The sequence below is a fragment of the Triturus cristatus genome, chromosome 11 (genome assembly GCF_964204655.1).
Source record: "Triturus cristatus chromosome 11, aTriCri1.1, whole genome shotgun sequence".
Lineage (NCBI taxonomy): Eukaryota > Metazoa > Chordata > Amphibia > Caudata > Salamandridae > Triturus > Triturus cristatus.
The window spans coordinates 476,770,199-476,914,377 of NC_140594.1; the positions used below are offsets into that span (position 1 = coordinate 476,770,199).

The 144,179-nt window shown below is 43.7% G+C and overlaps 1 long non-coding RNA gene across 1 annotated transcript; it reads right to left on the bottom strand.

The window, feature by feature from the left end:
• Window positions 1-19,915: 19,915 nt before the first annotated feature.
• LOC146784446 (uncharacterized) lies at window positions 19,916-89,757 on the bottom strand. Its single transcript, XR_014970792.1, has 2 exons — window positions 89,187-89,757; window positions 19,916-20,921 (listed from the first exon to the last, which is right to left on the bottom strand). It is a non-coding gene; the product is annotated as an uncharacterized LOC146784446 (long non-coding RNA).
• Between the last annotated feature and the right edge of the window lie 54,422 nt (window positions 89,758-144,179).

Here is a 144,179-nt window from a genome sequence, read left to right on the forward strand (position 1 = left end):
TCACTTTATTTTCTCAAAATGAACTGCGTTCTTGATTCTCTCACTGCATTATTTCCTTGGGCCCTGGGGCAGTGTGGCTCCGATGCTTTGATTTTCCCAGTGCCTTCACTACGTTGTAACTTGGCAACTATTAATTACGTATAAAAGCACCTCGGGGTAGATGGCGAGACATACATATTGAGAGTGCAAGAGATAGAGTGACAGGAGAGGGAGAGAGGTGTGGGAGAGACGGTGTGGGAAAGGGAGAAACTGACAGAGAGAGAGGCAGAGATGTACCCGCAGAATGTTCTTCCCCCTAAATAAAGCAAGACAATATTTTCCTATTTTAAGTAACAGTCCACAATATCATCTGCAATATCCCGTATTTTGACCTATATGTACTGTTTATTTATGTGTATATACAATTAATAGGACAAGGTTAGTTGAAGGGATCGAGAGCCCAGGATCACACAATTTGCTTAAGAACCGAAGCTGGGGTCTAAGTTCAGGTCTCCTGGTTTTGCAATTAACATTGTCCAATAGTAACCCGTATAAAATCCACTGAATGGTCTATAAAACTTGTTCTCTTATAGCCTACTACATTTATTTTTTACATTTGTCCTCTCTTTTCTTATGTGGCCTCAGTTTTTTTAGAAACCCTCGGATACCTTTCATTGTCTTCTCGCTCTCTCTCTCTCGCTCTCTCTCTATATATATATACGCGTCGTCCTTCTAAAGCTAGCGCACAATAAAGTATTTGTGCGGTTTCCTGGTGTGCTGTCTTCTTATTCCTGGATTCTCTTGGAGCATAAGACTTGGATTATATCACAGTGGCTGCTGCCGCCACTGACAGCACCAACGTTGCAGGCCTGGGGGCTGCTCTCGCAGCAAGCTACGGACTTATATATTTATATATATACATATAGATATATACACACACAGACATATATTTATGCTCAATATGATTCACGTTTATATAGTGCATAGACATAGAAACCTACAAAAAATAGGCACAAATGCACAATGTTTCATAAAGACCAACAGACCCACTGTAGGTGAGATGCAGCACTTGTGCCTCATAGTGTCACTGGTTGATGTACTTCACAGGTGCACAGGGTACCTTATGAGGACATTGGGCACTGTGTAGTTGTAGAACACTGTGTGTTGTACAAGAGTCCTGTGTGGTGTGTCCTGGTCAGTACTTGGTGATGTACAGTTAAGGGACCCAAGGCTGTGTATATTGTGGCTCAAAGGGTGATATAAAGCGGGGGCAGGGTGGTGTGAACTGGGGCACATGGGGATGCACAGGAAGTGGCACAACTGCATTTGCAGCAGGGGGTGCTCAGTGACGTCAAAGAGGACTCAGATTGTCTCTTGTCATCTGTGAGCAGCTCATCCAGGCTGACATTTTTTTCTTTTCATTTTGGGACTTGAACCATTTTTATGATACTTAAATCTGACATTTTAGAAAACAAAGAAAGTCATTTTTTGACTTTTGAATCAGTGGCAGTTGCCATCTACAGGAAGGGAGGGGGTGTATTATAAATAATACTTACCTAACGCAACATACTCGCGCCGGACCTCATTTTTGCAGGAACTGGAAGTGCATGCTGGAACTCCCTTGCCCAATCCTGGCGCTGCTCACATATAGCATGTGAGCAGTGCCCTGATTGGAGGGATCGGCCTCACTCAGCGCTCTACAGCACACTGGAGGTCTGTGCTTACTCTCAACCCAGCAGACAGTTGGGTTGAGAGGCTTGAAGTGCGCATGTGTGGCTGGCCGTCACAAGACGGCCAGCAAAAAAGACATGCACACTTTAAACCGTGCATTAGACAGCCCATCTCCTCCCTACTGCTGTCAGTCAGCAGTGGCCCGCCCCATTCCTGATGCTCGGCTCGGGATGGGGGATGAAATATAAAATGGCAATGAACTACCATTTACATTTTTTATCTCTGGGTCTTTGGGGGAGATCTTAAGTGGGGCGACGCTCCTCTGCTTCAACGGAGGAGCCGCCCCTGTTTTGAATGCATGTGAGTGATTTGTTAGAGGACCAGAAAGTTATCACTGAGTAGATACATTAAAAATGGACTGTGGGACATAACTTCCATTGGTGCAGCAGGTGCATTGGCGTCGGGGCACAGAGCCCTCAGTGGCCCACTGAACCCTGATTATTGCTTTATTTTATAAATCACACAGCAGCTAGGGGGCACATTTACTTCCTTGCACTAGGGCCTATGACTCAGTGGTTCTGGTACTGCCTCTTTAGTGTAGGTACTCGTGGTGTATATGAATAACACAAAGAGCCTCGCATACAGACACACACAATTCAGATGCATGCCTGCAAGAGGGCTCGTGTGTCATATGTAAAACATTCAGCCAGTCCCAATCAAGTCTATGGCCAGCAGCAGTTTGGATCCTGGGATTTTTCAGCCTAGCCCTTTAATGGTAAAAAAAAGTCCCAGAGATCAAACTTCTTTTGTCTAAAATACAAGAACGGGCTGAAGGCGTCACACAGAACATGCCATTTGGCATCTATACACATGGATGAAAGAATGGATGCGTGATGAGGTCCTTTTCGAATAGTAGAGTCTTTTGTCCCTTTCTATACTTCAGAAGAGATTCAGTGAGACTGCTATACAGATGAATGGTGCTGTTGATTCTGAGTGCAGACGATCATATGACCTACCCTAAAAATGAGAAATGTATTTGTATAACACCTACATGATGTTCACAATCTTAAAGATCGTCTCTCGCCCACCCCCCAGTACTCCTTTGCTTCATAACTCAATTTGTGCTATATAAATACATTGGAACACTCATCCTCCATTTTCATTACTTAGACCCATCGAGTTCCCTACACACTCCTCAAAGAGAAGTATCTTGCCACAAATTAACAAGGATTAGAAGGCAGGTCACTGGAATGAGGAAGAACCCTCAGATACAGAAATACCTGGTCTAGTTCCACATGTGTCCCTTCTTCTAGTGGAAATAACTGGTCCAGATTCACGCACGTTCACCTCCTGCTTAACACAGGTAGCAAAAGGTTTGGGGGGGGGGGGTTCTTTCCTGGTCATGGAGCGATAGACTGGTGCCGCAAGAGAACAGAAGGCCTTTCACTTCACCTGTGGAGAGCTTTCCCTGCTCCCTCCATAACAGACAGGGGCCCGGAACAGGGGCCCCGTGCTGCATCTGCCCACAACCCCCCTGGCTTTGCCATAGAGTCCAGGAGGGACGTCTCTGGGCCTCAAATTATCCGGTCCAGAGTTTATGGACCCGATAATTCCGTGCCCAGAAACACCGGGGAGCTTGTAGTTGCCCGGAACAGAATGCCCCCCTGGGGATGCAGCTCCGGGAAAACCGGAATGATGGCGCTGGTGTGTTCCTCCCCTTTGGTACAGGGTGTCTTCTGGTGCGCATTCTCACATTTGAAATCTATTCTGAAGCAAAGCAATGAACACGTAGACTGCAGGAATCACATGCTCACACATTGTAATATAGGTCACTTTCAAATATAGCTGCATGTTTAACAATTTGTCAAAAAATGCAAATATATTCCGGCTATCACGTCCAGAACACCATCGGTACAATAATAAACAGAGCATCGTAAACGGGTCCTTACCAGCTAATGGGTGTGAGGTGTCTGAGAAAGAAAGTCAGTGGGAAAAGGATCAAAACACCGAGAGCTCTGGTTTGTGGAGGACCTGAGACCTATCATGGTGGCTCAGCAGAGCCGAGAGGCTGCTTTCAATGTGCTTGCAGTGAGTAAAGTAAATTCATTTAACCTGGAATTTCTCCGAGTTAGAGCTAGAATTTCAGGCGGCACTGATCGGATACAATGGTTTTTTTGTTTCTGTTTCTGAGATGTGCTGTTTAAAACAATGGGGCTTATTTACAAGGCCCTTGCGCCACTTTTGCCTAATTTTTAACATGGGAAAAGTGACGTGAAAGTGGCGCAAGGGGCTTGTAAATCTGCCCCAATGTACTTACTCCGAGAAATACAGGCGCTGTGCTTTGTTGAGCCAGCAAAGCTAATAACACGCCCCCTAGTTCCAAAGTGATTTGAGCCACTATGTTGGACTTAGAAGTGCAAATGCTTTGCTTTATTAGTGTAAATGTACATGTGTATTCACAAAACATGAATTTGCAGTCACATATTAATTGACATGCATGTAATATGACACTAATATGATGTCATATTACATATGAGTATTCAATTCAATAAAAGCTTTATTCGAAACGCAAGGCACATCCATAAAAGCAAAGTACAAATACAACATATTAAAAATTCCAATTATAATATTACATTCGGGTTTTTAACAAACCAATGAATTCATAAAGGAAATCTCTTTCAGTGTAAGAGTAGTCCTGCTCAAAGGATCAGGGAGTGGCAATCGCAGGGCAAGGGGACCTTGCAAACTAACCAACTACTCACAAATATCAGAGTTTGTGAGTAGTCACAAACTTCTGTCAGGCACATTCCCACGCTGGTTACAGTCAGACTTTCCCTATCAAAGTTAGGCGTACATCTGTATCCAGGGTGAAAATAGCTGCAGAACACTCCCAAAATTAGTGGTGGACAAATGGGAGGGGTTTCTTGATTGAGAAAATCCCCATGGGGAAAAAAACAAAAAAATATTTTCAAACACAATCGCACTATTACGAAATATTTATGGGTGTATAGATGTATATGTATGCCTGTGAAAATTCCTTCACCTTTGATGAAATTGAAAATCACAAAAGAATTCCAGAACTACTTCTGAGAATCTGTGCCTGCCAAGAGTTCTCCTGCATTCCTCTGAGTTCGAAAACAACTGAGATGTTTACCCCATCCCATGAGTAAACTGGTAGAAGTACCTTTATAAAAAAAAAAAGAATGGCAACACTAGATATTTTAAATGACAAAATAAATTGTTCTCGGCAAGCTGCTTTTAGCACTTTGCACGGGCTGTAACAGCAGACATTTTACGCTCAAAGCTTAACTGTAATGCATCATTACAGGCTTGTTCTGAAACCAAAATGTATCTGTAACATAAAATATTACAGTTTACCTCCGAAGTCAAGTATCTTAACGTAACGAAAGATGTTCTGGAAATTTTAAACGTATATCAGTCCTCCAATGGTTGTAATGTTTGCCGAGTTCATCCTAGCGCCTCCAAAGCCCACATCATCGCCTATGGAGTGACCCTACTCGCTGGAGGTTAAGTCAGTTGTGTTACAGCACTTGTCTCTCGGAGATGGGGAGCTCAAGACATTTCTAACTGACAAGGCCTCCGCTCAGAATATTCGTTCCAGACAGCTCGGATTCCCTGTACTTTCCGGGGCCAGGTCATAAAAAATATTGTACCTTTAAAAAAAAAAAATGTACTTGAAAAACTATTGATTTCCGCAGTGCTAAAGCTCCTGACATCTGGAGCAATGAAGATATTGCTTTGGACCCTGTGTGCCGTCTCATACTTCCACTCTGCTTATGAGGGTCTCTGAGGAGGGTATTAAAGATATTGTAGTTCCCACTTTTCGACTGTGGGATATCAGCAAGATTCTCCAGTGTAAAGAATAATTATCAGGCCTGCTGTTACCTCTAGTAAGTGTGTAATTACATGCTCGCTTTCGCGAGCTCCGGGCTCTGCAATTTTAAATTATACAATAATGTCAAATTCTTTTTTTTCCACCTACCTCCAGTTTCGAACGGAAAACAAAAAAAATAAAATAATAATAATAGATGACAGGGGCCGTTCTTCTGCAACCACCTAGATCGCCAGCAATGGAAGGGAAGGCGCGCGCCGCGTTTCTCTCTTTCTCAACCGCATCTAGAAAGCATGGAAGGAAGATTATTAAAAAAAAGATAGACCCTGACACAAACAATTAAAAAGGAGATGTCCAATAAATAACCACAGAACAATAACGCTAATGAAACAGATGCCAGGAGGGTGTAAGTGGGCGCGGAGAGCGTAATTGTTTGGCTCTGGAAGTTGGCAAATAATAATGGAAACTGGCAAATAATGAAAGATATTAAAAGGGAATCTGGGGCCAAGAGTGCTCCTCGGTTTTATTCTTTTTTTTAAAAAAAAAAAAAAGCTGTAAAACGCCAAAAATAGGAGCTTACTCTTTTTCCACTTTTTTGCTGTTTTTTAAAGGGAAAGGAGCATTAGAGGCTCTAACGTCATTGAAACGTAGATTTGGAAAACCTCCCAGAGATCATTGTGTCCAATCGGGGCTACAGTGAGTAAGCAGTACTATGCCAGAAAGCATAAACATTTCAGAAATCCTCCCTGTGCAGTTATGTGATGCTCTACGTATGACACAAATCTATCTATCTATCTATCTATCTATCTATCTATCTATCTATCTATCTATCTATCTATCTATCTATCTATCTATCTTTCCAGCTGAATTTTTGAAAGTCTAAACATATTTAGCTCTTATGGGTACACTTAAGAATTGCATGCTTGCAAATGTAATCTGTTTAGAGAGCAATTATAATGTGTGGAAAGGCACAAAATATGAAGTTCCCTAGCCACATTCTCCTAGCTTCATTGCCACTCTACCTCCCCGAAAACAAACACACCCAATAAATGCCAGACGTGCGTCTTTTGTGCCATATGCTGAAATTTGTGCATCACAAATTTAACAAAAAAATGTTATCTTTTTCTCACATTGTTCTGTTAAGCCACGCAGTTGTTGAAAGTATTTTTTTGTGTTTCTCTTTTAGGTAATGTTGCTTCTGGATTGCCATAAAAAAAACATGTGATGACGCTGTATAGGTGGTGTGATTAACACGCTTCAAAGTCGATTTGGCCTCCGTCTATCTGTTACAAACATTGGGGCATATTTAACAAATAATCCCGCAGCGCAGCAAGTCACTTTGCTGTGCTGCACTGCGTGGCAGGGAAAGGGCTTTACTTTACTTTACTTAACAATATACGGCGCATTTCTGTCGTTTCCAGCACTTGCAAACAATGTGCTGCCGAGTGCCAACGCAGGCAACCTGGTGCAAGGGTGCCAGTGTTGTAAGCAGGATTGTTTTTGTGCATGCAGGTACACTTTCTTGATCAAAAACAATCCCCTGAGACATTTGTCTCTTTCTATGTGTGCTACAGAATAGAAAGAGGAAGTAACGTGGAGAAATATAGATATAACGAGGAGCAATACAGATATTTCTCCTCATTATACGTCACCTGGGGGGGGCATAGCATTTTGATGCATTCCCAGGTCTACCACTGATGATAAATCTGGGAATGAGCAAAAATCCATGGGTGGATGCGTGGGAACACCAATGCCCCACCCATGCTCCACCCTGGTGCATTTGCTCTGTAATGCATTACTCTAGATTTATCAAGACATGCACGGCTAGGCAAGGGGGCCTGCTTGGCTTGCTAAATGAAACTTAGGAGTTGTGCCATTCTTGTGTCCCGCTGCGTGGTGCAAGGGCTAAGCAACTCTTTCATAAATATGCTCCAATGTTTCTGTATTTGCACCATGTGAATATAATACCTTAATCTCTGTGTACTTAAATGCTCACCCCATCTCTACATGCTTTATCATGCCTCCATATTCATTGGTGTATATGTTGCCTGTGCCAGTGCATGGTACATTATGTCACCATGTCTGCATGCTACATTGCACTTGCATTTCAAGATATGACAGACTACCTCCAACTCTGTATAATATGTATGGCACATACATTGCTCATCTCAGTGAGCTCTATATAACTCAATAACTATATGCTATATAATATCTCTGTCTCTGAAGACTACACCTCAGCCCAATCTCTGCATTGTACAGGAGCTCATTGATGTATCTAATACATTACAATTGAATCCCTACATATCATAGTTTGTATTAGTTTGTGCTAGCGATTTTACAACTCAATGTTCACATGTTTCAACCTTCTCTGCAGACTACAACTTACTTAAATCTATGCAGGATAGAACACCTCCATCTCTATGACATTAAAATTCAATCTCTCCATACTATATTACATTTAAATCTCTCTCCGATATCTGACACCACCATCTCTGTCTACATTATTAAAATGTACTCTCTAGATGAAAAGTACTTTTAGTCTCTGTACAATCTTTCACAAATCAATGTCTATATTTATTTTGAAGGTTTTATATAGTGCTGGCTAGACCTAGAGGTATCAGAGCGCTTTACAAGATAAGGATATTATAAGGCACATAGGGTATAAAAGCATATGAAAGGTAGCGCAACAAAAATATCAACTGAATCTCTGCAGGCTAAAATGTAGTTAAAACTCTGCTTGCTATAAAACCACTATCTCTATCTATTACATCACAATTTAATAATGACATACTATATTATGTCTCGATCTCTGAATGGTATATAAGGTCTCCATCTCTGCCTACTAAATGACATGCAATCTGTAGATACGAATTACTTTCATTTCTCTATGCAGTGTTTTACAAACAACTCATTGTCTATATGCTACATAACACCTTCATCTCTACAGATTATAATATGTCTACATCTTTGCATTCTCTCTTACATATATGTCCCTTAATAAGATACAAAACCTTCATGCCTGCATGCTATATTTTGATGCCATGTAAGCTTAGTGCATTGAGTCCCGTGGTCTGTTTAGTTGTTGGAATTTTGCAATATGTGCAGCACTGCATCCAACAGAGATGCCTCAGGGTGCCAGTCTTACGACTCTGGACCGGAGAATTTTGCAATACACTCAGAATGGCACCAGTTTCCCTTCGGCTTTGTTTATCACTTCTCCAACTCATTTCCCAATTTCTCTGTGTAATGTAACATATGGGAACATGCTCTCTCTGCCGTACATTATAAGGATATTGCAAGTCAACAAGGAAGTTATGTGACCATATAGACGGATGAAGCCAAAGGGTTGGTTCATATATATGACCATGGAAGTCTGAGATAATTTGCAACAGGCCATTAACGTAAGACATAGGCTATTTTATTCCCTATAATACATTGTCATTCCATTACCTTTAACCAAAGAAGCTTAAATCCTTTGCCTCTAGCTCCTTCACATAAAGAAGCAAAATCTCAAATAAGTACAATACATGTATTGATAAATTAAAATTGCCATTATGCAATTAGGAATTTGTTTCAAAACAGAGTATATGTAACTTAATCTTCGTCACTTTCAAAATGAGCTATTGTTCATAATGTGTGGCAACTAGCAGTGAGATTCCTGTTTCATGAAAGGACCTAGCCCGGCAAAAAAACATACACATGCTGCCACAAATGGCTCCCTTCTGCTAATGACTGTTAATTTCAGAAAGAAACAGTTCAGAGCTGAAAGCTAGTTCTATTTTTCACTGTTTAAACAGCATTTGTTGTTTTGCTCCTTGACTTGCTTGCTCTCTGGAAGCCGGCATGGTGAAGTCACAACTGAACTAAAATAACTTGCCACACATCAGCAGCTATGCAATTGTCTTACTACAACTGACACATAATGTCTCACCTAGACTGTGATCAAAACATTAGAGGCATGTTTTCACACACTGATTGCAGACTTCAATGTATTATATGTACAATACCTGTGGTGGTTTAGTTATCACTGACACTACTAAAGGCCCCTTGGCCTTTAAGAGTCACTTGGGTTCTGAAAAATATCCTAGCTTCGCCATAGGCCAGCCTACGTTTTGAGATATAGTCATATTTCTTTTAAAAGCCCAAATTGTGCTCCACACATTTCCACATTGTTGTCTACCCTATGTAATATCCACATTAAGCTTCCTGTATTCAGAAAAAAGTATTTTCAGCACTCCTGGCAACAGAGAATGCTTCCAGTAGGAGCCTCTCTTATATATTGAAAAATGTCATTTTAGGTCACATTACAGTAACTGGTGCCACAACGAGGTGAAGTCAACAGACTGGTATCTAAACTCCCTTACTGAAGCACCAGCCTTGCTCGTTCTTCTCATATGATCCTGGGGCTTCCATTTCACATGTATGTGGATGGCACCCAGCTCAACTTTGGCTTGGTGAGGAAGTCCATAGGGTCCCAGGCTTGGATAGAGAGCATCTGTCTCAAAGCGAACTCATACATAACTGAGATGATAGTTGTGATGGCAAGGAGAACCTGTGAGTGCCCTAATCTATCCTTTCTGGTAAGAAATCTAGGTTTTAATATGGGCACTGATCTGTTGCTTATTTCTCGGATCACAATTAAGTCTCCAGTCTGTTTTGGGGAGTTAAAGCTTGTAGAAATAAGTCTTCCCCCCTATTTTCTTCATGATCTTTGGTCATAGCCAGGGCAGTGGAGGAGATCTCTTTGGTCAGGACAGGTTTGAATTTTGTGAAGTCCATTCCCAATGTCTTCCGGTGGGCCAGAATTCCACATTCTGACATATTCTGACATAGCTTAAGGTCAGAACTCATACAATCCACCAACACAGTCCAGATAAGCCACCAGCTGGATCAATCAAAACCACCCAAGATTTCTGAGTACTTCAAATACATACCAACGCGCATGGGAATGTGCATGCCAAATAACTCAGACCGCACATAAACATCCTTGCAAGAACTCCACCCCAGCCCAACAATCTTACTATTTATCTGACTGTAAATAGCAAAACATCAAATATCCTCAGTCTGCCTGCGATGCACAACAGATTTCAAATAACGCTACAAAATCCTCAAAACCAGGTGCAGAAAGTACTGAGCCAGATTGCTCTTGCAAAGACATACCAATAGTGGAATGTGCGCCATATAGATATACAACATAACATAGCATAATATGAAGATCAAGCATGTCACCTTCCAATGCTGTAACATTTAAAATCTAAGCACTCATACTTCTTTCTAATCCACATAACACATGGTGAAAAGCGTTATCTGTCTCCTTCCACTGACCGAATTTGAAATGCTTAACACAGCTCCTTTTCGTGCAATCCTTCTGAACCAACCAATTCAATTTGCATGGAAATGTGTAGGACATTGTGACCACACAAATAAATGATGGCCCAATCAATCATTTAAACTGTCTTACCACTTTTCCACTCCTCCTTACTTTAAATTTCCTAGGCGATGATGAATATTGGTGGCTAAGATGTGTGAAAATTTACCGTCGCCTTATAGTGCACACAATGTTGAAGGCCACATTTCACATGCTTCAGTGAAAGATATGGTACTATCCATCAGCTTATTTTACTCAATTCCATCTCATCCTGCTATTCACAAATTGGTCATTACTGTTGCATTTCTTGTGACCTACCAATTACTTCCCGAGGTAAGGACTGTCCCACTTCCAATAACTCCCTGCAAGGTAGACTTGTACCCTATAATCATCCATGCAAACTAAATTTTATTTTCATCTACATTCATATTTGTGTACATCAACTAGCAAGATAACACAATACACAAAACTTCCCATGAATCGACTCTCTCTTAACCCATCATTTGTCATTTGAGCCATGCATGTCAAGGTACACCTCATCAAATTATCTCTCATTTGATTTAAAGTGTCACCTAGTTAATATAATGAGACAGTATCAATTACTTTTATTTTATTATTATTTATATTTGTAATGCGCACGAATCATCCCCAAGGGGATCTCTCGGCGCGAATGGAGGCAGGCTTCGCCCGACCCTGCAGCTCAGTTAAATAGCCAAGTCTTCAAATGCTTCTTAAAGATGGTAAGATCTGAACAAGAGCGCAGGTTACTGGTTTTGAAAGCATCAGAGAACCTTACCTAGATGATGTCAATCTGTCACATGGACACAATGAGATATATTAGCAAATGGGCATAATAAATTGGAATTATATACAATGGTAAATGTATGAGTATGGTATAATTCAATGGTATTTACAGAGACAGTGCTCGATCACACGAGGGCAAACTCATGTATAAATTCTGGCTCACACAATTAGGCCAGCACTCTCGGGGAAGGTTTAATCCTTTATTCAGGACTTTGGTACTTGTATACGCGTTTCGGCAGTGCGCCTTTCTCAATGTTGGTGGCCGCCACATTTTTACTTCTTTTATGTCAGTTAATTGTGCATTAACATAGAAAATTGACTTTTCCACAGTAATAAATTGACGCCATCTTTAAACATGTATCTCTAACGTGATTCTACATACATCATGATCATATTGGCCAATAAATTCCCTGCTCTGACAACTCATTATTTCATAGACACTGGATTAATCAAATGAGAATTTCATAATATACAACCAAAAAGGGCATTTAGTTAAAAAACATCATCATTATTGCTATATCGCCTTATATTGTAATCATAGAATCTCGCCCTGAATGGGCCAATGCTATCAATTGATCATACAAATTCAATAGACCATATTTGGCAGATCTCCACTGTAATATCTCTATAAGTGACTGTCAATTATCGCCCTTGATGATCCAATGCTCCCCTAATCACCTTGATTTCATATGCTGTGTAGATCACTGAATTACTAATCAGTGATTGTGATCTATTCCCTCACAGACCTCTTATCTCATATTCCTAGTTCGTGTGAATCCCAAAATCTTGCCCCTCGTTTTTTCTCGTCTGATCATATAGTTTTATCAAATGATTACTCCCAATGTGTCAAATCTATAAGTGCAGATCCATAGTGATGAATCAGTTCCAATAAGCTGTAAGACTGTGATGCGGAGGCTGTCGTCGAGCTGCAGTTGGATTGGAGATTGGAGATGCACTGCTCCAATATGTCTGTTCCAAAAACTACAAGGGCAATACAGACCTTTTGAGCTGGGCCGAATCCATGCAACAGCAGTGATGCATTAGTTCTGCTCGAGGACACACCGCTCAGCTGAGGAGATGCACCGATTCGGCTGGAGGATGTTCATTCTCAGCAGACAGGATGCATCGGTTCTGCTGGGAAGCACCTTTTGGCCACTTCCAAGGTTCCAGGTCTCGTGTGGCACCCCTTGGCAGGATAGACTCACAGATGGCAGAATCCAGGTGTGGATGTAATGTAGTTCAAAGCCTTTTATATCCTTAAGCCTTCAGATCAGAAGGCTGACCAACTAGCCCCTAAAGTCCTTTTGGGTTCTGGGTTCAAGTGATGCAAGTCCAGTCCTTTTCACAGAGGGAAGAGGGCAGCAGGCAGCAGGTCTGCGCAACAAAGTAGGAGTCCAGCAGAGTAGCAGTTCAGCAGAGTAGCAGTCCTTTCAGCAGCACAGCAGTCCTTCTTCTTGGCAGAGTATCCAAAGGTCCAGAAGTGCACTGTAGTGGTAGTGTCTGAGGTCCAGTACTGATACCCAGTGGTGCCTTTAAAGTGGAGACTACTTCAAATACAGATGGCCTGCCCTTCCTACCCTGTCTCCAGGCTCATGACAGGGAGTTATGCAGTCCTTTGGATGTGGACAGGACACAGTAGTTCAAGTGTAAGAGAGGCTGGGTCCAGCTCCTCACCCCCATCCTGCCAGGATGACCCATCAAGTCACACCTAAGCTCCCACTGTGTGTGGCTGTCTAGTGGGAATACACAAATCCCACCTGTCCCACACCCTAGACATGTGATCAGAGACAGGAAGTAGGTACAAAATGTATAAAGCAAGTAAATGGCAACTTTCTAAAAGTGGTATTTTCAAAAATGTAATTTAAAACCTGACTTTACCATAAGTTAGCATTTTTAATTGTGATTCCAGAGATAGCAAACTTGAAGAGGTCGTTTCTTCCAATTTGGAAATTACACTGTAATAATGCAACTCTGATGTTATCCTTTGGGCCGGGATATGTAAAACTTAAAAGTACATCTCCTGCTTTTAAAATACATTGCACACTGTCCTCTGGGATGACCAGGCCTACCCTAGGAGTTACTTATATGTACTCAAAAGGAAGGCTTGGGCCTGGGAAGAGGTTTAACTTTCCCATTCAAGATGACAGTTTTAAACTGCAGACAAAGGCTCTGCACTGGCAAGCCTGAAACATGTCTAAAGGGTTACTTAAGTGGGTGGCACAATCAGGGCTGCAGGCCCACTAGTAACATTTAATTTGTAGGCCCGGGGAACAGGTAGTGCACATTACTAGGGACTTATAAGTAAATTTAATATGCTAATTGAGGATAAACCATAATTTAAGGAAAGAGCACAACCACCTTAGCACTGGTTAGAAGTTGTAAAGTGCACAGAGCCCTAAAGCGAACAAAAATTAATTCACCAAAAAGGGCAAGAGGAAGGCAGGCGGAAAGTTTAGGGGTGATTCTGCAGAAAGGAAGGGCTAAATCCAACATTATATATATATATATTCACTGAAAAAAACCATAGGTTTCACACATGTTATAGTTAGGTGGATATTTCACTCGTAAAAAACCAATGAAATTCCCCCGTTATAGTTACTTCAGATGACTATAACTCGCGCGCCCGCAATCCTGTGCTCATGACGTCACATATTGCATCACTCATGACATGGTCAGTGGCATCACCCTTGACATCACTGATGACATCATCCTTGTGATAGAGTGGCGGTCGCGCGAGTTATAGTTATCTGAAGTAACTATAATGGGGAAATTTCATTGGATTTTTACGAGTGAAATATCCACCTAACTATAACATGTGTGAAACCTATGGTTTTTTCAGTGAATTTGCAAGGTGTTTTAAATGCTAATTCCTAACTATAACATGTGTGAAACCTATGGTTTTTTCAGTGAATATGTACGTTTTTTTAAATGCTAAGTTATGTATGTATTATTTTTTTTTTATTTTTTTATTTTACAATAAACTACCTATAAATGTTTTTTTTTTTTTATGGTTTTTCACCATGCACGCACGGTGCTCGCACCCCCGCGACTTAAAAAAAAAATGTAAATGTTTTTTTCTGCCTTCGGGGTCCTTCAGGGACCCCCTGACAAAGGCTAGGGGGTCAGGAACTCTCTACCCTGCCCCCTTTTCACGTTCGCCACCTTCCTTTTCCACTCTCGCACTGATAACAAACAAAATGGCGGCCGACACTTCCTGATTTCGACCGATTTGAACGTTGACTGACATGTAACCACCAATCAGAATTACGCTCGCGCACGTTAGGGTGCGCGCACGGTGCGCGCACGGTGCGCGGCTATAGATATGTATGTGCTTTTAAATGCAATTTTCTCAGGAACTACTGAACAGATTGACTCCATATATGCAAAAGGCACTTCCCTGACCTGAGGACTACCTCTCTGCCAAATTTCAAGTAATTCTGTATAGCCGTTCGGGCTGTACCTTCGACTAAAGGTCCTATGGAAAAATGCATGGGGAAAACGCGTTTTGGGACCCCCCTTTTTTCTCGGCCCCTGCTTGACGAATCACCCCGAGACTTTCAGGGTAGGAGCTGAGCGGAGCGCCCCATTAGTTTTGAAAATTGCGCGAAGATTCGTCAACCGGCGCCAAAGTTATTCAAAATAGAATTTTGGGATTTCCTATGGAAACACGGTCCTAACTATAACTAGATATATATATATATGTATATATAAAATGTATTACCTATTGGTGGTCGCCAGTAGGTAGTTATAGTTAGGACCTTGTTTCTATTCGAAAAGCGTCTTTGCTTTTGCCAATATCTTTGGCGCCGTTTAACAAATCTTACTGACATTTTCAAAACTAATGGTTCATTCAGGTCAGCTACTGTCCTGAATGTTTTGGAGTGATTCATCAAGCGGGGGCCGAGGAAAAAGGGGGGTCCCAAAACGTGTTTTCCCTATGTTAACTTCCATAGGAAATTTTGGAACAGGCCACAGTCCGAACTGCTGAACGTAATTACACCAAATTTGGCAAAAAGGTAGCTCTTGGTTCAGAAAGTGCCCTAGTGCAAATCCGTTCATTAGTTCCCGAGAAATAAAAAAAAAAAAAATGTATATATCTGAGTACCGAGGAGTCGCGACTCCTCCCGAGCACGAGCTGACTTCTGATTGGCTGCCAACACTCCAAAGCAGAATGTGTTGGCAGTCAAGAAAAAGGGGAAAAAAAGAGGAAAATTAAGAAAAGGGAGCAAGGTAAAAAAATATCAGCCGAATTCGCTTTGGGATTGCGAATCTGGATGAAAGTTTTTTAAAAAACGAAGTGCGGGCTCCCGGGCTTTATTTGTTTTTATGCCCCTGGGTGGGTCAGGTCCCATGGGCAATTTATAATTATGGTTTGGGGGCCCATATGGGCCCTCTCAGCCCTGGGGACTGCCACCTCCCGGGTCTTTCCTCATAATGAGAGGGGGGCACGCAGCCCCCCGCAACCCTGGGAACTGCCACCTACCCTGGGCTTTTTAAAAAAATGCATGGCAGCTCCTGCCCCCCACTCTGCCCCGGGGACCATCATGTCCCCGGGGCTTTGTTTTAATAGGGGCAGGGAGCCTCACGGGACCCCCCATTTCCCAGGAACCGCCACCTCCCTGGGGCTCCAATATAATGCTCCTTCCCACACTGCCCGTGGACTGCCACCACCTCCTCGGGGCACAAATTATGTTAATATGGGGGTCCGTTATGGGCCCTGGGGACCATCACCTCCCTGGGGCGATGTTAAATGTTGGGAGGAGGGCTGGGCGGCCCCCCTCCTGGAGCCCTCGATTGCCCTGGGGACTGCCACCCCCCAGGGCTGGCTCCTGCATTGTCTCAGCGTGCCTTCCCCAGGACATTGCCGTTTGCAATGACAGGGCGGGAGCTGTGCGACTCCTGCTGTGTCATTGCAAACATTGCTTTACTTCTTGGAAGCGAGAGCAGAAAACCTGCTCTCGCTTCCAAGAAGCAAAGCAGAATTGCTTTTGGACAAGGGGAGCTGAATGTTAGGTGTATGAGCGCATATGATAGTGCTTTATTGATGAGTGGCTTCATGTATGAGTGACTGTTTGGGTGAATGAGTGGATGTGTGTGTAGACCTAGGAATCAGTGAGTGGGTATGTAGTAACCGGTATTGTTGTGTCTATGGTTTCAAAAATGGTAGTCTGTATTTTAGAGTGGGCGTATCAAAGGTTATATTACGGTATGAGGAGGTGCATCAGATTATCACATGGATGATGTCATCAGTGATGTCATTTGAGATATCATCAGTGATGTCACTGACCATGTCATGAATGATGTAATATGTGACATCATCAGCACTGATTTGCGGGGGAGCCAGATATAGTTAGCTCAACTAACTAAACTGGCTGAATTTCTCTGGTTTTGTACGAGTGAAATGTCCAACTAACTATAACGTCCCTGAAACCTGTGGTTTTTTCAGTGAATTTCTATGGTTTTAAATGTTAATTTCTACCTATAACGTCCCTGAAACCTGTGTTTTTTTCAGTGAATTTCAAAGGTTTTTTTATGCTAATTTCTAAATATAATGTCCCTGAAACCTATGGTTTTTTCAGTGAATTTCAAAGGTTTTTTAAATGGTAATTTCTAACTATAACGTCCCTAAAACCCATGTTTTTTTCAGTGAATTTTAAAGGTTTGTTAAATGCTAATTTTTTAACTATAAAGTCCATGAAACCTATGGTTTTTTCAGTGAATTTCAAAGGTTTTTTATATGCTAATTTCTAACTATAACATCGCTGAAACCCATTTTTTTTTCAGTGAATTTTAAAGGTTTGTTAAATTCTAATTTTTTTAACTATAAAGTCCATGAAACCTATGGTTTTTTTCAGTGAATTTCAAAGGTTTTTTAAATGCTAATTTCTAACTATAACATCGCTGAAACCTATGGTTTTTTCAGTGAATTTCAAAGGTTTTTTAAATGCTAATTTCTAACTATGCCTACAGACATACAGAAAGAAGCAACTGAGGTGCAAAAAGAGGCAAGAGGGGTGCAGAAAGAGGTAGGAGAGGTGCACAAAGAGGCAAGAGAGGTACAGAAAGAGGCAGAAGGGGTACAGAAAGAAGGAAGAGAAGTGCAGAAAGAGGCAAGATAATTGCTGAAAGAAGCAACAGAGGTATAGAAAGAAGCAAGAGAAGTGCAGAAAGGGGCAAGTGAGGTACAGAAAGAGGCAAGAGAGGTGCAGAAAATGGCTAATGTCTGCTATTCAGTAAATTGAGAATATGTTTCAACCTAGCACTGCTGTGCTTTGTTACACAGAACCTATATTAATGAAGCGTAAAGAATCAATTGAAGAACGCAGTGTGCACTAAAGAAGTCGCTCATGTTTTACCTGTTGTTATTTTGGTTTCTATAGCCCCGTTATGCTTGTGTTCTCACTTTGGTAGAATATCTGCGCACTTATTCTGTTTTAATTTCTTATCCTTACTCTGAAGCTCGTACCTTGAAAACACAGCCGGCTAAGTGTATTTCACGGAGAGAAAAGCGCCTCGATGGCTGGGCAGCAGAGAGGTCACTTTAACCGTCCCCAGCGCCCTATAGTGCCAACACGCGTAAGGACCGGGTGATCTGGGCCTGCTTGGCTGCTCATCTAACAAAGCATGTATTTTATTTTAGTTCAAAGCCATTGTAGCGGGATAGTCAGATTATCCTAAATTATGTCCAAGCAGCCCCCCTGGATGCAGGGATTAAGAGATTAGAGGAGGGGGTGCCGTATCCCCAGTATGGTAATTGGCAGGCCTGATTTGCACTTGAACAAAAGTGGCCAGGGGGCTTTGCAGCTGCACAGAGCAGGCAGGGCCCGACTGTCAATGGGCAGAAGGCTGATTAAATGGCCTATCGGGGAAAAGAGCCGGGGAACCATGAACAAACCCTGGGCTGCCCCCGAGAACTAGCCATGGACTTCAGACTTGTCCGCCTACCGCAGGCCGTGGCCTCCGGGCAGCACCGGGCGATATCTGAGGTGAGCTGGCCTGGCCCGGCACCTTGGTAGGGCGGAGGCTATGACAGGGGAGAGTGTTACCACACCACAGCGGAGGGCCAACGGGCCCTGCTGGGGGCACTGTGCACCGGGAGGGAGGGCGCGCCAGGAATGAGTCCCTCATAGCTGATGTAGTCACAGACCGCGATACTACCAGATCATTGGACCGTGTAAGGGGGTGAGGAGAGAGAGAGAATGTAAGTGGTGTACAGTTACACACTTGACTAAGTGCGTGTATACGGGTACTTTTTGGATATACTTTTGACTTCGCAAAGTACATAAATAAATAAATACATACATAGAAATAAAAGCATAAATCAGTTTGCTGCCCCTCAGATTTGCGATAGACTTGGTGATGATTGGATGACGGCTATCTTGGTATATCGGTTTCCAGAACGGCCTGAGAATGGATGTGGTGTCCACCTTCGGGCAGACGGTGATATCTGTAACTCCTCCTCTAACATTTGAAAATGCATCCGCACGTGTCAGCCTGGGTACATGTAACTGTATGTATACGTGAGCACACACACAGAGCATATACTTACAGAAGGTGAATATACATTTATATACATGTACCTTATTAGTCCCAATATAAACAATCATGCCTACACACACCCTCGCATCTACCAACATCAGTGACACACCGTATCGCATACAAACACACAAGCACAAATATTATAGGCGTATACTGCTTTTCAAAAAGTCACAACAGGGAAAAACAATGGTGTAGTTGAGACAAACAGCTCAAAATGCGCTCGTTTACAAATAACGTCTCGCGGTCTGGGCAGTGCAGGAAGTTGCTCACCTAAAATCCCGGCAGGCAGGGTTGGGTTGGGTAGGACAAAGCACGGCCTAGGCGAGGAACCCACCAGCACTGTAGACTGTGGGAAAGTAAAGATAATGGGGAGCGAATGCGAATGCCGACTTTAGAACTGGGGAACCAGGTTCGAGTCTTGGCGTCGCCTCACCATCCTGTAATTCTGGGTAAATCACTTAAATTCAACCACCGTACAAAAAAGGAATTTGTCCTTTTGTAATGTAATTGATGGTCAGGTAAAGCCCTCCAATACCACTGTGTCAAGTTCATGCTATATAAAACTGCAAAAAAACCATGTAAAACATAGCCTGTAGACAGCATGCGAAAAAAAACAACGAACACTGCAGCAAAACAACGCCTTCCACAGTCTGGAAATTAAAAAGCGCAACTTGTCAAGACAGAGCTGTGTACTCTTCGACCATACTGATAAATCTTTATTGACAATAACATACTTCTTGGAAGTATATAGTGTGTTAGAATTATAACAAATTAACACAAACACAAAAATATTTACAGTCTGGTAAAGAATACATTTAAGAAAACAGTTAGTGTTTTTTCACGGTTGACAAGCTCTAAAGTCTTTGAAATTACAAGTTCAGTGCTGGGGGGGTCTACGGGCACAATGTTCAGGGCTTTTTACTCCACAGGGTAGCCTACCTATTCGATGCTCCAAGAAAAGGCAACTTCACAAAGAATGCCCTCTAAAAGCCCAGGTGCCAAAACTATTTGCTACATTTCCGGTCAAACTGAATACGCACTGAAAAATGAAAGAACATGTAACCTAGCACAAATAAAAAATATTGAAATGTTTCTTTATTCACTTCCTGTGCAATTCAAGTTTCTGAAATTGAGGTTTTCTGATTTTAGGTTGTTTCGAAGACATGGCTGAATTGATTTCGTTCAGATGATATGGGAAAACTGTCAAGTGCAAAATGTTCTGTGGATATGTTTACTTTCTTATGAACAGGCATACAAGAAACATTGATTCCTGGCACATCACCTTGGGTTGGTATCTGTTTGGCACGTGAGCCTGCCACCCATCCTCAAGCACTGCTACCTGGCTCCGGGTCTCTATCCCTTGTCGTCCCCTGTCATTGGTTCCATTTTTTTCTAAAAACCATAGTTTTGCTCCCCCTGAATATTCCCAGCGCAGAGCCGCGCTGTGTGATTTTCGGTGCCCCATTCACTCCCCAGAGTCTGTGTGGTGTGTGAGCGGCAGCAGCAGGTTCAGTACATCCTCGGTAGCCAGGGGAGGGCTCAGTCATTGGAGTTCATGTCTATCTCTTCGGGGCTAGCCTGCTTGGTGGCTATTCGCCACCTGTTGATGTGGTGCGTGCCCTTCTCCTTCTGGGAAGAGTCCGAGCCCTCCTCCTCCAGTTTCTGTTGCTTGAACTTAGTCTGCCGGTTCTGGAACCAGACTTTCACCTGAGGAGATAGAGGATACGGGTGAGAAAGAGAAGCCTCCGGCCGAGATCCGTCCCACCCCAACCCCCCAGCCCTGTGCACACATTCCCAGCTCAGGCCCTGCACAGACGCCACCTCCCCTTACAGACAGAAGCTCCTTGGTATCCAGCGACCACCTGGAAAACAGGCCCCAAAACCAATCTCACACCCTCATGACCTGAGAGCGTTCATCTTTCATCTGTTCTGCAATTACACACCCTGCATGACCCCCTTCACACACACACACACACACACACGCGGGACCTCATCACCCAGCGGAACCCATCAGTAGCCTAAACTGCAGGGTTGTACTGGGGCAAAAAATAGGCCCGGGCACAAAAATAAAAGTGCCCCCTAATAGTAGTCCACATAGCTGAATAAGTGTCCGACATTTGAAAATCAAGCTAGTTGTGAACGTATCGTGCTGTAAGAGTCTTTTGCAAGATATAGGTGAGTGCATGCATCTTTGTTCATTGCAGGCAATTTTGTGCTAATAACAGGGGAATCAACCCACCATGAGACCATGAAAGAGGCAGACCCTGTCCAGCGCCCCCTAACCTTCAGCCCTTCTTTAGACCCCCTATACCTTACCCTAACCCTTTAGAGCCCTCCCTGCATTTAATACCCAAACCTCAACTCAGCACGGGCTACCCACCCCAGCAGAGGATCAGGCAGTGCCCTGCGCAATGCTCGAGAGCTGACATAAAGTACAGAAAGAAACAGTGAACACCACCAGAGAATTATCTGCAGAACAGCAAAGCAGCGACTAAACACAACGTGCGAGCATCACTGGCGCAAAGGGGACTGTTCCAAGTATGTAAAACTGCCACAGGACAGACAAAGGAGCACATCGGCAAACTCCACTAAAAACCACAGCTACAAGTCAGAAACACAAAGCGTCACTGATAGATATACACAGAGCCGCTGCTGTAAACTACACGGAGCACCACCACCGTAAAACACACTTCAGCACTGCTGCTAATTACTCTAAGAAATACTGCTTTAGAACACACTTCACCAATGCTGCTAAAAACACTAAACACCGCTGCTATGGAATATACAAGCCAGCACTAGTTCATTTAGTTTTATAATTTCGTCCATATTCGCGCACCCAACGTGAATTTGGCTGAAATTATTTTTTTAAAAATGCTTTTTTTTGGGCCTGGGGGTCCTGAGCAGGCCTAGGGGGTCAGGGTGTTTCTAGCCTGCACCCTTTTCTTCATTTTTCACTTTTCTTTACTGTTTTCTTCTGATTTGGTTCTGCCGAGTCACAAGATGGCTGCCAACACTTCCTGGTTTGGAGTGTTGGCAGCCCATCGGAGTGAAGGTAGTGCCTGGGAGGGTTCGCAAACTCACCTCGGTGCTCAGATATCAAAACTTTTTGTTTTTAAACTTTCTCAGCAACTACTGAACGGATTTACACCATTACACAAAAAGGGCTCTTTCTGAACCAAGGGCTACCTTTTTGCCGAATTTGGTGTAATTCTGTTCAGCAGTTTGGGCTGTAGCTTTGTCTAAAGTTTCCTATTGAAATTATCATGGGGAAAATGCGTTTTGGGACCCCCTTTTTTCTCGGCCCCCGCATGACGAATCATCCCAAAACTTTTAAGTCAGGAGCAGACCGGAGTGCCCCACTAGTTTTTAAAATTTCGCGAAGATTCGTCAAGCGAGGCCAAAGTTATTGGGAAAATAAAAAATGCTTTTTACATGTATATATCTATATTACCTACTGGCGATAGCCAGTAGGTAGTTATAGTTAGGACCACGTTTCCATAGGAAAACCTCAACATTCTATTTTGAATAACTTTGGCGCCGGTCGACGAATCCTCGCAAATTTTTCAAAATAGGTGGGGCGCTACGCTCCGCTCCTACCCTGAAAGTCTCGGGGGGATCCGTCAAGCGGGGGCTGAGATAAAAGGGGGGTCCCAAAACGCGTTTTTCCCATGCATTTTTCCATAGGACCTTTAGAACGAGCTACAGCCCGAACGGCTGAACAGAATTACTCAAAATTTGGCAGAGAGGTAGTCCCTAGGTCAAGGAAGTGCCTTTTGTAGGTTTGGTGTAAATCTGTTCAGTAGATTCTGAGAAAATAGCCTTTAAATCAATATATATATCTGAGCCAGCTTACGGTACGCTTACCGTACGCTTACGGTAAGCGTACGGTGGCGTGCGCGAGCGCGATTCTGATTGGCTCTTAGATCTTAGTAAACATTCGAATCGGCCGAAACCAGGAAGCGGCGGCCGCCATTTTGTCTCTCGCACTGAGAGTGATTTTTAAAATATCAAGCCCAAAAACATGTAAAGGGGCTGTTTTGACAACTCCCTCCCACATAGTCATGTTGAGGGAGTCCCCAAACATCCCCCAAGTGCAAAAACGGTTTTATTTTTTTTTCGGCAATTTCGCGGGGTACGCTTACCGTACGCTTACCGTAAGCGTACGGTAAAAAAATAAAAATAAAAAAAACACTATCCACACTTACCCCACCCCCTGTGCTTTTGGTGGCCGAAGGCCACCAAATGTACAGGGCTTATGTTAAGGGCAAAAAACACTATCCACACTTACCCCACCCCCTGTGCTTTTGGTGGCCGAAGGCCACCAAATGTACAGGGCTTATTATAAGGGAAAAAAACTTAGCATTTAAAAAACCGTACTAATTCACTGAAAAAACCATAGGTTTCACACACGTTATAGTTAGGAATTAGCATTTAAAAAACCTTGCAAATTCACTGAAAAAACCATAGGTTTCACACATGTTATAGTTAGCGGAAATTTTACTGATAAAAAACCAGTGAAATTCCCCCGTTATAGTTAGCGCAGGCAACTATAACTCACGCGACTGCAATCTTCTGCTGATGACATATGTGTCTTTATGAAAAAAAAATATTTGTAATATATGTATAGCTAAAAATGTATGGAAGAAGACATGGGCAAATAAGTGTCTAAATACAGTATTAGCATCAGCAGAGGATTGCAGTCGCGTGAGTTATAGTTGCCTGCGCTAACTATAACGGGGGAATTTCACTGGTTTTTTATCAGTAAAATTTCCGCTAACTATAACATGTGTGAAACCTATGGTTTTTTCAGTGAATATATATATATGTATATATATTACCTACTGGCGGTCGCCAGTAGGTAGTTATAGTTAGGACCCCTTTTCCATAGGAAATCCGCAACATTCTATTTTGAATAACTTTGGCGCCGGTCGACGAATCCTCGCGAATTTCTCAAAATAGGTGGGGCGCTACGCTCCGCTCCTACCCTGAAAGTCTCGGGGGGATTCGTCAAGCGGGGGCTGAGAAAAAAGGGGGGTCCCAAAACGCGATTTTCCCATGCATTTTTCCATAGGACCTTTAGACAGGGCTACAGCCCGAACGGCTGAACAGAATTACTAGAAATTTGGCAGAGAGGTAGTCCCTAGGTCAAGGAAGTGCCTTTTGTAGGTTTGGTGTAAATCTGTTCAGTAGGTCCTGAGAAAATAGCATTTAAATCAATATATATATCTGAGCCAGCTTACGGTACGCTTACCGTAAGCTTACCGTACGCGTACGGTGGCGTGCGCGAGCGCGATTCTGATTGGCTGTTAGATCTTAGTAAACATTCGAATCGGCCGAAACCAGGAAGCGGCGGCCGCCATTTTGTGTGTTTCACTCAGAAAAAAAAGAGTGAAAACAAGAAAAGGGGGCAAGGAGGAGAGTTACAGACCCCCTTACATTTGTGAGGGGGTCAAAGAAGGACAGAAAAGTACAAAGAAAACATTTATGGATTTTAAAAAAAATCACGGGGTACGCGTACGGTAAGCTTACGGTAAGCGTACGGATGAAAAAAAAAATTAAAAAAGAAATGAAATGCAGATTTAAGAGTTTAGATATTAGGGGGCTCTAAAAAGAGCCGTTGTGTTTATGAAGTGATTTTTTAAGTGGTACCTACAAGTAAGTACCGATGCAGAGTCTAAGGTTCAAGAGGAAGACTCTGTTCCCTTCATCATTGAAGTGTACACCATCTCCTCTATAAATGTCTTGCATGTCATAACGCAAGTTGTTGTGGTAAATGGCACCCATACCATAGTCACGGAGGAAAGCAGAAACAGATTTGTTGACGTGCTTTCTTGCTTTGTCAATTTGCGGACAGAAATGATTGGACCAGTTCCATTTTTGCCTTTGGCATATGTTGGAAAACACAAAGGCAGTTTTAGGGAAAAGTGAAAACAGTTGTGCAAAGGTGTCCTTCATAAGCATTTCCAGACCTACCCCAGTCAAAGTGCCTAGGTCATTGCCACCACAGTGCACTATTATGAGGTCAGGGTGTTGGATTTGCATGAAGGATTTCACCAATGGCATCAATTGGTGCCACTTTAACCCTCTCTGACCAATCCATTTAATGTCTACATTTGGCAAAGCAAGGTCTCTCACCATACCTGTTTTCTCTGCAAACTTTTCACTCCAGAAGACATAGCTGTGCCCTACTATCCACACTGTGAACATCTTCAAAGGAGAACTGGATGCACTCAGGAGGTGTCTTTCAGTAGAATGGCAATAAGAAAAGAAAGACAGTTTGGAAATGGAGGCATACATATTTTTTTCAAAACAAAAAGAACTGATTGGCTGTTTCATACCATTCTAGAATAAAAACTAGGCTGTATGTGTAAATTAATAGAAGCATGTTTTGTATTGGTACAAAAAAATGTGTTACCAAAGAACAGTACTATGGATTTGCTGTTAGGTTTGAAAAGTCAAGCACTCTTGCTCTGTGGAATTGAAACATTGTGTGGCGAACTTCTGACCTAACTCCACACAGCAGTGTTCCATGAGCTGTTGCTATGGTAGCAGGCAGAAGTCAAGTTGGGGGAAGGGTACTAGGCAGAAGTCAAGTTGGGGGCAGGGTACTTTTGGAAAAGGGTTGGTTTTCAACCAATAGAAATGTGTGATTACATTTGAAAAAAAGGGGGAAGCACTGAGATTTGAAACTTACATGTATATGTGTGGAAAAATAGAGGGAAAGTTTGCCATTATCTGGTTCTGCTGAGAGGAGAGAGGTGTAGAGAACAGAGATCCTGGCTCTGATAATCTGCTGTTTGAGTGCCACATTTCTTTCACAACTAACTAATTTTAAAGGTGAGTTTAGAGTTTGAGAGGGGATGTATATGGTAAATTAAGAAATGAATAATAGAATTGGAATTCCTTTTGTAGAAGTTGTGTTTATTATTTTCTGTTTTGGGAGAAATTTAAATGTGAGGAACATGTAAAATAATATGGACAACTTTTTCATGATAAATTAAGGTGTACTGGTAAAAATAAGGAATACTTTAAGGGTTTGAGGTTGCAGTCAGTAATGCAAATACATTCAGCATCACTAAGGCTGGTTGCCCTTGCTGGAGTGTAGGCAGACACCGAGGATACACATGGTGGTGGTCTGAAAAAGCAGTTTGGACATGGGCTTTTTAAGAAAATCTAAAAAGTGGATTCATAATGTGTCAGTCTGTAAAAGTGATTTTCACTTGCCAAAAAAAAAGAGCAGTAAGTGTGCATTTAAATTGGCAAAGAAATTTCGTTTTGTGACTAATGTGAAAACATGACTCTGTGTGCAAATAGGAATTACAGGCAGAGATTTATTGCGTATTGCTCTGGTGATTTCACAGTTGCATTAGATGGAAAGGGGGAGCGATTTTTTGGTGCAGAAGCAGACTCTTAGCACACACCCAGCTCCTGTCCATGTATAATCATGCACAGTATTTACAAGCGAGTGGGGTTTTCAGGTTTCAGTCTGTAATGCAAATACATTCAGCATCACTAAGGCTGGTTGCCCTTGCTGGAGTGTAGGCAGTCACCGAGGATACACATGGTGGTGGTCTGAAAAAGCAGTCTGGACATGTGCAATTTTAAAAAATCTGAAAAGTGGTTTCATAATGTGTCAGTCTGTAAAAGTGATTTTCACTTGCCAAAAAAAAAGAGCAGTAAGTGTGCTTTCAAATTGGCAAAGAAATTTCGTTTTGGGACTAATGTGAAAACATGACTCTGTGTGGAAATAGGAATTACAGGCAGAGATTTATTGCGTTTTGCTCTGGTGATTTCACAGTTGCATTAGTAGGAAAAAGGGGGAGCGATTTTTTGGGGGAAGAAGCAGACTCTTAGCACACACCCAGCTCCTTTCCATGTATAATCATGCACAGTATTTAGAAGCGAGTGGGGTTTTCAGGTTTCAGTCTGTAATGCAAATACATTCAGCATCACTAAGGCTGGTTGCCCTTGCTGGAGTGTAGGCAGTCACCGAGGATACACATGGTGGTGGTCTGAAAAAGCAGTCTGGACATGTGCAATTTAAAAAAATCTGAAAAGTGGTTTCATAATGTGTCAGTCTGTAAAAGTGATTTTCACTTGCCAAAAAAAAAGAGCAGTAAGTGTGCATTCAAATTGGCAAAGAAATTTTGTTTTGGGACTAATGTGAAAACATGACTCTGTGTGCAAATAGGAATTACAGGCAGAGATTTATTGCGTATTGCTCTGGTGATTTCACAGTTGCATTAGATGGAAAGGGGGAGCGATTTTTTGGTGCAGAAGCAGACTCTTAGCACACACCCAGCTCCTGTCCATGTATAATCATGCACAGTATTTACAAGCGAGTGGGGTTTTCAGGTTTCAGTCTGTAATGCAAATACATTCAGCATCACTAAGGCTGGTTGCCCTTGCTGGAGTGTAGGCAGTCACCGAGGATACACATGGTGGTGGTCTGAAAAAGCAGTCTGGACATGTGCAATTTAAAAAAATCTGAAAAGTGGTTTCATAATGTGTCAGTCTGTAAAAGTGATTTTCACTTGCCCAAAAAAAAGAGCAGTAAGTGTGCATTCAAATTGGCAAAGAAATTTCGTTTTGGGACTAATGTGAAAACATGACTCTGTGTGCAAATAGGAATTACAGGCAGAGATTTATTGCGTTTTGTTCTGGTGATTTCACAGTTGCATTAGTAGGAAAAAGGGGGAGCGATTTTTGGGGGGAAGAAGCAGACTCTTAGCACACACCCAGCTCCTGTCCATGTATAATCATGCACAGTATTTACAAGCGAGTGGGGTTTTCAGGTTTCAGTCTGTAATGCAAATACATTCTGCATCACTAAGGCTGGTTGCCCTTGCTGGAGTGTAGGCAGTCACCGAGGATACACATGGTGGTGGTCTGAAAAAGCAGTCTGGACATGTGCAATTTAAAAAAATCTGAAAAGTGGTTTCATAATGTGTCAGTCTGTAAAAGTGATTTTCACTTGCCAAAAAAAAAGAGCAGTAAGTGTGCATTGAAATTGGCAAAGAAATTTCGTTTTGGGACTAATGTGAAAACATGACTCTGTGTGCAAATAGGAATTACAGGCAGAGATTTATTGCGTTTTGTTCTGGTGATTTCACAGTTGCATTAGTAGGAAAAAGGGGGAGCGATTTTTTGGGGGAAGAAGCAGACTCTTAGCACACACCCAGCTCCTGTCCATGTATAATCATGCACAGTATTTAGAAGCGAGTGGGGTTTTCAGGTTTCAGTCTGTAATGCAAATACATTCAGGATCACTAAGGCTGGTTGCCCTTGCTGGAGTGTAGGCAGTCACCGAGGATACACATGGTGGTGGTCTGAAAAAGCAGTCTGGACATGTGCAATTTAAAAAAATCTGAAAAGTGGTTTCATAATGTGTCAGTCTGTAAAAGTGATTTTCACTTGCCAAAAAAAAAGAGCAGTAAGTGTGCATTCAAATTGGCAAAGAAATTTCGTTTTGGGACTAATGTGAAAACATGACTCTGTGTGCAAATAGGAATTACAGGCAGAGATTTATTGCGTTTTGCTCTGGTGATTTCACAGTTGCATTAGTAGGAAAAAGGGGGAGCGATTTTTTGGGGGAAGAAGCAGACTCTTAGCACACACCCAGCTCCTGTCCATGTATAATCATGCACAGTATTTACAAGCGAGTGGGGTTTTCAGGTTTCAGTCTGTAATGCAAATACATTCAGGATCACTAAGGCTGGTTGCCCTTGCTGGAGTGTAGGCAGTCACCGAGGATACACATGGTGGTGGTCTGAAAAAGCAGTCTGGACATGTGCAATTTAAAAAAATCTGAAAAGTGGTTTCATAATGTGTCAGTCTGTAAAAGTGATTTTCACTTGCCAAAAAAAAAGAGCAGTAAGTGTGCATTCAAATTGGCAAAGAAATTTCGTTTTGGGACTAATGTGAAAACATGACTCTGTGTGCAAATAGGAATTACAGGCAGAGATTTATTGCGTTTTGTTCTGGTGATTTCACAGTTGCATTAGTAGGAAAAAGGGGGAGCGATTTTTTGGGGGAAGAAGCAGACTCTTAGCACACACCCAGCTCCTGTCCATGTATAATCATGCACAGTATTTACAAGCGAGTGGGGTTTTCAGGTTTCAGTCTGTAATGCAAATACATTCTGCATCACTAAGGCTGGTTGCCCTTGCTGGAGTGTAGGCAGTCACCGAGGATACACATGGTGGTGGTCTGAAAAAGCAGTCTGGACATGTGCAATTTAAAAAAATCTGAAAAGTGGTTTCATAATGTGTCAGTCTGTAAAAGTGATTTTCACTTGCCAAAAAAAAAGAGCAGTAAGTGTGCATTCAAATTGGCAAAGAAATTTCGTTTTGGGACTAATGTGAAAACATGACTCTGTGTGCAAATAGGAATTACAGGCAGAGATTTATTGCGTTTTGTTCTGGTGATTTCACAGTTGCATTAGTAGGAAAAAGGGGGAGCGATTTTTTGGGGGAAGAAGCAGACTCTTAGCACACACCCAGCTCCTGTCCATGTATAATCATGCACAGTATTTAGAAGCCAGTGGGGTTTTCAGGTTTCAGTCTGTAATGCAAATACATTCAGGATCACTAAGGCTGGTTGCCCTTGCTGGAGTGTAGGCAGTCACCGAGGATACACATGGTGGTGGTCTGAAAAAGCAGTCTGGACATGTGCAATTTAAAAAAATCTGAAAAGTGGTTTCATAATGTGTCAGTCTGTAAAAGTGATTTTCACTTGCCAAAAAAAAAGAGCAGTAAGTGTGCATTCAAATTGGCAAAGAAATTTCGTTTTGGGACTAATGTGAAAACATGACTCTGTGTGCAAATAGGAATTACAGGCAGAGATTTATTGCGTTTTGCTCTGGTGATTTCACAGTTGCATTAGTAGGAAAAAGGGGGAGCGATTTTTTGGGGGAAGAAGCAGACTCTTAGCACACACCCAGCTCCTGTCCATGTATAATCATGCACAGTATTTACAAGCGAGTGGGGTTTTCAGGTTTCAGTCTGTAATGCAAATACATTCAGGATCACTAAGGCTGGTTGCCCTTGGTGGAGTGTAGGCAGTCACCGAGGATACACATGGTGGTGGTCTGAAAAAGCAGTCTGGACATGTGCAATTTAAAAAAATCTGAAAAGTGGTTTCATAATGTGTCAGTCTGTAAAAGTGATTTTCACTTGCCAAAAAAAAAGAGCAGTAAGTGTGCATTCAAATTGGCAAAGAAATTTCGTTTTGGGACTAATGTGAAAACATGACTCTGTGTGCAAATAGGAATTACAGGCAGAGATTTATTGCGTTTTGTTCTGGTGATTTCACAGTTGCATTAGTAGGAAAAAGGGGGAGCGATTTTTTGGGGGAAGAAGCAGACTCTTAGCACACACCCAGCTCCTGTCCATGTATAATCATGCACAGTATTTACAAGCGAGTGGGGTTTTCAGGTTTCAGTCTGTAATGCAAATACATTCTGCATCACTAAGGCTGGTTGCCCTTGCTGGAGTGTAGGCAGTCACCGAGGATACACATGGTGGTGGTCTGAAAAAGCAGTCTGGACATGTGCAATTTAAAAAAATCTGAAAAGTGGTTTCATAATGTGTCAGTCTGTAAAAGTGATTTTCACTTGCCAAAAAAAAAGAGCAGTAAGTGTGCATTCAAATTGGCAAAGAAATTTCGTTTTGGGACTAATGTGAAAACATGACTCTGTGTGCAAATAGGAATTACAGGCAGAGATTTATTGCGTTTTGCTCTGGTGATTTCACAGTTGCATTAGTAGGAAAAAGGGGGAGCGATTTTTTGGGGGAAGAAGCAGACTCTTAGCACACACCCAGCTCCTGTCCATGTATAATCATGCACAGTATTTACAAGCGAGTGGGGTTTTCAGGTTTCAGTCTGTAATGCAAATACATTCAGCATCACTAAGGCTGGTTGCCCTTGCTGGAGTGTAGGCAGTCACCGAGGATACACATGGTGGTGGTCTGAAAAAGCAGTCTGGACATGGGCTTTTTTAAAAAAAATCTAAAAAGTGGTTTCATAATGTGTCAGTCTGTAAAATTGATTTTAACTTGCCAAAAAAAAAGAGCAGTAAGTGTGCATTCAAATTGGCAAAGAAATTACGTTTTGTGACTATTGTGAAAAGAAATGTAGTAATATATTTAAATAAAATAAAGGATTTTTTTTTTAGTTTTTTTCAGGTATTGCTGAAGAGCAGTGGACAAAATTTAAGATGCCTACAAAATCCAGAGTTCAAAAAACGCACAAAAAAAACCTATATTTGAAGACAACTAGAGGACCAAAGTTAGTAGAAGATGCTCATGTTGGGAAAAAGAAAAAATCTTCTGGTAAGCAAAAAAAACAATTTCTAAAAGATATATTCAAAAGAATGAAAAATGTACAAAATGTCTGTACTCGAAAGGATGTTTTGAACAAAAAAGGAGAGGAAAAAATTGACAATTTAGTTAATGCAAATATACCTTCAGCAACTGAAAAGATTTATATAAATAGAAAAACAGCGTTTAAAGAGATACGTAGAAAAATGTTTCAGAGAAGAGTTATGTCCAATTTGATGAAGGATGTGAAGAAATATAAGAAAAAGACAAAGTTTTATAAAAGAAAAAAAGAAATAGAAGCCATTGCAGCAAAGGCATTAGAATTAAAAAGGAAACTATTCATTTTAATTTTGAATAGGATGCGTACATTAGACAAAATGGTTAATGTACTGAAATCACATAGCAAAAGGAAAAGAGTAGTGAACAGAACAAACTTTTGTAAAGTGTTTTTAGGAAAGTGGATGCATAGTTCAAGTAGTGAACCTTTTTTTAATGAAGAGAGCTATTTTCAAAGTAATAGTTTGCTGCATGCAGTTGACACCAGAGGTCGTTCTTACGAAGTAAAAAATGGTTGCATAATGGAGAAGGAGATAATGGTTCCAAGAGATGAGGTACAAGTGATGGCAGATGAGGCTATGGGGAGACGTCCTAAAGCCCCAGTGTACACTTGGAATTGTAGTAGTATTTGCACTGTGCGTCAGGAATCTATTGACAAATTTCGAGAGTTTCTAAGAGAATATAGTAAAAAAAAGTATAAAACAGAAGATTAAGGTGCTTCAAAGTCTGGATCCATGCAGAGTGAGAGAGAATACTGGTTTGCAGGGTCATTCTCTGGCTTGTCTATCTAGAAAAGTGTGCAATAGTGTTTTCCATCATTTTAGGATGCTGGCTGTTCATCATACTGAAATGAGAAAGTTTGTGAGACGGTTGTATTTTGCCAAAAGTCCAGCAATAAAGTTAAATGAATTGAATAGGGCTCTGTTCCGAGGAACGGTATCAGATGTAGAGAAGGTTGTGGATGAAATTCAGTTTTGTTACTTTGGTCCTGAACAAAACAGTGCAGAGAAGGACACAGTAAATGAGGAAGAAGTGGAAGAGAATGTAGAACCCTCTGTAAGTAACACATTTAATGATCATATAACAAAATTTGCAATAGTCTCTAATGAAAGACCAAATTTTACTTGTATTTGTTGCCGCAGAACTCATTATAGAAAAAAAACTAGGAATGTTGATCTCTACAGAAAGAGTGAAAATTGAGATAATTATAAGTGGAAGGATTTTGCCACATATATATTTCTAGAAAATTGTTTTGATTTGGGTGAAGATCAGCGTATTTGTAAATACTGTTACAACAAGTTAGAGGAAAATAGAATGCCGACCAGAGCTGTACATAATAATTTAGAATTGGATGCTATTCCTGCTGAACTTTCTGAATTAAATACATATGAGTCTATACTCATTCAATGTGTTCATCCGTTCCAGACCATAGTACGTATGGAGCCCAAAACTGGTAAATTGCCTCCTTCTGATTTACTGAGAGGTTTAAAAGGAAGAGTGGTGTATTTGCCCTTGGATTTGAAAAAAAATATGGAAACTATTGATGCGGATACTTTGGAAACTGAACCATTAATTATTCTGGTTAATGGTGTACCTACAAAGAATAAGAAGATTTGGCAGGAGCTGGTAGATGTGCGGAAAGTACAAAGAGCAAATTTGTATTTGAAAAGGAATAACAAATGGTATGAATCAATTTATATAGAAGAAGAAGAAGAAGAAGATTTACAAGAAGACACAGAAACACCAACTGGACAAATTGAAAAAGTGGACAAGTCAAAGGAAGAAGAAATTTATGAACATTTTAGCATACATCCTCTTCATTCAAAAGAAGTTATGGGAGATAATATTGATCTCTTTCAGATGAAGAAAGCAAAAGGAACTCCCGTGAGTGTATGGGAGGAGAGCTTGGAAGCTCGATGTTTTCCCCAGCTGTTTCCTAAAGGAAAAGGAAAACGATACGATGAACGTCCAGAACAGATTCCAGCTTCTGAGTATCGGACTACAAGACTATATGCTGAAGATCCCAGATTTCGACAAAGTATTCCTTATTTGTTCCATCTTTTATTTGAAAGCGACTTGTCTGCACTGTCTTATGCAGTAAATCACATTTTAAAAAGTGGAGTACATTTACAAAATGTGTCTGCTAAGGATTTTATGGAGAAAGTGCAGCACCGAGATGATCATTTGGAAACACAACTGATCAATCTGATGGCTTGTCAGCGTGGGACAAATGAATATTGGTACCGACGCCATGGTGAACTAAAATGCATGTTACGGAATTTAGGAACACCAACATGGTTCGTTACCCTAAGCTGTGCGGAGTACGCTTGGGATGATTTACTGGATTTTCTACGAGAGGCAAATTCAAACATTAAAAACATTGAATACAAGACAGCAGGAGAACTGTGCTCATTGGATCCGGTTAATGTTTGCAGATATTTCAATCATAGATTTGAGGCTATGATGTCCTTCATCTGCAATAAAAAAAATCCACCTCTTGGAGAAGTAGTAGATTTCTTTTGGAGAAAAGAGTACCAGGCAAGAGGTGCTCCTCATATTCATATGCTGTTGTGGATCAAGGATGCCCCAAAGTTTGGAACAGATACTGATGAAGCAGTGTTATCTTTCATTGAAGAATATGCAACATGTGCTATACCAAAAAGCACAGAAGAGAAAAAGTTAAAGGAGCAAGTTTTACGTTTCCAAAGTCATCGGTGTGGAAAATACTGTCGACGGAAATACAAGAGCAAAGATAAATACTACACTAAATGTCGATTTGGATTTCCTAGACCTGTTCTTTCAAATGGAAGAGTCAACAGTTTTATGTCAGCTGTGAGACATACTATCACAAGGAAATCACCTAAGAATACCTACAACCTAAAAAGAAAAGAAGAATCCAAAAATATAAATGACTACAACCCAGTCATTTTATCCATGTGGAACGCTAACATGGATATACAGTATGTAGCTGACAATTCCATTGCTGTTGCTCGATATGTAACGTCTTACATTACGAAATCAGAAAAAACAGAATTGAAGGAAATGTGGGAAGAGATTTCTCACGAGAAGACTGTCAGTAAGAAGCTGTACAGTTTCAGTTTGAAGATGTTATCGCATCGAGAAATTGGATCCTACGAATGTTCAGATAGGTTATCTTCTGCAAGTCTCTACTCGAAGTCAAGAAGAATAATTTGGGCAAGTTTAGGCCTTGCAGCAATGAGAAATCGGGTACTGAAATCTGTTGGAGAAATTGAATATTTGGCCGAGAATGACCCAGAAAGTACAGATATTTTGAAATCAAACATGTTGGACACATATTATCCCAAGAGAAGTCAACATCTGGAGAACATGTGTCTCTATGAAGTGCTGCAGAACTACATTTATTCACGGAAAGCCGCAGAAGACATCAACAATGGAAAATATAAAGTCGTTGGCGAGGAAGGATGTTTGGTGAAGCAAACAAAAGGAAGTTTGATAAATCACAGGAAGCTGAGTTGCGACACTACTGACAAGAAGGAATTTTACTACTTGGCTCTTTTACAGTTGTTTAAACCATGGCGTACAGAGGATGAACTACTGGGAGAATTTCAAAGCTATGAAGATTCTTTTAATGCTTGCAAAGACAGCATACAATGCAGTACATTCTCAAGTTATCTGCAAATGTTAAATGAAGAAATTGAACAGGAAACTACAATTGCAGCAGAAATAGCTAGAGACAGTTCTCAGGACAGCCAAAGTTCAGGAACACTCAGTCAAGATCCCCTAGGACAACCAATCGTTGAAAATGAAGCATCAATAGCCATGAATGAAGTGGAAACGGCTATGAATCAAGCTCAAGAAGAATTTATAGACTTAGAAAATTTGGAAAGACAACTGAATCAAGAGCAGCAACAAATTTATGAAGAGATCAGAAGCAAAATTGAACACGGATTTCTACATGAAAAAAAAGAGTGCTCATGCACATCATTTCATCCAATCAGGATGTATGTAAGCGGACAAGCTGGAACTGGAAAAAGTTTCCTTATAAAAGTCATCAGAAGCTACCTACAGCAAAAAACAGATTCTACTTTGTCTTGTGTGTTTACTGCTCCAACTGGGTTAGCAGCATATAACATAAAAGGAATCACTTTACATCGTTTGCTAATGTTACCAGTGGAGCATGAGAACAAAATACAATACAACAAGCTAACTGGAGAAGCATCCTTGGAAGTTTCAAGAGTATTGAAGAAGATGCAAGTTCTCATTATTGATGAGGTGAGCATGGTATCAAACTTAATGCTTGCCTTTGTGCATTTAAGAATGCAGCAAATTTTGAAGACAGACTATGACATGTTATTTGGTGGAAAACACGTCATAGTTTTTGGAGATCTTTTGCAACTTACTCCAGTTAAAGGACAACCAGTGTTTAGTACTGTCACACATGAAGACACGAAGAAGTCATTGGGAAGCATCGGAAATACAAATATTTGGTCCTTCTTTGAGTACAAGGAACTTACTACTAATATGAGGCAAGCAAGCGATGAAGAATATGGAAGTATTCTGAAAGATATCAGAATTGGACTACTCACAGAAGTTGGCAAAAAAGCATTACAGAGTCGGCTGCTACATAATTTATTTCCAAAGGAAGAAATAGTTGCAGAGAAGATATACAAGAACATTGCAGAAAACAAAAGTGTCATCTGCTTAATGCCAACTCTACGTGAATACTCAATATTTAATGAGGAGCTTTTGAAATTGGAAAAGGAAGAGATCAGGAAATTGGAAGCAGTGGACAAAATTGAGGATGGAAGAATTACTGTCACAGTAACAGGCAAACTGAAAAATAAATTGGACTCACTAGAGAAGAACATCTCCAAAACAGCTGGATTAGAAAATAATCTATATGTTTGCATGAACTGTAGAGTATTTTTAAGAAGAAATTTGGATGTTGAAAAAGGTTTAGTTAATGGAGCTATGGGAAGAGTTGTGGGTTTTATTAATTATCAGAAAAAAGATGGAATTGAATGTTTAAAAATAAAATTTGATCAGATAGAAGAAGTTAAAGATATTTGTCGTTGTACAGTTCGTTTCATGCTTGTGAAAGACTTATATGTACGTAGGAAGCAGTTTCCGTTTTCTCTAGCATATGCTGTAACTATTCACAAGTCTCAAGGATTGACTGTAGATTGTGCATTTGTGAACATTGGTTCAACTGTATTCAAAGAAGGTATGGCATATGTTGCTTTGTCACGAGTGAAAACATTATCAGGTTTATTCATGATAGACTTTGATGATTCTAAAGTTAGTGCTGATACAAACTGTGTAAAGGAGTATAATAGATTAAGAAGAAGCTATGCTCCTCATTTAGGTCAGTATCCTGTGTTGGAGAAACGTGTAGTTTCTCGTAAAAGAAAAAATGAGAATATCTGTAATGAAGATGTAGAGAAGAGGAAAAAAAAGAGGAGTGATGTAATTGCAAGCAAAAAGAAAAAGGAAAATGAAGAACAGGTTGTAGGATGTCATTTTGAAAATAGCTCAGGTGTCAACTGCTACGCAAATGTAGTGCTGAATGTTGCATTTTATCTGGAAAGTTTGCAAGAGCAGATAATAGTAAATCAGGGAAAAAGATTCTGTTCTGAGCTGAGTCTCCTTTTTCAAAAGCTGAGTAAAGATAAAACTCAAATAGAAAGTGCTACTGAAATTAGAAAACTTTTAGATATATGTTCAGGACGAACACAGTTTTCTCAAAATGTACAGCAAGATGCACAGGAATTCTTGATGTATTTTCTTCAGGTACTGGAAGAAGAAGGGGTTCCCATTGAAAATGTATTTGGTCTCTCTTATAAATGGGAACATAGTTGTGAAAACTGTTATAATATATGTGGCTCTAATGTTGATAATGAAAGGTTTATTTATTTGACATTGCCAGACAGTAAAACAGTCACTTTTGCAAAATTAGTTAAAGATGCTAATCATAGCATGAAATGCGGTGAGTGTAAATCTGACATGTTTTCAACATTAATTTTAAACGAATACGGAAAGTATGTAATTTTAATGCTGCAACGATGTAGAGCTGATGGTTCAAAATTGGATACTTTAATAAAGAAGTTTACAGGACAGCAATTATCAATTTCAGGAAAAACTTTTGTAACTGTTGCAATAATTTTCCATGATGGACCTACTGTTACTTCTGGACATTACACAGTTTATCTTAAATGTGAAAAAGGCTGGACACTGTGTAATGATTCCCAATTGATTTTCAAACAACGTTTGCCTTTTGATTTAGCAAATTCCTATCTAATCTTCCTGAAACCTAAATTTTAGAGAAACTTGGCAAGATCTGGACAAAATAATTTTACCATTTTACTGGATTACCATTGGAAATTTCTAAAAAAAAAGATTTTTTAAATTATCATTTGGCCTAATGGAAAGATAACCAATTGTAATGTTGACTTTTTTAATTTTTAATGAAACTTTCAAAAACCAATAATTTAGAGATAATCGGTAACATCTGCACAATTTAAATTTTGGAATGTTATTGGAGTGCCATTGGAAATTTTTTCAAAAATGATTTTAAAAATTACTATTTGGCCATGCGGAAAAGTAACCAATTCTATTGTGGACTTATTAAATTATTAAAAAAAAATTCTTGAACCAAAATGTTACAGAGAATCGGTGAGATCTGGACAAATTAAACTTTAGAATTTTATTGGATTACCGTTGGAAATTTAATCCCAAAAAATTTTTAAAATTACTATTTTGCCTAAAGGAAATGGAATCAGATGTATTGTGGAGTTATTTGAGATATAATATTGTGATTATACTTCTGAAACAAAAATATCAGACGGTATTTTAAAGAAATAAGTATTGTTTTTTGATGATATTTTTTTAGAATATTATGCATTTCTGTAATGTTAAGTTTAAGTGAGAAGAGATTCTGGGCTTTTTTAATACAATCTTTGAGATTGTTATTTTTTTTTTGCCCGCTGTTAAATGATGAATGCAATTGCTTTCACAATTTAAAGTGAAATGCAATATATTCTGAAAACAGCAAAAATAAGGCAAAAATATTTTTTTAAAAATATGTAAATACGAGTACTGTATTTTAAAATGTTTAAAAAATATTAATACTTTTTTCTTTTTTTTCAGATTGATATAGAAAATTTTCGAAAACTAGACCCATTTTTAAAGGAATTTTTTTTTAAAAAAACAAATGAATAAATATTTTTTTGAGTAGGTATGGTAAGTCAATAATAATAATTGTAGTGTTTCAAAGTCCTTGTAATGTGATTATTGATTTTTAGTGTTTTTAAAAAAAAAAAAAAAAAAAAATTACGCGCACCGTACGCGTACGGTAAAAAAAAAAAAAAAAGTTTTTAAAAATATCTATAAAAAAAAGATGAAAGATAAGGTTGGCTCTTAAAAGAGCCGTTGTGTTCATGCAGGGAGAGAGGAAAGAAAGAATGGGAAAATTAGTCTCTGTGACAAGTGTGCTGATCTATTTTGAGGTCCACTAGGGAAACACTGGTCTCCCTATGACAAATTTGATCATGACAAGAGGCACATCGAATATCAACCCTCAGAAATCGAGGGTTAATTTCCAGAGGGCCAGCAAAAGGAGATGCTCCCCCCACAGATGAAGGGCTCACCTGACCTGCAGAAGAAGGAGTCAGCCCTGCAGATGATGGTCCAGGCTGAGCTGCTGTGGATGTGCTTGGTTGACTTTCTGAAGGGTTACCTCCAAAAAGTCGAGCATGTGTCCTTCTGTGTACATCCTTGAGGTGTCTCTTCATGGTATGATTCCCAAAGGAATACTTCCTGTCAGGATTACCTCTTGAAAGTACACGCTTACACAGCTTGCAAGTTACTAAGGGTGCATTTACCTTTTTCTGGCCTTCAGGAAAAGTAAAATAATCCCATACATAAGAGGTCTTTTGTTTCCTCGCTCTCTGCCTCAAGGTAGTGCTGCTAGTGCTAGCCTCACTCTCAGAAGAGCTCTGCTGGTCTGCCATCGTATCACAAAGACAACCCAGCTCCTTCTCCTAAGGGATCACAAGCAGAAATGAGGGGAATGGGTGTGGTGTAGGAGAGTTCTAGAACTGAAAGTAGTTTCAACCAATCAAAAGTTGTGTTTCATGATCACATGACCTACCGTACGCTTACGGTACGCTTACGGTACGCTTACGGCAAAAGTGCGCATGCGCGTAAAAAAGACGCGCTTGCGCGCATGCGCATAACAGTCACTACCCGACACTTCCGCGTAACGTGCGCGTGTAGCGTACGCGCAGTACGCGCGGCTACGCAAATTGCGTAACTATACGCAAACAGCGTAGAAAAATTACGGACGTTGCGTAAACCGTACGCTTACCGTAAGCTTACGGTACGCGTACTAAAAAAAAAAAAAAAAAAAAAAGGAAAAAATGTATTGCTAATAAATTTTACCTTTTTGTATTATAAAATTTTTTTAAAAAAACATATAGAATTTTAAAAATTTAACCACAGTCTTAAAAAAAGGATAGAAAATTTAAAAAAAAATATGTAAAAAAAATAGAAAAAAATACATAACTTAGCATTTAAAAAACCGTACAAATTCACTGAAAAAACCATAGGTTTCACACACGTTATAGTTAGGAATTTGCATTTAAAAAACCTTGCTAATTCAATGAAAAAACCATAGGTTTCACACACGTTATAGTTAGGAATTAGCATTTAAAAAACCTTAGAAATTCAATGAAAAAACCAAAGGTTTCACACAAGTTATAGTTAGCTGGACATTTTACTCGTAAAAAACCATTGAAATTCCCCCGTTATAGTTAGTTAAGCTAACTATAACTCGCGCGCCCGCAATGCACTGCTGATGACGTCACATATTACATTACTCATGACATGGTCAGTGACATCACTCATGACATCACTGATGACATCTCAAATGACATCACTGATGACATCACTAATGACATCATCCTTGTGATAGAGTGGCAGACCTCCTCTCACCCTAATATAACCTTTGATACACACATTCATAAATAGAGACTAAACTTTTCAAAACAATGGACATACCAATACCAGTTACAACAACCTCTTCAGTAATTCTAAGATCCACATACACATCCACTCATTCACCAACAGTCCTATACAGTCACTCATACATGTACTCACTCATCATATGTACTCATACACCTATACATCCTGTTACACAATGCCACTCATCCGTAGAGTTACTCACACACTTAGTCACTCATGCTAATAAAGAATCAAACATCCATTTACTTGCATATACAGTTATACACACACCACCACACTTACTTCTACAAAAACTTACACATACTTAGTCTTTTAAACAATCACTTATAGAAATACATACTTATTCATACAGGAACTCTTTCAATCTCTCACTCTCACATATACTCACTTATATACACCAATAGTCACATATACTAGTTTAAAACATATGTAGTTACTCATAAAAACACTGTAGAGACAGTCATTCACTCACTAACACACCCATACACACACTCATCCACCCATGCAGTCCTGCACACATACTATCTTCAACACATACAAACAGTAAGTCACTCATTCATGCACCTATGCACTACGTAATACCCCCATCGAACCATAAAGACATCAGACACTTATACTGATACCCAAAAAACCAACTAATAACCTATATAAACACTCATGTAGCTGCTCACCAACCCATGCAGCCACTTATACACAAAGTGAAAGACTGATACAGATATATACATATTTAAACATTACTCACTAAGCCATGTATTCACTATGATACACCTAATCAGTCAGTTACACAATCAATTTTTCAAAAACAAATCATCCATTTAGACACTTATATACCCATTTATTCTTCCATCGACCTTGAGATATACATATATAAAACATATTTAATTTTCAGAAAAACACACATTCACTGGATGATGTCATCAGTGATGTCATCAGTGATGTCATTTGAGATGTCATCAGTGATGTCATGAGTGATGTCACTGACCATGTCATGAGTGATGTAATATGTGACGTCATCAGCAGTGCATTGCGGGCGCGCGAGTTATAGTTAGCTTAACTAACTATAACGGGGGAATTTCAATGGTTTTTTACGAGTAAAATGTCCAGCTAACTATAACGTGTGTGAAACCTTTGGTTTTTTCATTGAATTTCTAAGGTTTTTTAAATGCTAATTCCTAACTATAACGTGTGTGAAACCTATGGTTTTTTCATTGAATATATATATATATATATATGTATTCACTGACAAAACCACAGGTTACAGGGACAATAAAGTTAAGCTGACATTTCATTCATACAAAACCAAGGAAATTCAGCCTTTATAGTTAGCTGAGCTAAGTATAACTTGCGCCCCTGCAATGCGCCCCTGCAATGCGCTGCTGTTGATGTCTCATATTACACCACTCATGACATGGCCAGTGAAATCACTGATTTTTTTTTTTGTAAAACCGTTTTTATTGCAGAACAATAATAGCAGCAGCATACATTCTTACTTTGACTGCGTCGCTTTCAACAATGCCATATGTCCCGTGGCCATTTAGACAGCCGTACACAGCTCATGAGCCCACATCCCGGAGGCCGGGCAGCGATGTTCAGGGTATCATTATACTGAACTATATTTTGAACTTTACTTTTGCCGCTAACACGGTAGGGTGGCTACGTTCCGCTTTAGAGTTTTCCTCCTCCCCGTCCCCCGCCCCCCACACTGGCCGCCAGTGAAATCACTGATGACATCACTGATGACATCTTAAATGACATCACTGATGACATCACTGATGACATCATCCTGTGAGTGTGAGTGTTTCTAAAACTTTCAAGAATGTTATATATATATATATATATATATATATATATATGTCAAGGTGTATTGAAGAATGAGTAGGTGTATGAGTGTGTCAATGGATGATTTCATGGGTAAGTAACTGACTGTATAAGTGATTGATTATACGTGTCTTAGTGAATGCATGGGTGAATGACTAATCTGGGTGAATGTCTGTTTCAGTCTGTCAGTTGGTGTGTAAGTGGCTGCATGGGTTGGTGAGTAACTACATGAGTGTCTATATGGGTTATTGATTGGTTATTTGAGTACCTGTATGGGGGCCTGAGTGTCTGTATTGGTGGGTGGGGGTTTGACTCCCTGCATGGAGGTGTGAGTGGGTGATTCACTGGGTGTATGGGTTCATGAGTGCATCTGCGAGGGGCTTTGTGGGTGAGTGAGTGTACGTCTGGCTGTGTTTATGAGTGAAAGAATGTCTCAGTGGTATATGTGTAAGTACATATGTGAAAGGCAGTATATAGGATTGTTGGAGTATATAAGATACTATAGATGAGGGTGAGTGATTATGAGAGGGGCTGTATGGATGAGTGTGTGCTTGTGGCAGTGACGGTATAAGAGAGTAAGTATGTGTTAGTATCTGCATGAATAAGTGAGGTGGTGCATGTAGAACTGTATAATGATAAAATGGCAGTGTGATTTATTATTTGGGTGACTGACTAGGTGGGTGAGTAACTCTATGGATGAGTGGTGGTGTGTGAGTCTATATGGGTACATGAGTGCATATATCAGTGGCTGTATTGATGAGTGATTGCATGTATGAGTGACTGTATGGGTGAGTGGATGTGTGTGCAGACCTATGAATCAGTGAGTGGGTATGTACTAACTGGTATTGGTGTGTCTATGGTTTTGAGAATGGTAGTCTGTATTTTAGAATGAGTGTATAAATGGTTATATTAGGGTGTGAGGAGGTGCATCAGCGATTAAGTGGATGATATCATCAGTGATGTCATTTGAGATGTCATCAGTGATGTCACAGACCATGTCATGAGTGATGTAAAATATCACGTCATCAGCAGTGCATTGCGGGGGTGCGCGTTATAGTGAGCTCAGCTAACTATAACGGCTGAGTTTCTCTGGTTTTGTATGAGTGACATGTCAGCCTAACTCCAACGTCCCTGAAACCTGTGTTTTTTTCAGTGAATATTTAAGATATTTTAAATGCTAATTCCTAACTATAACGTCCCTGAAACCTGTGTTTTTTCATTGAATATCTTATGTATTTTAAATGGTAATTCCTAACTATAACATCCCTGAAACCTGTGTTTTTTCTGTGAATTTCTAAGGTTTTTTTAAATGCTAATACAAACTATAACATTCCCGAAACATGTTTTTTTCCAGTCATTTTTTTCAGGTTTTTTTTAATGCTAATTTCTAGATTTGTAGAGGTGCAGAAAGAGTAAGAGATGTGCAAAAAGAAGCAAGAGAAGAGCAGAAAGAGTAAGAGAGGTGCAAGTGCTGAAAGATTGAAGAGAAGTACAGAAAGAGGCAAGAGCAGTACAGAAAGAGGCAAGAGAAGTGCAGAAAGAGGCAAGAGAAACAGAGAAAGAAGCAAGAGAAGTGCAGAAAGAGGCAAGAGCAGTATAGATAGAAACAAGAGAAGTGAAGAAAGAGGCAAGAGAGGTGCAGAAAGAGGAGCGTGAGGTACAGAAGGAGGCAAGAGAAGTGCAGAAAGAAGCAACAGAGGTACAGAAAGAGGCAAGAGAAGTGCAGAAGGAGACAAAAGACGTGCAGAAACAGGCAAGTAAGGTGCAGAAAGAGGCAAGAGAGATGAAGAAAGAGGCAAGAGGGGTGCAGAAAGATGCAACAGAGGTGCAAAAGAGGAGAGTGTGCTACAGAAAGAGGCAAGAGAAGTGCAGAAAGAAGAAACAGGTGCATAAAGAGGCAGGAGAAGTACAGAAAGAGCAAATAGTGCATAATGAAGCCAGAGATGTGTAGAAAAAGTCAAGGGGTGTGCAGAAAGAAGCAAGAGAGGTGCAGAAAGAGGGAAGAGAAGTACAGAAAGAAATGAGAGGTGCAGAAAGAAGAGAGTGAGGTGCACAAAGAGCACAGAGAAGTACAGAAAGAGGCAGGAGATGTGCAGAAAGAAGAGAGTGAGTTGCAGAATAAGGCAAGAAAAGTGTAGAAAGAAGCAAGAGAAGTGCAGAAAGAGGCATGTGAGGTACAGAATGGAGCAATAGAGGTGCAGAATGAGGAAACAGGGGTGCAGAAAGAAGGAATAGGGGTACAGAAAGAGGCAACAGAGATGTAGAAAGAAGCAAGAGAAGTGCAGAAAAAGGCAAGTGAGGTGCAAAAGGGTACAAGAGAGGTGCAGAAAGAGGCAAGAGATGTGCAGAAAGAGGCAAGAAAGGTGCAGAAAGAGGCAAGAGAAGTACAGAAAGAAAAAAGAGAAGTGAAGACAGATGCAAAAGAAGTACAGAAAGAGGCAAGAGAAGTGAAGAAAGAGGCAAGAGAGGTGCAGAAAGAGGCAAGAGAAGTTCAGAAAAAAGCAGGAGAAGTGAAGAAAGAGGCAATAGAGGTGCAGAAGGAAGAGAGTGATGTGTATAAAGAGGCAAGAGAGGTGCAGAAAGAAGCAACAGCGGTGCAAAATAGGCAAGACAAGTACGGAAAGAGCCAAGCAATGTACAGAAAAAGGCAAGTGAGGTGTAGAAAGAAGCAAGAGAGGTACAGAAAGGCAAGAGGGATGCAGAAAGATGCAACAGAAGTGCAGAAAGAAGAGAGTGAGGTGTAGAAAGAGGCAAGAGAAGTGCAGAAAGAAGAAACGGAGGTGAAGGAAGAGGCAAGAGAAGTACAGAAAAAGGCAAGTGAGGTGAAGAAAGAGGCAAGAAAGGTGCAGAAAGAGGCAGGAGGTGTGCAGTAAAAGGCAAGAGAAGTACAGAATGAAAGAAAGAAAGGTGCAGAAAGAGGCAAAGGCGGTGCACAAAGAGGCAAGTGAAATACAGAAAGAGGCAAGAGAAGGGCAGAGAGAAGCAAGAAGAGTGCAGAAAGAAGCAAAAGATGCACAGAAAAAGGCAAGTGAGGTGCAGGAAAGGCAATAGAGGTAAAGAAAGAGGCAAGAGAGGTGCAGAAACAGGCAAAAGAAGTGCAGAAAGAAACAAGAGAGGTCCAGAAAGAAGAGAGTGAGGTGCAGAAAGAGGCTAGAGAAGTGCAGAAAGAAGATAGAGAAGTGCAGAAAGAGGCAAGTGAGGTGCAGAAAGGCACAAGGGAAGTGCAGAAAGAGGCAAGAGAAATGCAGAAAGAGGCAAGAGAAATGCAGGAAGAGGCAAGAGGGGTGCAGAAAGAGTCAACAGAGGTGTATAAAGAAGCAAGAGAAGTGCAGAAAGAGGCAAGCGATGTACAGATAAAGGCAAGTGAGGTGTAGAAAGAGGCAAGAGGGGTGCAGAAAGAGGCAAGAGGGGTGCAGAAAGATACAACAGAAGTGCAGAAAGAAGAGAGTGAGGAGTAGAAAGAGGCAAGAGATATGCAGAAAAAGACAAGAGATATGCAGAAAAAGGCAAGTGAGGTGAAGAAGGAGGCTAGAAAGGTGCAGAAAGAGGCAAGAGGTGTGCAGTAAGAAGCAAGAGAAGGAAAGAAAGAAAGAAAGAAAGAAAGAAAGAAAGAAAGAAAGAAAGAAAGAAAGAAAGAAAGAAAGAAAGAAAGGTGCATAAAGGGGCAAGGAAGGTGCACAAAGAGGCAAGTGAAATACAGAAAGAGGCAAGAGAAGGCCAGAAAGAAGCAAGAAGAGTGCAGAAAGAAGCAAAAGATGCACAGAAAAAGGCAAGTGAGGTGCAGAAAGAGGTAAGAGAGGTAAAGATAGAGGCGCGAGAGGTGAAGAAACAGGCAAGAGAAGTGCAGGAAGAAACAAGAGAGGTTCAGAAAGAAGAGAGTGAGGTGCAGAAATAGGCTAGAGAAGTGCAGAAAGGAGATAGAGAAGTGCAGAAAGAGGCAAGAGAAATGCAGGAAGAGGCAAGAGAAATGCAGGAAGAAGCAAGAGGGGCACAGAAAGAGTCAACAGAGGTGTATAAAAAAGCAACAGAAGTGCAGAAAGGCAAGTGAGGTGCAGAGAGGTGCAAGAGAGGTGCAGAAAGAGGCACGAGGGGTATAGTAAGAGGCAACAGAAGTGCAGAAAGAAGCAACAGAGGTGCAGAAAGAGGCAAGAGATGCACAGAAAAAGGCAAGTGAGGTGCAGAAAGAGGCAAGAGAGGTCCAGAAAGAGGCAAGAGAAGTGCAGAAAAAACAAGAGATGTGCAGAAAGAAGAGAGTGAGGTGTACAAAGAGCCAAGAGAAGCGCAGAAAGAGGCAGGAGAAGTGCAGAAAAAAGAGAGTGGGGTGCATAAAGAGGCAAGAGAAGTGCAGAAAGAAGAAGCACAGAAAGAGGAAAGTGAGGTGCAGAAAGACAGAAAGAAGAAACAGGGGTACAGAAAGAGGGAACAGGGGTGCTGAAAGAGGTAACAGAGGTGTAGAAAGATGCAAGAGAAGTGCAGAAAGAGGCAAGTGAGGTGCAGAACGATGCAAGAGAGGTGCAGAGAGAGGGAACAGTTGTGCAGAAAGAGGTAACAGAGGTGTAGAAAGAAGCAAGAGACGTGCAGAAAGAAGCAAGAGACGTGCAGAAAGAGGCATGTGAGGTGCAGAAACAGGAAAGAAGAGTGCAGAAACAGGCAAGAGAAGTGTTGAAAGAAGTTACAGAGGTACAGAAGGAGGCAAGAGAACTACAGAAAGAGGCAAGAACGTTTCAGAAACAGGCAAGAACGTTTCAGAAACGGGCAAGAGAGGTACAGAAATGGGCAAGAGAGGTACAGAAAGAGGCAAGAGGGTTGCAGAAAGAGGCAAGAGGGGTGCAGAAAGAAGCAAGAGAGCTGCAGAAAAAAGCAAGAGAAGTGCAGAAAGAAATAACAGAGGTGCAGACAGAGGCGAAAGGGGTGCAGAAAGAGGCAAGAGAAGTGCAGAAAGAAGCAAAGGAAATGTAGAAAGAAGCAAGAGAGGTGCAGAAAGAGGCAAAAGGGGTAAAGAAAGAATCAAAAGGGGAAAAGAAAGAAGCAAGAGAGGTGCAGAAAGAGGCAAGAGATATGCAGAAAAAGGCAAGTGAGGTGAAGAAGGAGGCTAGAAAGGTGCAGAAAGAGGCAAGAGGTGTGCAGTAAGAAGCAAGAGAAGGAAAGAAAGAAAGAAAGAAAGAAAGAAAGAAAGAAAGAAAGAAAGAAAGAAAGAAAGAAAGAAAGAAAGAAAGAAAGAAAGAAAGAAAGAAAGAAAGAAAGAAAGATGCATAAAGAGGCAAGGGAGGTGCACAAAGAGGCAAGTGAAATACAGAAAGAGGCAAGAGAAGGCCAGAAAGAAGCAAGAAGAGTGCAGAAAGAAGCAAAAGATGCACAGAAAAAGGCAAGTGAGGTGCAGAAAGAGGTAAGAGAGGTAAAGATAGAGGCGCGAGAGGTGAAGAAACAGGCAAGAGAAGTGCAGGAAGAAACAAGAGAGGTTCAGAAAGAAGAGAGAGAGGTGCAGAAATAGGCTAGAGAAGTGCAGAAAGGAGATAGAGAAGTGCAGAAAGAGGCAAGAGAAATGCAGGAAGAGGCAAGAGAAATGCAGGAAGAAGCAAGAGGGGTACAGAAAGAGTCAACAGAGGTGTATAAAAAAGCAACAGAAGTGCAGAAAGGCAAGTGAGGTGCAGAGAGGTGCAAGAGAGGTGCAGAAAGAGGCACGAGGGGTATAGTAAGAGGCAACAGAAGTGCAGAAAGAAGCAACAGAGGTGCAGAAAGAGGCAAGAGATGCACAGAAAAAAGCAAGTGAGGTGCAGAAAGAGGCAAGAGAGGTCCAGAAAGAGGCAAGAGAAGTGCAGAAAAAACAAGAGATGTGCAGAAAGAAGAGAGTGAGGTGTACAAAGAGCCAGGAGAAGTGCAGAAAAAAGAGAGTGGGGTGCATAAGAGGCAAGAGAAGTGCAGAAAGAAGAAGCACAGAAAGAGGAAAGTGAGGTGCAGAAAGACAGAAAGAAGGAACAGGGGTACAGAAAGAGGGAACAGGGGTGCTGAAAGAGGTAACAGAGGTGTAGAAAGACGCAAGAGAAGTGCAGAAAGAGGCAAGTAAGGTGCAGAACGATGCAAGAGAGGTGCAGAGAGAGGGAACAGTTGTACAGAAAGAGGTAACAGAGGTGTAGAAAGAAGCAAGAGAAGTGCAGAAAGAAGCAAGAGACGTGCAGAAAGAGGCATGTGAGGTGCAGAAACAGGAAAGAAGAGTGCAGAAACAGGCAAGAGAAGTGTTGAAAGAAGTTACAGAGGTACAGAAGGAGGCAAGAGAACTACAGAAAGAGGCAAGAACGTTTCAGAAACAGGCAAGAGAGGTACAGAAATGGGCAAGAGTGGTACAGAAATGGGCAAGAGAGGTACAGAAAGAGGAAAGAGGGTTGCAGAAAGAGGCAAGAGGGGTGCAGAAAGAAGCAAGAGAGCTGCAGAAAAAAGCAAGAGAAGTGTAGAAAGAAACAACAGAGGTGCAGACAGAGGCGAAAGGGGTGCAGAAAGAGGCAAGAGAAGTGCAGAAAGAAGCAAAGGAAATGTAGAAAGAAGCAACAGAGGTGCAGAAAGAGGCAAAATGGGTAAAGAAAGAATCAAAAGGGGAAAAGAAAGAAGCAAGAGAGGTGCAGAAAGAAGCAAGGGAAGTGTAGAAAGAAGGAAGCAAGGTGCAGAAAGAGGCAAGAGAAATGGGAAATGAAGCAACAGAGATGCAGAAAAGAGACATGAATGGTGTAGAAAGAATCAACTGAGGTGCAGAAAGAAGGGAGGTGTACAAAGCGGAAGAGCTATGCAGAAAGAGGTAAGAGAAGTGAAGAAAGAGGAAGGAAGGTGCAGAAAGATGCAAGAGAGGCGCAGAAAGAACCAACAGTGGTTTATGCACCATTATTACCAATTTAACAGCCATATTTAGCAATAAGTAACAGGTGACCATTCCAGGTTTGCAAAGGTCCCTCTGCCACACTGTAACACTGGTCACTGCATTTTTAGTAACTTTTGAGCCGTTTGAGCTAGAAACAAGGTTTTTTTCCTTCAAATCTGCAGATTATGCAGCATATGATGGATTATGGGGCAAATGAGGAGTATGTATAATAATGCAGAAATCGGTGCAGCCGAACAGTCGCATGATTCCAGTGGCAGTGCTCATACCTCTAACCAGGTCCAGAATTGCTCCTCAGTGGTTCCTTCCTTTTTTCTCATTGAGTTTATAGTTTAGCTTTTATGGAAATGAGGAAGACTAAACCTGAGGTTACCACTCCACAACGCAGACTACCATACCACATAATTATTCTCATAACACTTAATCCCACTCTACTCTATGGGCCTACCAGACCATATACTAAAAAAGAGACTTCAACGACATGAAAACAAAATAGAAAAAAAAAAAAGAACAACGACTTACCCTCTTAGTCCTTATAGTGAGGTGGATGAGGCTAGGTGTTTTTAATAGCACAAGGCCATGTTCATTAAGAAATCTACTGACATAGCCATTCGTTGTTTGTTCTCTCTTTTTCCTTTATTTTATTTGTCTTCTCCAGGTCGGATGCATGTTCTTTAAATGAAAAGCACCTCACAGCGCATGGACGCATCTCCCCTTAAATAATAAGGTACCATTGATTCACAGGCCCCGCCTGGAATCACATAATTTTTACTATCTCTTCACTGGTCCTGACGAAGCACATAGGATCCTTTATGGACCATTACAGAGCGCGAAACATGTTGACCCCATCATAAATTCCTCACATTAGTACACATATCCTGTGAGCAGCAGTTAGTCAGACATCTGCCCTCTATATAGTTTCCCACAGAGGAACTCCAGGATCTTTACTACATTTTAATTTACAGATTAGACCCGTGAATAAAAACCTCGGTTCTGGGTTCCATTCAGTAATTTTAAGGCACTCACTTCGTTTCAAAGCCCACATACACCCATGCACAACTGCGGCGACTCCTTTCAAAAAGATCTCCGCTAAAGAGCCCTCTAGCGGGGCCCGTGAGGGACTGCAGCGCCACCCCCACGAGGAGCATCGCCCTATGATGAAGCATGACACCCACAAGGGTGTGTGAGGGCATCATAGATAAAAGGAGCAATTCCCTTACCACTCACACTAACTTTTTTTATGCGTGAGCCACTTTTACCTGCCTGGTTTTATTTTTGTTTTTGTTTTTCCAATTTAGGAACAGTTACCCCCTTTAGTTTAATATTGACTACACCTCCCTGTGACAGGATGCCTATTGTTGGGCCTCCTCCACTGCAAGTTTCGGTCAGCAGCAGGAGGGCAGCCCAGTGTCTGTGCTGGTGGCATCCATTTTGTGATGCCAGGGCTCTTCAGGATTCTACCGTGTTTCCACAGTGGGTACATGTCTATCCCTCTAGAAGGGTGAGATCATACTCCCACACCAGTTACTGGTGTGGGGGTATGATTCCAAAGTGTTTGACACCAAACATGACATGTTTTGATGCAGCCATTCCAAAGTTGGCATTACCGCAAGGTTATAATGCACTTAAGAGTATATGGTTTGACCGCATTCAGAAACAGCCCCAGAGAATGGACTCTGAGAGCTGCAGAGGGGCCATGCTCAGACAGAGAAACCCCCTCACATGGAAACCAAGCACCCTGCCCTCAGGATTCATAGGGCCTGCCTTAGGGGTGACTGATAGGTTTATATGTGTGTGCAGGGTGAGATTTAGTGAACCTATATCTCAGTGAGGAGTGCTAACACTACCTCACCCAGGCTGCAGTAGCAGGCCTGTGGTGTCAGATTTAGTCTGCTTCCCAGGGGTGGCATAATACATGCTTCAGCCCCTAGTAGGCCTGTGAAGTACCCATGCCCTTGGTACCTAAGGTACCATATACGAGGGGCTCACAAGGGACCACAGTATCCAATCACTAGTGCTCCTAATATGCACTCCATGTTGTTTAGAGAGAAGAGAGAGGCTGGGGCCCTGATTAGCAGGGTCCCAGCCAGACTATAGCCAGAAACCGTTGTTAACATCAGAAAAAAAGTGGGGGCAACATAAGAGGTAGAGCCTACTCTCCTACAGAGCTGTATGTTAGCACCTCCCTCTATCCAAAAGCAATGCAGGCGCCAGTAGGAGGCAGGAAGCTGGCAGGGACCATGGGCCTTCAGGCTCCCCCGCGGTCACTGAACTTGAAAAACTGGGTGTCCTGGGTGGGGCCAGGGTACCCAATGGTGTGGCTGGTCCCTCAAGGACATTCTTGGGGGCCACCTACCCAATATGTTACCTCCAGTAAGTCCCACACAGTGGGATTACTAGTAGGTCTTCGGAGGCCACGCCCCCTTTCTCAACCACTCTGCAAACGTGGCTCGTGGTACACTACTGGTTGGAGGATGAAGTCCTCTATACTCCCGAGGAACCTTGGAGGCTGGGAAGCCCTCCTGGTACCTCCTGTATGTCCTACACATCAGGATTCCTAAAAGCTGGTTAGAGGCCCAGCCCCCTTTCATCACCACTCTGCAAATGTGACTACTAGTTAAAATAAAATCAAAATTCACTGAAAAAAAATAAAGTTTACAGGGAAGTTATAGTTAGGAATTAGCTTTTAAAAAACCTTAGAAATTCACTGAAAAACCACCGGTTACAGGGATGTTAAAGGTAGGAAATAGAATTAAAAAACTTAAAAATTCACTGAAAAAAACAAAGGTTACAGAGACATTATAGTTAGGGACAGATTTCACTCGTACAATACCAGTGAAATTCAGTGGTTATGGTTACCTGAGCTAACTATAACTTACACCCCGCAATGCACTGCTTCTGACCTCACATATTACATCACTCATGACATGGTCACTGACATCACTCATGACATCTCAAATGACATCACTGATGACATCATCAACAGAACCATTCACACACCTACTTACACCCAGATACAACATCTTATATGCCTACTCACACACCCGTACAACCACTGACATATACATTCACAGACCTACACTGGGTACTCACACACCCACTCACTCCTCCATAGAGCTAGTCATGCAACCACTCACTCACTCATGCACCCACTAACACAACCATTCAGTCATTCATACTGCCATTCATAAAACCAATTACTCACAAATACAGCCAGCCATATAACAACACACTCACCCATACAGCTACTCACACGCCCACTTATTTGCCTATAAAGTCACACACCCAGTCACTCACCCAATCAGCATCTCAACACAGCCACTCAATCACCCATACAAGCACTCATGCACTCACTCAGACAGCCACTTAATATCCATTCACATATCCACACAAGCACTCACACATTCCTGTACTCACCCATGGAGTCATTCACACAGACACTCACTGTCCAATACAGTCAATCACACACAAAGTCACTTAGCAAAAAAACTACTCAAACAGTAACTCACTCATCCATAAAGCCACTTACACACCCAGTCACTTACTAATACAGCCATTCAGACACCCACTCACATACACATACAGTCACTACACACCCACATACTCACTGACAGAGACACTTATACCAATCCTCACCCACCCATACAGACACTGGCACACCCACTCACCAATACAGCTACTCACATAGCATCTCTCACCCACACATCTATACCAATTATATACCCATACAGTCACGCACACACCCATACGCATAAGGATGCATACAGTCAAACAGCCACTCACATCAGATACATTAAAAGTAATATCATTCATTAGTAGTACACCTAGTATACTACTTTAAGTTATGTAGTACTTTAGTATATATGTTTAGCAATCATAAACCCTTACAAAATACTTACACTCACTGGATGGTGTCATCAGTGATGTCATTTGAGATGCCATCAGTGATGTCATCAGTGATGTCACTGACCATGTCATGAGTGATATAATATGTGAGGTCATAAGCAGTGCATTGTGAAGCATAAGTTATTAGCTGAGGTAACTATAACTGCTGAATTTCACTGGTTTTGTTTGAATGAAATCTGACCCTAACTATAACGTCCCTGTAACTTTGTTTTTACAGTGAATATATATATATATATATATATATATATATATATATATATATATATTACCTACTGGCGGTCGCCAGTAGGTAGTTATAGTTAGGACCCTCTTTCCATAGGAAAACCGTAACATTCTATTTGGAATAACTTTGGCGCCGGTCGACTAATCCTCGCGAAATTTTCAAAACTAATGGGGCGCTACGCTCCGCTCCTACCCTGAAAGTCTCGGGGGGATTCGTCAAGCGGGGGCTGAGATAAAAGGGGGGTCCCAAAACACGTTTTTCCCATGCATTTTTCCATAGGACCTTTAGTCCGAGCTACAGCCCGAACGGCTGAACTGAATTACTTGAAATTTGGCAGAGAGGTAGTCCTCAGGTCAAGGAAGTGCCTTTTGTAGGTTTGGTGTAAATCTGTTCAGTAGATTCTGAGAAAATAGCCTTTAAATCAATATATATATCTGAGCCAGCGTACGGTGCGCTTACGGTGCGCTTACCGTACGCGTACGGTGGCGTGCGCGAGCGCGATTCTGATTGGCCCTTAGATCTTAGTAAACATTCGAATCGGTCGAAACCAGGAAGCGGCGGCCGCCATTTTCTCTCTCGCACTCTGACAGGGGGTTGAAAAACAAAGTGCAAATCATGTAAAGGGGCTGTTTACACAGCTCCCAAGCACCTAGCCATGTCGAGGGAGTCCCCAACGATCCCCCAAGTGAAAAAAGGCAATTTTAATTTTTTTGAAAATTTCGCCGATTGCGCTTACCGTACGCGTACGGTAAGAAATATTAATAAAAAAAAAAAATATCCACATTCTCCCCACCCCGTGTGCAAAAGGTGCCCGAATGTCACCTTTTGTGCATGGCTCATCAGAGATAAACAAAACATATATTTTACCTGTCACAACGATGCTCATCATATGACCTCCATGTGCGTGCTCACTGTGCGCGCACGGTGCGCGAAGCGCACCGTGCGTGCACGGAACGAACTGCGTTAAGTGGGCGCGCACGCCACAAATGGCGTAAAGAAACTTAGCATTTACAAAACCGTACAAATTCACTGAAAAAACCATAGGTTTCACACACGTTATAGTTAGGAATTAGCATTTAAAAAACCTTGCAAATTCACTGAAAAAACCATAGGTTTCACACATGTTATAGTTAGCTGTACATTTCACTCGTAAAAAACCAATGAAATTCCCCCGTTATAGTTAGTGCAGGCAACTATAACTCACGCGACCGCAATCCTCTGCTGATGCTAATACTGTATTTAGACACTTATTTGCCCATGTCTTCTTCCATTAAATTTTAGCTATACATATATTACAAATATTTTTTTTTCATAAAGACACATATGTCATCAGCAGAAGATTGCGGTCGCGTGAGTTATAGTTGCCTGCACTAACTATAACGGGGGAATTTCATTGGTTTTTTACGAGTGAAATGTACAGCTAACTATAACATGTGTGAAACCTATGGTTTTTTCAGTGAATTTATATATATATATATATTATCTACTGGCGGTCGCCAGTAGATAGTTATAGTTAGGACCGTGTTTCCATAGGAAATCCGCAACATTCTATTTGGAATAACTTTGGCGCCGGTTGACGAATCCTCGCGAATTTTTCAAAACTAATGGGGCGCTACGCTCCGCTCCTACCCTGAAAGTCTCCGGGGGATTCGTCAAGCGGGGGCTGAGAAAAAAGGGGGGTCCCAAAACGCGTTTTCCCCATGCATTTTCCCATAGGACCTTTAGTCCGAGCTACAGCCCGAACGGCTGAACAGAATTACTTGAAATTGGGCAGAGAGGTAGTCCTCTGGTCAGGGATGTGCCTTTTGCAGGTCTGGTGTAAATCTGTTCAGTAGGTCCTGAGAAAATAGCATTTAAATCAATATATATATCTGTAAGCGCGCTCCGTGCGCTTACGGTAAGCTTACCGTATGCGTACGGTGCCGTGCGCGAGCTCAATTCTGATTGGTGGTTACATGACTGTAAACATTCGAATCGGTCGAAATCCGAAAGTATCGTCCGCCATTTTCTGTCTCTCGCACTGAAAAACAAAGGTTGATAACATGAAAAGGGGGCAACGAAGAGAGTTGCAGACCCCCTAGCGTTCGTCAGGGGGTTCACGAAGGACCAAAAAGTATGAAAAATAAATTTAATAATTTTAAAAAAAAATCGCGGAGTGCGCGTACGGTAAGCTTACCGTACGCGTACGGTAAGCTTACCGTACGCGTACGGTAAAAAAATTTTAAAAAAAATTAACTATAACATTTTATATATAAATCTAAGGACCCCCAAGGGAGAAAAAAACAATTGATATTTTGTAAAAAACGGCGTGGCGTGCATGGTACGAAATGCGCAACGTGGGCGCTCGGTGCGCGAAGTGCACCGAGTGCCCACAGCGCGCGCACGGTGCGCGAAGCGCACCGTGCGCGCAAAAATTAAAAATAAATACATAACTTAGCATTTAAAAAACCGTACAAATTCACTGAAAAAAACATAGGTTTTACACACGTTATAGTTAGGAATTAGCATTTCAAAAACCTTGCAAATTCACTTAAAAAACCATAGGTTTCACACAAGTTATAGTTAGCTGTACATTTCACTCGTAAAAAACCAATGAAATTCCACGTTATAGTTAGATCAGGTAACTATAACTTGCGCGACCGCAATGCACAATGTGTCATTTCAGATGTCATCATTGATGTCATGAGTGATGTCACTGACCATGTCATAAGTGATGTAATATGTGACGTCATCAGCAGTTTATTATGGGCGCGCAAGTTATAGTTACCTGATCTAACTATAACGTGGAATTTCATTGGTTTTTTACGAGTGAAATGTACAGCTAACTATAACTTGTATGAAACCTATGGTTTTTTAAGGTAATATATATATATATATATATATACACTTCAAGAACAGGTGCCCCTCCTGGGAGTTCCGCCTGTAGACCGGTGGCGCGATGACCGCCGGCGGTGCAAAACCCGCATTCAATACCTTCAATACTGCCAATAACACGTGCTCTCAGATTCTCGTACAACGAGAGTTTATTCTGATAGAGGGTAACGCGTTTCAGAAGCAGACTTCCTTGATCACACGAAGAACCCAGTGCATATCGTGGGTTTACATAGTAACAGTAATGGCAGTCAAAAGAGGACAGGAACCATTGCAAGTAAAGTTGGCGGCCATATTAGAGCGCCTAAAACATTACACAATGTGAATAAATTCATATACTTCTTTGCACGTCTTGATATGTATATACATAGTTGATTAAACAAAATCTTTGCCAATGTATAGCATTCTAATCAAAAAACATAAGTGTACCTACATATACCACGCTCATGTATAGTAGCGGGATAACATTACCAGATAATTCGGTTCTATGTATCGCAAAGTGCGTGGGCTGGAGCATGCATGCAACGGAGAGAAACTGACTGTATGGTCAATAAACGGAGCTAACACTACGTGAGAATACCAGGGCGCCGGACTGGCTATGTACAAAAATGATGGTCATGTTGGAAACCCCATCGACCTTTGTAGTTGTACACTGTGCGTGTAGTGGGTGAGCCTGACACAGTGTCAGAGTGGTGAGCCATAGTAAGGTGTTCACTGCTTACAAAATATAATCACGCTAGTGGCAATATAATACAGAGAGAACTCAAATCTGGTATTTTACAGTCAGTTTCAATTCCGTGAAGGAAATTCCGTACTAGCGCCAAGTGGCTCTATAAAGACTACTCAGTACTGTCCAAGGACAAAAAATATGAACGGTGAATATACGTGACAATATAGGAAAAAGTCTTATCTCTACATAGGTAGTGCACTCTTCGTAGAGGTGAAGAAAAGGGTGGGTGGCCTGTGAAGTGCCCAGAAGTGTTCGGTGGGCCCCTTCATTTCCTCCTGTGAATAAAGTGAAACAAACATGGGATTAAAACAAAACTTTACATATAATAGTTCAAGAGAACTAATTCATACAGGAAAAGTTATATCAATACATCAAGCAGCATGGATTAACAGCTTCATGTGAAAGAACAATAATACTCATGCGTGACTAGCACTACTCTTCAATCAAGTGTGTGGCTAGTTCCTCATCTAAATTGTGGCAATACGGGTATCTAGTCTCAAGTTCTAGAATCCCTCTAGATTCATTTTTCCTGAGATTGAGCTCCCTGTTTCCCCCTCTTTGGACACCTAGTACTTGTTCGATAACAAAGTAACTGAGAAGTGAACTGTTGGAGACATGATACTCTGCAAGATCAAATCACATATGTTGTGCTGCATGTTAAGAATTGGGAAATGTTTTTCTTCTTTTCAGAGTGTAGCATACTGAATTCCTTAACCATGTGGCTTGATCTGCACGCCTTACAGTGTCCGCAAGGGTAAAAACCCTTGAGGTTGTGCGTGCTCATGTTTTGTCGGTCAGTAATGTCCCCTTGCATGAGTATGTCCCTGAGACTGCGGCTTTTGCGGCATGTGATTCTGGGCCTGTCACTAAAGGTGGGACCTACTATGTTGTCACTTTTGAGGATGTTCCAGTTGTCAGTAAATATTTTTGTATTTTGTGAGAACTATTGTTATAAGTCAGAATGACACTGGTCTCCTGGGAATTGGTGTTCTTTTCCTTTTTGTAGAGAGTGCTTGTTCTGTCAATATTCTTAAGTTTATTGACTGCTCTGTTGAGTACCCATTCAGGGTTCCCACGTTCTCTAAAACATTTGATCATGATTTGTTCCTCTCTCTGGTAGTTATCCTCTGTGCTACAATTCCTTCTCGCTCTTAGTAACTCCCCGTATGGGATGCTCCATTTGAGCGTGTCTGGGTGATGGCTGAGAGCGGGAAGGATACTATTGCCAGCCGTTTCCTTCCGGAATAATCTGGTTTCAAGTAAGTTGTTAACTGCTCTGACTTTAACGTCCAGAAACTCTATTTCTTCCCTGTTAATGTTCTGTGTGAATACTATGTTATAGACATTGGTGTTGAGTTTCTGGATGAATTCATGAGCCTCTTCTTCACTGCCCTCCCATATTCCAAAAAGGTCATCAATTTAACGCATCCAGATATTGACCCTTTTGAAATACTCAGAGAGACGTGTGTTGGTCCTGATTTCTTCTTCCCACAGGCCTAAGAAGAGACACGTAAAACTGGGGGCAAAACATGTGCCCATGGCAGTCCCCAGTATTTGTTTAAACAGTACTACATTAAACATAGAAATGTTGTTCTGTAAGCATAAGTGCATTATGTCAATCAACATCCTGGTGTGTTCTAAATACATGATGTTTCTTGCATTCAGAAAGTGGGTACAGGCACGAATGCCTTGCTCGTGATCAATAATAGTGTAAAGACTTGAGACATCCATAGTGATAAACATGTCATTCGGTGTCCACAGTATGCCATCAATTTTACATTAAAAGTCTTTCATGTCTTTAACATATGAAGGAAGTGTGGTCACATAATTCTAGAGGAGATGGCCGACATACTTGGAAATGTTTTCAAAAACACTCCCCAAAGAGGAGACAATTGGTCTCCCTGGAGGTACAAGAGGATTCTTATGCACTTTCGGGAGAAAGTAAATGATCGGTAGTTTGGGGTAGTCTTTTTTTCATGAATAGGAATTCTTCCCATGTAATGAGCCCATCTTCTTGCCATTTGGAGAGTTCGCTCCATGTGGTAATGATACTATCATTGTAAGTCTTAGTATCAGTTTTTTCGTAAAATCTAATGTCATTCAATTGTCTGTGTGCCTCTGCAATATACATAGTCTTACTCAGAAATACGATATTCCCTCCTTTATCCGCGGGGCGTATAACAAATTCTTTTTCATTAGCCAATGATGGCTCTTTGTTTTATAGTCAGGTTGCCTGCCACAAAGTTATGTGTGTATCTTGCGTGTTTGTGCTTGGTGAGTGCCATAGTGACAACTTCGTGAAATGTATCAACGTTATCATGCGGGAGATTCGGGTAAAAGATAGATCGGGGTTTGAAAGGGGTTTTGGCAGCCCTGTCTGTGACTACCTCTTCGGTTTCAGGATTGCCTTCAAGTTCTTGCATGGTGGTAAGGACTTCGATGTCCTCAACTGTGAGGTCGGTAGGATTGGTGCTGGATTGGCCATGTGCTGTGTTGCCTTTAAGAGTATGCCATTTGGTCAGTTTGAATTTTCTGACAAATTTTAAAATGTCTATTCTGGTGTTGGAATAGTCGAACATTTCCGTGGGACAGAATGATAACCCTAGACAAAGTGTTTTCTTTTCGAGAAAGGAAAGGGTACGACTAGACAAGTTGATAATAGTTTTATTTACCATGGTAGTGTCTATCATGGTTACTTCCTCTTTCTCATGCCCCATCCGGTTCCCACTGGCTTTGTTATCATTCTGTCCCACGGAAATGTTCGACTATTCCAACACTAGAATAGACATTTTTAAATATGTCAGAAAACTCAAACTGACCAAATGGCATACTCTTAAAGGCAACACAGCACATGGCCAATCCAGCACCAATCCTACCGACCTCACAGTTGGGGACATCGAAGTTCTTACCACCATGCAAGAACTTGAAGGCAATCCTGAAACCGAAGAGGTTGTCATAGACAAGGCTGCCAAAACCCCTTTCAAACCCCGATCTATCTTCTACCCGAATCTCCTGCATGATAACGTTGATATGTTTAACGAAGTTGTCACTAGGGCACTCACCGAGCACAAACATGCAAGATCCACACATAACTTTGTGGCAGGCAACCTGACTATAAAACAAAGAGCCATCATTTTATCATTGGGCTAATGATAAAGAAATTGTTATCCGCCCCGCGAATAAAGGAGGGAACATCGTATTACTGAGTAAGACTATGTATATTGCAGAGGCACACAGACAGTTGAATGACATTAGATTTTATGAAAAAACTGATGCTAAGACTTACAATGATAGTATCATTACCACATGGAGCAAACTCTCCAAATGGCAAGAAGATGGCCTCATTACATGGGAAGAATTCCTATTCATGAAAAAAAGACTACCCCAAACTACCGATTATTTACTTTCTCCCGAAAGTGCATAAGAATCCTCTTGTACCTCCAGGGAGATCGATTGTCTCCTCTTTGGGGAGTGTTTTCGAAAACATTTCCAAGTAGGTCAACCATTTCCTCCAGAATTATGTGACACACTTCCTTCATATGTTAAAGACACAAAAGACTTTTTATGAAAAATTGAATTGATACTGTGGACACCAAATGACATGTTTATCACTATGGATGTCTCAAGTGTTTACACTATTATTGATCACGACCAAGGCATTCGTGCCTGTACCCACTTTCTGAATGCAAGAAACATCAGGTATTTACAACACACCAGGATGTTGATTGACATGATGGACTTATGCTTACAGAACAACATTTTTATGTTGAATGGAGTACTGTTTAAACAAATACTGGGGACTGCCATGGGCACATGTTTTGCCCCCAGTTTTGCGTGTCTCTTCTTAGGCCTGTGGGAAGAAGAAATCAGGGCCAACACAAGTCTCTCCCAGTATTTCAAAAGGGTCAAAGCCCAAAACCTGGATGTGTTACATCGATTACCTTTTTGTAATGTGGGCTGACAGTGAAGAAGAGGCTAATGAATTCATCCAGAAACTCAACACAAATGTGTATAACATAGTACTCTCATAGAACATTAACAGGGAAGAAATAGGGTTTCTGGATGTTAAAGTCAGAGCAGTTAACAACTTACTTGAAACCAGATCATTCCGGAAGGAAACGGCTGGCAATAGTATCCTTCACGCTCTCAGCCACCACCCAGACACGCTCAAATGAAGCACCCCGTACGGGGATTTACTGAGAGCGAGAAGGAATTGTAGCACAGAGGATAACTACCAGAGAGAGGAACACATTATGATCAAACATTTTAGAGAACGGGCGTACCCTGAATGGGTACTCAACAGAGCAGTCAATAAACTTACGAACATTGACAGAAAAAGCACCCTCTGCAACAAGGAAAAGAACACAAATTCCCAGGAGACCAGGGTCATTCTGACTTATAACAATAGTTCTCGCAAAATATAAAAAATCCTTAATGACAACTGGAACATCCTCAAAAGTGACAACATAGTAGGTCCCACCGTTAGTGACAGGCCCAGAATCACATACCGCAAAAGCCGCAGTCTCAGGGACATACTCATGCAAGGGGACATTACTGACCGACAAAACATGAGCACGTACAACCTCAAGGGTTTTTACCCTTGCGGACACTGTAAGGTGTGCAGATCAAGCCACATGGTTAAGGAATTCAGTATGCCACACTCTGAAAAGAAGAAAACCATTTCCCAATTCCTAGCATGCAGCACAACATATGTGATTTACATCTTGACATATCCTTGCAAGAAACGATATGTAGGAAGCACCACGCACATGGCCAAGAAAATGGTACTTGAACATCTTAGGGCCATAAAAACAAGAACCCCCAGGACCCGGTTGCCAGACATTTTGCAGAGTATCATCTCTCCAACAGTTCACTTTTCAGTTATTTTGTTATCGAACAAGTGGAAGGTAACCAAAGAGGGGGAAACAGGGAGCTCAAACTCAGGAAAAAAGAATCTAGATGGATTCTAGAACTTGAGACTAGATACCCGCATGGCCGCAATTTAGATGAGGAACTAGCCACACACTTGATTGAAGAGTAGTGCTAGTCACGCATGAGTACTATTGTTCTTTCACAGGAAGCTGTTAATCCATGCTGCTTGATGTATTAATATAACTTTTCCTGTATCTCTTGAACTATTATATGTAAAGTTATATTTTAATGTTTTAATCCCATGTTTGTTTCACTTTATTCACAGGAGGAAAGGAAGGAGCCCACCGCACACTTCCGGGCACTTCACGGGCCGCCTAAACTTTTCTTCACCTCTACGAAGACTGCACTATCTACGTATAGATAAGACTTTTTCCTATATTTTCACATGTAGTCACCGTTCATGTTTTTTGTCCCTGGACAGTACTGAGTGTTTTTATAGAGCCACTTGGCACTAGTACGGAATTGAAACGGACTGTAAAATACCAGATTTGAGTTCTCTCTGTATTATAATGCCACTAGCGCGATTACATTGTGTAAGCAGTGAACACCTTACTATGGCTCACCACTCTGACACTGTGTTAGGCTCACCCACTACACTCACAGTGTACAACTACATAGGTCGATGGGGGTTCCAACATGGCCACCATTTTTGTACATAGCCAGTCTGGCTCCCTGGTATGGTGACGTAGTGTGAGCTCCATTTATTGACCATACGGTCAGTTTCTCTCCGTTGCATGCACACTCCAACCCACGCACTTTGCGATACATAGAACCGAATTGTCTGGTAATATTATCCCGCTACTATACACGAGCGTGGCATGTGCAGGTACAATTATGTTTTTTGATTAGAATGCTATACATTGGCAAAGATTTTATTTTGCATAATCAACTATGTATATATATATCAAGACGTGCAAAGAGGTATATGAATTTATTCACATTGTGTAATGTTTTAGGCGTACTAAGATGGCCGTCAACTTTACTTGCAATGGTTCCTGTCCTCTTTTGACTGCTATTACTGTTACTATGTAAACCCACGATATGCACTGGGTTCCTCGTGTGATCAGGGAACTCCGCCTCTGAAACGCGTTACCCTTTACCAGAATAAACTCTTGTTGTACGAGAATCTGAAAGCACGTTTTATTGGCATTACTGAAGGAATAGATAGATAGATAGATAGATAGATAGATAGATAGATAGATAGATAGATAGATAGATAGATAGATAGATAGATAGATATTTACACTGAAACAAACACAGGTTTCAAGGACATTATAGTTAGGGATTACCATTTAATAAACCTTAAAAAATTCACTGAAGAAAACAGAGGTTTTAGGGACGTCATAGTTAGAATTAGCATAAAAAACAGAAATTCATTGAAAGGGACATTATAGTTAGCCTAACATTTCACTCGTGCAAAAACAGAGAAATTTGGCTGTTATAGTTAGCTGAGTTAACTATATCTCGCGCCCCTGCAATGCGCTGCTAATGACATAACATATTACATCACTCATGACATGGTCAGTGACATCACTGATGACATCTCAAACAACATCACTGATGAGATCTCTGATGATATCATCCAGTGACGGAGTGTTTTTAAAAACTTTAAGAATTTTATATATTTATAAGCCAAGGTGTATTAAAGAATGAGTGGGTGTATGAATGTGTGAATGGATGATTTAGTTGATGCTTGACTGACTGTATAACTGAGTGATTAAACGGGTCTTAGTGAATGCATGGGTGAATGACTAAACTGTGTGAATATCTGTATCAGTCTGTTCCTTGGTGTAGAAGTGGCTGTATGAGTTGGTGAGTAGCTACATGAGCGTCTATATAGGCTCATAATTGGTTGTCTGAGTACCTGGAAGGGTGCCTGACTCTGGGAGTGGGTTGGGGGTGTGTAACTCCCTGCATGGATATGTGAGTTGGTGATTTTTTGGGCATATGGGTTCATGAGTGGATCTGCTAGGGGCTGTCTGGGTGAGTGAGTGTGCGCATGGCTGTGTTGGTGAGTGAATGGACATCTCAGTGGTATATGTGTAAGTACTATATATGTGAAAGGCAGTATATGTGAGTGTTGGAATATATAAGTGACTATGGGCCTCATGTAGGTAGCTAAATACCGGTCGGTAACGGCCGAAATTCGGTCAATATCCCGTTACCGACCGGTATTTAGCTATTTGAGATGTAGGAGGCATAATTTCAGGATTCTGTAAATGACCGAATCGGTAAAATACCGATTCGGTAAATACCGAATCCTGAAATCATATGTAGGGAGCACTCCAAAGAGTGAAAATTAGTATTAAGAATTCGTTATTTACCACCAAATACAGGTTGGTGATAAATAACGAATACCTTGCAAAAAGCAATATTTTGCAGATTTAAGAGTGCCATGTGGCAGACATACATGCCCTTATGGCATGTATGTGCGCCACATGTGCACACATGCAAGATTCAGGGGTGCAACAGGGTGTCAATGTGACACCCTGCCACCCTTGAATATGCTCCCCCCATTACCGAATCGGTATTTACCGAATCGGTAATGGTGAAAGGTATGCCTCATAACCGAATCGGTAAAGACCGATTCTTAATTACCGAATTTTTCCGATTCGGTAACATTTACCGAATTATTACCTACATTTTATTTACCGATTCATAAATACCGAATCGGTAAAATTCGGTATTCATGAATCGGTAAATTTGGGGAAACCTACATATGGCCCGATATGTTTTTTTCAGTGAATTTCTAAGGTTTTTTAAATGCTAATTTCAAACTATGCTTAAATAGGTAGAGCATGTATAGAAAGAGGAAGTAAGGCGAAGTAAGGCGCAGAAAGAACAAGAGAAGTGCAGAAAGAGGAAAGAGAGGTGCAGAAAGAGGTAGAAAGGTACAGTAAAAGGCAAGAAAATGCAGAAAGAGGCAACAGAAGTCTAGAAAGAGGAAGAAAGGTGGGGAAAGAAGCAAGAGAAGTCAGAAAGAAGCAACAGAGGTGCAGAAAGAGGCCTATTTTGACTGTACCCTTTCACAGACTCAAAGTAGCCTAATCACTAATCCTTTTCCCAAGATGTCTTAAACCTCACTTTTCTCTAAAAGGTTCACTATTCGTCGACTGCTCAGAATGTTAGGCGTAACAAATGTAAAACAGCAATCCTAACCATATCACCGTTTTAAATCTCACCAAGTTTGTTAATTTATGAATACATGTATCTGTGCTTTTACCGAGTGACATGATACAAAAAATAAACATACAAATACTTGAATTCCTGTGTTTGAAACAGCGTACTCTATAAATTTGGGTAGAAAAAGGAATATTTCTTTCTTTCTACTCATAATATGGGGCAGATGGGAATTAAATAGTATATTTGAGGGGCTCTATAACACCTATATACAGAAAACATGTCTGCCTGTGCAACCGAATGACAGAGCAGAACTAAGATGATTTGACAACCTATAAGAGAAGCTACCTGCTTTTTGAGCTACCATCTTCACATGCATAACACGTGAGAATACAACTACAAGTAGGCATATTCCTCAGTCATTAGAGCACTTCAAATTTGACATCTTGCATTTACCATTTGAATACAGAAACAGGCAAGAGAAATACAGAAAGACGTAAGAAAATTGCAGAATAAAAAAAGAGGAGCAGAAAGAGGCAAGAGAGGTGCAGAAAGAGGCAAAAGAACTGCAGAAAGTGGCAAGTGAAGTGCAGAAACAGGCAAGAGAAGTACAGAAAAAAGCAAAAGAGGTGCAAGATGCAAAAGAAATGCAGAAAGATGGAAGAGAGGTGCAGAAAGAAGAAAGAGGGGTGCAGCAAGAGGGGCACAGAAAGAAGCAAGAGAGGTGCGGAAAAAAGCAAGAGAAGTGCAGAAAGAGGCAAGAGTGTTGCAGAGACAGGCAAAAAAGGTGCAGAAAGAGGCAAGAGGGGTGCAGAAAGAACAAACAGAGGTACAGAAAGAGGCAAGAGGGGTACAAAAAGAGGCAACAGAAGTGCAGAAAGAGGCAAGTACAGAAGGAAGCAAAAGATGTACAGAAAGAGGTAAGAGAGGTGCAGAAAGAGGCAAGAGAGGTGCAGAAAGTAGGAAGAGGGGTGCAGAAAGAGCCAAGAGGGGTACAGAAAGAAGCAATACAGGTACAGAAAGAAGCAAGAGACGTGCATAAAAAAGCAACAGACATGCAGAAATAGGCAAGAGGGGTGCAGAAAGAGGCAAGAGAGGTACAAGAATGGGCAACAGAGGTACAGAAAGAGGAGTGCAGAAAGATGCAGAAGAGGTGTAGAAAGAAGCAACAGAAGTGCATAAAGAAGCAAGCGAAGTGCAGAATGAGGTAAGAGAGGTACAGAAAGAGGCAAGAGAGGTGCAGAAAGACTCAAGAGAGGTGCAGAAAGAGGGAAGAGGGGTGCAGAAAGAAGCAAGAGAAATGTAGAAAGAAGCAACAGAGGTGCAGAGAGTAGCACAAGGGGTGAACAAAGAGACAAGAGAAGTACAGAAAGAAGCAACAGAGGTGCAGAAAGAGGTCATAGAAGTATAGAAAGTGGGCACAGAGGTGCAGAAAGAGGCAGGAGAGGTGCAGAAAGAAGCAAGAGAAGTGTAGAAAGAAGCAACAGAGGTGCAGAACGGGTCAAGAGAGGTGCAGAAAGAAGAAAGAGGAGTGCAGAAAGAAGCAAGAGAAGTGTAGAAAGAAGCAACAGAGGTGGAGAAAGTAGCAAGAGGGGTGTAGAGACAAGAGAAGTGCAGAAAGAAGCAACAGAGGTGCAGAAAGAGGTAAGAGAAGTGCAGAAAGAGGGAACAGAGGTGCAGAAAGAGGCAAGCGAGGTACAGGTAGAGGGGTGCAGAAAGAAGCAAGAGAAATGCAGAAAGAAAGCAACAGAGGTGCAGATAGTAGCAAGAGGAGTGCAGAAAGAGACAAGAGAAGTGCAGAAAGAAGTAACAGAGGTGCAGAAAGAGGCAAGAGAGGTACAGAAAGAGGGAAGAGGGTGCAGAAAGAGGCAAGAGGGGTGCAGAAAGAAGCAAGTGAGGTACAGAAAGAGGCAAGAGAGGTGCCAAAAGAGGGAAGAGAGATGCAGAAAGAAGAAAGAGTGGTGCAGAAAGAAGCAAGAGAAGTGTGGTTAAAAGTAACAGAGGTGAAGAAAATAGCAAGAGGGGTGCAGAAAGAGACAAGAAAAGTGCAGAAAGAAGCAACAGAGGTGCAGAAAGAGGTAAGATAAGTACAGAAAGGGGGAACAGAGGTGCAGAAAGAGGCAAGAGAGGTACAGAAAGAGGGAAGAGAGGTGTAGAAACAGGCAAGGGGGTGCAGAAAGGGGCAAAAGAAATGCAGAAAGAGGCAAGAGAATTGCAGAAAGAGGCAAGAGAGGTACAGAAACAGGCAATAGAGGTACAGAAAGTAGAGTGCAGAAAGAGGGAATTGGGGTGCACAAATAAGCAAGAGAGGTATAGAAAGAAGCAAGAGAAGTGCAGAAAGCAGCAACAGTGGTGCAGAAAGAGGTAAGAGAATTACAGAAAGAGGCAACAGACATGCAGAAACAGTCAGGAGAGGTGCAGAAAGAGGGAACAGGTGTGCAGAAAGCAGCAAGAGAGGTACAGAAAGAGGTAAAAGGGAGCAAAAAGAGGCAAGACGGGTACAGAAAGAAGCAAGTGAGCCACAGAAAGAGGCAAGTGAGGTGCAGAAACAGGCAAGAAGGGTGAAGAAATGGGTAAAGGAACAGCAGAAAGAAACAATAGAGGTGCAGAAGGAGGCAAGAGAATTGCAAAAGGACACAAAAGAGTTGAAGAAACTGGCAAGAGAGGTGCAGAAAGATGGAAGAGGGGTGCAGAAAGAACCAAGAGGGAGCAGAAAGAGGCAAGACGGGTACAGAAAGAAGCAAGTGAGCCACAGAAAGAGGCAAGTGAGGTGCAGAAACAGGCAAGAAGGGTGCAGAAATGGGCAAAAGAAGTGCAGAAAGAAACAATAGAGGTGCAGAAGGAGGCAAGGGAATTGCAGAAAGACTCAAAAGAGTTGCAGAAACAAGCAATAGAGGTGCAGAAAGAAGCAAGAGAAGTACATAAAGAAGCAACAGACATGCAGAAAGAGGCAAGAGGGGTGCAGAAAGAGGCAAGAGAGGTACAAGAACAGGTAACAGAGGTAGAGAGAGGAGTGGAGAAAGATGCAAGAGAGGTACAGAAAGAAGCAACGGAAGTGCATAAAGAAGCAAGCAAAGTGCAGAATGAGGCAAGAGAGGTACAGAAAGAGGCAAGAGAGGTGCAGAAAGAGGCAAGAGAGGTACAGAAAGAGGGAATAGGGGTGCAGAAAGAAGCAAGAGAAATGTAGAAAGAAGCAACAGAGGTGCATACAGTAGCAAGAGGGGTGCAGAAAGAGACAACAGAGGTGCAGAAAGAGGTCGGAGAAGTACAGAAAGTGGGAACAGAGGTGCAGAAAGAGGCAAGAGAGGTACAGAAAGAAGGAAGAGGGTACAGAAAGAGGCAAGAGGGGTGTAGAAAGAAGCAAGTGAGGTACAAAAGGAGGCAAGAGGGGTGCAGAAAGAGTCAAGAGAGGTGCAGAAAGAATAAAGAGGAGTGCAGAAAGAAGCAAGAGAAGTGTAGAAAGAAGCTACAGAGGTTAAGAAAGTAGCAAGAAGGGTGCATAAAGAGACAAGAGAAGTGCAGAAAGAAGCAACAGAGGTGCAGAAACATGTAAGAGAAGTACAGAAAGAGGGAACAGAGGTGCAGAAAGAGGCAAGAGAGGTACAGAAAGAGGGAAGAGAGGTGTAGAAACGGGCAAGAGGGGTGCAGAAAGGGGCAAAAGAAGTGCAGAACGAGGCAAGAGAATTGCAGAAAGAGGCAAGAGAGGTACAGAAACAGGCAATAGAGGTACAGAAAGTGGAGTGCAGAAAGAGGCAAGTGGTGTGCACAAATAAGCAAGAGAGGTGTAGAAAGAGGTAAGAGAATTACAGAAAGAGGCAACAGACATGCAGAAACAGTCAGGAGAGGTGCAGAAAGAGGGAACAGGGGTGCAGAAAGAGGCAAGAGAGGTACAGAAAGAGGTAAGAGGGAGCAGAGAGGCAAGACGGGGTACAGAAAGAAGCAAGTGAGACACAGAAAGAGGCAAGTGAGGTGCAGAAACAAGCAAGAAGGGTGCAGAAATGGGCAAAAGAAGAGCAGAAAGGAACAATAGAGGTGATGAAGGAGGCAAGAGAATTGCAGAAAGACGCAAAAGAGTTGTAGAAACTGGCAAGAGAGGTGCCGAAAGATGGAAGAGGGGTGCAGAAAGAGCCAAGAGGGGTGCAGAAACAAGCAATAGAGGTACAGAAAGAAGCAAGAGAAGTACATAAAGAAGCAACAGACATGCAGAAAGAGGCAAGAGGGGTGCAGAAAGAGGCAAGAGAGGTACAAGAACAAGTAACAGAGGTACAGAAAGAGGAGTGGAGAAAGATGCAAGAGAAGTACAGAAAGAAGCAACGGAAGTGCATAAAGAAGCAAGCGAAGTGCAGAATGAGGCAAGAGAGGTACAGAAAGAGGCAAGAGAGGTGTAGAAAGAGGCAAAAGAGGTACAGAAAGAGGGAATAGGGGTGCAGAAAGAAGCAAGAGAAATGTAGAAAGAAGCAACAGAGGTGCATACAGTAGCAAGAGGGGTGCAGAAAGAGACAAGAGAAGAGCAGAAAGGAACAATAGAGGTGATGAAGGAGGCAAGAGAATTGCAGAAAGACGCAAAAGAGTTGTAGAAACTGGCAAGAGAGGTGCCGAAAGATGGAAGAGGGGTGCAGAAAGAGCCAAGAGGGGTGCAGAAACAAGCAATAGAGGTACAGAAAGAAGCAAGAGAAGTACATAAAGAAGCAACAGACATGCAGAAAGAGGCAAGAGGGGTGCAGAAAGAGGCAAGAGAGGTACAAGAACAAGTAACAGAGGTACAGAAAGAGGAGTGGAGAAAGATGCAAGAGAAGTACAGAAAGAAGCAACGGAAGTGCATAAAGAAGCAAGCGAAGTGCAGAATGAGGCAAGAGAGGTACAGAAAGAGGCAAGAGAGGTGTAGAAAGAGGCAAAAGAGGTACAGAAAGAGGGAATAGGGGTGCAGAAAGAAGCAAGAGAAATGTAGAAAGAAGCAACAGAGGTGCATACAGTAGCAAGAGGGGTGCAGAAAGAGACAAGAGAAGTGCAGAAAGAAGCAACAGAGGTGCAGAAAGAGGTCAGAGAAGAGCAGAAAGTAGGAACAGAGGTGCAGAAAGAGGCAAGAGAGGTACAGAAAGAGGGAAGAGGGGTGCAGAAAAAAGCAAGTGAGGTACAGAAAGAGGGAAGAGAGGTGCTGAAAGAGTCAAGAGAGGTGCAGAAAGAATAAAGAGGGATGCAGAAATAAGCAAGAGAAGTGTAGAAAGAAGCTACAGAGGTTAAGAAAGTAGCAAGAGGGGTGCATAAAGAGACAAGAGAAGTACAGATAGAAGCAACAGAGGTGCAGAAAGAGGTAAGAGAAGTACAGAAAGAGGGAACAGAGGTGCAGAAAGAGGCAAGAGAGGTACAGGAAGAGGGGTATGGAAAGAAGCAAGAGAAATGTAGAAAGAAGCAACAGATGTGCAGACAGTAACAAGAGAAGTGCAGAAAGAAGTAACAGAGGTGCAGAAAGAGGTAAGAGAAGTGCAGAAAGAGGCAAGAGAGGTACAGAAAGAGGAAAGAGGGTGCAGAAAGAGGCAAGCGGGGTACAGAAAGAAGCAAGTGAGGTACAGAAAGAGGCAAGAGAGGTGCAGAAAGAGAGAAGAGAGGTGCAGAAAGAAGAAAGAGGGGTGCAGAAGGAAGCAGGAGAAGTGTAGAAAGAAGCAACAGAGGTGAAGAAAGTAGCAAGAGGGGTGCAGAAAGGGCCAAAAGAAGTGCAGAAAGAAGCAACAGAGGTGCAGAAAGAGGTCGGAGAAGTACAGAAAGTGGGAACAGAGGTGCAGAAAGAGGCAAGAGAGGTACAGAAAGAAGGAAGAGGGTACAGAAAGAGGCAAGAGGGGTGTAGAAAGAAGCAAGTGAGGTACAAAAGGAGGCAAGAGGGGTGCAGAAAGAGTCAAGAGAGGTGCAGAAAGAATAAAGAGGAGTGCAGAAAGAAGCAAGAGAAGTGTAGAAAGAAGCTACAGAGGTTAAGAAAGTAGCAAGAAGGGTGCATAAAGAGACAAGAGAAGTGCAGAAAGAAGCAACAGAGGTGCAGAAACATGTAAGAGAAGTACAGAAAGAGGGAACAGAGGTGCAGAAAGAGGCAAGAGAGGTACAGAAAGAGGGAAGAGAGGTGTAGAAACGGGCAAGAGGGGTGCAGAAAGGGGCAAAAGAAGTGCAGAACGAGGCAAGAGAATTGCAGAAAGAGGCAAGAGAGGTACAGAAACAGGCAATAGAGGTACAGAAAGTGGAGTGCAGAAAGAGGCAAGTGGTGTGCACAAATAAGCAAGAGAGGTGTAGAAAGAGGTAAGAGAATTACAGAAAGAGGCAACAGACATGCAGAAACAGTCAGGAGAGGTGCAGAAAGAGGGAACAGGGGTGCAGAAAGAGGCAAGAGAGGTACAGAAAGAGGTAAGAGGGAGCAGAGAGGCAAGAAGGGGTACAGAAAGAAGCAAGTGAGACACAGAAAGAGGCAAGTGAGGTGCAGAAACAAGCAAGAAGGGTGCAGAAATGGGCAAAAGAAGAGCAGAAAGGAACAATAGAGGTGATGAAGGAGGCAAGAGAATTGCAGAAAGACGCAAAAGAGTTGTAGAAACTGGCAAGAGAGGTGCCGAAAGATGGAAGAGGGGTGCAGAAAGAGCCAAGAGGGGTGCAGAAACAAGCAATAGAGGTACAGAAAGAAGCAAGAGAAGTACATAAAGAAGCAACAGACATGCAGAAAGAGGCAAGAGGGGTGTAGAAAGAGGCAAGAGAGGTACAAGAACAAGTAACAGAGGTACAGAAAGAGGAGTGGAGAAAGATGCAAGAGAAGTACAGAAAGAAGCAACGGAAGTACATAAAGAAGCAAGCGAAGTGCAGAATGAGGCAAGAGAGGTACAGAAAGAGGCAAGAGAGGTGTAGAAAGAGGCAAAAGAGGTACAGAAAGAGGGAATAGGGGTGCAGAAAGAAGCAAGAGAAATGTAGAAAGAAGCAACAGAGGTGCATACAGTAGCAAGAGGGGTGCAGAAAGAGACAAGAGAAGTGCAGAAAGAAGCAACAGAGGTGCAGAAAGAGGTCAGAGAAGAGCAGAAAGTAGGAACAGAGGTGCAGAAAGAGGCAAGAGAGGTACAGAAAGAGGGAAGAGGGGTGCAGAAAAAAGCAAGTGAGGTACAGAAAGAGGGAAGAGAGGTGCTGAAAGAGTCAAGAGAGGTGCAGAAAGAATAAAGAGGGATGCAGAAATAAGCAAGAGAAGTGTAGAAAGAAGCTACAGAGGTTAAGAAAGTAGCAAGAGGGGTGCATAAAGAGACAAGAGAAGTACAGATAGAAGCAACAGAGGTGCAGAAAGAGGTAAGAGAAGTACAGAAAGAGGGAACAGAGGTGCAGAAAGAGGCAAGAGAGGTACAGGAAGAGGGGTATGGAAAGAAGCAAGAGAAATGTAGAAAGAAGCAACAGATGTGCAGACAGTAACAAGAGAAGTGCAGAAAGAAGTAACAGAGGTGCAGAAAGAGGTAAGAGAAGTGCAGAAAGAGGCAAGAGAGGTACAGAAAGAGGAAAGAGGGTGCAGAAAGAGGCAAGCGGGGTACAGAAAGAAGCAAGTGAGGTACAGAAAGAGGCAAGAGAGGTGCAGAAAGAGAGAAGAGAGGTGCAGAAAGAAGAAAGAGGGGTGCAGAAGGAAGCAGGAGAAGTGTAGAAAGAAGCAACAGAGGTGAAGAAAGTAGCAAGAGGGGTGCAGAAAGGGCCAAAAGAAGTGCAGAAAGAAGCAACAGAGGTGCAGAAAGAGGTAAGAGAAGTGCAGAAAGAGGGAACAGAGGTTCAGAAAGAGGCAATAGAGGTACAGAAAGAGGGAAGAGGGTGCAGAAAGAGGCAAGAGGGGTGCCGAAATAAGCAAGTGAGGTACAGAGAGAGGCAAGTGAGGTGTAGAAACAGGCAAGAGGGGTACAGAAAGGGGCAAAAGAAGTGCAGAAAGAGGCAAAAGAATTTCAGAAAGAGGCAAGAGAGGTATAGAAACAGGCAACAGAGGTACAGAAAGTGGAGTGCAGAAAGAGGGAAGTGGGGTGCACAAATAAGCAAAAGAGGTTCAGAAAGAAGCAAGAGAAGTGCAGAAAGAAGCAACAGGGGTGCAGAAAGAGGCAAAAGGGGTACAGAAAGAAGCAACAGAGGTGCAGAAAGAGGTAATAGAATTGCAGAAAGAGGCAGCAGACATGCAGAAACAGTCAGGAGAGGTTCAGAAAGAGGGAACAGGGATGCAGAAAGAGGCAAGAGGGGTACAGAAAGAAGCAGCAAGTGTGGCACAGAAAGAGGCATTTGAGGTTCAAAAACAGGCAAGAGGGGTACAGAAAGGGGCAAAAGAAGTGCAGAAAGAAGCAACAGAGGCACAGAAGAAGGCAAGAGAATTGGAGAAAGACGCAAAAGTGTTGCAAAAACTGGCAAGAGAGGTGCAGAAAGATGGAAGAGTGGTGCAGAAAGAGGCAAGAGGGGTGCAGCAAGAAGGAAGAGAGGTGGGGAATAGAGCAAGATAAGAGCAGAAAGAACCACCAGAGGTGCAGAAAGAGGCAATGAGGAAGACTAAACCTGAAGTTATCACTCCACAACACAGACTACCATACCACATAATTACTCTCCACAACACATAATTCCACTCCCCATTCTTTCTATCCACATAATTTCACTGCACAACATACCACATAATTCCACTACACACAATATACATCCACTCCACTCCAAAAAAACATGAGTGAAAAAATGTTTACATTTACGCCAATAGCCCTAACTCTCGCTAATGTGAGACCTATTACATTGCAAATGCTTTTTTAACTAGCAGATGCGTTTGCGGAGAGTTGGAGAAAGGGGGCTGGGCCTCTGACCCGCGCTCAGGAATTCCACTGCATAGGACTTACAGGAGGTACGAGGAGGGCTTCTTTGCCCCCAAAGTCCATCAGAAGTAAAGTGGACTTCATTCCCCAACCAGTAGTTTGCCAGGAGGCGCGTTTACAGAGTGGTGAAGAAAGGGGGCATGGCCTCCGAAGACCTCCTAGCAATCCCACTCTGTGGGACCTACTGGAGGTAACAGGAGGGGTAGTTGGCCCCCAAGAACATCCTTGGGGGCCAACTACCCCTCCTGTTACCTCCAATAAGTCCCACACAGGAGGAGGCCAGCCCCCTTTGCCCACCACTCTGCAAACATGCTCCCTGGCATGCTCTTGGATGGGGATTAAAGACCACTTCATTCCTGGGGGCCTTAGGGGCCAACTCGCCTACCTGTTAACTCCAGTTAGCCCCAAACAGTGCGATTGCTGAGAGGTGGACACAGGCCACACACCCTTTCTCCACCACTCTACAAACACACCTCCTGGCACGCTCTTGGTTGGGGGATGAAGTCCCCTTACCTCCCGAGGGTCCCTGGGGGCCAACTAGCCCTCTTGTTATCTCTAGTAAGTCCCACACAGCAGAATTGCAGAGAGTGGTCAGAGGCTACCCCCTTTTTACACCACTCTTCAAATGCACCTCCTGGTGCACTGCTGCTTGGGGGATGACGTCCACTTTAGTCCCAAAGTCCTCAGGACACAAGGGGACCTCATCACTCCACCAGCAGTGCGCCAAGAGGCATGTTTGCAGAGTGGTGTAAAAAGGGGCATGGCCTGGGACTACCTCTCAGCAATCCCTTTGTGTGGGGCTTACTGGAGGTACCTGGTGAGCTAGTTTCAAGGGGACCTAATACCCCAACCCAGAACGCACCAGGTGGCGCGTTTGCAGAATGGTGCAGGGATGGGTCTGGGCCTTTGGGAAGTTGCAGGTTTCTCTCATTTTTTTAATCTTAGGAAGGGGCTGTATGACCAACCTTCCCTTGAGTCTTTTGGGCCCCGGGGACCCCATACCCCGGGGCCTGAGCCACTTAAAAAAAAAAATTGCATAGGGAGGAGGCGCTAGGCCCCCCTCCTGAGGCCGATTATGGTCCCGGGGACCCCATCCCTGGGGCTAGCCATTTGTTTTTTTTAAAAGGGAGGGGGCCAGCCCCGGGGCATGGCCACGTCTAATTTTATTTAAACTACATTTAAAGGAGGGGGCCACGCGGCCCCCCTCCTGATGTCATTTTCGGCCCCCGGGACCCCATCCCCCGGGGTTTGGCCATTTTATAATTTGTATTTTTATTTAAAGAATTTGGGGTTGCGCGGCCCCAATACCCAGGCCGATTTTGGCACAGGGGACCCCATCCAACTGGGTCTGGCCACTGCTATTTTGTTTTTAAACAAATTTTAAAGGAGGAGGGCCAAGTGGTCACCCTCCCAGGCCATTGTTGGCCCAGGGACCCCACCCCCGGGGCATGGCCATAATGTTGGGGACCTCAGGGGGAGACCCAATGCCCCTGCAGTCCCAGTCGGCTCCCCACCTCTTGAGGGAGCCGGCATTGCTTTTGGACAAGGGGAGCTGCTAACATCCAGCTTCCTTTGCCCAAAAGCAATTCTGCTCCGCTTCATGGAAGCAAGAGTAGTTTTCTGCTCTTGCTTCCATGAAGTGAAGCAGATGTTTTCACACAACAAACTGCAATTTCCCTGGGGTGGGCAGCCTGGGACATTGCTGGAGTCAGCCCTGGGTGGGGGGGGTGGTTCCAGGGACATGGAGGATTCCAGGAGGGGGGCCATGTGGCCCCCTCCCAACAGCATTAAAGTTCCAGGGATGTTGGTGGTCCCCAGGGCCAGGGGTCCGCTACTGACCCTTGTATTTTATTTTTTCAATGCCCCGGGGAGGTGGTGGTCCCTGAGGCAGTGTGGGGAAGCCCCCCACCACTTCATTTCAATCATTGAAGCCCTGGGGAGGTGGCAGTCCCCAGGGCTTGGGGAGCCCGTGAGGCCCCCCACATTTATTAACTCAATACCCCAGGTAGGTGGTGGTCCCGGGCAGTGTGGGGGGGCAGCAGCCCCCACTCACTTTATTTAAGTTATTGAAGCCCCAGAGAGGTGGCAGTTCCCAGGGCTTTGGATCAGACGGATTTGGTAAACGCTCAGTCTCTTCTAGATTCCTTAAATCTAGCCCAGCTCACCCAATGGGTCAGTCACCCGACTCACTGCGGGGTCCATATCCTAGACCCCATCTGCTCCAACTTCCCCATCTGCATTGAGAATCCTCTTCCAGTCCCCTGGTCAGAACATTTTCTCTCCTGCTTCACGTGGACACTGGGAGGAGAGGTTGCGGAGCATCAGGCCAATTCTTGCCCCGCCGCTGCTAAAATTAATCCGACTGCCTTCAAGAATCTCCTAGAAATCTCAAAGATTGCTCTTCCTGCAGATTTGAGTGGGGCTTTGGCCTGCTTTATGGATTGGATTGAGCGGGCAGTGGTTACTCTCTCTCCCCCCTCATCCCGCCGTCGCGCTAGGAATTCTCCCTCTAAACCATGGTTCTCAGCCGAATTAAAAATGCTTAAGCAACATTGCAAAAAGCTTGAAAGTGGTTGGCACGTCGACTTTTGCTCTGTGGCTAAAAAGACCCTTAGAGAAGCCCAGACAGTGTACTACCTGGCCATTAGAAAGGCCAAAAGTCTCTATTACGCTGATCGCATCAAGTCCGCTAGTAACAACTCGAGTGAGATATTCTCTATTGTTCAGAGCTTCATGGCCCCCAAGGCTATGACTACTAAACTCCCTGTTTCTGCTGCCTGGTGCGAAAAGCTGTCAAACTACTTTATTGATAAGATACGGGCCATTCAGGAGACATTTGTTGGCCAGAGCCTGCATCTGGACGTGGCCCCCCTGGTGGCCCCTATGCTGCCTGCTTTTGCCTCTGTTGATCTGTCGGAGTCCCTGAAAATTCTGAAATCTATGAAATCGGGGTCCCCTGTGGATCCGTGTAGGGCCAGATTACTGGCCTCCATTGCCGAAGTGGTGAATAACGAGGTCAATACACTTATCAACCTCTCTCTTAAAGAGGCAGTTGTCCCTCTGGAGTGGAAACAGGCCCAAATCCTCCCATTTCTAAAAAAGCCTTCGCTTGACTCAGGGAACTATCGCCCTATTTCCTTGCTCCCCTGTCTCGCAAAAATTTGTGAAAAGGCTGTTAACAAACAGCTCACTGACTTTGTGGAGGGGTCCAGTCTTCTGCATCCAGCCCAATCAGGTTTCAGAGCTGCCTACAGCACTGAGTCCACCTTGCTTGAGGTCTCGGAAGCTATTCGCGATTGTCTGGACTCGGGCGGCAGTGCAGCCCTCATAATGCTGGATCTGTCGGCAGCGTTCGACACTGTCCCTCATGCTCTGCTCCTGGCCCGACTAGCGGACATTGGTATCACTGGATGAGCCTGGAAGTGGTTGGAATCCTTTCTTGTGGGACGGTCACAGCAGGTCTGGTTACCGCCGTTTTCGTCTCCCCCGCAGCCGGTTACCACAGGAGTTCCGCAGGGGTTCTCTTTGAGCCCCCTGCTGTTCATTATATATGTCACCCCTTTGGTCCATCTGGCGGAGGAACGAGGGGCCAAGATCATTGCATATGCCGACGAAACCCAGCCCTTGTTCACCTGGGGCAAATCGGGTTTCTCCACCGTAAGCGTGCAGGAGTGCCTGACAGCCGTTTTTCAATGGCTGTCGGCGGCCCAACTTAAATGTAACGAGGCAAAGACTGAAATCCTCCTCTATGGCAATTCTCCCCCTCGTTTTAGGGAATCACTCTGGCCATCTGATTTTCCCTTGCCCCTGTGTTCAGGCCTCTCAGTTAAAAATCTAGGGGTCTGGTTTGATGAGCAGCTGTCCTTTTCAACCCAGATTAAAAAACTGGCGGGGAGCTGTTTTGGGATGCTTAAGTCTCTCAAGAAATTTCTTCCACTGTTGCCAAGATCAGCGAAGGAAACAGTGGTTCGGGCTTTGCTCCTCTCCCGGGTTGACTATGCCAATGGGCTGTATCTGGGTCTTCCTGACTACATTTTTAAAAAGCTACAGGTGGTCCAGAACGCGGCAGCCCGGCTGGTGCTGAATATTCCAGGGAGGGTGAGTATGGAGCATCATCTGCGCACGCTACACTGGCTCCCGATGAGGAAGCGTGTTGAGTTTAAGGCCTTGGTCATAGCTCATCGCGTCCTATATGCTGGTGGTCCGCTCTATCTCAGAAAACGTTTTGCTTTCTATTTGCCTTCTAGGCATCTGAGATCGTCCTCTCAGCTGCTTGCAAAAATTCCTCGGGTACGCCTCCAAAGAATGGGGGGTAGATCACTTGCTGTCAGGGCTGCGATGGCCTGGAACTTGCTTCCCGTCTCTTTGCGCGCTATTAAAGACCTAAGTCAGTTTAAGAAACAGCTCAAAACTTTCCTGTTTTAATTTTCCCCCTTTCTGGAACCTTACAGGCTCGCGCCTGGACACTCCTAGGAGTAGCTGTGCGTGCTATAAAACTCAATAACATAACATTTGGGGTGCCCGTGAGGCCCCTACACACATATAATAAAGGAATACTCCGGGGAGGTGGCCGTCACCGGGGCAGTGTGGGGGTGCAGGAGCCCCCCATGCATTTTTAATAATAAGCCTCAGGGAGGTGGTGGTCCCCAGGGCTGCGAGGGAGCCACATACCCCGTACATTATTAACAAAGTCCTGGGGAGGTGGCGGTCCCCAGGGCAGTAGGGGCCCCTGCATAAGAAATAAACATTGCCCCCAGGACCAGGCCCACCCGGGGGCTTAAAGAAAACGAAGTGCAGGAGATTGCACTTCATTGTTTTTTCTTTATTTTCATCCGGATTCGCGGACCCTTGATGGATCATGCAGGAACTTTCCAGGCAGCAGCTGAAATGACTGGAAAACTAATTTTGAAAAATGTGTGAAGATTCGTCAACTGGGCAATTGTGTAGGTCCTCTGCTGTCCAATACCATAGAACTATGAGCATCGGATTGGCATGGCAATGGATATGGTTGTTACACATACCCCCACTCTTGAAATGTTTTTTCAGTTATTAGGAGTTACTAGAGTTACTAGAGTTACTAGAGGCATACTCTCATACTCAATCAATTTTGTCTGATTAAGGACCACCGCCCAAGCACTGTTAGACAGGTACTTCACCGTTCAAAGTAAGGAGTGGGAATTGGGACTGTTGTTTATTGTTTGAAGGCTAGTTAGTATCACTGATGAAAATCAATGCCAATGTCTTGCACTGATGCACCCTGTTATAGTACATACATCCACACCTTAATGCAAAACACAATTGGTTCCATCCAATCCCTTATGTGGAGCTTTAATGGTCTTCTGAAGAAGACTAAGAGAGGTGCCATTCTCAAGAAGGCTAAGCAACTTGGAGTTGAATGTGCTTCTACTCCAAGAACCACACTTGACAGTCAGTGATTGCAGGTGCCTCAAGAGATAAGGTTTTACTAAGGCATACCATGCAGGCTTCAGCAGACCCTTTCCAATCATGCTCCATTAAAGCTTCACAATTTAGGTGGCAGCCCTCACTCCCTCTGGAGCACCTGGTTGTTAACCTAAAGTCTCTTCATGGAAACACTTAGAGCAACATCAGCCCAATACTTGCAGCACAATACGGTTCAGTGGAGACATCAGGGACCCATTGGGAGCCTACAAATTGGTTGTAAGGGAAGGCATAATCTCTTAAATAGCATTTCAGAAATGAGAAAGGCTGCACACAAATCAGACCCTTGAGGGAGAGGTGGCAGACACTGAGCTTTTTTATTTACAGGCGACATCTCCGTCAACCTTTCATAAACTGAAAACAGCCACTCTAGTCCTGAAACATGCCCATCTTGATGAAGAAATGACAATTTGGGAGGCTTCCAAAAGTTGGCTTTATGAGCACAGCAACAAGACTGGGAAACGAATGCATTGGCTTAGTCACAGGCAGGATAAACCTAAACATATTGCTCATATAGAGTGTATAAATGGAGTACTCCTTCATACCCCGAAAGAAATAGCAGTGACATTTGCCCACCACTATACGTCCTTGTGCACTGACTCCTCCTCTGCAACAACAAACTCTAACCCATCAATATATCCAAAATTAACAGTTCATGACTCACGACAGAGCAGCTCACTGATCTAGACATGCATTTCACAAATGATAGCATAATGCAAGCTATCTCTTTACTTGCGACTGGTATATCTTTGGCTCCAACGGCTTTCCTATGGAGTTTTTCAAATGTCAAATGAACATAAATGGTCAAACTCTCATTTACCTTTACACCGAAGCCAGAGAAATTCTCTCTGTTCCCCATTAGTTGGAGGAGTCACATATTACGATTAAATTGAAAACCGGTAAACCTGTATGTGTCTGTTCATTCTACAGACCACTTTTGCTAATTACTGGCGAGGCCAAAATACCGGCCAAAATTCTGCCCATGAGACCGATCTTGGTTCCCACAGGCCAGAGTGGATGTATGCCACACAATTCCCTCAGACACAATATATGCATGGTTTACAATGCCATTGCGATGGCCACTCAACTACGATAACCTTTTGCCATATTTGCGATTGACTCAAAAAAGGTGTTTGATAGCCTATCTTGGCCTTGCTTATTTGCTCTCTGGAACACACCAGATTTGGACCTACATACCTTTCTTTTTTCAAGACACTATACAATAGACCATGGGTCTGACTTAAATTGGTGGAAATTCTACTCTTGCCTTTTCCACTGCAGAGGGGCATGAGACAGTACTGTCCTCTGTCACCCCTGCTCTCCGCTCTGCCGGTGGAGCCTCTGCTGTGCCTTCTTACAACTGATGACCAGGGATTTCAGTGCTGAGACACATATGAGGACAGGGTCTCCCTTGACTCATTTTACCTCCTGATATACATAGGGGAACTAAATATATCAGGGCCTATAATTATGGAGATGTGGACTTCTTTGGGGGCTTCTCAGATGTAAAGGTTAACAGGAGTAAGGCGAGACTGTTCCCAATAGGACAAACAGAACAGACCTTAGTATGGGCTGACATGGTGGGCTTGACTTTCACAAGTACTGCATTTTGCTAACTAGGGATAGATATCACTGACAGAAGTGCAAGCATGCAGACAGATAAGACAACACCCCTACTCACTGCTATCCGAAAAGATACACAACACTGGTCCATTCTACTCGTGGTAGGGTGGGTGGCTCTAATCAAGATGATTGTCTTCCCCAAAATCTTGTATCAGCTGCAGAATCTCCCATTTTATCTCCCAGAGAAGATTAAAGCCTTTTTTAATAAAAATTAATGACTCACTTTATTGATTTATTTATTTATAGCCCACACAGGGTGGTGTTTGCAAAGTGCTGCAAGTCAACGTAAGATGGTGTCCTAGCGAGGGTAGAGGTAGCTTCCTACTACATATTTTGGTTCTGAACAACTAAATCTAGAATTCACTGGACAACCTAGCCTACAGACAGGAGAGTTGGGTACTGGGAGATAGGTCCCCACTACATTACACATACAGTGGCAAAATGCCTTAAAACATACCCCCCATCGACAACCATCTTGAGGCTATGGTGGACTTTCCTTAAACTTCTTGGGTGGGAAGCAAAATTTATGGGGGAGACGCTCCTATGGCATTGTAGCCGGCGGCTCCAGGTCACCGCCTTGGAGGGAATTCAGTAGCTTGGACTAACTGGGAATCTCCTCTTTGGGTCATGTAGTCCGTACTGCAGTGGAGAGGTCCTTCGAGGAACTCTAGGCCAAATCTACACTTCAGAGGTCCCAGTTCTTCTGATATCAACAGCTCAGGTATGCAGTCAACCCCTATCTCTCCAACATTGTAGACCTCTCAGATAACAACCCACTAGGAGCCAAACTGACCATGTCCTATCTGCCTGACTGTGACCAAGTCTCCACTATATACAAAACGTAAGTTATAAACCCTCCAGACTCCTTTCCTGACCTAAAGAGTAAATGGGGGCAGGACCTTGGTCCACATGATGACTTTGTAGGGACAATGGCACATATGGTTCCTCAAGAGACTGCAATCCCTGCATGGTTTGGACTCATTCAATTTAAGTGCCTACATCGCACTTACCTGACCCACCACCATCGTTGGTGCATGAAAAGAAGCTCAACTCTGAACTATTGCTGGTGTGTAGCAGAGGTAAGAGACTTTCTTCACACTAAATGGAGCTGTAATGTGTTCCCCCTGCATCACTTGGAGTACTCTGTCAGAGAGGTGGTTGGTGCCGCAATGGGAAGGTCACTTGATATGACTCACAAAACGACCTTAATGGGGATTAGTGGAAGATGAAGGTTACAAACATGCAGAGATGATGCTACATGGATTGGGGTTTCCACCATCACCAAACAATATATTGCCCAACACTAGTGACAGACAGACCCTCCCACAGGTTTTGGGTGGAAAGCATGCCTGGACTTGTGTTGCATCCACGAGAAGCCAATCTGCGAGACATGTGGTTGCCCACAAAATCACTCCAGAGTATGGGGCTGATGAATAAGATACAGAGAAGGCCTATACATGATATAATGCCTGATGCTTCGTGTATCTATTTTGGGCAGCAAAGATATTCATATATTCCTTAATGGGATGGATGCATATATCAATTTTAATGTGGCATTGCATAATTTTCTTTTCATTCCATCTGAGACAATGTTGTGTTTGAATTGTTAAAACAGATTATGTTTATTGTTGAAAAACATTTAAAATTGTAGAGTGTCACAGCTCTGGAGTTGGAGGGTTTCTACTGAAATCTTTAGTGTTTTGGCCAGACAGTAAGGGTGGTCAGAGTGTACAAGTTTGTGTAGTAATAATTAATGTTTTTATGAGGATCTACCAAAAATATGGAGCCAGCTCAAAGACAGCACAATAAAAGTGATGTGGTCAAAACATTCAGCCCCAGAACAAAGGCATGCAGCTGTAAGCAATGAGGCCACAAGAGGCGCAATGTGTATTTTTAGAATGCCTGTAGAGGTGGCGTTTCAATAGTCAATTCTGGAAAACACCAAGACGTGGACTACATCTCTAATGCCCTTTCAGGTACAAATTATTTGACTCCCTAACTAATCTGAGTTGCTGGTTTGTATTTGGTGAGATTGTGTTGGACATGGCCTTTGTTAGGGAATTTCCCTAAAACATTTTGCTTATTCTCCTGCTGGTGTTTGCTGATTCTGTTTTCATGACGTTAGGACTCTGGGCGTTTTCCCACTGTAATGCAATGTGAAAGCGTTCGCACCCTTCCCACCCATGCTAGGAAGTGATGCTTACTTGATTGGTTTAGGTGTTGTACATGTGCGTGCCCTGTTAAAAGGTACACCATATACCCTGCACTGGCGAATGGTGGGGCTCAGCACTGATTGTGCCACCAACCAGAACAACATTTCAAATATGTATCAAGCCTTCCAATGCAGGCCTGTGGGTGCGCAGTTGTGTCTATGATCAGGTTTGGATTTTTAACTCATTAGTCAACCCTGAGTGGGCCTTCCACTACCACTAGAGCACCCCTAGCATAAGCCCAGAAGGGTGGAGCAAGTGGTAGGTGAAAGACAGGGCAGGTAAACATGGGTGTTCTCTGCCAGGTGGGTTTTCCCTACCAAGGAGGTCGGCTCTTGCCATGGGACAACACCGTGATTTTGCTGATTCTCTTTTTGTGGCCTTGGGGCTTTGGGACTTTTCCACTGTAGGTGCAGTCTAAAAGTGTGCGTGCCCTTTCTATACACATTAAAAAATGGTGCTTACCTGATGTTTTTAAATATGTCTTTAGCCTGCAATTGCAGGCATCTGTATGCACACTTACACGCACGTTGTAATTAAAACCTGTCTCAAGCCTGCCATTGCAGGCCCTCATGGGCACAATTGCACTTATGTTCAGTTTGGCCTTTTCAAACCACTGTCCAATCCTGAGGGGACCTTTCACCACAACTAGGACATCCCTGGAGTAAGGCTTAAGGGGTGATGCAAGTGGTAGGTGTAAGGAGGGCAGGTACACATGTGTGTTACCCTTCCCAGCTAGTGAAGAATACCCATATGTGTTTTCACCACCTATGAGGTTTGCTCTTCCCGTGGGCTAACTTGGGGGGATGGTTGAAATTACGTCAAGCTGGAATAGTGGCTTAAAGTGAAGCAGCCTCATAATGTTTCCTATCATTGGATTCACAGTGACAAACCCTTTTCTGTGGTAAATAGGGATTTGTCTTTGATAGCTTAGAAATGCCACTTCTAGAAAGTACAAAAAGAACAATTGATGGGCAGAAATCTGAACAATGTCAAACATTCACCCCAGTACAGAGATCTCGGCCTAAATCCATTGTTTTATTGCTTCCCATGCCATTCCAGTTTAATACCAGGCATTTATAAATCAGTCTTGACCCTGCTCCCCATGGGAACAGTCCAGACTGAAATTCCAGGCCAGGTCCTCCCCTGGACCAGAAACAAGCATTCTGAGACTGGTTTCGGGGTATTACCCCTCATTAGCTATGCTGGCATGCAACTGGAACAACGAACCTCTCCTATTTGAGGGCCTAGATGGAGAGGTTTGACACTTGGCCTCTGGAAAGCCACATCATGGCCCCACTAAAGATTAAGATCTGCATTCCACAGCCCCATGGCAGACAGGACTGCATTTTGGGAGAGACATGTATGGTTTAAAGGGAAACCCTCTGAGCCATCCCCAACTTCAAGGGCACACTACAGTATAACTACTGGTGCCATACTTTAGCAGAGTAGGGACATGGGTCCGGAGACCATTGAACTGCGTTGTGCACACTGCCAGAGGAATCTGTTGTGCACAAGGAGGATTACTGCCATTGGAAGGGACCGTGCACCCTTCCTGAATAGTGACTGGCCTGGGCTGAGTGCCCACTGCTGTGTGGCACCCCAAAGTGTGCTCTCAAAGGGCTTGTTGGCTTGCCCCTGTTCTCTTGTGGAGGTCTTAGGGACATCAAAGACGACGCTTGAGGGACCCACACCATCTACTTGTGACACCTGGAGAGCAGTATCCTCTTAAGTGCCCACATCATCTACTGGATCCCAACTGGTAGCATGGCATGCATGAACACGGAACTAAGTGTTGTGCCTGGAGACTGGATTGCCTTGTGTGGAGCCCCAAAAGTACTGCCCACATCAAAGGAGTGTGGCCGCTGCATCGTGGGGCTTCAACATGCATAAGAATCTTGTTGATGGTGAGTGGATTCATCAGTTGGGGGACCCCATCTGATCCTCTTCATTGATCGTGAGACACGCGGACTGCATGCTCATTGTTTGCAGTGTCCGATTCACAAGTTGTGACCCTCCGAGGTGAGGGTGTAGCTGTAGTAATGCCTCATTCGACCTTGTGCGGCACTGCTGAACTTGCGCCTGTGCGAGACTAGGATTGTCTGTTGCGACCCATATCAATACACACCAGACATTGGGCCTCATTTCTAGGGAGGTACAGAATTTGCAATTCATCATTGTGTGTGGCCGGAATTGTCAGGTGAGACTCTTAGCGATGGGCACCAGATGTTGTGCCTCATTTCAAGGAAGGTACAGAATTTGAAACTCTTCATTGTGTGTGACCGGAATTGTCTGGTGGGACTCAGATCAATGCGCACCAGACATTGTGCCTCATTTCCAGGGAGTTGCTGAAAAGCGTATTTGTGTTCTGTGGTGCCTGGATTGCCTAGGTGCTACTTTGATCGATGTGTGTCTTCTGAGAGGCTGCATACAAGCTCTCCTGCTTTGTCCCCATTCATCAATTGTTCCTTCTGTGTCCTAGGCGCAGTGGATCAACTGCCCTCTCCTCACGTGGCCTCACAGACAGGAAGTATTGCCCAGATCGAGCTTGGGTGGTGAGAGCAATTGAATGGGCTAAAGAACGCTTCTGAGAGCGATCAGAAGTGGGTCATGAGACGACCCCTCTGCTTCGTAGAACAGGTCTTGTGCTGGATGGCACATTGTGATTGAACGACTATCAACCTCAGCCTGCTTCTGCTCCGCATACCGAGAGTGAACTCCCAAGTAGTAGCCAAACCCCCATTTGTTGACTGCAACCTAAGTAGCCCAGTTGCCTAACCCCACCTTCTTCCCTGGAATCCTGACTAAGTATACCTCCGGTTCTGATTGGCCTAGAATCAGGGGGTACGTTTTTCTTTATCTATAGCCCGTGGGTGTAGGGTAGTCAGGGTTAGCTGAATGGTGGAGGAGGGCTTGGGCAACGGAGACTGCATGTGTGTCGCATTACTGTGCTCTGTGCGTGTGTGTGTGGTTCATACAGACCTGCCTGATATCCGTGGCAACCCGTTTCGGCACTGACTGAGTCTGTTGGAGTGACTGTTGTTTATTAATTACACCGAACTGCGGTGTTGCTTTACACGTTGATTTCTTACCAAAAGAATACTACGTTTGACATTGGTTATTACCCGTGCAACCTTGGCCATCAGTGATGATTAAAAGTGTTGCAATTTTCTGTGTGTACACATTTCTGATATCGTTGTGATCTGGGGTGCACCCTATGACTGTGTAGTATGGCATTATAATAATTGCTTGGGTGGGCCTAGTTCTGATAATGTTTTGCACCGCATAGGGGGGCTGGGGTGTAAAGTAGGATCTTTCCCAAGTGTGCATATTACTGATGTCATTTTAACATGGTTGGGCCCAGTACTGCTAGTGATATTTCCAAATGTGATTTATGCCCAGAATTCATGATGTTCATGTTGTGTTAATTATTGTGTGTGTTGAATACAAACTTTATTTACACACACCACGTGTGAGGTCTCTTTTGTGATGCTCAGTGTATATATTGTGTGAGAGTGCTGTGCCAATGCTTTACACATTGCCTCTGTTATAAGCCTGATGGCTCAGTGCCAAGCTACCCAAGGGTAAGTGCAGGTTATACAGTGAGAGTAATGACCCACCCCTGATGGTAGTGGTAGGTTCTGCCTGGCTAGGGCCTCGCCTCAGACAACTAGAACATGCCAGTTCCAACACATGGTATGTATGTGTGTGTGATGGAGAAGTCGTCAAGAATGAATCTTAGAGGTTTCCGGTTTTCGACAATGGTTGTGGGGAAACTTGAGACACTGAAGGAGAAAAGTCAGTTTTGGAAAGAGATAGACTACATTCCCAGTGAAATGAGTAGGAGCAGAATTTTAAGAGAACCGAATCTTAGATGGTGAACTGTCAGTTAGGACTGTATCGCATTCAGAATTGAAGACAGGAAGGAAAAGAAAGCAGGTTAATAGGGCTTCAGATAGAGCTGGAAAGCATCTGTGTATTCATGATAAGATTCACCAGAGACTATGATAATGTCATAAGCAGTTCAGTGTTGAGGTTAAAAAGTGTGAGTACTCGAACAGAGCCATGAGGAGCTCCTGATGGAGTTGAAATAGGTTATAACTAGTTCTGAAACTCGATTGGAAGTCATGAAGAAGATTATTATCGACAATGAACTCGTTGAGTTGTAGTTCACAAAACTTTCAAGGGTTTTGGAAAGGAAGAGTAGAGTGAGAAACGGAAGAAGTTAACAAGATCCTCTGGGGCATGCACCTGTGTTTTTAGGCAGAGGGGCACTTGTCCCACTCTTAGGCTGTAAGCAAACTTTCCTTCAAAGACTGACAGGTTGATCGGTTTACTCCATTGTGGCACAAGATGAGGAGGTTCTGTTTAGCTACATTATTTAGTCTGTTTAGCTGATTTGAAGGTTTGAGTTTAGATATAACAACTATTTCTTCCTAAGAAATCTCAGTGAAAAGAGATAAGTTATTGAGAGATTTATGTCATGGGGTGGTTTGAAAGGGGTTGGGATGAGGTGAGAAGGCACTGCTATTGACTTAACATTAGATTGAAGAAATGGGCAAAGTCTTCACATTTCTTATCTGGTTAAGCCATGCTAAGCTCAGGCAAGGGATTTGTGGCTGGCCTACATATCTCAAAGAGCTTATTACGCCTTTGTTTAGTCGCATCCATTTTTAATTTAATGGCTGTGGGTTTGGCTTCAAAGGTTTTGTATGATCATCTAGCAAAACAGAGGAAATCATGGTTGTTCTAGAGGAATTTTGCATCAAAGTGGGTTTAGTGAATCTGAGATGTTTACTTCTCATTCAGCTCCTTGATTTACCCCAAGGCAGACCTCTTAGCCTTGGATCTTGTCCTCTTTAGGTGAAGCAAAGTCATTCACAGTCTCAGTTATTTTCGTGTAAAGGTTGTTAGTAGCTTTATTAACATCCTGGTTTTCAGTGGGACAAGAGAGGCTAAATGCAAATCAAGCAAGTAACTACATTTGTTACGTCGCTAAGAACATATTTTACATTTCCCAGTACTTTACCATGCAGCGAACTCTGCCCCTGCCTGGGGAGTCTCCCAATGGTAAAGCATAGTGAACATTTAAAAAATGTATTTAACTAAAAAGAAATGTCAAACATATTTATAGATTAGTATTGTAAATTATTTTGTTTTATTTATTTCAAAAGAAGAACAAAATAACAAAATGCAACAAGACTATTAACTTAATTTTGAAATAAATCTTTAATTAATGGAAATATAATAAATAAATGTAAAATTATTTTTTAGGAGTTTTAATTAAAACATATATTCCTGCCCATAGAAAGAAATGTTGTATTATGCATGAATAATTATTAAAAGAAATGCATAAAACAATTACAATTGATCTAGTTATATTTCAACAAAAAATTGTTACATTAAATTTTAAATTCAAAATAGGATATAAAACTATTTTATAAGTAAATAATAAATATGTATTATTTAACATCAATATTATGTTTATTTGTTTAACGATTCAAAATATTCGATTTAACCTCAGATTATTTCCTGTGATGCTTAACTTTTATTCCTCACTTTAGACCCAATGGAAGTGCTCCTAGAAAAGAAGGAGCCCTTTCTGTGGTTGAGTTTGTTGGTTTATTAGCGCTACAACTCCCGTTCAATGGACAACGTGCTCACTATATATCACCATACACTATTATGCCATATGTATATGAATTGGCACTATAATCAGAAATATGTGCATCAAAATGCACAGCAGGGAACCGTTTTTACAAAAATGGATGAGAGCACCTCAACCAACACAACTGCTTAAGTTTTTTGCTAACTTGTTACACTCATTATTCACTGACAACAGGATTTTAAGGAGATTCATGATTTTATTGAGATAAGGCCAGTAACCAGCATCCCGACGTACAAAATTGTTCCGACGTAATTGCTTAATTTAGCACTGAAAGCACACAGAGGCAACCTGTTTATTTTGCATTCATCAAAAAAGCATGCAAATAACTGGTCACTCACGTTTTAGGCCAATCCAATATACAGCAGCGATTGACTTTGTGTCTCAGTTCCCATCGGCATCCAAACGCTCCCGTACTCACCTGCCTCCCTGCATTGAGTCTGTTCCCCGTAACTCTTGTTAGGTGTGTCTTCCTCTTAATGTCCCCGCCCCCTTTTGTCCTTGGTCAGACGGAGGCAACAAGGTCAGGAGCTTGACGTATGTAAATGTTCCGCCTTATTCCTCGAAGCCCCAGCGACGAAAGCAATCAGGTGCCTGACTTGAAGTAGCCTGCTGTTATGTCTGAGTGCCTCTGAGCCAGAACCATAATAAAAGACACACTTCACAGCGCCATTTTGCAATCGATCAGGGGTCAGTCCATTTTCTAAGCAGGGTCAATGCATTTCTTTTGAGTGGTCTGCAGAGAATGCGAAATTGGAAGTTGACGTTGGTAGCGCTTTTCACAACACTCTTTGGCCTCTGCCCCTTATTCCCCCAAGTGCCATGGGGTAAACTCCGCGCGCTGCCCTCCGGGTCCTCCAGTAGAAGGCCTAAATGTGTGTTCTCGTGCACTCTTTAGGAGTAATGCCAACAGCCCGTCCTGTCATCTGATCTGATTGGGTAAGCGTATAGTGCTCAAGAGTCGAAAACAACCAATCACTACGGCGAATCGGAGATGGAAAGAAATTGAATTACGATACGGTAGCTTGGAAGTTGTTACACCAGGGGCTAAGAACCACGTGTAAGTGTAAACTGCTACTCATGGCTTTAAATCATTGTACGTCTTTTCATTCTGAAGTGGATAAAAGCCGTGCTTTTGATAGGTAGTACGCGTTATTACCAGCACTTTCACAACACGAGATGCTGACTAACTGCATACAAGTATCATATGATATAAACATCTTTAAAGATTATGGGGCATATGTATCAAACGATTTTGTATTCGCAAACGCTGCGAATCGCAAAAAATCAGCGTTTGCGAATACAAAATCGCAAAATGAGATGTATGAGGCATTTCAGCCTCGCATTCTTAAGGAATCGCTAATTTTGCGATTTGTTAAGTTTGCGTAAGCATTTAAGAAATCGCAAATTGTGATTTCTTAAATGCTATGTAACACACACCCAAGTTGTGCGATTTCTCCTTAAGAAATCGCAAATTACCACCAAATTCAAGTTGGTGTTAATTTGCGATTTCTTAGAAAAATGCACTTTTTTGCATTTTTCAAAGTGCCATGTGGCGCATATACATGCCCTTAGGGCATGTATGTGCGCCATATGCGCACACATACTGATTTCAGGGGTGCATCAGGGTGTCATCATGACACCCTTGCACCTTTGAAAATATTCTTAATTTGCAATTAGCAAATAGCGATTCGCAAATTGAGAAGTACTTCCCATTCATTGCTATGGGCCTCATGGCCCATAGGAATGAATGGGAAGGTATTCCTTACTTGAGATTTCGCAATTTGCTAATCGCAATTAAGGAATTTTAAGAATTCGCTAAATTTGTGCAAATTTTTATATACATCCCGTTTTGCAATTCTCAAATAGCGATTCTCAAAAAATCGCTATTTGAGAATCGCAAATGGAGATGTTGATACATATGCCCCCTGGTCATTTGCCCTCTTGCATGACTGTTCTCAAAAGTCTCACAGATAGTGACTCCCCAATGTGACCCAAGGACAATCTGGAACATACAGACTTTAAATTCACATTTCCAGTACCTTGTTGTTTCAAGATGAACTCCGGCTTCCAAACTTCCAGGCGTGTGGATCAAATATTCGTATCAGTATATTATGAGGCGCTTTGCAAAACATCTGTAAAAGGTTACTTCTGAAGACGATATTAACATAATAGTGGTAGGTTTATAGTTTAACCCCTTCGCTGCCAGGCCTTTTCCCCTCCTGTGCCACGCCCTTTTTTGGCTATTTGGGGTAGTGCGCGCTTAGACCCCTGTAACTTTTTGACCACATAAGGTATCCACGCCATATTTGCGTCCTTTTCTTACAACATCACGGGGATTCTAAAGGTACTCAGGGTTTGTGGATTCTCCCAGAGGGGTCACAGAAATTAGCCAAAATACAGCAACATTTTGGTTTTTTTCGGAAAAATTGGAAAAACGGGCTGCAAATGAAAGCATCTGGGTTTTTCCCTGCAAATGTTATCAAAAAAGGGTTTGTGGGGTTGGAATCACCATTTACCCAGCTTTTCGGGGATACCAGACTTTTGTCAGAAACCCAACATTTTTTGCACAGTTTTGGCATTTTTCTGGGACATAGCCTAATTTTGCTATTTTTTGTGTTTTTGACCTCCTTCCAGTTAATGGCAGAAATGGGTACAAAAGCAATAATGGATCCTGGAAAGCTATACATTTTCGAGAAGAAGACAAAATTCTGAATTCAGCAAGGGGTCATTTGTGTAGATCCATCAAGGTTTTTTTATAGAAACTAACAGTTAAATATAGGATAAATTGAAAATTAGTTGAAAAAAAAAGCCTTTTGTGTCAACGTTTTCACCTGTAACTTCTTCTAATTATGACAGCTCTTTGAAAGCAATATACCATTACATCCGCCGGACATTACTGGTTGTGGGGATATATAGGACTTGTAGGTTCACCAAGAACCCGACGAACCCAGAGCCAAAAACTGAGCAGCAACTTGCAATGGTTTTTTATTATGTACCGGGTATATAGTAATTATTCTGTAAAAATGTGTACATGGAAAAATCGGTATGAAAGACACCTATGTATTTCTGAAATGGGAACAAAATATAGAGTTTAGAAACAGTAGATATTTGTACATTTCTGAAATTGGGGATACTCATACTAGCATGAGAATTATCAGTCATTTTTTAGAATGACTTCTTTTTTACACAATATCTTTCATTTGGAAGGCAGAAATGCATCGAAAGTCAATAGATAATAACAGTTCCTTTACAAAACTGAATTACCCTAAGTCTCCCGATAAAAATGGTACCTCACTTGTGTGGGTAGGCATAGTGCCCGTGACAGGAAACGGCGCAAAACGCAACGTGGTCACAACTCAATATCGCAGTAAAAATGTACCCTTTTTTGGCAAAGTGCCTGGCTCTAGTTTTTGAACCCTAGCTCTGCGGGCACCTTGGGAAACCTAGCAAACCTATACATTTTTGAATACAAGACACCCAGGGGAATCCAGGATGGGGTGACTTGACTGCCTCCCACCAGGGTCTGTTACCCAGAATCCCTTGAAAACCTAAACAATTGACAAAAAAAACACATTTTCCCCACATTTCTGTGGTGGAAAGTTCCGGAATCTGCGTGGATCCACAAATTTCCGCCCACCCCGCATTCCCCAAAGTCTTCCGAGAAAAACGGTACCTCACTTGTGTGGGTCGGCCTAGTGCCCGCGACAGGAAACGGCGCAAAACGCAACGTGGTCACACCTCAATTTCGCAGTGAAAAATGACCCTTTTTTGGCAAAATGTCTAGTTGTAGTTTTTGAACCCTAGCTCTGCGGGCACCTTGGGAAACCTAGCAAACCTATACATTTTTGAAAACTAGACACCCAGAGGAATCCAGGATGGGGTGACTTGACTGCCTCCCACCAGGGTCTGTTACCCAGAATCCCTTGCAAACCTAAAAAATTGACAAAAAAAACACATTTCTGTGGTGGAAAGTTCCGGTATCTGCGTGGATCCACAAATTTCCACCCACCCCGCATTTCCCAAAGTCTTACGAGAAAAACGGTACCTCACTTGTGTGGGTCGGCCTAGTGCCCGCGACAGGAAACGGCGCAAAACGCAACGTGGTCACACTTCAATTTCGCAGTGAAAAATGACCCTTTTTTTGAAAAATGTCTAGCTGTAGTTTTTGAACCCTAGCTCTGCGGGCACCTTGGGAAACCTAGCAAACCTATACATTTTTGAAAACTAGACTCCCAGGGGAATCCAGGATGGGGTGACTTGACTGCCTCCCACCAGGGTCTGTTACCCAGAATCCCTTGCAAACCTAAAAAATTGACAAAAAAAACACATTTTCCACACATTTCTGTGGTGGAAAGTTACGGAATCTGCGTGGATCCACAAATTTCCACCCACCCCGCGTTCCCCAAAGTCTTACGAGAAAAACGGTACCTCACTTGTGTGGGTCGGCCTAGTGCCCGCGACAGGAAACGGTGCAAAACGCAACGTGGTCACACCTCAATTTCGCAGTGAAAAATGACCCTTTTTTGGCAAAATGTCTAGCTGTAGTTTTTGAACCCTAGCTCTGCGGGCACCTTGGGAAATCTAGCAAACCTATACATTTTTTAAAACTAGACACCCGTGTGCTTCCAGGGAGGCATGGCTTGCGTGGATCCCCCAACGTTTCCTTACCCAGAATCCCCTGCAAACCTCAATTTTAGCTGAAAAAATCACATTTTTCACACATTTTTGTGTGGGAAAGTTGAGGCATCACCAGGCTGACACAAATTTCCTATCACCCAGCATTCCCCCGGGTCTCCCGATAAAAACGGTGCATCACTCGTGTGGGAGCCCCAAGTACCCGCGACTGGCAAGGCCCCAAAACGTATTGAGGCGACATGAAAATTGCCTACCTGAAAACGACCTGGTTTCGCAAAGGGGGTCACCTGGGTTTTTGGCCCGGTGCTCGGCGGCCACCTAGGGGAACCTACCAAACCCACACATTTCTGAAAACTAGACACCCGGGGAATTCCAGGGAGGTATGGCTTGCGTGGCTCCCCCAACGTTTCCTTACCCAGAATACCCTGCAAACCTCAAATTTAGCTGAAAAAATCACCTTTTTCACACATTTTTGTGTGGGAAAGTTGAGGCATCACCGGGCTCACACAAACTTCCTACCACCCAGCGTTCCCCCGGGTCTCCCAATAAAAACGGTGCCTCACTCGTGTGGGAGGCCCAAGTACCCGCGACAGGCAAGGGCCCACGACGTATTGAGGCGACATGAAAATTGCCTACCTCAAAACGACCTGGTTTTGCAAGGGGGGTCACCTGGGTTTTTGTCCCGGTGCTCGGCGGCCACCTAGGGGAACCTACCAAACCCACACATTTCTGAAAACTAGACATCCGGAGATTCCAGGGAGGTATGGTGTGCGTGGATCCCCCAACGTTTCCTTACCCAGAATGCCCTGCAAACCTCAAATTTAGCTGAAAAAATCACCTTTTTCACACATTTTAGTGTGGGAAAGTTGTGGCATCACTGGGCTGACTCAAATTTCCTACCACCCAGTGTTCCCCCGGGTCTCCCGATAAAAACGGTGCCTCACTCGTGTGGGAGGCCCAAGTACCCGCGACAGGCAAGGCTCCAAAACGTATTGAGGCGACATGAAAATTGCCTACCTCAAAACGACCTGGTTTTGCAAGGGGGGTCACCTGGGTTTTTGGCCCCGTGCTCGGCGGCCACCTAAGGGAACCTACCAAACCCACACATTTCTGAAAACTAGACACTCGGGGGATTCCAGGGAGGTATGGCTTGCGTGGATCCCCCAACGTTTCCTTACCCAGAATGCCCTGCAAACCTCAAATTTCGCGGAACAAAATCACCTTTTTCACACATTTTTGTGTGGGAAAGTTGTGGCATCACCGGGCTAACACAAATTTCCTACCACCCAGCGTTCCCCCGGGTCTCCCGATAAAAACGGAGCCTCACTCGTGTGGGAGACCCAAGTACCCGTGACAGGCAAGGGCCCACAACGTATTGAGGCGACATGAAAATTGCCTACCTCAAAACGACCTGGTTTTGCAAGGGGGGTCACCTGGGTTTTTGGCCCGGTGCTCGGCGGCCACCTACGGGAACCTACCAAACCCACACATTTCTGAAAACTAGACATCCGGGGGATTCCAGGGAGGTATGGTTTGCGTGGATCCCCCAACGTTTCCTTACCCAGAATGCCCTGCAAACCTCAAATTTAGCTGAAAAAATCACCTTTTTCACACATTTTTGTGTGGGAAAGTTGTGGCATCACCGGGCTGACACAAATTTCCTACCACCCAGTGTTCCCCCGGGTCTCCTGATAAAAACGGTGCCTCACTCGTGTAGGAGGCCCAAGTACCCGCGACAGGCAAGGCCCCAAAAGGTATTGAGGCGACATGAAAATTGCCTACCTCAAAACGACCTGGTTTTGCAAGGGGGTCACCTGGGTTTTTGGCCCCGTGCTCAGCGGCCACCTAGGGGAACCTACCAAACCCACACCTTTCTGAAAACTAGACACCCGGGGAATTCCAGGGAGGTATGGCTTGTGTGGATTCCCCAACGTTTCCTTACCCAGAATGCCCTGCAAACCTCAAATTTAGCGGAAAAAAATCACCCTTTTCACACATTTTTGTGTGGGAAAGTTGTGGCATCACAGGGCTGACACAAATTTCCTACCACCCAGCGTTCCCCCGGGTCTCCCGATAAAAACGGTGCCTCACTCGTGTGGGAGGCCCAAGTACCCGCGACAGGCAAGGGCCCACAACGTATTGAGGCGACATGAAAATTGCCTACCTCAAAACGACCTGGTTTTGCAAGGGGGGTCACCTGGGTTTTTGGCCCGGTGCTCGGCGGCCAGCTAGGGGAACCTACCAAACCCACACATTTCTGAAAACTAGACATCCGGGGGATTCCAGGGAGGTATGGTTTGCGTGGATCCCCCAACGTTTCCTTACCCAGAAGGCCCTGCAAACCTCAAATTTAGCTGAAAACATCACCTTTTTCACACATTTTTGTGTGGGAAAGTTGAGGCATCACCGGGCTGACACAAATTCCCTACCACCCAGCGTTCCCCCGGGTCTCCCGATAAAAACGGTGCCTCACTCGTGTGGGAGGCCCAGGTACCCGCGACAGGAAAGGGCCCAAAACATAGTGAGGCGCACTACGGTTTGGACCCTTGCCTGTCGCGGGTACTTGGGCCTCCCACATGAGTGAGGCTCCATTTTTATCGGGAGACCCGGGGGAACGCTGGGTGGTAGGAAATTTGTGTCAGCCCAGTGATGCCTCAACTTTCCAACACAAAAATGTGTGAAAAAGGTGTTGTTTTCAGCTAAATTTGAGGTTTGCAGGGCATTCTGAGTAAGGAAACGTTGGGGGATCCACGCAAGCCATACCTCCCTAGAATCCCCTGGGTGTCTAGTTTTCAGAAATGTGTGGGTTTGGTAGGTTCCCCTAGGTGGTCGCCGAGCACGGGGCCAAAAACCCAGGTGACCCCCCTTGCAAAACCATTTCGTTTTGAGGTAGGCAATTTTCATGTCGCCTCAATACGTTTTGGGGCTTTGCCTGTCGCGGGTACTTGGGCCTCCCACACGAGTGAGCCACCGTTTTTATTGGGAGACCCGGGGGAACGCTGGGTGGTAGGAAATTTGTGTCAGCCCGGTGATGCCTCAACTTTCCCACACAAAAATGTGTGAAAAAGGTGATTTTTTAAGCTAAATTTGAGGTTTGCAGGGCATTCTGGGTAACGAAACGTTGGGGGATCCACGCAAGCCATACCTCCCTGGAATCCCCCGGGTGTCTAGTTTTCAGAAATGTGTGGGTTTGGTACGTTCCCTTGGTGGCCGCTGAGCACCGGGCCAAAACCCAGGTGACCCCCTTTGCAAAACCAGGTCGTTTTGAGGTAGGCAATTTTCATGTCGCCTCAATACGTTTTGGGGCCTTGCCTGTCGCGGGTACTTGGGCCTCCCACACGAGTGAGGCACCGTTTTTATCAGGAGACCCGGGGGATCGCTGGGTGGTAGGAAATTTGTGTCAGCCCGGTGATGCCACAACTTTCCCACACAAAAATATGTGAAAAAGGTGATTTTTTTAGCCAAATTTCAGGATTGCAGGGCATTCTGGGTAAGGAAACGTTGGGGGATCCACGCAAACCATACCTCCCTGGAATCCCCCGGATGTCTAGTTTTCAGAAATGTGTGGGTTTGGTAGGTTTCCCTAGGTGGCCGCCAAGCCCGGGGCCAAAAACTCATAGGACCCCCTTTGCAAAACCAGGTTGTTTTGTGATAGGTAATTTTGATGTCTCCTCAATAGGTTTTGGGCCCTTGCCTGACGCGGGCACTATGCCTACCCACGCAAGTGAGGTACCATTTTTCTCTGAAGACTTTGGGGAACGCAGGGTGGGTGGAATTTTGTGGACCCACGCAGATTCCAGAACTTTCCCACAAAGAAATGTGAGGAAAAAGTGTTATTTTGAACACATTTTTAGGTTTGCAGTGGATTCTGGGTAACAGAACCTGGTGAGAGCCAGTGAAGTCACCCCATCCAGGATTCCCCTCGGTGTCTAGTTTTTAAAGAATGTACAGTTTTGCTAGGTTTGCCTACGTGCCAACTGCGCTAGGGCCCAAAATCCACAGGTATGCACATTGCTAAAAAAGAAAATCGGAGCCCAGTGGGCTTTCTGCCGCCCTGGGGGGGAATCGGGGAAGGGAATTTCATCCTGATATGCCCCTAAAGGGGCAGAATGACTGTGGCTATTTTTTGTGGGGGTGGGGGCATTGGTATGACCATTTTGGGTAGCCCCCACCCCCACGCATAAAAAAAGCCTGCATACTCGCTGGCGCCTACTGGGCTTTCTGCCCCCCCAGGGGGCAGATCAGGGGCCACTGCCACCATCTGCCCTCCCGGGGGGGCAGAAAGACTGGAATTTCTCTGGGGGTGGGGTATTGTCATGCCCATTTTGGGGAGCCCCTACCCCTACACTAATAAAACAAAAAAATCCATGGTTTCTAGTTGGCATTCAGCGCCCCCAGGGGGGGCAGATTAGGGGCCAATGCCCCATCTGCCCCCCGGGGGGGGCAGAAAGACTGTAATAATTGGGGGGTGGGGTGGGGTGGGGGTATGGGCCTGCCCGTTTTGGGCAGCCCCACCACTATTTTTTTTTAACAATTCCCTGGTGTCTAGTGGGCTTTTTGCCCCCCCGGGGGGCAGATTGGGGGCCGATGCCCCATCTGCCCCCCAGGGTGGGCAGAAAGGCTGTAATGGTGGTGGGTGGGGGCATTGGCTTGCCCGTTGCGGGCAGCCCCCACCCTAAAAATAAAATTACAATCTAATCCCTGGTGTTTAGTGGGCTTTCTGCCCCCCCGGAGGGGCAGATTAGGGGCCAAGGCCCCATCTGCCCCCGGGGGGGCAGAAAGACTGTAGTAATTGGGGTAGGGGGGTGGGGGCATGGGCCTTCCCGTTTTGGGCAGCCCCCACCCCTATTTATTTATTTACGTAACTTCCCTGGTGTCTAGTGGGCTTTTTACCCCCCCGGGGGGCCAGATTGGGGGCTAATGCCCCCATTTGCCCCCCAGGGGGGGCAAAAAGACTAAAATGGCCAAAAATACACAGGGGGGAGCAAAGGCCCTTGCCCAAGGGGCCGCTCATCCCTCCCTGGTGTCTAGTGGGTGGATCCCTGCTTGGGGATCGCCCTCCTGTGGCGATTCCCAAGCAGGGATCCACTGGGGAGGGGTACCATTGCAAAGGGGAGATTCTCCCCTTTCCAACGATACCTCTCCCGTCTTTGTACGTGCTCAGGGGGCTGAGATAGTCCCCTGAGCACGTACAAAGTGAAACCTGAAATGAGCCTCTTGGCTCATTTCAGTTTCACTTTCACTGTAATGACGTCGGCGCGACGTGCGCGCCAATCGTCATTGCAGTGAAAGGGGGGGAGCCTCAGGTGCTGGGGAAACTCTTCCCCAGCTCCTGAAGCCATTTGTGCAGAAAGGGAATCCCTCTGGTGCCCGCACCAGAGGGATTCCCTAGGGTATGCCTCATGACGAGCTGGACTCGTCATGGGCACAGCGCGACTGTGCTCCATGACGAGTCCAGCTCGTCATGGGCATACAAGGGGTTAAAGAGCCATGGGAATTATGTGATTGTGCAACAACTGTATTTGCCACATAATTCTACATTTGAATGCCAGTCGCTACATTGTGTATAATTACATATCTACACACACATTACAACGCATGCCATTATTCCGCAAGTCGGAATAACGACTTGCTCTAGGGGTTATAAGGTGTTGGATTTAAAATCCAACACTTTCCCTACTGTTGCACAGACTGGAGTTGGAATAGTAAATTATACTATTCAAACATTCAGCGTCCCCCCTAGAGCAAGTCGTTGTTCCGACCTGCATTGTAATGGCATGCATTGTAACAAGACGGTCATTGAATGATCAAGTTGTAATGGCATGCATTAAAAAAGCATGGGAGGTAACATGGCATATTCTAGGAAAACATATATAGAGCGATCTTGAGTTTGGGTATATGCGTGTTGCCACTTGCCCGCTGGAGCACCCGTCCTCAAGTAGACTGATGGCAGTAGCGGCACTTCTAGGATTCTCCAAGGTATTGGAAGCTGTAGAACCACTGCAGCCCAGCAGAAATGAGAACCTGCTGACATGAGTCGGACCATGACTTCATGGATGGCATAGGCTATTGAAGCTGCGCTTTCAGGTACATGTCATCTGAAGGGGAGTATGCGGCTGGATGATGGTTTCGTAAAGACTAATTTGATTTTAAGAGGTGACATCGGTGTCAAAACGACAATAACGATGCACAGCATTGGGGGCAAAAGGTAGCATCCCTGCCTGGTGAATAATACTATGCAGCCCGCACCCACTCTTGGAATAATATAAAATATTTAAACACTGGCCTGGTATTTACTATGCTGGGCCAATGAACATTATTGAGGCTAAAAGAATATATGAGAAAATACAGGTGATAAGGGCGCCTCTATGAATAATTTCAGAGTGCTGAGTTTGTGAAGTCTTTCCACTCTGGCTACTATGTATCCTCCACTAGGAGTGAGGCAACACTCATTTAAAAAGTTTGCATTTGAACTGCAATGTCTTTAAACATAGGATTAGCAAAGTGCTATCCATGTCGAGCTGTAAAATGGCCAAAGCCTTCTACCACTCCAGGCACAATATTACAGCTTTGGATTGGTAAAATACCATCTAAGACAACCTGAAATGAATAAAAGCAACCTCTGACACGTGTTTCGCTCTCATTAGAGCTCTTAAGAGAGGTATAGCTTTGTCCAGACATAAGGGAGCACCCAGTATAAGTCAAAACAAAACCCTTTCAGGCATAGAGTGAAAAGCAGCAGAGAACTCTGGGTAGTTCTCAAGTTTCGGTGGAAAGCAGCTCCAGTATAGAGCACTCTCAACAAAAAGACTTTGTCCCTTTCTATTTCAGCGTGGATGGCACTGTGCTAATCCTACGCTTAAAGACTTTGATAGAAAAGCAGACAATTGAGGTGAGCAAATTTAGAGTGTCACTGGTGTTGAGAGTGCTCTATCCTGGAGCTGCTTTCCACCTAAACTTGAGAACTACTCAGAGTTCTCTGCTTCTTTTTTTGTATGTATATATAGTAGTTATAGTTAGGACCTATTTTCCATAGGAAATCTATTCCCAATAAGTCTGGCGCCGGTTGAAGAATCTTCACAAAATTTTCCAAACTTTTGGCCAGCTCCAGTCTGCTCCTATCCTGAAAGTTTTGTGGTGATTCGTCAAGCGGAGGCCGAGAAAAAAGGGGGGTCCCAAAACGCATTTTCCCCATGCAATTTCCCATAGGACCTGTTGACGCAGCTACAGCCCAAACTGCTGAACAGAATTACACCAAATTTGGCAAAGAGGTAGTCCTCAGTTCAGACTCGTGCCTTTTGCATAAATGGTGTAAATCTGTTCAGTAGTTCCTGAGAAATTAGAGTTAAAAAGATAGATATATCTATGGCCTGGGAGGATCCGCTCACCCTATGCGCACCCTGAGCACACCCTCTGCGAACTGAGCGCGCACCCTCCTGATCATGCGCTGAATGCTAATTGGCTGTCAAGTCTGTCTAAATTCGAAACCAGGAACTGTTGGCAGCCATTTTGTGCCTCGGTAGAAGCGAGGCTGATTAAGTAAGGGAAATAAGTGTGTGAAAGATGTAAAGGGGGCAGGGTAGAAATACTCTGACCCTCTAGTGTTGCTTAGGGGGTCTCAGAAGGACCCCCCGGGGCCCCCTTTTAAAAAAAAAAAATGGCAAAATGCACGGCGGGTGCGCGAATCCGGCCGAAAAAAAAAACCCTGAAGCTTCCGCGCTTCCTTAATAATTAGCCCCCGGGGGGCCAAATCCAGGGGGCAAAATCTGTAATGGGGGGCCCGAGGGGCCCTCCAGCCCCAGGGACTGCTACCCCCGGGGCTAGAAAATAAACAGGGTGGGGGGCTGAACGGCCCCCCCCAAGCCCCGGGGACCACCACCCCCGGGGCTTTATTGTTTGAGGGAGGGGGGCTGTGTGCCCCCTCCTGGAGCCCTCGAGGGCCCTGGGGACCGCCACCCCCCAGGGCCGGCTCCTACAGTGTCCTGGGACCTTGATCACATGACGCGCCGACAACACTTCCCCATTTTTAAAGTGACATTGCAATAAATAGACATAAACAACAGACTGTCATTTCCTGAACCTAAATAGCAGCAAAATATGTATAGTCTGTGCAACAGTAGAAAATAGGTTTGTTCAATAGGACAAGTGTGGAAATATGCATTATTAAAATTAAATAAAAACACAGAGTATTTACAAATTTACGTTTGCCATCATAGGTGGTTAATCCCCATATTGCTGACCACCCTATAGATCATAGGTTGTCAGTTAAAAAACCAATAGATATTGACACAAATGTGTATGGGATTCGTCTGTTCAGCAGTTTCTGTTTGGCAGATCAATATTTATAAATTTGATATTCATACAGCCTACTTGCTGATCTTAGTGGGTCTGGTATCAAAGGCTGTCTGAAACATGGTTTTACTAATCCCATGTTTACATGCTTTGCATGTTGAACATCTTAAAAAACCCTTTCTTCCTGAAAGCCATCCTGAGTTAGTTGTCAATTCAGGGCTGCTGCTGACTAAAAAATCACTTGTAGAGGGGGCCTTACTGTATGTGATCGTTGGTCGGGCTGGCAGGTTGGGGCCTAGCACTGGATCACTGCTTAGTAAATGCCAATTGTTTGTCATAATCTTGCTCAGACTATCTTTTTGTTTGTTAAAAGTTAAGATAAGTCTGGGTCCACTCTTGTCTATAGATGATTTTTTCTCTAAAGTGTGTTTCCTAGTTTTTCGAGAGGGCCTAGATAGAAGTTCCTCCCTAGAAAAGTCTCTGTTTTTTTTGATGGCACTGTCTATTGTTTTTTCAGTATAGCCTCTCTCTAGAAAGCGTTTTTTACTGGCTAGTTGAGCCTCAACTAGGTCCTTCTCAGTACTGCAGATACGCCGAATCCTGAGCATTTCTCCACATGGAATACTACAAATAGTATGCCTAGGATGAAAGCTAGTGGAATGGAGTGTGGTATCGCCTGCAGTGGGCTTGTGATGTAATTTAGTGTGTAGCTGATTATGTGACACATATACCTCCACATCCAAAAAACAGATTCTTTCTTTACTTATATTGCAGGTGAAATGTAAATGTAACTCATTAACATTGATTTGATTCACAAACTCCATTGCACTTTGTTCAGATCCAGGCCATATGACAAATAAATCGTCGATATATCGAATCCAAACAACTACATTCTCAGCTAAAGTAACAGCATGTTTTATGTTCAGTATTAACTCTTCCCACCACCCCATATGGAGGCAAGCATAACTATGCGAAAAGCTCGCCCCCATGGCTACTCCCCTTATTTGTTGGTATAGTTGTTGGTGGAATAAGAAAATAAGAAGTAGTTGTTGTTGAGGCAGAATTGAATCAAGCTCATGATCATCTTGTTATGTTGATGATACTCAATCTATCTGTTGTTCAAGAAATGGTCAACTGCTCGTAGTCCATCCCTGTGATGTATAGATGTGTACAAATGTGATACATCCAAGGATAGTACGATTTAATCATTTTGCCAGGCGATGTTTTGAATCTTTTTAAAAAAATCTGTTGTATCTTGTATATAAGATGGTAACGATTTTACATGACTCTGCAAAAAGAAGTCTATGTAAATTGATACGTTCTCAAGAAGACTTTTTTTGGCAGATATGATTGGCCTGCCTGGAGGGTTGTTTACATCTTTGTGAACCTTAGGTATAAAATATATGACTGGAGTTATAGGATAGTCATTTTTCATATATTTATACTCATCCTGATTAATGAGGCCCACACTTTTCTAGGCAAGCAATTTAGTGTGTAAATCATGTTGAGCGGCTAACATAGTTTGTTTGGTACTCAGTCTGTAGCAACTCCTGTCGTTCAGTTACGATATAACTTCTTTTAGATATTGTTGTTTTTGCCAGATTACAACATTGCCCCCTTTGTCTGAATTGTGGACGACAATGGTATCGTTGTCCTGTAATTTAGTGATGAGCTGATGATATCTTTGTTGATTATGATTGTATTTTTTCTTGCTGGCTTTTGTTGTTCAATTACATTTTTTTACTTCAGCTGTGATTGTTTCGCTGAATGTATCTATTGTGTCTCTTGGCATTGTTGGCACAAACTTAGATTTTGGTTTGAAGTTTGTACCTATTGTTGCATTTGCATCAATTCCTTGTTCATTCATAAGATTTTGGGTATTGTCAGGAGGTGTGTTTTTCAAATCCTCATTTTCAAGTGCTTGTAAGTCCCCCAATATTCTTACATCTTGCGCTGTTAGTCCACTGGTTGTTTTTCTTTTACTTTGTTTCTCAACGGGCTGACCAATTTTGTTATGTTGATGCAAATAAAACATTTGCAGCTTAAGTTTCCTAATGAACTTCTATATATCTGCCCTTGTATGGGGGTAATCGAAATTTGTTTCCGGACAATAGGACAGTCCAAAAGCCAACAACTGTTGTTCTGCGCAGTCCAGATCAATATTTGAAAGGTTTATGATGGAATTATATGATTGAATTTCAGGTGTTACTACCGGCACCAATTTTTCCTTTGCGGTTTCTTGTTGTAATTCTTTTTTGTGTTTGCGCCGCCTTTTTCTTCGTTCGTGTCTTCTTGTATTTCACCTTTGTTTGGCTTGGGATTTTTATTTCTCGGGCGCAATGTCTGGCGCTGCTCTTCCCCTAAAAAATGTAATTCATCCACCAATGTATGTTTTTCTTTGCCAAATATTGGAGGTCCCGCTGTGTCTTTACTTTGCTCCATATCCGACCCACTGTCCATTACCAAGCTGAGGTCAGAGAGGGACGAGGCTTAACATATAGGCGGGCTTGGGCCTGCAATGCCTTCTTTACGGGTAGCTTGTCCTATACTTGTGTGTGAAGCTTTGACAGCATCATATTTACGGGCGAAAGTAAAAATGCGGCCCCTTTCATAGTCTTGTATGTCCCTTTGAAATTTGAACGTTTTCCGTTTTTTAATTATATCCTCCTCTTTTTTTAATCTTATTGTCATTTCTTCTCTTAATTTGGAACTGATGTTCGAGCCTTCCAAAGCCATAATTTCGTTATTGAGTTGGTCTATTTCTTTTTGTAATTCAATCCTGTCAATATATATATATATATTTATATATGGGTCACTGGAATTATACAATTGTGTGGCAGTGGTGTTTTCCGCATAATTATAGCTTTGACGCATTTGCCACATAATCAATTATCTGCTGCATAATCTGCAGATTTCAGCAAAAAATTAAATTGTTTCTAGCTCATACGGTTCAAGAGTTGCTAAAAACTAAGCAACATGCATTCGGGCTCAGTGGAGGGCTCTTTGCAAAGGTAAACTGGTCACATTTCTGTTGCTTATTGATAAATTTGAGTGATAAACTGGTACTTATGAGTTGCAGCTGATGCGCAGACAGTGTTAACAAGTGCAACAAGCATTTACAATACAATAGGTCTTGCCTTTGGGACCTTATATGTAATTAGATACAATCATTGAGGAAGCCTTTAAAAGGTGCCCTCGCAGGTTGGACAAGCTTTCTAAGGCTGCTCATTATTAAGCGTAGTGTCCACATTAATTTTAATACTACCCGTTTTCTATTTTGTTTTATGTTTTCCTTGCTCATTTTTCCCTGATTTTAACTTGCCCCCTTACCTGCACGTTAAATTGGCCCCCCACCGCTGCTTAGCGGGTCATTCCCAGCGCGTTAGGCGCCCGTAATTGGACTTTAGGCGCCATCTTGGATAGGGGAGGCTGGTGGGTGCTCTCGCGTCGCAGCGCTCCAGCTCGCAGGTGGGCCCTGATTAGAGGCAATCATTGAGGAAGCCTTTAAAAGGTGCCCTCGCAGGTTGGACAAGCTTTCTAAGGCTGCTCATTATTAAGCGTAGTGTCCACATTAATTTTAATACTACCCGTTTTCTATTTTGTTTTATGTTTTCCTTGCTCATTTTTCCCTGATTTTAACTTGTCCCCTTACCTGCACGTTAAATTGGCCCCCCACCGCTGCTTAGTGGGTCATTCCCAGCGCGTTAGGCGCCCGTAATTGGACTTTAGGCGCCATCTTGGATAGGGGAGGCTGGTGGGTGCTCTCGCGTCGCAGCGCTCCAGCTCGCAGGTGGGCCCTGATTAGAGCCCTATATATCCTTGCCATGCTGACGCGCAGCGTGGTCGCGCAGCGTGGTTGCCGTTCTCCCGCCGGAGTCACGCCAGAGTCCAGCCCGTCTGCGCCCGTCCGCGCCAAGGACGGGCTGGATGGCGCAAGGATAGATCACATCGTTCGGGAGAATCCGAGGTTAGTATATTCGAGGCTGGATTTTACTGACTTAAAATCGCCCATACTCCCTTGCCATCGCGGGTATGTTCCAGAGGGATTCTTGACCTCTCCCACCTGCCTCTGCTTCGGATCCCCTGCCCAGGGAACGACCTCATCAGTTGTTGTTCCAAGGCCTAAACTCGATTCTAAGGTGAGGAGCAACACGGGCTTTCTTGTAAATGCAAGGTCCTTGATTAAAAATAATCTAGCCTTTAAGGATTTCGTATTGACTAGAGGCCCGGACTGGGTCTTTATAACTGAAACCTGGGCTAGGGATTCCTCAGGTCCCGATCTAGTGGAGGCTGTCCCGGATGGCTATAATTTAGTGAGAATGGATAGAGTGGGGCGGATGGGGGGAGGGATCGGCATCCTTCATAGGGACCATTTGTCCTGCCATATTACTCCGCTAGACGACCTCCAGGAGTCCTTTCAGGCCCTCCAATTCTCTATTAATGGAGCTTACGGAGTGCCGTTTAAGGGCCTTCTCATCTACAGACCCCCGGGGACTAAAACTGACTTCTGCAGTCAAATGCTTAAGATCCTAGAGTCACATTTTGGCTGTGACCATTTCACTGTTTTGGGGGATGTAAACTTCCATTTGGAGAAGGTGGACTCGTCTGAAACCCAATCTCTTTTGGACACCTTCTCTGGGTGTGGGCTGATACAGTTAGTCAGAGGACCCACCCACATGGCGGGCCATACGCTCGATGGGGTATTCTCCAACGACACTCGGTTGGTCGTTGAATCGCCTTTTCCCCTCTCATGGTCCGACCATTATGCGATTCCCCTGGTCTTAACAACCCCCTTGCCAAGCAATAGGGGTAACAAGCCTAGTAAATTTGAACGGAGACGCAATTTAAAGAATCTTACTAATAACCTACTCGCTCCTAAACTTACAGGGCTATTGATTATCCCTGGGGAGGACGTAACTTCGGCAGTGGAGAGGTTGGAGAATGGTGTTACAACAGCCTTGGATGAACTTGCACCGGCTACCCTTTGTTATTCTGCCAGAAGAACTCCCTCGGCCCCCTGGTTCTCTGAATCACTTAGACTGCTTAGGCAGGGATTACGGAGACAGGAACGTCGTTGGCGGTCTAGTGGGGCCTGGTGCGAGAGGGACAAACATAAAAGTCTTTTGAAGACTTATAAGAAGGAGGTTATCAAAACCAAACAGGAATATTTCACTTCTCTTACTGCCTCCCTTTCCTCACCCAAAGACCTCTTCAAAATCGTTGACACGCTCATCTCCTTAAAGATGCCAGATCCTGTGGTTAGCTCACAACAGCTATGTAATGATATTGCACAATTCTTTAACACCAAGATTGTAGATATTCATTCTGCATTGGAGCTACAAAAGGTGGCTCTATCTACTTCCACAGTTTCTCCTATTACCGTGTTGCCTCTTTCTGAGGAGGTGTCCCATGGAAGTCTGTCCAGTTTTCCTTCCCTTTCCCTACTGGATCTGGAAGCTCTCCTGGCCAAGGTTAGGTCGGGGTCCCCCTTAGACCCCTGCCCTCTTAAACTTCTTAAACAGTGCAAGGACTGTCTTCTTCCACCCTTATTGGGTGTGATGAACGGGGCAATGAAGGAAGGGTCCTTCCCCCCACAGTGGAAGAAAGCGGTGGTCAAACCTCTTTTTAAAAAATCCACACTTGACCCGGGTGTGCTTAAAAACTTTCGCCCCATTTCGTTGCTCCCAGCTCCCGCCAAGATGCTGGAAATTCATCTAAATAAGCATCTTGTCGACTTTCTGGAAACCCATGATAGGTTAGATCATTCGCAGCACGGATTCAGGAGAGAACACAGCACTGAATCTGCCCTTACCTTCGTGCTTGACACCATCCGCACCAGGGTTGACAAGGGACTGACCACTCTCCTTATCCTTTTGGATCTCTCGGCTGCGTTCGATACCCTGTCTCCCTCAGTTCTAACATCAAGGCTGAGAGAGATAGGGGTGGAAGGAACGGCACTTAGTTTGCTGGCATCCTTCCTGAATCAGAGGGAACAGAGAGTAAAGCTTGGGGAGTTTTTGTCTCCATCCCTCCCTGTGCATTGTGGGGTCCCTCAGGGGTCGGCATTAAGTCCGACCCTTTTTAACATCTATGTCACCCCACTTGCCAGGCTTATTGGATCTTTTGGGATGGAGGTAATCTCTTATGCCGACGACACACAGATTCTGCTGTCTTTTACCCAACCTGCCATCTTGGCCGCCTCTAAATTTAAAAACTGTATGAAGGCAGTCGCTCAATGGATGGTCTGTAATTCATTGAAGCTCAATGGAGAAAAGACAGAGATTCTGGTGTTCGGGGGAAAGGAGGATTTTTGGTCGGCTGATTGGTGGCCTTCCACTATGGGGGTGTGCCCTTCACCGACTACTCTGGCCAAAAACTTAGGTGTCCTGATCGATCCCCTCTTAAGGATGGATCAACAGGTAAAGAGGACCATCTCCACCTGTTGGGGCCTTATAAACATCTTACGGAGGATCAGGCACTATCTGTCCTTCCAGGCCAGGAAACACATTGTCCTGGCATTGATAGGTTCCAGACTCGATTATTGTAATGCTCTTTATTTAGGCATTAACAAGGGTCTGGTAACCCGTCTCCAAATGGTGCAGAATGCCGCCGCTAGACTGGTTTTGGACCTGCCCAAACGGGCCTCAGCTCATTCGGCAAGAAGGACTCTACACTGGCTTCCAATGGAGGCCAGGATATCCTTCAAGTCCCTGACCCTGATTTATAGAGCCCTGGCCACTAACCGGTCCGGAGGTGTGAGGGATCTGTTGGTCCCCTATACACCCTCTAGAACTCTCCGGTCGTCCAACAAGTTTTTGCTTCTAGTTCCCAGGATACGTAAAGCCAATTGGGGAGGTAGAGCCTTTTCAACTCTTGCTCCTAGGCTCTGGAACACCCTGCCCTTGGAGATAAAATCTCTTCCCTCGGTGCTGGCTTTTAGGAAGGCTCTTAAGACATGGCTTTTCGCCAAGGCTTACGCTTAGACATGATCTGCCTTACTTTTTGAACTGTTTTTTGGTTAGGCGCCTTGATGCCTTCGGGTTAAGTCGCGCGTTTACAAGTTTCCTTTCATTCATTCATTAGATATGCATTAGCCTGTGTGCTGAAACATCTACTGTTCTTTAACATTGAGGGAAAGTAAGCACCAAACTGCGTGACACTCCAGGTATAGGAACACATGGAGAGAAATATTGCCTTTCAGCGGGACATGGTATTCGGTGGTCATATCACTGAAAATACAAGAATTGAAAAAATAGTATTGTCTATGGGTGATCGTGGAAGACAATTTCTATGGACTGGAATCTACAGAATGCTAAAGTGATTCTGGTATTTTGCTGACCTCTGCTGGTCGTTTTCTATCAAGAAAGTTAAATACAGACAGTTGCCAGAAAAATTAAAAAAAGAAAGTCCCTCAGCAGAAAGCAATTCTGGTATTTTACTGACCTCTACTGGTTGTTTTCTAGCAAGACAGTTAAATACAGGCAGTTGAACAAGCAGAAAGCAATCCTGGTATTTTACTGACCTCTTATGGTCCTTTTCTATCAAGACAGTTAAATAGAGACAGTTGAACAGAAAAAAATCCCGAAGCGGAAGCAGACAAGTCCTAGGGCTGATCTCCAGTGCCCGCAAAGTACATACACATTTAAGTATATACTAAAGTATATATATATATATATATATATATATATAAAGTTTCACAAGTTGCCTTTAGCAGAATGCACTCCCAACAAGTCTTTCAAAAGCGCAGGAACAACTTCAGAGAAAGACAGATAAAATAATAATTGCATGCCTTGCCTGACGCGTTTCAGAGTAAACCTCCTTCCTCAGAGGCAGCATGCCAAGCCATGTTCATTTCACGGTCACTCCAACTGAAATAACCCAATCAATTTGAAAACCTGCCCAGGTGGGTCTTGATAAGCATCATGGGAGTAGAAATCCCTGCTAAGAATCTTGGGAGTTGGAGTCCATATTAAACCCTCGTGGGTCCGGAAACAAAACAGGCTGAAATTTTAAACAGCATATTTTTCTTTTATTAGCATTACATGTGCAGTCTCTCAAAATTGTTCCCAAAAGTAAAGCGCAACTTGTTGCTCCCACATGGCACTTTGCATCTGCATGCCACAGGACTTGTACTGATTCCTACAATGGTGCAATCCCCGACCTGGCTGGCCGTATTAATAAAGTTTCACAAGTTGCCTTTAGCAGAATGCACTCCCAACAAGTCTTTCAAAAGCGCAGGAACAACTTCAGAGAAAGACAGATAAAATAATAATTGCATGCCTTGCCTGACGCGTTTCAGAGTAAACCTCCTTCCTCAGAGGCAGCATGCCAAGCCATGTTCATTTCACGGTCACTCCAACTGAAATAACCCAATCAATTTGAAAACCTGCCCAGGTGGGTCTTGATAAGCATCATGGGAGTAGAAATCCCTGCTAAGAATCTTGGGAGTTGGAGTCCATATTAAACCCTCGTGGGTCCGGAAACAAAACAGGCTGAAATTTTAAACAGCATATTTTTCTTTTATTAGCATTACATGTGCAGTCTCTCAAAATTGTTCCCAAAAGTAAAGCGCAACTTGTTGCTCCCACATGGCACTTTGCATCTGCATGCCACAGGACTTGTACTGATTCCTACAATGGTGCAATCCCCGACCTGGCTGGCCGTATTAATAAAGTTTCACAAGTTGCCTTTAGCAGAATGCACTCCCAACAAGTCTTTCAAAAGCGCAGGAACAACTTCAGAGAAAGACAGATAAAATAATAATTGCATGCCTTGCCTGACGCGTTTCAGAGTAAACCTCCTTCCTCAGAGGCAGCATGCCAAGCCATGTTCATTTCACGGTCACTCCAACTGAAATAACCCAATCAATTTGAAAACCTGCCCAGGTGGGTCTTGATAAGCATCATGGGAGTAGAAATCCCTGCTAAGAATCTTGGGAGTTGGAGTCCATATTAAACCCTCGTGGGTCCGGAAACAAAACAGGCTGAAATTTTAAACAGCATATTTTTCTTTTATTAGCATTACATGTGCAGTCTCTCAAAATTGTTCCCAAAAGTAAAGCGCAACTTGTTGCTCCCACATGGCACTTTGCATCTGCATGCCACAGGACTTGTACTGATTCCTACAATGGTCCAATCCCCGACCTGGCTGGCCGTATTAATAAAGTTTCACAAGTTGCCTTTAGCAGAATGCACTCCCAACAAGTCTTTCAAAAGCGCAGGAACAACTTCAGAGAAAGACAGATAAAATAATAATTGCATGCCTTGCCTGACGCGTTTCAGAGTAAACCTCCTTCCTCAGAGGCAGCATGCCAAGCCATGTTCATTTCACGGTCACTCCAACTGAAATAACCCAATCAATTTGAAAACCTGCCCAGGTGGGTCTTGATAAGCATCATGGGAGTTTAAATCCCTGCTAAGAATCTTGGGAGTTGGAGTCCATATTAAACCCTCGTGGGTCCGGAAACAAAACAGGCTGAAATTTTAAACAGCATATTTTTCTTTTATTAGCATTACATGTGCAGTCTCTCAAAATTGTTCCCAAAAGTAAAGCGCAACTTGTTGCTCCCACATGGCACTATGCATCTGCATGCCACAGGACTTGTACTGATTCCTACAACGGTGCAATCCCCGACCTGGCTGGCCGTATTAATAAAGTTTCACAAGTTGCCTTTAGCAGAATGCACTCCCAACAAGTCTTTCAAAAGCATATATATATGAATGAATACTCCTCTCACACCAGGAATGACGACGCCATGTCTTGACAATATGGATCAGATTTTAATCAACGGCAATGTCGGACGCGTTTCGCCTGAACCAGCAGGCTTGTTCACCAACAAAGTTTTGTCAAAAAAACACCATTTTAAAGCTGTGCACATGATCAATCACATGATGAACTACAAATAAAGTGCATTGAAAGACAGACTCGTAGTTCATTCAGGTTCATTTGCAAAACAAAAGCAGACATTTGCGGAAATACTCTCAATTAAAATTTAACTGGTACCACAACTATTCCAGCGTAAATACGCACAAAAGAACTGTACTGCTTGTCATGTTGCTCACATACGTTAAACCTTAAATAGAGCCCTAGTGGGCATACGCAATGATTCTTACTGTTGTCTAACTAATTAAGCCCCAGTGGGAATGCACTACATGATTTTCCAACCTCTTAAAAGCACATCATGACTTTTCTTATTATATCGAATAAAGTGCTACCCAGTGTAACCTCACAAAACATACAATTTATACAATCCTACATTTAAAATTAACATAAAAAGAGAATGCAGAAAGAGAGCAGCAAAAACATAATCCTAATGACTTAGGTTTCAAGTCTTCATAGGTGTGTAAACAGGTCCTCTTCCATATTGAGGCCTGCCGGGGCTCTGCTATTAAGCTCTAAAATATAGCGGGACTCCAATTTTCTAAGATCTTTTTCCCTATTGCCCCCTCTAATATTGGGCGCAATCGCATCAATGACAAAGTACGTAAGACCTGCATCATTATTTTCATGGTATTTTGCAAAATGACAAGCCACAGGGTACGTCTTGTCCCCATTCTTGATAGCTCGAAGATGCTGCAAAATTCTTTTGTGGACAGGTAAAATAGTACTACCCACATAAGATAGATTGCATGGACAATTAAGTACATAGACGGCAAAATCAGTTTTACAGTCATATTGCCCTTTGATGTTCTTTTCCTTTTTCGAGCAGCCCGTTACATATTTAGAAGTGTTGGCAGCCATCTTGGGACCAATATACATGATAGCACCTCATTAAAAAGCATTGCAGTTAATAGAAGGTTTTAAGACTTTAGTTACATTATAAATAATTTGTTGATTGTACCATAATCATTTTAGGAATTGTGGTGTGTTCTAAGGTGATTTTACCATGTGAAAAAGCCTTCTGCTGTGATATCATGAATCATGTTTGAGAGAAAACTATTTTCTCATGCTTTTCCCACAGAGGTTTGGAAGGTGATCTATAAGCTAAACTGAGAGCATATTTTCTGTAAATTCACATTATCTTTCTCAGTCATGTGAGAATGAAGTCTGACATGCTCAGTAAAACATGGACATTCAACAAGGGCAGAGACTGTCAGTTGAATCCTTTGTGTTCTACTGCAGCTTCCCAGAGTGTTCTAAAGAACAACTAGAGCGCTAACAGTCCTACTTATGACAAACGTATTGCACACCTGAAGCCATCTTGATTGGAATAAAGTGGTAATTCTTAAAACATTTAATTTAAAAAAGGAACAAAATGCCATAGAAAGTATGATTAGTGCTGCAGAAAGAAAAATTAGAGCATATTTTGAGTGACTTCTCAAATCCTCTTCTATTTCATTAAAAAATTCTGACATGCAGACTGAAACATGCACTTTCAATACCAGCAGCAGTAGCAGTAGCTTTACTACAGTGATCTTCATGGAATCAAAGTAAAAAACTGAAAGCATTTCCTACTGAAGAGACTGTAGAAAATGAGGAAATTAGGAAACTTCATAACAAATAAATCTCCCAAGATGGCCACCAGAGACAAAAGAGCCCAAATGTAGGCCAAATATCACCCAGATGTAGCCCGAGTATAGCCCAATGACAGAATGTCCCAGAGTGTTCTAACGAACAACTAGAGCGCTTACTGTCTTACTTATGACAAAAGTATGGCACACCTGAAGCCATCTTGATTGGAATAAAGTGGTAACACTTAAAATATTTAATTTAAAAAGGAACACAATGAGGGGGTTCATTTTGCCATAGAAATTATGATTAGTGCTGAAGAAAGAAAAATTAGGGCACATTTTGAGTGACTTCTATTTCATAAAAAAATTCTGATATGCAGACTGAAACATGCACTTTTAATACCAGCAGCAGACTTCTGTGGTGAGCAGTAGCTTTACTACAGTGATCTAATGAGCAACTAGAGTGCTAACATTCAGCATTTATGGCATATGTGTGACATATCTGAATACCTTCTTGATGGAATCAAAGTAAAAAACTGAAAGCATTTCCTACTGAGGAGACTGCAGTAAATGAGGAAATTAGGAAACTTCATAACAAATAAATCTCCCAAGATGGCCTCCAGAGACAAAAGAGCCCAAATACAGCACACATATCACCCAGATGTAGCCCACATGTAGCCCAATGACAGAAGTGTGCAAAACACCTATTTTTTGTGTATTTGCGGTTTTATATAGTGCAGACTTGTCAGGTATTGGAGTGCTTAACATGAGCATTGGTTACATCACATTAGATCAAATTCATTTTGGTTGTAGGCATGGGGAGATTAAGTGATTTGACCAGAATCACAGAATGTTGAGCTGAAGCAGAAACTCCAACCTGGTTCCCCAGTTGCAAAGTCTGCAGCTCTGGAAGTAACACCACATCCTCTCCCCTAGGTGCAACATTTAATCAAGTGGTCAACTGGATAAAAAAAACATAAAGATTACAAATAATTTAAAAGTTCTTTGTCGCTATTTGAAAACTCAGAAAATATGTCCTCATTTTAGTTTTTTCGAGCACTAACCATAATTTTGATGCAAATAAGACCCTCTCATATATGTAATTTCTAAAGGAAATGCTCTAGGTATTACAGCTTTGACTACATCAAGATGACGTCAGGCGTTCCACACTTTTGTAATAAATATAGAATGTTAGCAATCTAGTTGTTCATTGGGATACTGTTGAAAGGCAGAGGCCAGGGGCACGGACTCTGAAAATTGAAGGCAGGTAGGAGAGTGCAGAGGCAACAATTTGACCACACTGGGCAGGCAGGTAGGGCAGTGGCAGCACAACAGACTATGGAGGGCAGTGGAAAGGGGGACAGGGGCGACAAACCAACAATACAGGACTGGCAAGAGAGGCTGTGGAAATGTAATAGACCATTGTGGGCAGAAGGAAGAGGCAGTGGTAGTACAACCATACATGCCAACAGACCCGTTTCAGCCAGGAAACGTCCAATGTTTTTAAGCTCAAATGGGCTTTATTTGATCTGTCTCCTGTCTACAATCTCCTCTTTTTCAATGTAACTCAAAGAGGAAAATCAATACCCCAGGTTTTTTTTTCAAAATCTCCCTCTTACCATGTTCAAAATGTTCGCAAGTATGGTACATAGGATCATGGTAGGCAGGAGGAATTGGGGTAGGGACATGGACTCGGATAACAGAGGACAGGAGGGACATGGAGAGGTGCACCAAACTCACCCTATAGGGCAGGCATCAGGGTTTGCAGCAGCACAATACACCACACAGGGCATGTGGGACGGGAGTGCAGCACAACAATCCATAGAAAGCAAAAGGGAGGGGACAGGACCATGCACATGGACAACAGAGAACAGAGGGGAAAGAGGCAATGGTAGCTAGCTGACCATAATGGACAGACAGGAGAGAAATCTGCAGCATAACAGACCATAAAGGGTAGGAGGGACAGATCAGGGGCATTACAATGGAACAGACAAGCCAGGAGGGAGGGAATAGGGGTCTGCACATGGAAACAGAGGGCTGGGGGCAAGGGGGCAGGGCAGGAGCAACAAGATGGCCATGGAGGTCAGGCAGGATGGGCACTGGAAACAAGACACACCATGGAGATCAACAAAGATAATATGATGGCATACACACAGACCATGGAGGGAAGGTGGGAGGGTTTCAGGGGCAGCTAGCTGACCACACAGGGAAGGTGGGAGGGGCCATGGTAGCACAGAAGACCATGCATGGCAAGCGGGAGGGATAGTGGCAGCACAATGGCTCTGATGGTCAAGAAGGAGGGTGCAGGGGCATGCACAAAGGACCATGGAGGATAGAAGGGAGGGTCAGGACCTGGGCACAGACAAGAGAGTTCAGGGGAAGGGGCCTCACCACAGACCGCACGGGGCAGGCAGGAGGAGCAGTTGCAGCACAACAGACCAGGGAGGGCAGAAGGGTGTGGCAGTAAAATGGACCATGGAGGACAGGAGGAAGGGGATAGGGGCATGGCATGTGGACAGGCAGGGTGGAGGTGGCAGGGACAGGTTACAGTCATCTGACAATGCTAGGCAGGTGGAAGGGGAGTGGCAGCTCAACAGAACACTCAGAGTAGATAGGAGTGGCAGGTCCATGGAACATGGTGGACAAAAAGGATGGAGCAGGGGCATGCACAAAGACATCGGAGGGCAGGGGGAAGGAGAATAGGGGTAGCAAGCTAAGCACAGAGGCTAAGCAGGAGGTCAATGATGGGCCATAGAATTGGGCAATGGAGGGCAGGAGGAGTGGACTGGTACATCATGCTAAATGGAGAGCAGTGGCAGCACATCAGACCATGCATGGCAGGAGGGAGGAGGCTAGTCCATGGATTCAGACAACAGAGGATAGGGAGGAGGTGGATGGGGCAGCAAGCGAACTGTTCAGAGAAGGTGGGTATTAGGAACTTTATTGTTTTTAAAATGTGTGTCTGTGCGAACTACTTAAAATATGAACAAGTATGCAGCATAATCTCACTTTATTCAGGAAGAAGAGGACGTTTGTGACTGTGACTCTGGGCTCACTTAGCAGAAACATCCCCTGACCCTCCACCCCCATCGCAAAATGTAATGCCCGTGAAAAGGGTAGGTGGACGCAGTGTTATAAAGAACATAGTCCTGAGAGCACGATTGAAAATGAAAACTAGATATAGTATATGGTATAAACTATGCACCAAAAAGTGTGATATAAGATGAACCGGGGCGTGAAATATAATATGCAATACATTGTGCGCAATGACAGATTCATTGGAGAGCGCGAGATAGCACAGGCACTAGCGCGTGCTATGCGATATGCGCCTTGGAGTGTAATATGCACAGGGCAGTGTTGTGTAACCTAACTAGTCTCTAAAGTTGCAATATAAAATATGTGCTGGGGAGTGTAACGTTGCATATGCACTGTGACACAGATATGGATCCCAGAATATAATATGTATGGCATAGCGCTGTGCGTTATAACATAGGCATCGAGGAAGGCATGTTAGATGGGGCAATATAACCCGTGCAAAGGCAAGTGTGGCATGACATATTCACGGGATGGTGTTACAGTGCACATGGGCTAGAGAGTGTCATAGCATATGCACTAGCTGGTGGAATACAACACAGAGGTGTGTAGCACTCGGCGGGCACTGGTGGGTGTAACACAGCATTGGGCTCAGCCAGGAGCACGCTGTCACTCTCAAGTGAGGTTTGTCTCCTTTCCAGAGAGTAAAATAAAAAGTATTACACATCCGGCGGTGAATGCGTGTTTTATTAACCGTGAGGGGGGTTTCTTGCATAGTTTGGTTGAATTTTTGTCGAATCCCCTTTGAATGGCTTGGTGTGCGTGTGTATTAAATGTGCCTGTCAATAGCTACCCATGTTTGTATAAATAAACGACAAGGGTGTCTACTTGGAGAGTACACACCGGCGGGGGTGCCGGGATTAGGCACGGTAGGGTGTCAGACATGTCAGAGCATCCCTAGCTTTGTAAATACATTCCACGTGGATTCATTGTATGCATAGTCGCCTTTTAATGAATATCACACAAATCGTCATGGTGATAGCTACATACGGTTTGTCCAGCATGTCCTAGGTGTTTCTATAAATATATATTTTTTTTAAATAATAAAAAAGAAAGGCCGGCCCCGGCGGATGGGGTCCCAGGAGCCATAAGTGGCCTGAGGAGGGGGGCAACGCAGCCCCCCTCCTAAAGAATAACATAAAAAAAAGAAGGCCATGACCCGGGTGTTGGGGTTCCCGGGGCCGATTAACGCCTTGGGAGGGCCAAATTTATTTTTTTCAACAAAAAAAATTAGGGTGCAGGCCCTGGGGGATGGGGTCCCCAGGGCCAATAAATTAGAAAAAGAAGGGGGGCCACACAGCCCTCCTTCTTAAAAATATAAAATAAATAAAAGACCAGCATCGCGCCGGAGGCCACGCCCCCTCCTTGCAGCACTCTGCAAATGTGCCCCCTGGCCAGTTGTAAGTTTGGGAATTAATTCCCCTTCAATACTGAGGGTCCCTGAGGGCCAACTAGCCCAACAGGTATCTCCTGTATGCGGCAGGGAGCTGCGTTGCACACAGGTGTTCTGAGGCCACGCCCCTTTTTACACCTCTATGCAACTCAACTCTGTGGCGCTTACTGGAGGTACCTAGTGGGCTAGTTTGACCCTAGGGACCCTTAGGATTCAAGGGGACTTAACCTCTCAACTTAGAATGGCCACAGGGCGCGTTTACACAGTGGTGAAGGGAGGGGACGGGGCCTGAGATGACGTGTGCAAACACGCCCAATGGCGCGTTTTAAGTTGGGGAAATAATTCCCTTTCAATCCTGAGGGACCCTGGGGGCCAACTAGCCCACCAGGTGCTTCCAGTAAGCGCCACTGCTCTGCTTTGAAGAGAGGTGGTGCAGGCCGTGCCCCTTTTTACACCTCTCTGCAATGGCGCTTACTGGACGTACCTGGTGGTCTATTTTGCCCCTAGGGACTCTCAGGATTCAAATAAACTTAATCTCCCAACTAAAAACAGCCACAGGGCGTGTGTTTACACAGTGGGGAAGGGAGGGGACGGGGCCTGAGTTAACGTGTGCAAACAAGCCCTGTGGCACGTTTTAAGTTGGGGAAATAATTCCCCTTCAATCCTGAGGGACCCTGGGGGCCAACTAGCCCACCAGGTGCTTCCAGTAAGCGCCACTGCACTGCGTTGCAGAGAGGTGGTCTAGGCCGTGCCCCTTTTTACATCTCTCTGCAACGCAGCTCTGTGGTGCTTACTGGAGGTACCTAGTGGTCTAGTTGGACCCTAGGGACCCTCAGGATTCAAGGGGACTTAATCTCCCAACTTAAAATGGCCACAGGGCTTGTTTACACAGTGGGGAAGGGAGGGGACGGGGCCTGAGGTGACGTGTGCAAACACGCCCTGTGGCGCGTTTTAAGAGATAGTTTTAATCCCCTGCCCTAATATATACTAGGGGCTTACAGAGGAGGTAATGTTAATCATAGGGGGACCCCAACGCATAGTGTTCCCTAGTGTATGTAGGTGTTTTCACTGTATTCTGAGTGTCTTTTAACATAGCACTGGCTCTAGGACTGGTTAGTCAGACTCAGTTACCACCAGTATCCGTCTGAAAACGTTGAGGGTACAGGATGATTTTGCAACAAGACTTCTTTCTGCTCTTCTGTTTGTTCTTTCTGCACGTTATCCTTCTTCCTGCACTTTTCTTCGTCTTTGAGGACTTCTGTTGCTTCTTTCTGCATTTCTTTTTTTTCTTTCTGGGCGTTTTTTCTTCTTTCTTCACATGTCCTATCTCTGTAGGAATAGTTAGAAATTAGCATTTAAAAAACCTTTGAAATTCACTGAAAAAACCATAGGTTTCAGGCACGTTATAGTTAGGAATTAGCATTTAAAAAACCTTAGAAATTCACTGAAAAAACCATAGGTTTCAGGGGCGTTATAGTTAGCTGCACTTTTTACTCGTACAAAACCATTGAAATTCCCCCGTTATAGTTAGTTCAGCTAACTATAACTCGCACGCCCGCAATGCACTACTGATGACGTCACATATTACATCACTCATGACATGGTCAGTGACATCACTGATGACATCACTGATGACATCTCAAATGACATCACTGATGACATCATCCTTGTGATAGAGTGGCAGACCTCCTCTCCCCCTAATATAACCTTTAATACACACATTCAAAAATAGAAACTAAAATTTTCAAAACAATGGACATACCAATACCAGTTACAACAACCTATTCAGTAATTCTAAGATCCACATACACATCCACTCATTCACCAACAGTCCTATACAGTCACTCATACATGTACTCACTCATCATATGTACTCATACACCTATACATCCTGTTACACAACGCCATTCATCCATAGAGTAACTCACACACATAGTCACTCATGCTAATAAAGAATCAAACATCCATTTACTTGCATATACAGTTATACACACACCACCACACTTACTTCTACAGAAACTTACACATAATTTGTCTTTTAAACAATCACTTATAGAAACACATACTTAGTCATACAGGAACTCTTTCAATCTCTCACTCTCACATATACTCACTTATATACACCAATAGTCACATATACTAGTTTAAAACATATGTAGTTACTCACAAAGACACTATTGAGAGTCATTCACTCACTAACACACCCATGCACACACTCATCCACCCATACAGTCCTGCACACATGCTGTCTTCAACACATACAAACAGTCAGTCACTCATTCATGCACCTATGCACCACGTAATACCTCCCACCAAACCATACAGACACTCAGACACTCATACTGATACTCAAAAAACAACTAATAACCTATATAGACACTCATGTAGCTACTCATCAATCCATGCAGCCACTTATACACAAAGTGAGAGACTGATACAGATATTTACATATTTAAATATTACGCACTAAGCCATGTATTCACTAAGATACACTTAATCAGTCAGTTATACAATCAATTTTTCAAAAACAAATCATCCATTTAGACACTTATATACCCATTTATTCTTCCATCGACCTTGAAATATATATATATAAAACATATGTAATTTTCAGAAAAACACACATTCACTGGATGATGTCATCAGTGATGTCATCAGTGATGTCATTTGAGATGTCATCAGTGATTTCACTGACCATGTCATGAGTGATGTAATATGTGACGTCATCAGCAGTGCATTGCGGGCGCGCAAGTTATAGTTAGCTGAACTAAGTATAACGGGGGAATTTCAATGGTTTTGTACGAGTGAAAAGTCCAGCTAACTATAACGCCCCTGAAACCTATGGTTTTTTCAGTGAATTTCTAAGGTTTTTTAAATGCTAATTCCTAACTATAAAGTGCCTGAAACCTATGGTTTTTTCAGTGAATATATATATATATATATATATATATATATATATATATATATATATATATATATATTCACTTAAAAAAACCATAGGTTTCACACATTTTATAGATAGGTGGATATTCCACTCGTTAAAAACCAATGAAATTCCCCCGTTATAGTTAGTTCAGATAACTATAACTCGCGCGCCCGCAATCCTGCTCATGACGTCACATATTACATCACTCATGACATGGTCAGTGGCATCACTCATGACATCACTGATGACATCATCCTTGTGATAGAGTGGCGGTCGCGTGAGTTAAAGTTATCTGAACTAACTATAACGGGGGAATTTCATTGGTTTTTTACCAGTGAAATATCCACCTAACTATAAGATGTGTGAAACCTATGGTTTTTTAAGTGAATTTGCAATTTTTTTTATATGCTAATTCCTAACTATAACGTGTGTGAAACCTATGGTTTTTTCAGTGAATTTTTACGTTTTTTTAAATGCTAAGTCATGAATGTATTATTTTTTTTATATATTTATTTTACAATAAACTACGTATTAAAAAATGTTTTTTTTAATGGTTTTTCACCGTGCGCGCACGTAGCGCGCACCCCCGCGATTTAAAAAAAAAAATTAAAATGTATTTTTCTGCTTTCGGGGTCCTTCAGGTACCCCCTGACAAAGGCTAGGGGGTCAGGAACTCTCTACCCTGCCCCCTTTTCACGTTCGCCACCTTCCTTTTTCACACTCGCACTGAAAACAAACAAAATGGCGGCCAACACTTCCTGATTTCGACAGATTCGAATGTTGACTGACATGTAACCACCAATCAGAATTACGCTCACGCACGTTAGGGTGCGCGCACGGTGCGCACACGGTGCACGGCTATAGATATGTATGTGCTTTTAACTGCAATTTTCTCAGGAACTACTGAACAGATTGACACCATATATCCAAAAGGCACATGCCTGACCTGAGGACTACCTCTCTGCCAAATTTCAAGTAATTCTGTTCAGCCGTTCGGGCTGTACCTTCAACTAAAGGTCCTATGGGAAAATGCATGGGGAAAACACGTTTTGGGACCCCCCTTTTTTCTCAGCCCCCGCTTGACGAATCCCCCCAAGACTTTCAGGGTAGGAGCTGAGCGGAGTGCACCCATTAGTTTTGAAAATTTCAAGAAGATTCGTCAACCGGCGCCAAAGTTATTCAAAATAGACTTCTTTAAGAAGCACTGACCCAAAAACTGCAGAATGGAATTACACGAAATTTGTCCGAAAGCTAGATCATGGTCCGCAGAATGTGCTTTTTGTGATTTATTGTAAACCCTTTCAGTAGTAGAGATATTAAAGTGAAAAACTATTTGTATGTCTGGACGTTTGGGGCTGCGAGAGGCTCGAAAGATTTTCACAGTTGCGCCAATTTAATCTAATTGGCCCAGGGAGGTTTATTTCCCTTTGCCCAAATCGCTCCAGTGGGAGACAGACTCCCGTGGGAGGGAGTTCTCTGACTGGCTCCCAGCAACATGAGAAAAATTTTGCTGGCAGTCATTGCAGTACTTAGTCCCCTGTCCTGAAGGCAAAATAAAAAGTAATATAAGGGGGCAGGGTAGGGATGCCCTACCCCATTAGGCCCATGGGGGACTTGGAAGGACCCTCCCCCGTGGCCAAAAAGAAAAAATGATCAGTAATAAATGCTGCAATCATGCAAAACTCTTGGGGGAACAAAAAGAAATGGCAGCCAGACTGCATCTATTAACTATAAGCTCCAGGGATCCCACCCCAGGGCTCTATTTATAAAAGAGAGGGAGCTGTGTGGCCCTCTCCCTGAACCTCCAGAGGCAATGGGAATCCCATGCCAAGGCCAAAAACAGTGTTTATGGGGAGGGAGGATGCGCAGCCCCCCTCCCCGATCCATCAGAGGCCCCGGGGAGCCCACCCCTGGGCGGGTCATCTTGAGAATGGGGAAGGTTGACATACATTCCCCCTCCCTTAGATATCAGAGGTCCCAAAGAGCCCAAAATCATTAAACAAGGGGAGGGGCAAGTATCCCCCTGACCCATGACAGGTCCCAGAAAGCCCACCGCTGGGGCCAAAATTTTGCAAAATGACCAAAGGTTGCACGTAGTGCGGAGTATGGCTGCCTTAGGGGAGCTGGACAAGCCTCCACCCTGCACGGCCAAAGGCTGTGTGCAGTGTGGGTTCGGCGTCATGCGGGGAGTTGGCCACAGGCCAGGGCCTGTGGCCAACCCCCCACAGTGCACGACAAAAGATCCTGTGCAGGGTGGGGACGGCTGTCTTTACAGCAGTTGGTCACAGGGCCTGGCCGCAGGACAGGCCTTGTGGCCAACCTCCCACTACCATGGTCAAAGGCTGTGCAGCCAACCCATTTGGCCGTGCGCCGCGGAGTGTTGAATTTACGTAGCGTACTTAAACAGGGCCTTTGGTCATGCACAGCAGGGGGTTGGCCACAGGGCCTGCCTGCAGCCAACTCCCCACATGCAGTCAACCCTACGTTGCGTACGGCCTTTGGCGAGGAGCTGGGTTTACACATTGGAATTAAATATCACTGTACGTTAAAAGACCCTAGCAATTCACTGAAACAAACTAGGGGCCTCATTTATGAAGCCCCTTGTGGCACCGGAACGTCACTTTTTGTGACGTTCCGTGGCGCAGGAGACTGCTCCACAGGCAGGAGACTGCTCCACAGGCAGCACTAAGCCAATGTTTTGGGCTTAATAATTCTTCGTAAATATCGTTCCCTTTAATGCATTAATGGGGCGTGCAATGTGTGTTGCTGGGGGCATTCCCAGCAACATCCATGGCATTTTGACACTGCTCCACTTCTACGAGAAATTGCAAATCTGAGGCAGCGCCAAAAATGTACACCTCCCCAGTGGAGGGGTAAGGGAGGCGCAACGAGGAGTAATATCTTTATTTCTCCTCGTTTTTCCTTTTTCTTTGAGGAAAAAGACTCTTGTGATTGTTTTTGTGCAAGAAGGTTTTCCTTCCTGCACAAAAATAATCATTCCCGTAGCGCAGGCACCATTTCACCACGGTGCCTGCCTTGGCGCACGGCAGCCCATTGTGCACCGGCCCAGGGAGAAAGGACAGGAATGCACTGTATCTGATAGATGTGGCACATTCCTGCCCTTTTCTTTTGCCATAGGGCAGCACAGCAGGAAGACCTGTGTCGCTGCCCTACGGCAAAACCTTATAAACGACGCCAAAAGATTATAATAATGTTCTAGTAAGGTGTGATTAAAAAATCCGATTTTTTTTTAAACCTTAGAAATTCACTGGAAAAAACAAAGATTAAAGTAACGTTATAGTTAGGTGAATTTGTCAGTGATAACATTAATGTTGTGAACTGAAAAAGCCACAGAAATTCACCAGTTATACTTAGCAAAGCTAACTATAGCTCGCACCCATGCCATGCACTGCTTATGACCTCACATACGACATCACTCATGACCTGTTCTGTGACATCATTCATAACATCTAAAATAACATCACTAATGACATCACTGATGACATAATCCAAGCTTCTTTTGTACATATTGCTTTTTAAACTGTTGTACTATTAGAGAAATGAAAGTAAGTGCAAAATACCTCAGAGTAATATGAAGTGACTTTACTGCTATCTTACATACTACCCCCATAGGTAAAGTAAGCTTTTGTTATTTTCAACATTGACCCTATACCATACACTTCATGGGAAGTCAAGTTAATGTTGACTATGAACCACACATGAAAGGGTTACCTATCCTGCACAAGGTGTTCAGTCTGTATACAACTGTTCAGGGTAAACCATGTTCTTCCAGATACTCAAGCCCTGTTACATAACTAATGCCCTACTACTGACACCCTTTACCTGTATGAAACCCTACCATTCAGTGAACTTACATTGAGAAATGAAGTGGATATGGTTAGAAAAGTGGGAATTGTTAACAGTGTTGACTCTATGGAGAGAGTTTACTCTATACCACACTGTTTGCAGACAGTGAAACTCTCATGAGAAATACACCACAGAGTATTAAAAAGTACTAAGCAAGTGTATGCAAAACTTGTCCATACAGCGACTATTCACTTAAAATAACCAAGGTCTGAAGGTGCTAAAGATCATACTACCTACAGCCTTCATCCTGGGGTGAAAACGTTGCAGATAGCCCATCTTCTAAAGCAAAACAAGCACATGTACATAGATAGGTTAGTACCTGGTGCACACAGTCTTCCATGTTAAGTAGAAATTGTCATACTGAAACAGTTCTGTCTAATAACTCAAGGCTGCTAACAATACTTAGTATGTAAAATGTAAATCTTTGCGCTCCTGGAAACTTTTTCCGCAGTACCAAAAAACTTGTGTCGAACATAATGGTCCATGCGGGCCCACCACTTCCAAATGTCAGAATGCGCTGTTGATAGACCCACCTCATGATACATATATTTAGTACTCGTATATCAGCACATCAACAACATATGTCAACAGAGATGTGTATTGGATATTGGTAGAAGACAAACACATGTGAATCATAAACATTATCAAAAATTAAAAATAATATTTCCAACATCATCAATTTAATAGGTATACCTAGAATATGTTTTTGGACTTTAAAGAAGGCCCAGCACAATAAAGTTACCATGCAGCGATTGGGCGTGTCACAGTTGTGTGTCTCTATGTAGGCAGCGCTTGAAATGCACAAATAAAGTATGGCAAATGTGATGCTGCATACGAAGGGTGTGGGCTCAGTGATTGTGGGTGCAGGTTTAAAAGGTGCAGTAAAAATAGTAAGGAGACTGTAACTTTTTTGTGGCCTATCAGCATCAGATAGCTGTCTAGATATCTTTCATACCAGAAATTACCTATATAGTATTATTTCGGTGTCTCTGTTGCAAAAGCACAGTAGGTTATGTTGACCCTCCATTAGGTAATGCACCGCAGAGGTTTGTGTGTAACCAGTGAGCCACAGACGGTAAACTGTTGTGGAAAATATGTACTTGTGTATTTGGAGTGCTACAAGTACACAGCCCATGTTGGAATACACTGTAATGATGTAAGAAATGTATTTGAACTTGAATAACACACAGCAGATGTTACACAAAACGGATGAGAGGCAACACAATCACAGTTAGCTCTGTTCAGTAGAAAGCAACATTTTAGACAAGTTGCATTACAGAAAGCAACAAACCATCTTTGTTTATCTAAGGCCAGATTTTCGAAAAAGTCAGGCAATGCAGCTCAGCACACAAAGAGGCTGTTGTGTGACAGGGAGAGAGCAGGAGAGCCCCATATCTACAGAGATATGGCACTTTCCTCCCCTCTCCCTAGCTTTGGCACTGATCTCAGCTGCTCAGTAACTCACACACCTTTGCGCCATAGTGCAAAGGTATGTGCATGCATCTAGCATAGCTCCTGTACTGTAAGCGTACTCTTCCAGCACAAAATACTATGCTTAGACTTGCTTAAAACTTTTTCCACTTTGTATCTGTACTGCACAGTGCAGCACACATGCACTGTCGGAAGAGAAAGGAGAAATAACAAATTGTCTCCTCTTAACGCCTCTTTACAAATTACAAACCCTGTCTACTATTGTTTGCAGCTAGGGTTTTGCCTCAAAAGGCATGAGTGCATGGATTGGGAACGCCACCTCCTACTTTCTTCCCAGTGCTAAAGTTGTTTAGGGCTGAAAAATCACTTGCATGTAAAGCAAACCAGCACATAGCGAGGCTTTGCATTATTTAGCGCCAAGGGTCCCAACCATGGGTGGTGCATGGGCATTCCCATGTAGCCAACCAAGGTTTCTGTTGCTAAGCCCTACTCACTTCAAAAAATGTAGACAAGGTTCCGCGCCAGAAAATAGCAATCATGCCAGATAGCTTCTATGAATGAAAAATGCTTTGCCTACTCAATAATTTACCTACTTTGCATGCGTGCTGCACTGTACAGTACACATACAAAGTGAGAAAAGTGTAAAATGTTGTTGTTGCATAGTAATTTGGAATGGAAGGGTACCCTTCCAGTACAATACCTATGTTAGACTCACAGAGACACCCATGCCCAATGGTGCGAAGGAGTGTCCGTGGCGGACACCTGCACATTTCCACACAAGCACTAGGGAGAGGGGAGGAGAGTGCCAAACACCTGTACATATGGCGCTCTTCTGCTCTCTCCTTCTCACGCAGTACAGCACAGCTTTTGATGCAGCTGCTCTGCACAACAAAATTGTAAATCTAGCCCGTCCTGTCATGATACTGTTCACATCATTTCTAGGTGTCTGCCATCCCAAAGAACATGCCTAAGGCAAGCTGGAAGAGGGATATAACTGTGGCTGGGCCAACAACACAGACCATCTTTGATGCTGAGGAGTTGGGAGTCCTACTCCATTCAGTCCTGCATTACCTGTCCAACATGCTACAGGATGGTGGTCTTGTGGGTAGGGCTACCCCTGAATGAGAGGTGCATCTGATGGTTCCGGGTTGCTGATTGTGTGACGCAGGCCTGTGGAATACAGAGATTGATGCACCAGGTGCAACATTGGTTGGCGGATATTGTGTCCAGCCAGAAAGACATGCTGCACCACTTTGGGATAGAGGTGAAGGATCTTGTTGGTAAGTAAACTTATCAAGTTATCAGGGTGTAAATACTGGGATTTTGTGCTGTGTGAGAATGAAGAAAGTGACACACATCCTTGTTGTTACCAAAGTTTCCCCCCTTCTGTGTCCTGCATGACACTTAGGTCCAGATTTTCAACACAGCCATGGTATGCAGTTCAGCAGTCAACTTTGCTGCACTGCTTTAAATGATAAGGAGTGTGCTGGGGAGCATAGGTTCTACAGATATATGTCTCTCTCCACTCATCTACCTGGGACTGGTGCAAAGATCACGTGCCATACTTCAGACACACACGTTTGTGCCATAGTGAATGTGTGTGTGTGTGTGTGTGATTACATGTCAGGCTTTGTGCTGGTAGTGTACCCCTCCAGTTGAAGACCATATGCTTAGTGATACTTCAAATATTTGTCTTCCTCGTAGGATTGCAGCACAGTGTAGCATGCACACAAAGTAGGATAAGATAGGGTATATGAATACATTTCTCCCTTTGACGCCTCCTTACAAATGGCGTACCATATTGGCACTAAAGCCAACCAGATGATGCTTGTAGAGGATTTTTTGGGACAATAGGCATGGGTGGTTCAATGTAGATGCCCATTTACCACCCATGTAAGGGGGCCTTGCCTCTAAATCACGCAAAGCTGGGCTTTGCACAGCTGACCCTCACTTCTAGGATACACACCTGCTCATACCTTATTTAGTACTTGACACTGAAATTGCAAAATATACCATTGTGTCATGGTTGCCATTACTGTTGTGACACTAACCCCACAAAAAGTTAGGAATCAATCACCCAGTGTGCTCATACTAGATATGTGCTGAAATGCAGCACATATCTCTACATTACACTACTTAGCACCAAGGAGGTGTTCCATGACTGGGTCATCGCTGTTCCCAAGCATCCATCCTGGGATAGTGGTGCCAATGAGGAATGAACACCAGCAGTATCGATGGGTGTGCATAAAAGTTTACCAGCACATCACATAGGAGAGCAACCTCCAAGACATCTTAACATGTTGTCTGTCAATTCATAAAACACACATTGTGGTGGAAAATTAAGGGTACCCTAACCTTTGCATTTTCGACAGGAGCAAAATGCTTCCGGTACCAATCCCATGCTCGAGTCACATAGGCACACATGCAGTATGGTGCAAACATGTGTGCCTGACACACTTTTTTCGATTTTGCCCCAGTGCTATGCAGAGGGGAGTAGAGTGGCATTGGTCTTAATGTGTTACAAACATTGCAGTGTACCATACCATGTGAGTGCACAGCGTAGTGTGCGTCTATCATTACACCAGCCCCTCACTTCCTAATGCATAAGGAGTTTATGTCATCTGTAATCACTTATGTCAGTATTTATAGATAATTGTTGATATATACATGAAGTTACCATACTTAACCTGTGAGTCTCATTCACATGTGTTGTCCTTGATATGTAACACTCATACATGCATCAAGAGTTCAACCAATTGAATCAAGTATATATGGCAAATTGAGATCAGGCATACAATTGCTACAATGTATGTAGATAAGCTGATAAGTGTGTTTATGAAGTTTGACAGTTATTATTGTGCATCTTCAGAAATAGTTTATTCTCATCATGGCAGGTGAACCTGAACCCATAGACCCAAGTGAATTCAGCGCAGGTGCTGATGAAGGTGAGTGAGGATCATAACTCTGTAATGTCCAGGAATTGTAGAGAAAATGTGAGGACATGCACGGTGATTTCACATTTTGAGCTCACTCTCAGATGGGAGGGCATCTTTGCACTGAGCAGGTGTGAGCCTAACCAAAAGTGAGTCCTTGTGGGTGTACTTGACAATCCTGGGCTTTGTCTGCATGTGATATAGGAAAACTGAGGAGGTGACTCCAATGTGTAGTTTCAGGTACCTACACAACTTAAGATTGATGTAGATACTGGCTGTAAACATATGCATGGAATGTGTGCAATTTGAATCAAGATGAGCAGAATTGCCCGGATGGAGTGTGAAGAGGGATGTTGTGCGGTGCACTGTAGTTCCTTGAAAGGTTGTATGGGAAATGTGCACAGTATATAAATGTGTGTAGGAAGCCATGGGGAAGCCACCAGGTGTGTTGTGAGTGTGGTGTAGGAGGATGAGGGAGAACCATGTAGGGGAGTACTGAACTGGCAACAGCCTTCTGGTGAAAGGAATTTCACACACGGAGTAGAGGGACATTCCTTAGTCCAACTTGCTGCTGTGAATGTCATTGTAGATAATGTTACGGTTGCTCAGTGTGTGCCTTTTACTTTGATGAGCTTGCCCAGCATCTTCTGGGTCTGGAAGCATCAGGTGGGTACAGGTTTGCTTAGGTTTGATACATGTTGGTTAGTGTTGTTGATGTGCGTTCTGAAAGTGGGTGTTGGTCAGAGCGTTGATGGTGGGGAGTTACTGTATAATGTTCATTATCTTATCCCCAGATTTCATTTTACTGTCTTGGCCATGTCTTGCATTGAACAGTTGGACTCCAACCCATTTGCAAATTCCGACATGCAGGCATTGAAGGGTATCAGGGTATGGGGCGTACCCTTAGTGATGGAGCAAACAACTTTGTAGTTGTACATGGTGGACTGAACATTGCTATTATGAGTGTTTATTTGCAGGCTAGAGGGAAGATGTACACATATTGAAGAGCGTGGCCCTCAGGGGTTTGCAGAATTTTCCGCACTTCGCGCTCTGCAGAGCATGTGGAGTTCCCAAAAACACACCGAGGGTTTTTCTTTTTCTCGCTCGTGCTCATCAACATCAAGTTGGCGAGCATGTAATATCCACCTACCACGGAGATTTTTCCTTGCTCATGCTTGCCAAGGTGTATTTGGTAGGCGGAATGAGGATGGTCAACCTCCTGGTGAGATTTCACAACGCAGGTGGTTGGATTTCTCAATGCGAGTGGTTGATACGGGTCATGACCACTTGAGTTGAGAAAATTTCCGTTTGTGTTGAGAAAGCTGCCGTTCGAGTAGAAAATCTAACTGAGCAGCAGAAAGGAAGTTGCTCCTTCTTGCCCTGCACATGGTGCCTTTCGTGATGATTTTACAGCGCGGGACAAACACCTGGTGTGCAAAATCACTGTGAACGGCATGACACTCATGCACTCCGACACTCGCGGAACTCCACATAGCGTAGTGGAGTTTGCCACTTCTCAGAGTTCTGCCCAGGCTTAGGTAAAGACCAGGAGGCTCAGAATGTCAGAGGCCAGCAGCCAAAATACACTCTCAAAGGACATAGTTTGAGGGCAGCTACAAAACGCCATAGTGCCACTGTTGGTGTGGGTGGTATACCACACTCTTGTCATGTTTTTCCTCTTTCTGCTGCATGTTCGTACTGCCAGCACAATACCATTCTGCATGAGAAGATCTTGCATGAAGTTAGGGTGTTACAGAAGGCCATGTCAAAATGTGCTATGGCCTAGAAAATGGTGTGACAGTTACCTGTTTTAACTTTATTTTGGCTGTATGACTGATATTTTGATACATGATTTTTAATGACTTCAATTAAAATATCATAATTACAATCATTCTGTCTTGTCTCTCATATTTTTAACATATGTATGTTTGGTGCTATCTATGCCAACTTGTTTGAAGTTGATTATGTGATAGGAGTCATTTGTGCGGGGGATCATAGAAGAACAATTTTTCTGTTGTGTGGGAGATTGTCTTTCTGCCTCACATTGCTTGGGTGTATGCATATGTGGCTACGCCCCCCATTGGAACAGCCCCTTGCCAGAATTTCATGCTGAACACCTCCTTGTCTCTCTCTTTCTGATGGCTGCAAGTGTTAGTAGGTACCTGATGGTAACAACCAGTCACGTTGGACAATGACCATGGATCTTTACCTAACACTCAGTAAAAGTGTATCGTGCAAGACAAATGTGTTTAGGTGTAGAATGTATTTTCACACACACATATTATTGATTTGTAGTTGATATGGGTGGAATTATTGCGTTGCACATACAGGGTCTAAGGTCAAATCTTGTTTACTGAAATGATGTACATTAACATTTGAAATTCTTTGCATTTGTCAATCTGGCATGAGTTGAACAGACAGGCGTTGTGTTAAATCACAAATTGACAAACAGGTACACATTCTCACAGTTGTGATTAGTTGAGACACAACGGGCCCGATTCACAGAACTAACTTAAGACAAAATCCTAAACTTACTACCATTTTGGTATTCACAAAAGGCACTTACTCATTTTGGTATTCACAGAAGTTAAGAGTCCTAACTTTAGGACTCCTAAATGCCTTCTGTGAATACCAAAAGTCTTAAAGTTAGGATTTTTCTCAGTTTAGGGGTAGTAAAGTTAGGACTCTTAACTTTAGGACTCCTAAATACCTTCTGTGAATACCGAAAGTCTTAAAGTTAGGATTTTTCTCAGATTAGGAGTAGCAAAGTTAGGACTCCTAATTTTAGGACTCCTAAACTGAGAAAAATCCTAACTGTAAGACTTTCGGTATTCACAGAAGGCATTTAGGAGTCCTAAAGTTAGGAGTCCTAACTTCTGTGAATACCGAAATGAGTAAGTGCCTTCTGTGAATACCAAAATGAGTAAATGCCTTCTGTGAATACCAAAATGGTAGTAAGTTTAGGATTTTGTCTTAAGTTAGTTCTGTGAATCGGGCCCAACATTTGGTGCTGGACACGTGACTAGTTAGCAAAATATATTACAAACTGCTGCATGTCACACAACATCACAGTGTATAAGTCATTTGTCAGCACATCTTACATGTAAACATACCATCACATGTCGGAAGTGTGTACCCAAATGTTATGGATTATGTTGCTATTCACTTTTGGGTGGTTGTCAGGAATTGTGGATATATATACACCTTTTCATCTTAGATAAGACATTTGTTCATTCACTATTTGTACAATCAAGTTTATCCACTTAAACATCAAGACTGATGTGCTAGACTTGTCCTAAATTTTGCTTGATTTCAAAACAGTTCTTCTTCTTCTTCTGTGGCAGCATTTAATTGTTTGGAGGATTCAGTATGTGTAAGTTGTGGTATGGGTGTTGGTTGTGCAACTGTTGCTGCAGAATTGGTAATTACTCTAGCTTATTGGGGAGCAGCTATCCTAGAGAGTGCAGAAGCTATGTCTACATGAATTTCTACCACCGTAACATTTATGGATATGATTGTTTTGGCATCTTCTCTCTGGCCATTCACTGTAGCTATAATTTTGGTTATCATGTGGTTGGATTGTGAGGTCAGCTTCAATCCCTCATTGCTGCTTGATGGAGATGTTGCTGAATCTAGCATGTTTTTTGACTGTTGACATCCAAATATTTTTTAATTGACAATAAGTCTTCATGGATGTCCATGAGGTAATTGTTCATACCACTGAAGTAGGAATACAGACCTTCGATTTTGTCAGGCACTGACTTGTTTGAAAGTAGACATTGTATTATATCCTTGACGACATCATATAAGTTTGAGAATCCTTCCTGCACCGCTTCATGTGTTAGATCCTGTGTTCTGTGTATTTTGTCTTTAAATGTATCATCTTCTTATGTTCTGTTCGTCCTACTTGTCTTTTGTAGGCTGGGTTGAGCTTCATCCTGTGTGATGCCCACTCCGTTTGTTTGTGCAACAGTCTGAGTTGATGGAGATTGCAAGTCATTTAATAATGATCACTAAAGTATTGTCATCTATGGAAGGCATGTTGGCATGTTTCCTCATTTCCAGGCTCGTTAGTTGGTCATGCACAGTAGGAATTGCTAAACAAGGTAGAAGATGAGATATGATTAGGTTTGGGACATTTCACATTTCTACACCTGCAGCATGAGCAGTACTATGTGACGTTTGGACTATCAATCTTTTACAATGCAATATCACAGCATAGTGGACATGTATGATGCAGCAATATTACACTTATATATGGCATTGTTTGCTTATATATTGATCAACAACTGTCTCTCATATTTGCCTGTAACCATATGGTGAGTCAGGGAGCACAATGGGTAGCTGGTTATCTGGGATGTGGGCTCTGGGGAAGCATCAACAGCAATCATTGCCTGGCTAGAGCGCAGACCAAGCTTCCATGTACCTGCCCTCAACACTCCAGTTGGTTGGCACAGAGCATTCATGCTTCACTTACTGGCCAAGTGTTCAGTACTTATGCTCCATATCAGGGGTTGCCGACGTGGAACACAGGTTTGTGAATTTTCTAGTTTTCATCTACATGCTTGAACTAGCAGTTTAGGGACTCCATGCACAGGCATGCCTGAGATGTCATGATCCCATTACGGGCTCTGTGACATCTGTCCAAGTCTAGAATTGTAAGGATCCATTATAGGCCCAAGACACGTAGTACCCAGTAAAAACCCCACCCCTGTCCCGTCCAACCAGCACTGCCGAGTAATGTGTGTGTTATATGATATACAGTAAAGAAATTCATGTTATGAGGCATCACTGTATATTTACTACAGGATTCATGTTATAAGTACGTCACTGTGACCAAATAATGATATTAATACGTTTTCACCTTATGCCACACAGACTGTATTAAAAACAAATGATTGAGGAGGAGCCTAGCGCGCAACCAAGATGGGCGCGTAGGCACAGGGCTCCCGGGACCCTCGCGACCTCCCACGTCTATCCTGGCTGTAATCCTGTTAATCTGAAGGAATATTTCTGGTGAACTGAAGCGGAGGTGATTCCCGTTTTCGGAACTTAAATCGGACTTTGGGAACTCGATTTATCCTGTACTTCAGAAAGAGGCCTGCTCCGTGGCGCCACCCCGGACTCGGGTTGGCACTGTCCCCGAGCTCCAATCGAACAACAACGGCTCTGGGGTCTTGGGCGGGCCCGTCCCCCCCTGGTTTCACTTTCGTTTTTGCCTTTCCTCTACGAGTCTGGTGGCGGACGCTCGCAGTCGCTCTGCGTTGGGACCGATCTGTAGCGGTCGAGTGGCATTGATAAAGGGGGCTGTCCATCAGTCAGGTGGACTCCCCAGGGTGATCGCTGCACCTCACAAGCATATTAGATCTGCTCTCCCTGCTGAGTGATGACGACCCGGCTGGACGGTGACAAGCATAAGTCTAGAGCTCCCCGGAGGGGTAGCTACGTGCAAGCTAACAACATGGACCGCTATGCCCAGCAGAAGGGATCTCCCGGATCGAGTGGGCCTTCAGATGCAGCCAAGGAGGGCCCGTCACCCTCGACGGAATTGTCACTACAAGATGTCATGGGTGCCATCGACGCCATGAAGGCCTCGGTCAGCCAGCAATTCAACTCGCTGGCCCACAAGCTGGACACCGTGTTGATCGATATCAACTTACTTAAGGCAGATCTGTCAAAAACCAGTGAGAAGGTCAAATCGCTCGATCTCACGTCATCAGGCCTCAAGACGGATGTCTCTGAACTGCAGACGGAGATCCGTAGTTTGCAGGCCCTCAGCGACCTCTCTGCTAAGAGACTGGAGGATTTTGAAAGCAGGGCCCGGCGGAATAATGTACGCATCATCGGTGTGCCGGAGAGGTCGGAGGATGGGCCGGTCGACCTCTTTGTGGAAGATCTGATCCTGACCAAACTAGTGCCGAAAGGCCTCAGCAACTTCTTTACGGTGGAGCGGGCACACAGAGTTCCGGGGGGCCGGCCGAGGCCTGGGGCCCCACCGCGACCTATCATTGCCAGGATATTCAACTTTCGGGACCGTAACGCAATCCTGCAGGCCTCCCGTGTGCATGGCCCGACGAAATATGACAATGCGGATATCAGTTTCTACCCTGACTTTACACAATCGGTGCAAAAACAGCGAATGGGCTTTATGACTGTCAAGCGGCGGCTGAGGGACATGGGCTTGAAGTACTCTGTGCTTTTCCCGGCCAAGCTACGTATTGAACTGGAAGAACGGACTCATTTTTTCGACCGGCCCGAGGCGGTTGAGGACTGGCTTGACACTTTGCACCGTCGGCACGGCGGGGAGGAACGAGCTGCGGATGAGGGTGGTGGATCAGCGGAACAAGGGTGAACGAATGACTTGTGGTTCCTTGACAATCTTGTGTTCACCCCCGACTTGGGCTTGATGTACTGGGGTTTTTCTTTTCTAGGACTGCATTACTTTTCCTTCATCATTGGGAGGCGCGGGGTATCTGGTGAGATTCTTCCTCCTCGGGGGGTTCTTTTTCTTTCTTTCCGTAGAGTAGGTTTATGGTTGGGCGACAGGCACACTGCGAGTTGGGGTGGCTTAATGGTCCTGTGCAGGGGTGCAGGGTGGGGGGGTGTGTAGCGGGAGTTGGGGGGGTGGTGGTAGGGGTGTTGTTTTCGTGTGGTGTTCGTTTTATACCAGGCAATCAGTGTGCTGTTTTTAGCTCTCAACGTGGGTGGGGTGTCCGTTGCTGTGGAAATGGGGGGTAGGGGGTTGCGCATTTTAACATGGAATGTCAATGGTTTGGGGGACCGATTGAAGCGAGGGGTGGTGCTACAGTATCTGAAACGTCTCTCTCCTGATGTGGTTCTGTTGCAGGAGACGCATTTGGTGGGACACTCATGCCATGCTATGAATAGAAAGGGCTACCGTTTGGTGGCCCACTCTGGTTTTACTACCGGCTCCAGAGGGGTGGGCATTTTGGTTCGATCCTCTCTCCCGCTGGAAATTGATGAGGTGATACACGACGACCTGGGGCGCTACGTGGTGTTGGTGGGCCGGTGGGAAGGACGGACTTTGTGTTTGGTTTCAGTTTATGTCCCCCCGGGGTTGCAAACCACTACCTTTGCGGACTTGGGAGGGTTGCTGCTTGGGCTCCCGGAGGGCCTCTTGCTGGTGGGTGGTGACTTCAATTCTGTGGTGTCGGGTAGAGAGGATAGGCACCCTCCCAGAGACCTCCCACGGGGCGCACTCATGGCTGGGTGGCTTTATCGACACTATGGGGCTTGTGGACTGTTGGAGATCAATGCATCCGGGGCTTGCCCAATTTACATTTCACTCTGGCGTCCACGGCTCCTTATCTAGATTGGACTATGTGCTGATGCCGGCCGCCCAAGCCCAAATGATTGGGGAGGTCAGACATCTGGCCCATGGCATTTCTGATCATTCTCCGGTCCTGCTCCGCTTAGATGTGGCCATGGGGGTGGAGGGGAGGGTGGCCCCGATTAATCCCTGGTATTTGCATGACCCCACAACTCGTGCCCTTTTGGTTAAGTCTCTGGACCGTTATTTTGAGGAAAATCAGGGTTCAGTTTCATCGGCCGTAACGTTGTGGGAGGCTTTCAAGGTGGTCATCCGTGGGCATGCCCTATCCTTGATCTCCCATGCTAAGAGGCGCAAAACTGAGGAGGTGGTATGCCTGGAGTCGGACATAACTGACTTGGAAGAAGATCTCGGGCGGGGGGTCACACGGGACAAACTCCATGCCCTTTGCCTGAAACAAGCGGATTACAGGGCGTTGGTTACGGATGCTGCCAAGCTCGCTAGCAGGGAGCAACAGGGGCGCTTGTATGATGTTGGTGACAAGGCTGGAAGGTTGATTGCATGGCTGGAGAAGAGAGAGCGAGCGAGTCGTGTGGTCCCGGTGATTGTGCGTGCTGATGGTGTGAATGTTACGGATCCGGGGGAGATTGTGAGCTGCTTTGCGGACCATTTGCGGGACGTCTACTCTCCGGTTTCGGAGAGGCCAGAAGACGACTCTCGTCAATTGCTGCGAGATATTGCATTGCCGTGCCTTTCGATCGATGATAAAGAACTACTGGACGCGGCGCTTACAAACGATGAGATAGCATCAGCGATTCGCTCGGTCCGTTCAGGAAAGGCTCTCGGCCCCAACGGCCTTCCGATCGAGCTCTACAAGCTTCGTCCAGATAAGTTGGCACCTCATCTCCGCGAGATGTTTATTGCATCCCGAGAGGCCGGCGCCCTACCGCGTGATCAACGTCTAGCGACCATTGTGGTGCTCCATAAAGAGGGCAAGCCGCGCGATTGCTGTGCATCTTATAGGCCCCTCTCCCTCCTAAACGCTGAACCCAAGATTCTCGCTAAAGTGCTCGCTAATCGTCTGATTAAAGTCATCGGTGACCTGGTACACCCGGACCAGTCTGGTTTTATTCCGCACCGCAACACCGCGCTGAACCTGCGGCGCCTCCATGGAGTCCTCGCGAGAGTTGACTCTATTCGGGAGCCTGCCATTTTGGCGTCCCTGGACGCCACGATGGCGTTTGACACGCTGGAATGGCCGTATCTCTGGGCGGCGCTGGCTAGGTTTGGTTTTGGACCTGGATTCATTGGATGGGTGAAGTTGTTATACGTGGAAACACTGGCGCAGGTGGTGGTGAATGGTAGAGTTTCTGCCCCCTTTTTGCTTGGCAGGGGCACGCGGCAGGGTTGCCCCCTGTCCCCGCTTCTTTTTGCCCTTGCGTTGGAGCCCCTGGCGGCGTGGCTCCGGTGGGAACCCTCCATGACAGGTATTCGGTGGACACCGACGTTTGAGGATCGCGTGTCACTCTACGCAGATGATATTTTGCTCTATCTCACCTCCCCACGGAAATCGTTCATAGTCTTATTTGATGTATTGAATTCCTTTGGTCGCAATTCAGGGCTTGTCATTAATTGGGTGAAATCCTGTGTCTATGTGCTGGTTGGCGGCCCCCCTCTTCTCCCGCGTGGCTGTCCAATTCAGATTTCACATTCTGGATTCAAATATCTAGGTATCCACGTATCCCTCGATCCGGCGGTCCGTTATGCTCTGAATCTGTTGCCTCCGCTCCAGCGGCTGCGGGACGATGTAGCTCGTTGGCGTAAGCTCCCGCTATCGCCGCTTGGCCGGGCAGCCTTATTCAAAATGATGTCTCTTCCACGCTTTCTGTATGCATTGCAGAATACGCTGGACGTGGTGCCCGCCCGATATTTTAGTGAGGTGGAGAGCTTACAGAGGCAGTTAGTTTGGGATGGGAGACCGCGCATTGCTCTCGCTAAATTGACCCTACCGTGGTACGACGGTGGCATAGCTCTCCCTGACATTAGACGATATTATTGGGCGTCCCAGTTGGTGGTGGTGAATCATGGGACATACAGCCCGGCGGTAAACCCCGCGTACGAGATGGACAAGCTACTGTTGCCGGGCAGAGATTTCAATAGGGCGCTTTATTCTACGAAAGGAAGTACTAAATTGACCGGTCCTACGAAAAATGCGGTGCGCGCCTGGCATTGTGCCACCGCTGCTACGGGATGGACGGGCCGTCTGTCTCGTGCGACTCCACTGTATGCGTCGGACGCGTTGGGAGGTTTATGGCGTTCGAAAGGCTTTGAGAAGTGGGACTTGATCGGAATTAGTCGTGTGGGGGATCTTTGGACGAAGGGTGCTTTTAAATCGTTTGAAGCTCTTCAGACGGAATATAAGCTGAGCGAGAGGGAGTTCTTTCGTTATGCGCAGATGCGCCATGCGCTACGTTCCGCTTTCCCGAATCCTGCAGTTATCCCCGAGGCCTCCCCGTTGGAAGATCGTCTGCTTGATGGTTACCTGCCAGATAGTACTATTTCCCTGATCTACAAAAAACTGATTAATACCCGAGCGGACCTTCTCACACATTTGCGAGAGGTCTGGGTCGCTGATGGCCTAGAGTTGGATGACGAGGACTGGGTCGCGGCCGTAGCCTCACCGAGGGAGGTTGCTATACCGGCTCGCCTTCGATTTGTGCAGTTGAAGATACTACATAGGGTCTATGTCACCGGTCCCCGCTTGCTTCACATGGGTTACACAAGTGATGGTTTATGTCGGCGCGGTTGTGGCTTGCTTGGTACTTTTCTTCATATTCTGTGGGAGTGCACGAAGGTGATATGTTTCTGGACTGGTGTACATGCAGTGATGGAGGAGGTTACGGGTGTGGCGCTGCTCCCTGAGGCTCGGCGATGTGTGTTGAATGTGTGGGAACCGACTGACTGCGATGTGGCACAAGAACGGTGGGTGACTTTGGGCAACATGATCGCTAAAAGGGACATTGCGCAGCTCTGGGGGTCCGGCCGGCCCCCCACAGTTACGAAATGGAAAGAAAACATGGATTGGTGCATGTTCCGAGAGAAGACGGTCTATGTGGCCAGAGGCAAGCCTAGGGCATGGAGTAAGATGTGGGGTCCCTGGAATTCCTATCGGGGAGATATCTGCGCCCCCCCCTTGGTGGTCGCACCAGACGTAACGATGTCCCCATGACTTTGATGTTCCTGGTCGCTTTGCGGGAGTGATGACCGATCCTCTCCCTGCCCCCCCGGCCCTTTTTCACGCAAATACATGTGTAATTGGCCGCGTTGTCGCTGTTGTCCCCCGCCCATGAGAGAGCAAGTCCCTGTTAATAGAGTTCTTTTGCCTGGTGTAAGTTTCTTTTTGTTGATTTATTTATAAAAAGTTAATAAGAAACCTTTCTGTAATACTATGTCTAGTTGTGGGCGGCTGCGGCCGTTATGCGTGCGGTTCGCTTCGGCTCTTCTAACTGCTGTATTGTTGTTTTCTCTACATTAGCGGCCGGCCCAGGCGGTTGTAGGCCCATGACTGTGAATATTCGATGTGTAAATAAAGGTTTTTAAAAAAAAACAAAAAAAAAAAAAGATTTCTGCCACACAGATTGTGTTAACCACAAAGGAATCAGTAGAAAAAACAAGATTACTGAGCTCGGACTCCATTTGCCTTGCGTTCTGTGTATACTGCGGGGAATTTCGGAATGATGTACCGTGGCGCGTGCGTCCATAAGTGGTGGCCATCTTGGGCATGGCATGTGTATTTAATGCCACACTCGCTTCCAGAAGGGGCTTAGCCTTCCGGACTTTCGACGGTTGCCAGGGACGCTTACCTGGTTGTGGATGCGGTGTTCCTTCTGCGACTTCATGATCAACGGATCAGCGCATCCTCTTCATGGACACTGGAATCCTTGGAAACAAAAGAAGAAGTTAAGTTTATTGCAAGAAAAAGGCGCACATCGCAAGTAAGATGGTCTAGTTTATAAAGCAGTTTGGGACAATCTAAATCTTGTTGGATGAATTTGCACAATTTTTGGAACTCTTTTGTACAAGATAACGCTACCCGAAATAAGTATAATTAATTTGATATTAGAATTATTGACAATCCATTTATGCACGCTGTTGCAGTGTTTTCTGTGTCTATGCAAATTTAGCTTTTTTTAGTTCAAGCTTGTAAGGAGTCATCACCTGGACAGCTAGATTGTGTAAGTTATTTGTATAGTTGTGTAAGAGTCAAAAGTGACATTTATAGAAAATTTACAACATATTAAGACGGTTGGCCCGATTCACAGAACTAACTTAAGACACAATCCTAAACTTACTACTTTAGGTATTCACAGAAGGCCTTTAGTAGTAGTAAAGTTAGGATTTTGTCTTAAGTCTGTCTTAAGTCTGTCCTAAATTTGTCTTAAGTAAGTCTGTCTTAAGTCTGTCTTAAGTCTGTCTTAAGTCTGCCTTACGTCTGTCTTAAGTCTGTCCTAAGTTTGTCTTAAGTCTGTCTTAAGTCTGTCCTAAGTCTGTCTTAAGTCTGTCTTAAGTCTGTCCTACTACTTTTGGTATTCACAGAAGGCATTTAGTGGTAGTAACGTTAGGATTTTGTCTTTAGTTTGACTTAAGACAGACTTCAGACAGTCTTAAGACAAACTTAAGACAAACTTAAGACAAACTTAGGACAGACTTAAGACAGACTTAAGACAGACTTAAGACAAACTTAGGACAGACTTAAGACAGACTTAAGGCAGACTTAAGACAGACTTAAGACAAGCTTAAGACAAACTTAGGACAGACTTAAGACAAAATCCTAACTTTACTACTACTAAATGCCATCTGTGAATACCAAAAGTAGTAAGTTTAGGATTTTGTCTTAAGTTAGTTCTGTGAATCGGGCCCTGTGTAATTATTTTTAAATCATAGTGTACATCCATCCAATTCCGCAAGTTTAGTGATGAGAACCACACTATCTTCATACAAAACCCCGACCATTTAAAACTGCATCTACAAGCTCCAAGGACGCTTACCCAATATGCCATTGAATCGCAGTTAGGAATACTTTAAATAAAAAATAGACCTTTAGTTAATCATTGGGGAGATAAATAGAGGAAAGAAAGTTGTAGAAAGTAAAAGGCATCACAAAGTGTTCTTGTTGCCTTGCAGGTCGACAACAAGGATCCTCCAAGCGTCCATCATCCGGCCCCCCTGCTCGAACCCTACTATTGTTCCAAGTGATATACATACAACACAGGTCATAAGGTAGGGTACTGGGAAGTTTGGTTCATGAAGTCTCTGCGAGACACAACTTTGCGGACGTAAGGTAAGAACGCATAGTTACTCTGACTTGAGACATGATTGATGCGCTACTTATGTGGGTGGAACAATCAGTGCATCTGCAACACTAGTTGCAATAGAGTTACAGGACCTTGCCATTGGTTGTGTCCCTTCACTGGGGACTCACAAGTACCATTAAAGTCCTTCTTGGTAATGGCAATTGGTTACATGTTCAGGGGGGTGGCACAAACCACTTTTGCACTGGGTGGCAATAATCGTTTTGCATAGCCCTAAGAGCAGTTACACTAATTTGTTGGAAACAGAAGAGGTCTGAAGGCTAGAAGTTGCAAGTAAAGCCACAAAAAGGATACCAGGGTTAACAACACCTGAAGGTATTTAGGCGATATTTTTGAGTGTATGGATGTGCAGGTCACTTTTTTCCATGACTATGTTCAACTCTGTGGCCTCTTACACACCCAACACAAAGATTGCTCACAGGCCTGGCATACTGAGCATACAGTATGCATTTTTTTATGTATTTCTATGAAGATTTAATTTCTATGCTTTTGGACAAAATTTACACATGCATATCTGTGTTAGACCCAGCTGTTTAAGGCTGGCTGGGACGCATCAAAGCCAGTTCGATCCCACCAGTTTCCAAATAGGATGTGTACAATACACTTTTCCCATAACCTATGCTCACCCTTGGGTAGCTTTGCGCTGAGCAGTCAAGCTTATCCTCAGGGCTGAAGTGTAAATGATTGGAACAACACCACCCTCGCAACACACTCCGTACACCACAAAATAAACTCCACATCATAAGTCTTAGACACTTGTCTTTGTATTACACACACACACTTGAAATCAATACAAGATGCACATTGGAGAAAAACTTTACAATAACACGCATTTGTCAAACTTCCCAATTGTTAGCAACAAGAGACACACATTGTATATACACTTTACCGTTAAATGCAATTGTCGAACTTTCCCATTAGCAGTAAGGTCAAACAGTCACAATTCTGTGACTATGACTTGTGACCCAACCCCTCATTAATTTGACTACCCCATTCAACAATATGCGTTGCCCTGGCTGGTGCCCCATGGACTAGACAGTCAGAACCACCTAACAATGGCAGTAACCGTTACTTAGTCTCATTCATCCAGATAAGACTTCCAGGTGTCTGGCAGCACCTGCACGAGTACAGGATCGCTATCCCCCCCACAAAAGTTTGTGACCCAGGAAGCTGGTGCACTCCCAAATCTGGAGAAATGTCTTCCGCTCAAGCAGAGGAGTGACCTGCCATAGCACCAACAGTCAGCTGTAGATGCCCACAAGGCACACAAAACCTCTCAGGCCTCATCACAGGGTTATCTACAACAATGCATCTTTTGGCATGGGTCCAGGGAGAGGGAGCTAACAACCTCGGACAGAAGCCACAATGTCTGACAATGTTATCCTCCTGATCTGGAGGTGGAAGACAGTCTCAGCTACCGGCTCTGATTCCCCCAACACCTCTCGGATATCACACGCTCTGGAGTGCAAGCTAGCACAGGTCCCCTTGGTTCAAGCACAGGTCCCTCGGACTCAACAAACTTCCCTCAAACTCCTTGGACTCACGTCCTGGCACCTCAGGTGGCTGCTGATCTTTATAAACACACTCATCTGCACAGTGTGATGATTAGGTATGTCAGGACACGCCTTGCCCCAAACAACTATCACTTCCACCTGTCTCTGCCGCACCCAATGTGGTCCTTACATTCACATGGAGACAGTAAGATACTTTGTGCCCCTAGGATCTCGTAGACAGGACGCCAGCTCACCGCCCCTTGGAGGGTACTTAGGGGCCCAGGCCACAACAGTTTGCACTTAGCTGCAGGAAGGCAACATCCAGGCAATATCCACCAAGTGATAGTCCCCAACACAACTCTGCCCTTATGAGTTCTCGTGTCGATGTCCCAGCCTCGAACCAGCGTAATATGGTCCCAGTTACAAAGGGTCTCTACTTTCAGAGCCCAGAGACCCAGTAGATATACCCACATTGACCTTTGTAGATGACTTGAGTTTTAAGGTCACCTTTGAAATGCACAAACCCTCTCTGACTTTTGTCCTTTCTGTCATCCTACGTTGGGAAGTTTGATCACTATCCTTAGTGGGGGAAAGACCCTGCCCCTTGGGATGCAGGTGCCAATTCCACCTCCACATAACCAACCCAGAAAGGCCCCTCGGGGTCAGAGGTCCGCAGTTTACCTTGAGCACCTAGTTTATGGGCTACTATCAGGATTGCACAGTTGTAGCTGTCTCCCTAGCACCCAGATGTGAATTGTGACAGGCCAACAGGTACACAGAGCCACGAACATCTAAATGGCCACTGTCCCACAATGACATTTTCATCACTGTAATGTCAAGCCCACTCACACTACAGGAGGGGATTCACTATTATGAAATCACCGATTCCAAACACTTTACTGCTACTATTCTTCCCCCAGGAAAAATCTGTCAATAACCTTTCCCTGCACCCCCATCATAATCCAATGCAAGTAGCAGGCCCCATCATACTGAAAACACCACCGGCGTGCTCATGGCACTTGTAAGTAACACAGACACGCACATGCCCAACCTCTTCCTAATACCATGCCATGTCCCCAGGGAGAACTCCTATATAGCAAGAGACATGCAGGACCGTGGCACACAGCTATTTAAATGCCAAACCAAATAACAGTA